General features: G+C 43.9%; 5 protein-coding genes across 9 annotated transcripts in view; 3 read left to right on the forward strand and 2 right to left on the reverse strand.

Moving 5' to 3' along the window:
- The window catches only part of LOC311150850 (serine/threonine-protein kinase NIM1-like), a gene marked incomplete at both ends in the record, with an annotated part of 3,876 nt that extends 1,086 nt beyond the window's left edge, over positions 1-2,790 (reverse strand). Inside the window, 3 exons of the mRNA XM_084188404.1 lie at positions 1-152; positions 1,752-2,078; positions 2,718-2,790. The exon at positions 1-152 is cut by the window's left edge and continues 117 nt beyond it. Of these exons, the coding sequence (XP_084044530.1) occupies positions 1-152; positions 1,752-2,078; positions 2,718-2,790 (552 nt within the window). The remainder of the gene's footprint in view (positions 153-1,751; positions 2,079-2,717) is intronic.
- Positions 2,791-33,085: 30,295 nt separating this feature from the next.
- On the forward strand, positions 33,086-35,998 carry admp (anti-dorsalizing morphogenic protein; the record flags this gene model as incomplete). Its single annotated transcript, XM_084139402.1, has 5 exons — positions 33,086-33,341; positions 33,556-33,692; positions 33,818-33,940; positions 34,045-34,240; positions 35,577-35,998. The coding sequence occupies 5 exons, from the start codon at positions 33,086-33,088 to the stop codon at positions 35,996-35,998; spliced, it is 1,134 nt and encodes a 377-aa protein (XP_083995528.1).
- A 13,103-nt stretch (positions 35,999-49,101) lies between these two features.
- ccl25a (chemokine (C-C motif) ligand 25a) lies at positions 49,102-51,617 on the reverse strand. 2 transcript variants are annotated; one of them, XM_084188305.1, is made up of 5 exons: positions 51,537-51,617; positions 50,835-50,956; positions 50,170-50,287; positions 49,827-49,923; positions 49,102-49,624 (listed from the first exon to the last, which is right to left on the reverse strand). In XM_084188305.1, the coding sequence occupies exons 2-5, from the start codon at positions 50,893-50,895 to the stop codon at positions 49,592-49,594; spliced, it is 309 nt and encodes a 102-aa protein (XP_084044431.1). In that variant the 5' UTR covers positions 50,896-50,956; positions 51,537-51,617; the 3' UTR covers positions 49,102-49,591. The 2 variants fall into 2 exon arrangements, with proteins under 2 accessions (XP_084044431.1, XP_084044432.1); XM_084188306.1 differs by lacking the exon at positions 51,537-51,617 and having other exon boundaries at positions 49,103-49,624; positions 50,835-50,968.
- A 15,877-nt stretch (positions 51,618-67,494) lies between these two features.
- Positions 67,495-94,203, forward strand: LOC311098734 (ran-binding protein 3-like). 4 transcript variants are annotated; one of them, XM_084139279.1, is made up of 16 exons: positions 67,495-67,546; positions 72,504-72,559; positions 72,708-72,744; positions 73,782-73,868; positions 73,972-74,049; positions 74,444-74,509; positions 75,274-75,473; positions 75,774-75,875; positions 78,312-78,403; positions 78,608-78,683; positions 80,187-80,286; positions 80,585-80,709; positions 82,516-82,636; positions 85,077-85,219; positions 89,317-89,497; positions 92,361-94,203. In XM_084139279.1, the coding sequence occupies exons 1-16, from the start codon at positions 67,525-67,527 to the stop codon at positions 92,402-92,404; spliced, it is 1,530 nt and encodes a 509-aa protein (XP_083995405.1). In that variant the 5' UTR covers positions 67,495-67,524; the 3' UTR covers positions 92,405-94,203. The 4 variants fall into 4 exon arrangements, with proteins under 4 accessions (XP_083995405.1, XP_083995402.1, XP_083995403.1 ...); XM_084139276.1 differs by having other exon boundaries at positions 67,514-67,546; positions 73,782-73,871; XM_084139277.1 differs by having other exon boundaries at positions 67,514-67,546; positions 73,782-73,871; positions 75,286-75,473.
- A 3,630-nt stretch (positions 94,204-97,833) lies between these two features.
- Positions 97,834-121,657, forward strand: LOC311099221 (uncharacterized protein). The gene is made up of 12 exons (XM_084139902.1): positions 97,834-98,268; positions 99,199-99,336; positions 99,889-100,026; positions 102,418-102,555; positions 107,749-107,886; positions 108,197-108,277; positions 109,013-109,654; positions 111,892-112,089; positions 113,400-113,442; positions 117,028-117,073; positions 119,014-119,233; positions 119,342-121,657. Exons 1-12 carry the CDS (start codon positions 97,921-97,923, stop codon positions 120,953-120,955), a joined length of 3,744 nt encoding a protein of 1,247 aa, XP_083996028.1. The 5' UTR covers positions 97,834-97,920; the 3' UTR covers positions 120,956-121,657.
- The last annotated feature ends 239 nt before the right edge of the window (positions 121,658-121,896 follow it).

Consider the following 121,896-nt stretch of genomic DNA (forward strand, 5'->3'; position numbering starts at 1 on the left):
CAGGTACAGCCGCTTAAACGTCTCCACCACCTCGTACAGACGCACAATGTTGGGGTGGGACAGCCTCTCCATGCATCCGATCTCTGAGGCAAACAGCACGTGGGACCTCTTGTCCAGTTTGACTTTATCCAGGATCTTAACTGCCACTCTCTCTGGGTGTTGGAATCCAAGATGGAGGAAGAGAGAGAAGGGGGCAGGGAGAGCGTTAGAGACATCACATTTATAATTCACTAAGCTCTCCTCTCTCTTTATCTCTTTTCAGCTCGTCTTGCCATGGCTATGGTCCTCAATACTGTCCTCAATACATAAGCTTGTGACTGAGTCTGAGACATGTGCAAGGGGCTGAAGACAATCGACAGGGATTAATGAAAGTTTAATGAGATTATAGCCATCGGATTTTTCTCACATGTTGGATTAACCTAGTTTGTTCTCCTCCAGACTTATTTAGTGTGGCAACACAGGATTGGCAATACTGGCAAGGCAACACCGGCAAGGCAAGATTGGCAATACTGGCAAGGCAACACTGGCAAGGCAACACTGGCAAGGCAACACTGGCAAGGCAACACTGGCAAGGCAACACTGGCAAGGCAACACTGGCAAGGCAACACTGGCAAGGCAACACCGGCAAGGCAACACCGGCAAGGCAACACTGGCAAGGCAACACCGGCAAGGCAACACTGGCAAGGCAACACCGGCAAGGCAACACCGGCAAGGCAACACTGGCAAGGCAACAATGGCAAGGCAAGGTGGCTGGCAAGCTGTAGGTCTCCCAGCCAGAGAGTCTGGTTGAGTCCACATGAGAAAAGGCTATTGAGGTCTAGACTGTGAAGGCAAAACGTGCTAGTGAAGTAATCAAGCCATGTTAACATGTCTCCGCAGGGAAGTGCATACGCTGGGGATCCATGAATTCAAACCTTATCATAGTCATGTTAATATGAAACATGTCATCACTTGACATTATATAGACGGGTAATTTTTCCAAGGAAACTACAAGAGGAACTTGTGTGCTTTTTTTGTGCCATTTACAATATGTATAATTGTTTTATTTATCCTTTATTTAACCAGAGAAGTCACATTGAGAATTACATATCCTTTACAAGTGAGCCCTGTATAAGTGGCAGTGTTGTAAAGTACTTATGTAAAAATACTTTAAAGTACTACTTAAGTAGGTTTTTAGGGTATATGTACTTTACTTTACTATTTACAACTTTTACTTTTACTTCACTACATTCCAAAATAAAATAATTTACTTTTTACTGCATACATTTTCCCTGACACCCAAAAGTACTCGTTACATTATGAATGCTTAGCAGGAAAATGGTCTAATTCACATACTTATGAAGAGAACATCCCTGGTCATCCCTACTGCCTCTGATCTGGCAGACTCACTACACACACATGCTTCATTTGTAAATTATGCCTGAGTGTTGGAGTGTGCCCCTGGCTATCCGTAAATTTAAAAAACAAGAAAATGATGCCGTCTGGTTTGCTTTATATAAGGAATTAGAAATTATTTATACTTTTACTTCTGATACTTAAGTATATTTTAGCAATTACATTTACTTTTGATACTTAAGTATATTTAAAACCAACTACTTTTAGACTTTTACTCAAGTAGTATTTTACTGGGTGACTTTCACTTTTACTTGAGTCATTTTCTATTAAGGTATGTTTACTTTTACCCAAGTATGACAATTGGGTACTTTTTCCACCACTGATAGGTGGTTCCACGATCCAGGGCTGTGTCTCACCTTTAGTTAGGTCGTGAATGCCCAGTTTCACCTGGGAGAAGTTTCCACAGCCGATCTCCCCTCTCAACTCGTAGAAGGCCACCCTCCGTCCGAACGTCAGGTCGTTCATCACCTTCTCCGTGTGGGCCAGGTCATAGACGGCTTTATCAAACACACTCTGCCTCTTCACCTCTTCAACGTCCTCCACCACATCACCACCAGACATCAGCTGGTTCTCCTTGTTCTCCTTGATGTTCTCCTCCTTCCCTCTCTCCTCCTTTCCTCCCTCCTTCCCTCCCTCTTTCGGGTCTCCACATCGCTGAGCTATCGTCTGCTGAGCTTTGTTCCCTGCAGCAGAGAAACACAGGGAGGAGGCAGGGAACATAAGCTACGTAGACTCAGAAGTTTGACAAAACAACTCTGAAGAAGAACTGAAACACCTCCGAACCTCTGACACCAATGGCTTGCCGCGGTGGTATGAAACTGCTAGAGTTTGTAAAGCCTTCTGATATGGGTTAGCCACTTGGATAGTGATAGTCTATTAGCAAACTGTGATAATCAGAAGAATAAGCATAGAAATATGAGGCAAAATATGACATTACATTACAATACTGACCGGTTGCACCCTCTACAACCACTGTGATTATTATTTGACCCTGCTGGTCATCTATGAACGTTTGAACATCTTGAAGAACAATCTGGCCGTAATCTGGCCATGTACTCTTATAATCTCCACCCGGCACAGCCAGAAGAGGACTGGCCACCCCTCAGAGCCTGTTTCCCCTCTAGGTTTCTTCCTAGGTTCCTGCCTTTCTAGGGAGTTGTTCCTAGCCACCGTGCTTCTACTTCTGCATTGGTTGCTGTTTGGGGTTTTAGGTTGGGTTTCTGTATAGCATTTTGTGACATCTGCTGATGTAAAAAGGGCTTTATAAAATACATTTGATTGATTGCAATAAGAATAAATAAACAAAAGCCTCCTATACTCACAAAGCACCTTCCCTTTAGCGGCTGTCTTGTTGCTCCTCACAGCTTTGACGCTTTTCCTCTGGTTCTGAAACATGGCTGATGGTCTGGGTGGGCTGCCCCGGGTGGGCAGACAGTGTCCTTGGAAAGTTTTCCAAGCGCTCAAAGAATATTGTAATTGTCCTAGTAGTTGTGCTCAGTCAGTGTTGGTGTTGGGGGACTAGAGAAATCCACTTCACGAATAGGTAGAAGGCAACAGGTACACGGATTCATCAAAAACGTCGCTGTTACTTTCATAAACTGTCACAAACTGAAAAAATAGCCTCTCTGCTGTTCCGGATAGATCTACTTTCCCTTGTGGAGTGTTGTGACAAATCACAACCTCTCCTACAGAGCACCTAGTTTCTCACTTTCTCTCTCTGTACCTGTTCCTCTCTCTTTCTCTCTCTCTCCCTCGATCCGTGTGTCTGTCCGCAGACGTCGCCGCTCTGCTATGTCAATACCCATAATCCCCTCTGTGTCTGGCTCCTCCTACACAGACAGAACATTCTACACAGGCTATTTAACCCCTAGACTGGACCCGTCTTCTGACTGTCTGGCTGTCTGACCCAGCCATGACCCAGCCCTGAACCAGCCAAACAGACAGACACGTGACTATGGTCGGGAGAGTTTGGGTTCGGGGAAAATGTCAATCACAAATGATATCACACTCCTGGTAAGGGATATAAACATTAAGGACCAAAAGATGGGGAATGTGTGGTGACAAACTGTTATATGACAAATCACTAATTTACCTAAAAATAATGACCTAACAACAACTCCTTTTTAACCCCAGGTATCAAAGGGGCATACAGGGAATGGACCAAAGGCCGTAGTCTTCCATTCCAACCTCTTATAAGGCTAGGGGTAACTGAGGGAGATGACGTAGATGAATCACGACCCAGATATACAGTACCTTCGGAAAGTATTCAGACCCCTTGACTTTTTCCACATGTTGTTGTCCGTTACAGTCTCATTCTAAAATGGATGAAAGAAAATAAATTCATCAGTAATCTACACAAATACCCCATAATGAGAAAGAAAAAACAGTTTTTTTGACAATTTTGGAAATGTAATTAAAAATAAAAAACAGAAATACCTTATTTACATAAGTATTCAGACCCTTTGCTATGAAACTCGAAATTGAGCTCAGGTACATCCTGTTTCCATTGATCATCCTTGACATGTTTATACAACTTGATTGGAGTCCACCTGTGGTAAATTCAATTGATTGGACATGTCTTGGAAAGGCATATAAGGCATATGTCGATATAAGGTCCCACAGTTGACAGTGCATGTCAGAGCAAAAACCAAGCCATGAGGTCAAAGGAATTGTCCATAGAGCTCCGAGACAGGATTGTGTCGAGGCACAGATCTGAGGAAGGGTACCAAAAAATGTCTGCAGCATTGAAGGTCCCCAAGAACACAGTGGCCTTTATCATTCTTAAATGGAAGAAGTTTGGAACCACCAAGACTCTTCCTTGAGCTGTCCGCCCGGCCAAACTGAGCAATCGGGGGAGAAGGGCCTTGGTCAGGGAGGTGACCAAGAAACTGATGGTCACTCTGACAGAGCTCTAGAGTTCCTCTGTGGAGATGGGAAAACCTTCCAGAAGGACAACCATCTCTGCTGCACCACCAATCAGGCCTTCATGGTACAGTGGCCAGACGGAAGTCACTCCTCAGTAAAAGGCACATGACAGCCCGCTTGGAGTTTACCAAAAGGCACCTAAAGACTCTCAGACCATGAGAAACAAGATCTCTGGTCTGATGAAACCAAGATTGAATTATTTGGCCTGAATGCCAGGCGTCACAGCTGGAGGAAACCCGGCACCTTCCCTACGGTGAAGTATGGTGGTGGCAGCATCATGCTGTGGGGATGTTTTTCAGCAGCAGGGACTGGGAGACTAGTCAGGATCGAGGGAAAGATGAACGGAGCAAAGTACAGAGAGATCCTTGATGAGTGCTCAGGACCTCAGACTGGAGCGAAGGTTCAACCTTCTACACAGCCAAGACAACGCAGGAGTGGCTTTGGGACAAGTCTCTGATTGTCCTTGAGTGGCCCAGCCAGAGCCTTGAACCCAATCGAACATCTCTGAAGAGACCTGAAAATAGCTGTGCAGAGAGGAATGGGAGAAACTCCCCAAATACAGGTGTGCCAAGCTTAAAGCATCATACCCAAGAAGACTCTAGGCTGTAATCGCTGCCAAAGGTGCTTCAACAAAGTACTGAGTAAAAGGTCTGAATACTTATGTAAATGTGATATTTCAGTATTATATTTTTTATTTACATTAACAAAAATTTCTAAAATCCTGTTTCTGCTTTGTCATTATGGGGTATTGTGTGTAGATTGATGAGGGGGGGGGGGGGGGGGGGGAAACAATTTAATCCATTTAGAATAAGGCTGTAACCTAACAAAATGTGGAAAAAGTAAAGGGGTCTGAATACTTTCCGAAGGGACTGACTGAGGCAATGTGACACTGTGACAGGCAGGGCCCAGACCTGTCCAGAGTTGTTAGCCTACTCTCCACTGGTATACATGTGTGACCTCTACTACATCCGCCATACAGGCTATATGAATCAGATATGATCCAGATATGATCCAGATATGATCCAGATATGATCCAGATATGTACAGGCGTAAGATCTTAAATTTGAACCAGTTTGCTACAGTTGGAAAAATAATTCTGATGCAACAGGAAATGTGATTTATTATGTGGATTGTAATGATTTGACACTAATGCCCGATGTATATAGAATCATTGAACGCTGATCACGATATATTGTTTATACACTGTTGTTTACTCACTGTGTATGTATCAACTGTATTCTCCACATAGCTCATCCTAATATACCTACTACTGTAAATACACTTTTATTTTCCAAATGATATACTGTCTATACACACCATACATTTATATTCTCGATTCTCACACTGTTCACTGTAATATATTCTGATTGTTATTTCTTGATTTCTTGTTTTGTTTTCTGTTTTCTTATTTGTGTATTTGTATTGTATTTGCGAGACATTCTACTGCACTGTTGGAGCTAGCAACATGAGCATTTCGCTGCACCTGCTATAACACCTGCAAAATATATGTGTACGTGACCAATAAACGTTGATTTGATTAGTGGACATTTTGTAGGGGTTGATACCTTTTTTCGTACGGGAAAAAAATCAAGTCTGAAATTTCAAAGGGGAAATTACAAACTTCAGAAGCCTTTTAAACCTCAAATACACTACAAGTTTAAAATGTCCTGGGACAGGGTCAGACCTGTCCAGAGGTGTTCTGCTAAATTAGCCACACAGGCTTTGTGAATCATAGACATGAGGTACAGTAACGGTGCGTGGGTAAAATCACTTGGGAAGCCAAGACAGAAATAAAAAGCCATATTACAACCTATGTGTTGTGATAATTGCGTTGTTTGCTCTATAACCTGTTAGTTTATATGCCTTATGACCGTGATATATAGACCTAAAGGCTGAGACAATAAGAAGACACAGTGGCAGAATAAATCCAACCACACCTTTGTTTTATCACAAAACCGGATAGCAACCTCAAAGCATATTGCATGTAACAAACATTTACATGACCCCTCGGAGCTCTCTCCATGATTCACAGCATGGTCAAGCAAGTTAACGTTTCCGACATTTTCGGACCACTAAATAACTATTAATTTAGAACCACGGAGAGTTACCGCAAGTCGCAAAGAAAACTGGAGCTGCCTCCACTATTCCAGCACCATTTCAACTTCAACATCTAATCACCTCTGCTTAGTCTAATACAGTGACAACTAAAAGATACCAAAAACTATTTAGTCCAGTCAACGTAAGCTAAATATGATTTGGCTGTCCATGGTTCTGATTTCTCTCTCTGTGTGTAGGTGTGTGTGTCTGTGTGTGTGTGTGTGTGTGTGCGTGCATGCAAGTAGAAAAAACATGTTGACTCACCCTACTTGTAGAGAAACGCCAATGCCGTCCTCCTCTCTTTCATGTTGACGAAACGGTCTATCACTCTGTCATACAGTACACTTTAGTTTTGTTGTCATAGGCTACCTGGCTAAAATGCTTGCTCGTTAGCCTAACTTCCTTTCATGGGCAACGATGACCCAGATAGTTAACGTTAGCCTACTACATCTAGCTACATATTGAACGTCAATCCTCTCAGTCCAGGGGCACAAAGTATGACTTTATGGATGGATCAGAATCGCTGTTATAATCATTGTCCAGTATGGATAATTAAGTAAAAACCACAAGTCCTAATCCCTATCTCCTTCCATGGTTAATTTAGGAAAGGGATAATTTTAGCTAGCTAAATCAAATCAAATCAAATTTGATTTGTCACATTCACGTGTTTAGCAGATGCTATAGCGGGTGTAGTGAAATGCTTGTGCTTCTAGCTCCGACAGTGCAGTAATATCTAACAAGTAATATCTAACAATTTCACAACATATACCCAATACACACAAAACTAGTAAGGAATGAGATTTAAGAATATATACATATATGGACAAGCAATGACAGAGCGGCATGGACTAAGATACAGTAGAATATTATAGAATAGAATGCAGTATATACATATGAGATGAGTAGTGCAAGATATGTAAACATTATTAAAGTGACTAGTGTTCCATTTCTTGCAGGCGGTGCAGTTGCATACCAGGTGGTGATACCAGGTGGTGATACCAGGTGGTGATACAGCCAGACAGGATGCTCTCAAGCCAGCTAGCCACCGGAGGACAACAACACAAGGAGATGCAACAATTCTAGTGTTTTCTGTCATGTGACATTTTGGTCTCGATGTGATTGGTCTGAAGCCAAATCCAAACTGGCTTCCCTTGACTCTTTCTTTTGGTGCGCCAGGACCATTCACAGCTGAGCTCACTCAGTTTGGCTCAACGCTGATTGGCTATTATTTTATACGTTTTTTTTATCAAGGGAGGCCAAACGCTTGCTTGCTTCCCTTGCATTCAACGCTATGGGCGGCAACAATGTCATACTCTTTTTGACCAGCCAGCATCAGATAAATGGCCTAAACATACAGAGACAGAGGGGCGCTGTTTCACCCGCTCGGGTGCTTTCTCCGGTGAGATACATTCAGCCTCTTGTGAATTGAAGGAAAATTATGAAACACAGAGAGACGAAAGATAAATTATTTAAGTTTTTTTGGGGGGGGAAGCCTGGCTTCCCTTGGCATCCATGAATACACCCCATTGACGTCTGTGTCCAGTGGGAGAACTGTCCAGTGAGGACTGCCCTCGCCAGATATGGGTTGTCCACACTGGGCCAAACTGGGAAAATGCCTTGAGGGCCAATGTGGAGCTGATGAGCAAAAGCGCATTGGCCTAATGTGGACAGCTAATATTTTAGCCCGCATTGGACCCACATAATGCCAATGTGAACATGTTTGCTGGGCTAGCACTACTGACCCAGTCTGGCTAGCAGAGCTCAGTCACAGCACGTTGGTGAGTAACGCTTCTGGACTAGCTCTGTCATGTCACGTGTTAGACCTCAAGTCCAGAGAAGTTACTTACCAGCCTTCAGCTGGCTGCGACTGACCTCTGCTAGGCAGACTGGATCAGTAGTGCTAGGTACTCAGTCTTCTCTCAGTAGTCACTCAGTCTTCACTCAGTAGTCACTTAGTCATCTCTCAGTAGTCACTTAGTCATCACTCAGTAGTCACTTAGTCATCTCTCAGTAGTCACTTAGTCATCACTCAGTAGTCACTCAGTAGTCACTTAGTCATCACTCAGTAGTCGCTCGGTAGTCACTCAGCAGTCACTTAATCATCACTCAGCAGTCACTCAGTAGTCACTCAGTATTCACTCAGTAGTCGCTCAGTAGTCACTTAGTAATCACTTGGTTGTCACTCAGTAGTTATTCAGTCTTCACTCAGTAGTCACTCAATAGTTACTCAGGCTTCACTCAGTAGTCACTCAGTAGTCACTTAGTCAATGCTCAGTAGTAACTCAGTAGTCACCCAGTCTTCACTCGGTTGTCCGGTTGTCACTAAGTAGTCACTCAGTAGTCACGCGGTCTTCACTTATTAGTCACTCAGTTGTCACTCAGTAGTCGCTCAGTAGTCACCCAGTCTTCACTCAGTAGTCACTCTGTAGTCACTCAGTCTTCACGCAGTAGTCACTCTGTAGTCACTCAGTCATCACTCAGTAGTCACTCAGTAGTCACCCAGTAGTCGCATACAGTAGATGAGCTGCATGGATTCATACTGCGCACTGCAGAGGCTCAGTGATAATCCTGAATATCTCAAAAGGGAGTTAATCCCAGGGCCAGTGGTTACTCAGTCATCCAGCACGTGCTGTAGAGTTATACAGGAGCAGGCACGCATTCAGGCCAGGCCAAATTCATCATCAGTGTAATCTCATTCTCGGACACAACACTCACTTGATGAATGACTAAGAGGCTTAATTGAATGGAGTTTAGTTTAACGAGATGAAGAGCATATGTGGGATTATTTTGAGGTAACGAGATCTTAACTTTGAATTTCTACCATAACCCATTTTTTAAAAGTTTTTTACCAATGGAAAATCCTTTCAAATTAGTTTTTTTTAAATAATTGATCAGGCAGGTAAAATGACATTCCTGCTTGTTAGTTCAAGGCATTTAACAGCATCGCAAGTGCAGAACTACTTATTTTCTCTAACACTAATTCATTAAGTAAGTAATTCTACAGAAGTGGTGTAAATTGCTGTCCCCCCCAAAAAAAAAATATATGTTTATGAAAAAAACTGTTGTCTCCAAACTTATGACATTAATTTACATCATGATATGTTCTAATTCATTCCAAGGCAGTAACAAACATATTGTTAAATTAATATAGTACAGTCATTGTTGATACATCTATTTCTATTGAGAGGTGGCTGTCCCAAACCCTGAATCCTAAACGTCATGTTTGAAAATAAAGCAATTAATTATTATTATTTAATTTTTTTTATTATTTAAATAGAACATCTTGAGTTGTTCTATTATTACATTGAAAGCTACTGATCTAATTATTTGTTTTGTTTATTTTTAAACATCCTTCTCTAAAAAATGTTGTCCCACCTTTTGATGTCACTACGGAAACACACATATTAAAAGACTGTAGAATGAATGTACCTTAAGCCACACCCCTACAAATATCACCAGGTGATGTGATTGGACCCCTCTCCATCATGGAAACAAGGTGAGTAGTCTGTCTGCTAACATTGTGGAGATAATGAGTGAGAAAGTTGGTCAATCTTCATGTATTTTTAAGAAGTGTCACTACCGAACATCTAATATATCAAGAAATATATAAAGTACCGTTTTGGGACTAAAATAGATGTTTGCTTGGATGTGCATCTGTCCAAATGAATGATAGACAACAATATGCTAGCAATGGGGATTCTTTAAAGTCCAAAATAAGTCAAAATGGTCCAAACCGTGATGGTCACAACCTAAACAATTGACACCATAGAGATATATAGAGGTCTCATCTTTGTTTCTGTGCCACTATGCCTGCGACAGCACGAGCAGCACCATTGAGGATATTTCCAATTTAAAGTTGCATGTGCCGTGCTCTACCAACTGAGCTACAGAGGACCACCATGTGGGTAGTGGGCAAGTGCAAACTTCAGGAAAAAGTGTAGAGTTTTGAGATGCATAGGCAGCAGGGGGGGATCCAACCCTCCAAGAGCCCAAACATTGACATCTATTTAGACAAAACATAGACCTCTATAATGTGCTCTACTGTGCTGTACCCTACCTTACTGTTCTTTACTGTACTGTACTCTGCCGTAATCTGCTCTTCTGTACTGTACTTTATTCGAGTTTACTCTGCTTGAGTCTCTTACAATTGAAGAATGTAAGATGGACTCTTGATCTAGTGGTCTTGGGACCACTCAAGACCACATACATTCCTTAACTTGTCATGGTCTCAACTCACTGGGTCTGGATCTTGGGACCAATGTCCTGGTGTAAATATTGGTCTTGGCTCCTGGATATTACGTTAGTCTTTGGTTTACAAACCATAGGCAACCCAATTTGAAGAACACAATGCTCTTTGATCATTGGTTAATCACTCCCAGGAATCCCCACCCAGTTTTAAATGGTGGAAGCCCTCAATGGCAATGTGTATACTAAAAGGAGTTATATCCATCTAGAATCCTCTATGTATCTCTGCGATTGACACTTGACACCGACACGCCTATTATTTTGCCAAAATAAAGATAGGTAAAGTGATAATTTAAATATCTAACAACCAAATGAATTAAATGTATAAGTAATTCAATCAATCAACAAGTTTCAGATTCATACAATCAACATTGAACATTTTACAGAGAACAATAGAGATGTTATTTCTCTAAATTCAATTGAAAGGTTTAGAACAAATCAAATCAAATCAAATCAAATTTTATTGGTCACATGCGCCGAATACAACAGGTGCAGACATTACAGTGAAATGCTTACTTACAGCCCTTAACCAACAGTGCATTTATTTTAAACAAAAAAAGTAAGAATAAAACAACAACAAAAAAAGTGTTGAGAAAAAAAGAGCAGAAGTAAAATAAAGTGACAGTAGGGAGGCTATATATACAGGGGGGTACCGTTGCAGAGTCAATGTGCGGGGGCACCGGCTAGTTGAGGTAGTTGAGGTAATATGTACATGTGGGTAGAGTTAAAGTGACTATGCATAAATACTTAACAGAGTAGCAGCAGCGTAAAAAGGATGGGGTGGGGGGGCAGTGCAAATAGTCCGGGTAGCCATGATTAGCTGTTCAGGAGTCTTATGGCTTGGGGGTAGAAGCTGTTGAGAAGTCTTTTGGACCTAGACTTGGCACTCTGGTACCGCTTGCCGTGCGGTAGCAGAGAGAACAGTCTATGACTAGGGTGGCTGGAGTCTTTGACAATTTTGAGGGCCTTCCTCTGACACCGCCTGGTATAGAGGTCCTGGATGGCAGGAAGCTTTGCCCCAGTGATGTACTGGGCCGTACGCACTACCCTCTGTAGTGCCTTGCGGTCGGAGGCCAAGCAGTTGCCATACCAGGCGGTGATGCAACCAGTCAGGATGCTCTCGATGGTGCAGCTGTAGAATTTTTTGAGGATCTGAGGACCCATGCCAAATCTTTTTAGTCTCCTGAGGGGGAATAGGCTTTGTCGTGCCCTCTTCACGACTGTCTTGGTGTGTTTGGACCATGATAGTTTGTTGGTGATGTGGACACCAAGGACCTTGAAGCGCTCAACCTGTTCCACTACAGCCCCGTCGATGAGAATGGGGGCGTGCTCAGTCCTCTTTTTTTTCCTGTAGTCCACAATCATCTCCTTTGTCTTGGTCACGTTGAGGGAGAGGTTGTTGTCCTGGCACCACACGGCCAGATCTCTGACCTCCTCCCTATAGGCTGTCTCATCGTTGTCGGTGATCAGGCCTACCACTGTTGTGTCGTCGGCAAACTTAATGATGGTGTTGGAGTCGTGCCTGGCCATGCAGTCATGGGTGAACAGAGAGTACAGGAGGGGACTGAGCACGCACCCCTGAGGGGCCCCCGTGTTGAGGATCAGTGTGGCAGATGTGTTGTTACCTGCCCTTACCACCTGGGGGCGGCCCGTCAGGAAGTCCAGGATCCAGTTGCAGAGGGAGGTGTTTAGTCCCAGGATCCTTAGCTTAGTGATGAGCTTAGAGGGCACTATGGTGTTGAATGCTGAGCTGTAGTCAATGAATAGCATTCTCACGTAGGTGTTCCTCTTGTCCAGGTGGGAAAGGGCAGTGTGGAGTGCGATAGAGATTGCATCATCTGTGGATCTGTTGGGGCGGTATGCAAATTGGAGTGGGTCTAGGGTTTCTGGGATAATGCTGTTGATGTGAGCCATGACCAGTCTTTCAAAGCACTTCATGGCTACAGACGTCAGTGCTACGGGTCGGTAGTCATTTAGGCAGGTTATCTTAGAGTCCTTGGGCACGGGGACTATGGTGGTCTGCTTGAAACATGTTGGTATTACAGACTCAGTCAGGGACATGTTGAAAATGTCAGTGAAGACACTTGCCAGTTGGTCAGCACATGCTCGGAGTACACGTCCTGGTAATCCGTCTGGCCCTGCGGCCTTGTGAATGTTGACCTGAACATCTGGTTTTCAATTTTTTTTTTGCTATTTTGTTAATTTGATATGCAAATAAAAATTATATGATTAATCTGTAATAGAAGGTTCATCACAATTATCACTACTGTGCATGGTTCTCCATTTATTGCAAATGTTTCACTATGTTTCAGTAGTGACAAATTTAGTAGGGTGGTGAGGAATTCAGGTAAATATTTCAAATATGCAATACAAAGAAAGTGTGTGAGTGGTATATAGTCTACCTGAGTTTGGGAGGAATACGATTGAAATGTGCCTGTTTTTTCAACCCCCAATTCACACCACTTCTATAGAACAACTCATTTATTACTATGATGCTGGACTCTGTAGACCACTAAACATTCTACATCTTCTGGTACACTTCACATTACAGATATCCTACTGTGTTACAATGACATTCGTTATCTACAGACACACATGTTGTGTCCATTGTTTGTTGTTGAGATATACAATGATGTGCTTCATGCATTCAGAGTCCAACCCCTGGGAGGACCCTGCCCATCTGGGGACATGGAGGGCTGGCCTGACCTGGGACAGAGTCCAACCCCTGGGAGGACCCTGCCCATCTGGGGACATGGAGGGCTGGCCTGGGACAGAGTCCAACCCCTGGGAGGATCCTGACCATCGGGGGACATGGAGGGCTGGCCTGGGACAGAGTCCAACCCCTGGGAGGATCCTGCCCATCTGGGGACATGGAGGGCTGGCCTGACCTGGGACAGAGTACAACCCCTGGGAGGATCCTGCCCATCGGGGGACATGGAGGGCTGGCCTGACCTGGGACAGAGTCCAACCCCTGGGAGGATCCTGCCCATCGGGGGACATGGAGGGCTGGCCTGACCTGGGACAGAGTCCAACCCCTGGGAGGATCCTGCCCATCTGGGGACATGGAGGGCTGGCCTGGGACAGAGTCCAACCCCTGGGAGGATCCTGCCCATCTGGGGACATGGAGGGCTGGCCTGACCTGGGACAGAGTCCAACCCCTGGGAGGATCCTGCCCATCTGGGGACATGGAGGGCTGGCCTGGGACAGAGTCCAACCCCTGGGAGGATCCTGCCCATCGGGGGACATGGAGGGCGGGCCTGACCTGGGACAGAGTCCAACCCCTGGGAGGATCCTGCCCATCTGGGGACATGGAGGGCTGGCCTGGGACAGAGTCCAACCCCTGGGAGGATCCTGCCCATCGGGGGACATGGAGGGCTGGCCTGGGACAGAGTCCAACCCCTGGGAGGATCCTGACCATTTGGCTTGATGTTGAATAAACACCAAGGTGTCTCCCTCTTCTAAAAGCTCTGCTCTGCCCCATGCTGATCCTGTTTATGTGCTTTAGCCAGGTTTCTGTTTTAAGTTCAGGTGCTAAACACCTTCCCCCTGAGGTAAAAGATGATTAATGCCTATGAATGAGCAACACTTTCATGGCCCAAAGCTCCTTAATCACTTCATTTAGCTGTGGATGGACACACACACCACTGCATCTTACATAGCTCAAATACAAGCCAGCCAGCAGAGGTGAAAAGAGAACTCCGTACTTTAGAGATCATCTCTTTGAAGTGAATGACGACCCCCCCGCCTTCTAGACCCCGTCCCGTAACACCTTGGGCATTTCAGCATGGAAATTTGTACGCACTCACTAACTGTAAGTCGCTCTGGATAAGAGCTTCTGCTAAAATGACTAAAAAAATGATTAGTTTACCCTTTTTAACGCCACACCACTTTGGAGAGAGGGTCCGACTGGTGGTGACATTTGTCCCTTATAAATATCAGAAGGTGTTGAGACCAACAGGGTCACTCAGTCAGGATCTATCGAGGCAGGAGCCTCAAGGGAGTAACACCGTGGATATACTGCAGCCCTGCCTACTGCTCCTGCTGTGTTCCCTCAGCCTAGCCTGTGAGTACGGCTGTTTGTTGTTGGCTCAACGACATGCAGTGACGATGGCTACTGGCTGATGCACTGATGTGACTTCCATCAACAGCGATACGTCGTAATCCCTTTTGGATCTCAGAAGAACACAGGCACTGGTAGGGAGTGTTAAGCTGAGTACAGCAGTGTGACATGCTGATGGGGATCTGATTCTGATGCTACATAATGACTTACCGTTTTGCATAAAAGCGTCTGCTAAATGGCATATTATTATTATTATTATTATTTTTAGAACCTTGTCTTGACGTGCTAAATTAGAATTTGTGTATATGATGTGGTTTTCAAAGGAATAAGATCAAAAGTGTTTGATTGATTAAGGGGGCTGCTTTTATAGCCGATTAAATCAATTGGTTCGAATATACAAGAAACATACTTACTTTGTGAATACCTGCTATTTTACATTTACATTTTAGTCATTTAGCAGACGCTCTTATCCAGAGCGACTTACAGTTAGTGAATACATATTTTTTTATACTGGCCCCCCGTGGGAATCGAACCCACAACCCTGGCATTGCAAACGCCATGCTCTATCAACTGAGCTACATCCCTGCCGGCCATTCCCTCCCCTACCCTGGACGACGCTGGGCCAATTGTGCGCCGCCCATGAGTCTCCCGGTCGCGGCCGGCTGCGACAGAGCCTGGATTCGAACCAGGATCTCTAGTGGCACAGTCAGCACTGCGATGCAGTGCCTTAGACCACTGCGCCACTCATGGTGCTATGAATGATCATACTGTACATCACTTTATAATTCAGCCATGTCTTGGAACTAGCCAGAACAACTAAGGTCTGAGTCTGCGTGTAGGGGTGCTGATCCAGGATCCGGTCCCTCCTGTTCAATGGTTATAATCTAATAGGCATAACTGATCCTAGATCAGCACTCCTACTCCGAGATGCTTTATGAGCCCTGGTGTTACTTTGCCAAGGACTCAGAGCTCTGGCAGTTTAGGATTGTTGAGGAATGTTGAGGAATGCTGCTGTCAACTTGGACTTCTCTCATTGTATCTAAAAGGTGTTGATGTTTGTGTTTGTGTTTTCCAGCGGCGGCAGCGTTGAACAGCGTCTGTTAAATGATTAAAATGTAAATATGTAAAGCACTATGGTGACAGCAGTAACGGTACAGCACCATGGTGACAGCAGTAACGGTAAAGCACCATGGTGACAGCAGTAACGATTAGTTACCGGAGTGTAACACCAGTTCTATGAGTGGAGCAGAGCCCCATAGGGGAGCTCTGCTCCTAATGGTTTACCCTCTGCCCTAAGGCAGCTGCAGCCTGAGACAAAATTATGCACACACCTACAGCCAATAGGAGTACAGGTGTCCCTATAAGAGGGGATGCCTCCCCTCAATCAGCCTCCCGAGATATTTTTCTTCAGCGAGACTAGAGAGGGTCGGCAGGGCCTTAAGTCCTATGGGGCTCCGCTCCACTCATAGAACTGGAGTTACACTCCGGTAACTAATCGTTCTATATCGTGGAGCTCCGCCCCATAGGGGAGCTCTGCTCCTAATGGTTTAAGGCGGAGCGTAGCGCTCCAAAATATACTCCCTGCCGAGCCTAACACTTCCCATCGAAACGAGAAAGTCAGGCCTAGCAATGGCTGCAACCGAGTCCCGCAGTACTGCAACTAAAAACCCCTACGGGCGTCACAATATACCGCGTCATCGGTTAAAAAAAACCGCCCCACCTAGTCCAATGGCAATGCCAATGACTAGTGGGCAGATCACCAGAATAGAAGCCATACTAATCTGTACTAGCAGATAGATGTGCCTCAATATCCTGTGAAAACACTACCGACCACTAATGGAATGACATCAAGTGTCACTCTACATTATGAACGCGGTAGACCGCCTCACTCACTCAATGGAATCCCAGAGATTAGTGGGCAGGAACAAAAACATGAGTCATACTAACTGAACAAGCAGATAGATGACCTCATATTCTGTTAATCAACGCATGCCTCTACTGTACTGACCCTGTCAGTCAGGATTCATGCCACAAAATATGTTTTCTTATCCAAAGCAGACCTGATGGAAACCCAGTCCATAGTCCTGCTTTTCCCTCTCTTCCTAGCTCCAGATCTCCCTTCAGCTATGCTGAGTACAGACCGAGCCAAAGAGTTAGAAAACACATCTGTCAAAAACACGTCTTCCTAACCAAAGCGGACCTGATGGAAACCTGTGTCCACAGTCCTGCTCCTCCTCTCTTTCTTGCTAAAGATCTCCCTTCAGCCACGCTGAGTACAGATCGAGCCAGAGAATTAGAAGACATATCTAAGAGATAGAAACGGATAAATGGAGACGGCGTCGACCAGGATGCTGCTCTACAGATATCCTCTACTCCTGTTCCTCTGAAAAGGGCAGTAGAAGCCGCTACTCCACGAGTGGAGTGAGCTCTGATACCCTGAGGCAATTGCCGCCCTGCTACCTCATAAGCTGTCTCAATGCCTTCACAAAGCCAGTGAGACAGTCTCTGTTTTGAAAGTGGTCTACCTAGTGCAGCCGCACCGTGACACACAAACAACTGAGGCGATGACCTAATCGCTGCTGTGCGCTCGACGTAACACGCCAAAGCGCGTACCGGGCACAGGCGATGGAGCTTTTCCTCACTCCTCTCTCTATGAGACCTATATGAACTCTTAATAACCTTCGGCACAAATGCCGGGTTAGGACGTAACACTGCTCTGCTCAGGTCACCATTGATGGCCAGGCAGTCAGGTCTCGTCGAAAGAGCACACAAATCACTGACCTGCTTAGCTGTAGTCAAAGCGAGCAACAGTGCTGTCTTGATAGACAGCATCTTGAGGGGTATTTGATTCAATGGCTCGAACGGCGACTTACATAGCGCTTCGAGTACCAAAGCCAAATCCCACTGAGGAAGCGTGACTCTAGGTGTTGGCCTAAGTCGCCGCGTTCCTAATAGGAAGCGTTTCACTAGAGGGTGACTAAAGACATTGTCTCTGCCAAAACCCTCATGACAAGCTGAAATCGCTGCTGCAAACACTCTAATCGTGGCAGGCGATTTTTGCTTATCAAACATGAGCTGCAGAAAAGAGAGAATACTCTCCACCTGACAGCTCATGGGGTCCACACCTTGTGTGACACACCATCGTGAAAACACGTTCCATCTACTGGCATACATCTTAGAAGTGGAACTGGCACGTGAACCCTGTATGGTCCTGATCACTGCATCAGATAACCCACGGCGCTCTAGCCTGTCCCTCTCAGCAGCCAGACCTTCAGTGGTTGGCCGATTATGGGCAATTTCCCTATCGTGCCAGCCGCCTGAGACAACGCGTCCCGTCGATGTGGAATTGGCCAAGGTGGCGCAATCAACATCTGACTCATCTCCGCAAACCACAGAGCCCCCGGGCGATCGGGCGCTATCAGAATCACTGACAGCCCCCCTGACCTCACCCTGGCTAGCAGTGGGAGAATGCAGGACAGCGGAGGGAATGTATACAGGAGAACTCTCGGCCACGGTTGGTGCGCAAAGGCGTCCCTTCCCAGTGGCGGTTCGTCCTGTTCCCTCAGAGAGAACCACAGAGGACATTGCGCGTTCACGCGTGACGCGAATAGGTCCACCTCGGCTCTTCCGAATTGTTCCCAAATCTGGAGAACAATGTCTGGATGCAGACACCACTCGTCGTCTCGCCTCTTGACATTAGGTCTGCTCCTACGTTCAAGTAGCCCGGAATGTGTGCTGCTCTCAATGAGCGAAGGTGCTCGTGAGCCCACAGCCACAATTCCTCTGCCGCCCGATGGAGAGCAGGAGACCTGACTCCACCCTGGCGATTTATGTGGGCTACTGTGGTCCGGTTGTCTGACCAGACCAGCACATCGCGACCCCGAAGGGTAGACGCGAAGTGGGTCAGAACCAGTCGAACCGTTTCCAACTCCAGGAGGTTGATGTGACGACCTGATTGAGGCCACACACCTCCTATCGCTTGTGTCTGACATGTCCCTCCCCATCCCGTCAGGGACGCATCCGTGAATACTGGGATGTGAGAGGACACCTTTCCTATCGGGACTCCGTGCGTGAGAACGCGCGAGTTTCTCCAATAGTTTAGGTCTGCACTGAGCGAGAGGGGAACCACCACCAACCGATGACGTTGACGCAATGGGTCTAGTCTTAGTTGGGTGAACCATCGCTGCGTCCTGCGCATGTGCAGGAGTCCCAGCGGAACCACAGAGTGGGCTGACGACATGAGACCCAAAAGTGACATGATCGACAGCGCCGTCACCGTGTGATTCGGACGACACTTCCTTAGGGCTAGCAACAAGGCTACCCTTCGGGGGTCCGAAATTCGAGCCCTCATCCTCACAGTGTCTAGCTGTATCCCCAGGTAGACAATCTGATGAGTGGGCCAGGGCGCGCTCTTTTTCCAATTCACAGCAAACCCCAGACTTGTGAGATGCATCACTGTCTGTGTTGTGTGAGTGATCGCCAGCTCTGCTGACGGGGCGAGAACCAGTAGGTCGTCCAGGTAGGCTAGTAGCCGTATTCCCTGACGACGCAACGGTTCCAATGCCGCCTCCACACACTTGGAAAATGTGCGAGGTGCCAGGGCGTACCCAAATGGCATCCTCGTGTATTCGTACGCCACCCCTTGAAAGGCGAACCGCAGAAACTTCCTGTGACGCGGCTGAACCGGCACATGAAAGTACGCGTCCTTTAGGTCTATGCTCGTACAAAAGTCCCCTCTCTGGACACATTCCAGCAGACGTTTTGTCGTTAGCATTCGGAAGGGCCGTTTGGTTATGCTCTCGTTGAGAATGCGTAAATCCAAAATCGGCCTCACTCCCCCCGTCTTTTTGGGCACTAGGAAATATAGCCCTTTGTTCCTTTGCTCCCGGGGAACTACTGTCACCGCCTCCTTCGCCAAAAGTTCCGTAATCTCTGTCATCAGAGCGGCCACTTTGTCTGGCGTTTTCATCACCGTCTCCACCACTCCCCTGAACGGGGGTGGGGTCCGGTGGAATTGGAGAGCATAACCCTTCTGCAACGTCTGTTCTAGCCAGCGTGAGAGGGTGCAGCTTCTTCGCCACTGCCAGCAATGCAGAGAAAGTGGCTGGGCGCGAAGCTGTGGTGCATCCAGTAGGAAGGACCTGTATTCCTCTATGGCCCTTACCGCCACTGTTCCCCAACATTGAAGTGGTGGAACAGCCCAAGGTGGGCCTCCCGTGAAAGGGAGAGGAAATGCGTTCTGAGAAAGAAAGAGGAGTAGGGACGTCGGTTAAACCCGTAACCGTCGTATTCCTGCCCTCCTTGAACGCATCGCGGGTCTGAATTGCGCTGACCGAGGCCACAGCCTGCGGCAGGGCACCATCCCCAGCAAGCGATTGCGTCATCTTAGGTGACTGCAATTCGCTATCAGAGCCCTTCACTACAGTACTCCTAGAAGTCTGTAGTATGAGGTCTCTATGAGGTAAAACAAGGCGGCGCCTTGATACCTTCTTAACTTTCACCTTCTGTGTGTGTTCAACTCTGCACCCCTGGTGGGTTGATTCACGCTCAGTGTGGTGAGTACTGGCTCGTTCTGTCAGAGGAGCTGATACTTTGGTTATACCCATAACGCTAGTAATCCTGCCCTCCGTGAACGTAGCATGGGTCTGAATCGCATTAACCGAGACCTTGGTCTGCGATAATGCGCCGTCCCCAGATAGCTGCTGTGTTACAATGCCTGGGGGCGCCGATACTCTGGGCACCTTGGTGACCGCGGTAATCGGGCCCTCCGTGAACGCAGCATGGGTCTGGCTCGTACTAGTGGAGACCTTAGTCTGTACTAGTGCGCCATCCCCAAATAGCGGCTGCGTCCTCATGTCAGAATCTGACCGGGACTGCTGCCTTCTATGTAAAGCACTTCTTATACGTGAAGTGTGATGTGACGACCTGATTGAGGTCTTCTGGATACCTACTCTTAGTGCCTGTTCAGCAACGCACCCTCGGTGGGCTGAACGGCTCTTAGAGTGGTAAGGAAAAGAGGGTGAGATTTGAACGCTCTCGGACGTATTATGGAAAAGAGGCTCTTTTTTGACAAAGTCAGGTGGAGCCAACTCTTTATTAAACACATCAACAAAAGCATTTACATCAGCCCCCGTCCCTTCAACCGAAGGGTGGGGGGGAACAGTGGGCACGTTCGACACCATCGATGCGTCCTCCATCCTCTCCCCCGCGTCCCGTCACGTACGCCTCCTCTTGCCTCCCTTGGAGGGCCAGGTCGGCGTCCTCGTCACCTCCCTCGCCGGCTGTAGTGGGGCTACCGTAGCTGCTGGGAGGGCCGAGCCCGCTCCCTTGCTGCTCGTGGCCGCCGGATTACGCCGATTACGCCGCCTCGTCGTAGACCCCGGTCTACTTAGAGGGGCGGAGGTAGATGGCCTTTGGGGAGGAGGGGGGCCGAGTCGTCCTGCCAACGGCAGGTGCTTGGCCAACTGCTTCTTCTCCTCCTCCAACTTCGAAAAACGCTCCGTCGCCTCTTTGACTGCGACCCCAAAGAGGCCGTCGTCAGAGAGGGGGGCGTTCAAGAGAGACGTCCTGTCTGCCTCTTTCATAGATGTCAATGACAACCAGAGGTGTCGTTCCCCGACCACCGAAGTGGCCATGGATCTCCCCGCGCAGACTGCGGACGCCTGTGTAAGGTGGAGTATGGCGCCAGAAATTCTGGACGCCTCCTCCACCTCCTCCGGTGCCATCTCTGTCTTACCCGTGGTTAAATGGGACAGAGAGGCCGCCAAGAGGGCAATGTTGTTAGCTGCTGCTACAGCTTGGGCTCCCAACCCAAAAGACTTCTCTAACAGCGACGCTGTGAGTCGGTCCTTCTGGGATGGCAACGTGGCCTTCTTGGAAGAGGGCCAAGGGCTCGAACCCGGTACGAGATATGCCGCCATGGCGCTCTCTAACCTGGGGATTCCCTGACCCTGAAGCCTTCCTTCCACTCTCGTGAATGGGAGATACGCTTTTACAGGCGAACGCGCCGCTAAAGTGCCTCCCACGAGCCTCCAACGTACCTAGCCAAAGAAGGCATGGCAGGAGCCACTGGCTCTGCCGCCTTCCTTGGCCTGGAATAAGGACCGCCCTCCATCATATCAACCTCCGGTGCGGAGGGAAGAGGGGGCAGCTTTATTGCCAGCCGTTGAGCAGCTCTCTCAATGAGACCCGGAAAATCCGCTCTCAGAGAGGCTGCAGCGAAAGAGAGAGCTTCTGATCTCTCAGAGCTCGTATCCCCTTCGCTATAGGGACTACAAGCCCTCTCGCTCTCCAAAGGAAAGGGGGGCTTGAAAGTATGAGGGACGGGGTCCGACTGTTCCATTGGAATGCCAGACCCTTCCTCAAAATCCCTATCTTCCCCCGAGTCTGCGCCGTCGGACGACGCCTCTGAAGCAGAGGCTAGTATCGACAACACATCCTCAAGGGGGATGTCCTCCCTGAAAAACGCCCAACGCTGCTTCCTCTCCTTTAAAGAAAGGAGGGCGCAGGAGGCGCAATTCGGGGGACTGCAGACGCCTTCCTTGGCATGCTGGGATCCCAAACACACGAAACATAAGTCGTGGTGGTCACCGGCCGCCATGGAAGTGCATCTGCACTGAGCTCTGAAAATAGCTTTTGGGGGTGGAAAATCTCCCGGTGTGCTCATTTAGACGACGTTGATGACTGGAATATCAACGGCGTTTTCGTCCTGAGTCTTCGTGCTTCGTCTCTTCTTGGCTCTTCAGTCTAGTCATCCAGTCGCTGAAGAAAAAGGGAGGCTGATTGAGGGGAGGCATCCCCTCTTATAGGGACACCTGTACTCCTATTGGCTGTAGGTGTGTGCATAATTTTGTCTCAGGCTGCTGCTGCCTTAGGGCAGAGGGTAAACCATTAGGAGCAGAGCTCCCCTATGGGGCGGAGCTCCACGATATAGAACGGTAAAGCACCATGGTGACAGCAGTAACGGTAAAGCACCATGCGAGGGCAGCAGTGTCCCTTGAATGTCAGTACCCTTGTTTTATCATATCTATTATATTCAATGTTCATTCATATAATTATATTATAACTACATTTGTCAGTAGAATGCTTAATGAAACACTATATAGAATGAAAGACTATATAGAATGAAACACTATATAGAATGAAACACTATATAGAATGAAACGCTATGTAGAATGAAACAATATATAGAATGAAACGCTATATAGAATGAAGCGCTATATAGAATGAAATATTATATCTTTATGTGTATTGGTGCATGATTGATTTTTTGGGGGGAGACATAGTAATGGGGGATAAAATATCATGCATAATGTGTATTATTGTAATGAACTCATTGTTTGCCTTGTGCCTTCAGACATATCTGGTAGCCCTGTGAACGTGGACGTGGCGGGGTGAAGGTCGCGTTGTGTGGGAGCACCCATCAGGACATCACACGAGGCTGGAAGATCACAGCAGGCCAAACACTCCTCCATGCTGGAATACCTCAGGAACAAAAAGGTACGTGAGCAGTTCCTAAAACGACCACAAGGTTGCGGTCCAAATTCAAGAATGTCAGTGAAGAATAAAGGCCTACTAATTTGGGAATTTGATAAATAAATAACAAAAACATATGCTATTCCATTCAGAAACATACATATTCGTTCCATATCTATTTTTCATGTATGTAATCTGAAACCATGGAAGATTAGGCAAAATATAAAACTAGACCCAGAATAAAAAGTATCTTCTATTTGTTCCTTTTTAAAAGGTGAGGGTGGGCGAACCTTCCACTCCAACCAGTGCCGAGACTTCTGGCCAGTTTCCATCCTGCGGGATGAACCATAACTGTGAGCCGACCGGGGTGAGAGTGGACCGGTGCTGCTGTTCGAGGGCCCCCTGGAGGTGGAGGTCATAGAGGAATCCATTGTGAAAACAAACTGACGCAATGTGTCCGGGTTCCCGCGCTCAAGACGTACTTCTTTGAGACGCCATACGAGACTGTCATTGATGTGGGAAGCTGTTCCTGTTGGAAATGTTCTCCAGGTGTGTATCCGTCCCAAAACACTTGGAAAGAGTGTACAAAAACATTCCATTTGTTTAAACATGCACTGATGTCAATGGGAGATTTGCGAAAAAAGGTAAAAAGGTTCAATGCATAAAACATTTGTGCGCACAGACTTCAGGTTAGGAATCGGTTTAGATTAAAAACTAGTAACCCTTTTTTAGTTTATTGAATCTCTCACCACCACTAATAGCCGAATAATACCAATCCTCCCATGACCTAAAAGTGTCACAATTTTCATGGATATACCTGTAGCCTGAAACTGAACGTTTTATCATTTATATTTTATGTGTTATCAATTGGTTATAAATTGTTATTTTATTTATGTCATATAACTTGTTGCAGTCTCAACAATCCTTCATTGAGTTAATGTCAATCAATCATTATTCACATCTCAAAGTAATATGCACACTGATAATTCAATGGTAGCCACAAAAGCAATAGGGCCCAATAGAAAATATTGTCTTGCCACATGAATCTACGTCATTTAGCAGACGCTCTTATCCAGAGCAACTTACAGGTTTTCTGTTTTGTTTTTGTGAGTGCATACATTTTTCATACTGGCCCCCCGTGGGAAACGAACCCACAACCCTGGCGTTGCAAGCGCCATGCTCTACCAATTGAGCTACATGAATGGACGCAAAGGACACGAAATAGGTCAACTGAGTATCATGATACCTTATCATGTTCAGAATGTTACTGGTGACAAGCAAGACATCATAATATAATACTTCATAACATCCTAATTGAATACATCATTCCAGGGACCACCATACGTAAAATGTATGCATGCATGACAGTAAGTCGCTTTGGATAAAAGCGTCTGCCAAATGGCCGATATTATAATGTATATTTCTCAGATGGGTTCACCTGCGTTTGACTCTGCCCTGGTGGAGACCCCTAACAACGTTTACCTGATAAGTAATAATATGCCATTTAGCATACGCTTTTATCCAAAGCGACTTACAGTCATGTGTGCATACATTTTTACATATGGGTGGTCCCGGGGATCGAACCCACTACCCTGGCGTTACAAGCGCCATGCTCTACCAATTGAGCTACAGAGGACCACCTGACCCAGACAGTGGAGACCTGTGAGCTGAAGGAGAGCTGTTACAGAGTTCCCTACATAGAGTACTACTATGAAATAGTATACGATGCCGACGGAGTCAAAGAGGAGAAACTCAAGGTGAGCTCACGTTCAAATCAAATCAAATGTTATTTGTCACATACACATGTTTAGCAGATGTTAGTGGGTGAAATGCTTGTCACGTTGCAGACAGTGTCCTGTGTTTCTACCTTTCTGGATCTTGCATCATTTTAATATTGATCTCCAAAATAGCAAAGAGAAACCCAGTAAAAACCGCCACTATTTTATCTTATCTGTTGCCTCCCTGAGGACCCATTTTGCCACTCTACTTTGTCCTAATTTTAATAATAACCGTTAAAGACCTGGGCTAAAGGACTATAATCAGCTCTAGGGCTGGATTGAATCCGTATAGCGCAGAAGGTCAGCATTATAGCGCCGTTGACGTGTAAAGGCGATGTTTCCACGGTCGCGGTAAACGCTGTCTATGTCAGCTCAATTAGAAATTACCTTTACATTTCAACCGCGCTACAACGCAGATCTTCGGCGCTACGGATTCAAACCAGCCCCTAGCCTGATCAAATTAATTTATCAGCTCAGCAGCTTCACACCAATCATATGCGTGAAAAGAAAGTAGAGGAAGTTAGAGATTCCATCTGGAAGTCGAAGCTTATAGATCCATTTCCGCCTCACATCCAATCCACTCCCCACTGGTTGGCACCACACAGACAGACAGATACAGCAGGTGTGAAAGGCTTTAGGATGTGAAGGTTAGGTGTTGTGTTCTGTTCTCTTTATACACATCAGCCAACACACAGGATGTACTGTATGTTGGAATGGCTTTATCAGACTGTCTATCTTCTTGGCTGGGAGATACTGTATGGATTAGGCATGACTTGAGTGAGTTTGGTTTAAAAGGAAATGATTGTAATTACTGTCTTTATGATGTTCGACTAGAGGGATTTAACAGAGTATGTCTTGGTTTAGGAGAAAATGAAATAAAACATTACTCATGGTTACATGTCAGCAAGATTACACGGGGATGAGAGAGGACAAGGGTGTTCATCTACAACTTGTTGAAGTAAAATGTAATATTCACTTCTATTGTTTTTACACTGTGTTTCATTTTAAATCATGTGAATGTAGAAAGAGAAAAAAGACAGTATTTAACTAATCTATCTCCCTGTCTGTTTGTGTGTTTGAGCCAGACATTATTTAACTAATCTATCTCCCTGTCTGTTTGTGTGTTTGAGCTGTCTGCCACCCCCTCTCACAAAAGGTGTGAGGAGAGCAAACACATATAGTCCCTGCAGGTGTCAAATCAAAGCAGTTAACACGTTTAGTAGATCCCCCTGCTCGTCTAGCCCATGCTAGTGGACTGGCCTGGCCCCCTGCTAGTGGGCTGGCATGGCTGGTGGGCTGGCATGGCTGGTGTTTGCAGCCTGTGGTGAGCTGATTGCTGATGGCCTTTTCTCTGTGTTGCTAATGTCTCAACAGGAAATAGACGTGGGCAGATGTCTGGGAGGCTGCACCACAGGAAAACGCTGTCTTCTCAGGTAAACTAGAACACAGCTGCTGCCTCCCACCCTCCCTCCCTGCAGCACCCCAGCTTTCCTCTCCTCCTCCCTCCCTGCAGCACCCCAGTTCTCATCTCCTCCTCCTCCTCCTCCCCCTGCAGCACCCCAGTTCTCCTCCTCCTCCCTGATGATTGTGGACTACAGGGAAAAAAAGAGGACTGAGCACGCCCCCATTCTCATCGACGTAGTGGAACAGGTAGAAACCTCCTCCCTGCAGCATCCTTGGTGTCCACATCACCAACAAACTATCATGGTCCAAACACACCAAGACAGTTGCGATGAGGGCACGACAAAGCCTATTCCCCCTCAGGAGACTGAAAAGATTTGGCATGGGTCCTCAGATCCTCAAAAAGTTATACAGCTGCACCATCGAGAGCATCCTGACTGGTTGCATCACCGCCTGGTATGGCAACTGCTCGGCCTCCGACCGCAAGGCACTACAGAGGGTAGTGCGTACGGCCCAGTGCATCACTGGGGCCAAGCTTCCTGCCATCCAGGACCTCTATACCAGGCAGTGTCAGAGGAAGGCCCTAAAAATTATCAAAGATTCCAGCCACCCAAGTCATAGACTGTTCTCTCTGCTACCGCACAGCAAGTGGAACCGGAGCTCCAAGTCTAGGTCCAAAAGGCTTCTTAACAGCTTCTACCCCCAAGCCATAAGACTCCTGAACAGCTAATCATGGCTACCCGGACTATTTGTTGTTGTTTTTTTCTTAAAAGCTGCATTGTTGGTTAAGGGCTTGTAAGTAAGCATTTCACTGTAATGTCTACACCTGTTGATTTGATTTGCAGCACCCCAGTTCTCCTCCTCCTCCTCCTCCCTGCAGCACCCCAGTTCTCCTCCTCCTCCCTGCAGCACCACAGTTCTCCTCCTCCTCCCTGCAGCACCCCAGTTCTCCTCCTCCTCCTTCCCTGCAGCACCCCAGTTCTCTTCTCCTCCTCCTCCCTGCAGCACCCCAGTTCTCCTCCTCCTCCCTGCAGCACCCCATCTCTCCTCCTCCTCCCTGCAGCACCCCAGTTCTCCTCCTCCTCCCTGCAGCACCCCAGCTCTCCTCCTCCTCCCTGCAGCACCCCAGTTCTCCTCCTACTCCCTGCAGCACCCCAGTTCTCCTCCTACTCCCTGCAGCACCCCAGTTCTCCTCCTCCTCCCTGCAGCACCCCAGCTCTCCTCTTCCTCCCTGCAGCACCCCAGTTCTCCACCTCCCTGCAGCACCCCAGTTCTCCTCCTCATCCTCCCTGCAGCACCCCAGTTCTCCTCCTCCTCCCTCCCTGCAGCACCCCAGTTCTCCTCCTTCCCTGCAGCACCCCAGTTCTCTCCTCCTCCTCCTCCTCCCTGCAGCACCCCAGTTCTCCTCCTTCCCTGCAGCACCCCAGTTCTCTCCTCCTCCTCCTCCTCCTCCTCCCTGCAGCACCCCAGTTCTCCTCCTCCTCCCTGCAGCACCCCAGTTCTCCTCCTCCTCCCTGCAGCACCCCAGTACTCCTTCTCCTCCCTCCCTGCAGCACCCCAGTTCTCCTCCTCCTCCTTCCCTGCAGCACCCCAGTTCTCTTCTCCTCCTCCTCCTCCTCCTCCATGCAGCACCCCAGTTCTCCTCCTCCCTGCAGCACCCCATCTCTCCTCCTCCTCCTCCCTGCAGCACCCCAGTTCTCCTCCTCCTCCCTGCAGCACCCCAGTTCTCCTCCTCCTCCCTGCAGCACCCCAGTTCTCCTCCTCCCTGCAGCACCCCAGTTCTCCTCCTCCTCCCTGCAGCACCCCAGCTCTCCTCTTCCTCCCTGCAGCACCCCAGTTCTCCTCCTCCCTGCAGCACCCCAGTTCTCCTCCTCATCCTCCCTGCAGCACCCCAGTTCTCCTCTCCTCCTCCTCCTCCTCCTCCTCCTCCTCCTCCCTGCAGCACCCCAGTTCTCCTCCTCCTCCCTGCAGCACCCCAGTTCTCCTCCTCCTCCCTGCAGCACCCCAGTTCTCCTCCTCCCTGCAGCACCCCAGTTCTCCTCCTCATCCTCCCTGCAGCAACCCAGTTCTCCTCTCCTCCTCCTCCTCCCTGCAGCACCCCAGCTCTCCTCCTCCCCCCTGCAGCACCCCAGCTCTCCTCCTCCTCCTCCCTGCAGCACCCCAGTTCTCCTCTCCTCCTCCTCCTCCTCCCTGCAGCACCCCAGCTCTCCTCCTCCTCCCTGCAGCACCCCATCTCTCCTCCTCCTCCCTGCAGCACCCCAGCTCTCCTCATCCTCCCTGCAGCACCCCAGTTCTCCTCCTCCTCCTCCTCCTCCTCCTCCTCCTCCTCCTCCTCCTCCTCCTCCTCCTCCTCCTCCTCCTCCTCCTCCTCCTCCCTGCAGCACCCCAGTTCTCCTCCTCCTCCCTGCAGCACCCCAGTTCTCCTCCTCCTCCCTGCAGCACCCCAGTTCTCCTCCTCCCTGCAGCACCCCAGTTCTCCTCCTCATCCTCCCTGCAGCAACCCAGTTCTCCTCTCCTCCTCCTCCCTGCAGCACCCCAGCTCTCCTCCTCCTCCCTGCAGCACCCCAGCTCTCCTCCTCCTCCTCCCTGCAGCACCCCAGTTCTCCTCTCCTCCTCCTCCTCCTCCCTGCAGCACCCCAGCTCTCCTCCTCCTCCCTGCAGCACCCCATCTCTCCTCCTCCTCCCTGCAGCACCCCAGTTCTCCTCCTCCTCCCTGCAGCACCCCAGTTCTCCTCCTCCTCCCTGCAGCACCCCAGTTCTCCTCCTCCTCCCTGCAGCACTCCAGCTCTCCTCCTCCTCCCTCCATCACCTCTCTCATAACAACTGCCGGCTAGCTGTTAGCTCTAACACTTTGGTACACCCATAAAGTTGAGCTGTTGTTGTTTAAATACGACCTGTTTGGTTTCTTATTCACACTCCCTCCAAGTGTCCTCAATTAGTTTGTGATTGTTGCTTATATTGTAGTGATAGGCTTATATTGCATAAAGGCCTATATTATTTCAAGTTAATAGGTTGGATTTGAAAGTGTGTGTTTGAGAAATGTGTCTACACTCGAAGAAGGTTCAGCACAACACAGTCCTAGATGTCTCTGGGATATATTCGGTTGTGGATTAAACGCATGGTTTTTCACGACATCACTTCACCTTCTTATAAACCTTGTTTCCCTCTGTTTTGCAGGAGCCCCTCTGATTCAGTAGTCTGCCATCTGTGGGCTGAGAGACCCACTAACTCCTGTGTCCCTCAGAGCTACGGCAGCCACATATTCCTCAACCAGTCTTCTCCTTCTTATCCTGTCTCTGCCTGTCCTGAACCAGTCCTCTACTGGAGAACACACACACCACCATCCCCTAAGACTGTCCAGAAACAACCCCCTAGAAATGTATTAATATGGTTGCAGTGCCGCTTTGATAAGCTAAATGGAGTTTTCACATCTTGCTTATACGTACCAGTCCTTTGTGATATAAATGGAGTGTCTTGGGTTTAGGATCTTCGACTTGCTTTAGGGCCTTCAACTCTACCTGGTTCTAGGCTGCAGTCTAGGCCTGTGTTAAGCCAATAGTTCTTACTATAGGACCACACCTTACAGATGTCTCTGAATGCAACGATTTGCTGAAGCTATTCTTGTGTTATATGTAAATACATGTATAAAACAATTTAGTAAATAAAATGTATTCCAAAACTATGAATCAACTGTCTATCAGGCATCAGGTAAATCAATGAAGAATCAATGACACAAACTCCTTATCTCTTAAACAAATGTTTGACTGTACTAACCTGCAATTCATATTGCTCATTATGTACTCCTGAGTGGCACAGTGGTCTAAGGCACTGCATCGCAGTGCGAACTGTGCCACTAGAGATCCTCGAATCCAGGCTCTGTCGCAGCCGGCCGCGACCGGGAGACTCATGGGCGGTGCACAATTGGCCCAGAGTAGGGGAGGGAATGGCCGGCAGGGATGTAGCTCAGTTGATAGAGCATGGCGTTTGCAATGCCAGGGTTGTGTGTTCGATTCCCACAGGGGGCCAGTGTAAAAAAATATGTATTCACTAACTGTAAGTCGCTCTGGATAAGAGCGTCTGCTAAATGACTAAAATGTAAAATTATAATGCTTATGGAAACCATATTGTGCAGCATGCCAAAACGGTAATATAAACAAAAATTATGGATATACAGTTGAAGTCGGAAGTTTACATACACTTAGGTTGGAGTCATTAAAACTCGTTTTTCAACCACTCCACACATTTCTTGTTAAACTATAGGTTTGGCAAGTCGGTTAGGACATCTACTCTGTGCATGACACAAGTAATTTTTCCAACAATTGTTTCACAGACAGATTATTTCACTTATAATTCACTGTATCACAATTCCAGTGGGTCAGAAGTTTACATACACTAAGTTGACTGTGCCTTTAAACAGCTTGGAAAATTCCAGAAAATTATGTCATGGCTTTAGAAGCTTCTGGTAGGCTAATTGACATAATTTGAGTCAATTGGAGGTGTACCTGTGGATGTATTTCAAGGCCTACCTTCAAACTCAGTGCCTCTTTGCTTGACATCATGGGAAAATCAAAAGAAATCAGCCCTCAGAAAAAAATGGTAGACCTCCACAAGTCTGGTTCATCCTTGAAGCAATTTCCAAATGCCTGAAGGTACCACGTTCATCTGTACAAACAATAGTATGCAAGTATAAACACCATGGGACTACGCAGCCGTGGTTGTGGGTTCGATTCCCACGGGGGGCCAGTATAAAAAAAAAAATGTATTCACTAACTGTAAGTCGCTCTGGATAAGAGCGTCTGCTAAATGACTAAAAATAAAAATAAAAATGAAGTAACCAAATAGGGCTATCTTCTGTATAGGCAAAGGGTGGCTATTTGAAGAATCTCAAATATAAAATATATTTTGATTAGTTTAACACTTTTTTTGGTTGCTACATGATTCCACGTGTGTTATTTCATAGTGTTGATGTCTTCACTTTTATTCTACAATGTAGAAAATAGTCCAAAATAAAGAAAAACCCCATGAATGAGTAGGTGTGTCCAAACTTTTGACTGGTACTGTAGATATATTTGTAGGAGAATCCTAGGATAATTTAGAGCTTTTAAATGACAATGATTAGCGCTTTAAAATAATAGAATACAAAATGTAATCGATCCATTTAAAGGTTGATCTGAGGGAAACATTCGACGGACACGATCTGTTTGAAGGGGCACACGTTTGTAAATAGTTGCGTAAAATAACAGTTTTGAGTTTGTAATACTGGCTCTACGTGTGGCCTTTTTTTCCCCTCAAGAAATGTTATGGCTTTAGGGATGACGTGTCATATGTAGTAAAGAAGCGATAGAACATGTTTTTGAAGGACTCCTCTTTAGAGAGTGCATGGTGTGAGTGTCTTGAAAGGTATTTTAGTGTTTGCTACCACCCAAGTGGTTACAAATTCTTCATCTTAAAAGGACTGTGAATTTCTCACAATTTGCTAAAAAAGCTACGCGTAATGATATGAAAGCCACCTAAAAAGGCACAATGTCGTTGGTGCGTAAATATTCACAATGTAGCTTCTTATATCCTAACCCTCATTCGTGATGAATTATAAATATATTATGTAGGTAATACATTGATAATAAGAGATATTAATTGTGTTGTTTGCATGAAGGTGTGTTGCGTATATAGAGGCCATGCATAAAAAGAGAGGGTAGACGGTTTGAAAAGTTGATAACGGCTGAACTTGTGAGACTACATATTGCAACACAATTCATTCGATTGCCACACAAGATTGGCAATCGAAAAAAAGTGGATTCAAGATATTTTACAAGAATGTTCCAGGCCTGATATAAAACGCGTAACTGCATGTTAGAATGTCCACTGTAATTGTCCCTTAAATCCATGAGAGCACACCTAAACCTAATTTTATCCACACTAATGAATGATGAATTTGCATATTTAGAGATGGTTCAATGATTGTAACTGGATTTATAAATGAGTATAGGCACCATGACAGTTGGAGCTGTATTTGACCAGGTGTGATGAAGCCAAGAGATGATTCAAATGGAAACATCCTCAAATAGGAGGACTTCTCTTTCTGTTTATAGAAGTAAGTGTCGTTCCCGTCCGACATTATACCCATTTGTCGAAATTAATGGATCCATTATAAGGCGGTTAACCTCCTACGGTGAGCAAACATCCTTGGCTGTGCTGTCCTCAGAGGGGTTTAACCATATTCTGGATATTTCCTATCCAATTGAGTGCTTTAATTTGTCCCTAAATACCATGAAAGCATGTTATATTGATATTATTTATCTCATATATAAGTCCTGAGTTATTTTTCAAAGGAAAGGTTGTTTATTTACGATTTTCTCGTCAGACGTTGAGAGGACTGTTTGGATGAAATCTACAATCGGGTTCACACCTTGTTAACACCACCATTAGCCTTCCTTTACATTCGCTGATTGTTGATTTACATTTGCGACTAAATAGCGTATTTTATGGCTGTTGTCCGAGGGTTTAGGGACACTGCAACCAATGCTGGAGCATTTGATATAAAACCTGGAGCTTCCAAAGCTCTCCAGTCACTCCAACATCGGACTTCGACTGCATGCTGGAGGACAAGACATAGATGCTCCAAGGACCCACAACAAGAACCATGCACCATTACTTTATCTCTGAGATGTTACCTGTTGCGATGATCACTGCCATTGCCACGTTAGTAAGCATGGCTACTGCAAGACCATCACTAAATTATTTGGAAAACCGCTTTTCCATCGAGAACGAGTCTGAAGAAGTGCGTTCTGCAGCTATCAAGAGGCTGCTGGAGGTGTTCGGGATGGAGGATGCTCCTCTCCTCCGGGGCGACAAGCAGCCGCCTCAGTACATGGTCGACCTGTACAACACCGTCGCAGATGTGGACGGCGTTACCAAGGATCCCTACATTCTGGAGGGGAATACAGTTCGCAGCTTCTTCGACAAACGTAATATTTTGATATTTTAACCTCGACCCTGTCGATAGATCAGTTATATTAGGTTAGGCCTATACCTGTATCTCTATTGCACCTGCCAGTCCTATGATTCACCTTATGCAATATTTACAAATAATTCGTATATTACGCACGTATTAGGCTCACATTATAAGTCTATCATGGCACTTTTGCTTTTTACAATACGTATTATCCTTCCCGCACACAGTGCACAGTGAACAAATTGAGTTCCTGTTCAACTTGTCTATGGTGGCCAGGAGTGAGAAGGTTTTAACCGCGGAGCTTCATCTCTTCAAGCTGCGGCCTCAGGCTTCGGCGACATTCAACAGATATCACTTTTGTCAGGTATAAACTCAATGTGACCCATTTATATATGCATGTAGGCAGACATGCAGAGAGACTCAACTGTCCTTTAACTCCTCAAAAGTAAGCTAAGCAAAGCTAATGGTGAATCCATTCATTCCCCACAGGTCAGTGTCTACCAGATTCTTGATAGCAGGAAAATGAACATTACTCAGGGGAAGAAGCTGCTGTCTTCCAGACTGATCCCTGTCCACTCCACTGGCTGGGAAGTGTTCACCATTACACAAGCTGTAAGTATCTCATTCATCCATCCATCCACCCACCCGTCCACTATCCATCCATCCATCCATCCATCCATCCACCCCTAACCCAACATAACTCTCTCCCTATAAAGGTGCGTTCCTGGATGGCTGTTGAGGGCAGTAACCTGGGTCTGCTGGTGGCAGTGCAGACCCTGGGAGGAAGCCAGATGGATCAGAAGGTGGTGCGTTTTGCTTCAGGCCGTAAACACCATGAGAGCAAGCAGCCCATGCTGGTGCTGTTCACTGACGATGGCCGCCGTGCTGCCGCTCTGGAGAATACAGTCAAAGGTAGCCTACCACACTATCACCTTATTATTAATGTGTTATTACTGTATCACTACCACACTATCACCTTATTATTAATGTGTTATTACTGTATCACTACCACACTATCTCCTTATTATTAATGTGTTATTACTGTATCACTACCACACTATCACCTTATTATTAATGTGTTATTACTGTATCACTACCACACTATCACCTTATTATTAATGTGTTATTACTGTATCACTACCACACTATCACATTAATATTAATGTGTTATTACTGTATCACTACCACACTATCACATTAATATTAATGTGTTATTACTGTATCACTACCACACTATCACCTTATTATTAATGTGTTATTACTGTATCACTACCACACTATCACCTTATTATTAATGTGTTATTACTGTATCACTACCACACTATCACATTATTATTAATGTGTTATTACTGTATCACTACCACACTATCACCTTATTATTAATGTGTTATTACTGTATCACTACCACACTATCACATTAATATTAATGTGTTATTACTGTATCACTACCACACTATCACATTAATATTAATGTGTTATTACTGTATCACTACCACACTATCACCTTATTATTAATGTGTTATTACTGTTTCACTACCACACTATCACATTATTATTAATGTGTTATTACTGTATCACTACCACACTATCACATTAATATTAATGTGTTATTACTGTATCACTACCACACTATCACATTAATATTAATGTGTTATTACTGTATCACTACCACACTATCACCTTATTATTAATGTGTTATTACTGTATCACAACCACACTATCACGTTATTATTCATTTGTTATTACTGTATCACAACCACACTATCACGTTATTATTCATTTGTTATTACTGTATTACAACCACACTATCACGTTATTATTCATTTGTTATTACTGTATTACAACCACACTATCACGTTATTATTCATTTGTTATTACTGTATTACAACCACACTATCACGTTATTATTCATTTGTTATTACTGTATTACAACCACACTATCACCTTATTATTAATGTGTTATTACTGTATTACAACCACACTATCACGTTATTATTCATTTGTTATTACTGTATTACTACCACACTATCACGTTATTATTCATTTGTTATTACTGTATTACTGGTGTATTAATAGAACATGATTATCTCTGTCATAATACTTCATCTTTTATTTGTACGTTTATCAGCAGTACTACTGAATTTTTACTGTTGAACCTAATATCAATAGTAAATCATCTTAATTGAGCGTGTATTCAGTTCAATTAGAACCACATTTCCCTAACCAACTCTACCTTTTCTCTATCCAGATCCCAATGAGACCCCAGCCGCCCCCAGCCTGCCTTCCCTCCCCAACGCTCCAGGCCTCCACCGCAGTGCCCGCTCCCTGGACTACGACGAGGACGGAGAGAAGATGACGTGCCAGCGCCTGCCTCTCTACGTGGACTTTGAGGAGATCGGCTGGTCCGGGTGGATCGTGTCGCCCCGGGGGTACAACGCCTACCACTGTAAGGGCTCCTGTCCCTTCCCCCTGGGCCAGAACATGAGACCCACTAACCACGCCACCGTCCAGTCCATCATCAACGCTCTGAAGCTGACTAAAGGCATTGAGACGCCATGCTGCGTGCCAGACAAGCTCTTCTCCATCAACCTGCTGTATTTTGATGATGATGAGAACGTGGTGCTGAAGCAGTATGATAACATGGTGGCAGGAAGCTGCGGCTGTCACTGAGATAGACAAGGGGGTGACTGTTAAACCAATAGGGCTGACGCGGAGCAGCAGTGGGTCGCATTCCAGAGGGCACAACGTTCCAAACCTCACAGATAGAAATGTCTTGTATAGAGCTTTCCGTATCAGATATTTCTGTAATCTTGCACCCAACTGAATGCAACCCTGCTGTGTGCGGATGGATGACTGCCACAGGGGTTGGACTGCTCAATGCTGACCAAGCTGTCTTGTGTAAAAGCAAAGGAGGACAAACGTTAAAAGCAGATTTCAGTCTAGGTGTTGGTATGAAACTCCCCTTTACACTCAGTGGGGAAGATTAAGCAGTATGCAGGCAGAGTCCTACGTGTAACATATGTACATAGGTATAAATTATAATATATGACTTGATTTCCTGTGACAGATGTAAATGTGTATAGTATATGGTTGCTGATTGTGAACTATTTTAACATTTTAATAAATTGTGAGAAAACATATTTTTGTTTGACAGATTGAGTATACTGAGAAAAACCCACTATAATATACTGTAGGTACATTCCACTAATATCCAGAAGGGCGTCTTCCATACTTAGAAAACCTTCCTAGCTATATCCATGGCTTGGAAAACCTTCCTAGCTATATCCATGGCTTGGAAAACCTTCCTAGCTATATCCATGGCTTGGAAAACCTTCCTAGCTATATCCGTGGCTTGGAAAACCTTCCTAAAAGGCTTGGAAAACCTTCCTAGCTATATCCATGGCTTGGAAAACCTTCCTAGCTATATCCGTGGCTTGGAAAACCTTCCTAGCTATATCCATGGCTTGGAAAACCTTCCTAGCTATATCCGTGGCTTGGAAAACCTTCCTAGCTATATCCATGGCTTGGAAAACCTTCCTAGCTATATCCATGGCTTGGAAAACCTTCCTAGCTATATCCAAGGCTTGGAAAACCTTCCTAGCTATATCCATGGCTTGGAAAACCTTCCTAGCTATATCCATGGCTTGGAAAACCTTCCTAGCTATATCCGTGGCTTGGAAAACCTTCCTAGCTATATCCGTGGCTTGGAAAACCTTCCTAGCTATATCCATGGCTTGGAAAACCTTCCTAGCTATATCCGTGGCTTGGAAAACCTTCCTAGCTATATCCGTGGCTTGGAAAACCTTCCTAGCTATATCCAAGGCTTGGAAAACCTTCCTAGCTATATCCATGGCTTGGAAAACCTTCCTAGCTATATCCGTGGCTTGGAAAACCTTCCTAGCTATATCCGTGGCTTGGAAAACCTTCCTAGCTATATCCGTGGCTTGGAAAACCTTCCTAGCTATATCCGTGGCTTGCCTGATGAAGACAGCGTACGGTTGCTGTCCTATCTATGCTATATGCCGGTGTAGTCGTACAGATGATGGCCTGGCACCTTGCTGGAGAACAGAAAGCAACACACGTCACAGCTGCCTTCATCACAACAGGTTAAACGAAGCCTTGAATGGAGAAAACATTTCTAAAAGGTAAAGTGGAGTCCTTTTCAAATGGCGACCTAAACTGGGCCAGGTCTGCTCTGTTCTGTGTGAATGGGGCATTCCTTTGTACCAAAGTCACTGTCAGACTGATTCAGTAATTAGTAATTAGGGATGCACATCAATATACAGGAATATATAATGCTATAATGCTATAATCTATGATATTATATACACTACATATGCGGACACCCTTTCAAATGAGTGGGTTCGCTATTTCAGCCACACCCGTTGCGGACAGGTGTATAAAATCGAGCACACAGTCATGCAATCTCGATAGACAAACATTGGCAGTAGAATGGCCTTACTGAAGAGCTCAGTGACTTTCAACGTGGCACCGTCATAGGATGCCACCTTTCCAACAAGTCAGTTTGTCAAATTTCTGCCCTGCTAGAACTGCCCCGGTCAACTGTAACTGCTGTTATTGTGAAGTGGAAACGTCTAGAAGCAACAACGGCTGAGCCGCGAAGTGGTAGGCCACACAAGCTCACAGAACGGGACCGCTGAGTGCTGAAGCACGTAAAAATTGTCTGTCCTCGGCTGCAACACTCACTACCGAGTTCCAAACTGCTTCTGGAAGCAAGGTCAGCACAATAACTGTTCGTCGGGAGCTTCATGAAATGGGTTTCCATGGCCGAGCAGCCGCACACAAGCCTAAGATCACCATGCGCAATGCCAAGCATCGGCTAGAGTGGTGTAATGCTCGCCGCCATTGGACTCTGGAACAGTGGAAACGCATACTCTGGAGTGATGAATCACACTTCACCATCTGGCAGTCCGACGGCCGAATCTGGGTTTGGTGAATGCCAGGAGAACGCTACCTGCCCCAATGCATAGTGCCAACTGTAAAGTTTGGTGGAGGAGGAATAATGGTGTCTGTGACTTGAACTCCATGAAGCATTTATTTGGGCTGCAATATCTGAGGCTGGTAACTCTAATGAACGTATCATCTGCAGCAGAGGTAACTCTGGGTCTTCCATTCCTGTGGCGGTCCTCATGAGAGCCAGTTTTATCATAGCGCTTGATGGTTTTTGCGACTGCACTTGAAGAAACTTTCAAAGTGCTTGAAATGTTCTGGATTGACTGACCGTCATGTCTTAAAGTAATGATGGACTATCGTTTCTCTTTGCTTATTTGAGCTGTTCTTGCCATAATATGGACTTGGTCTTTTACCAAATAGGGCCATCTTCTGTATACCACCCCTACCTTATCACAACACAACTGATTGGCTCAAACGCATTAAGAAGGAAATAAATTCCACAAATTAACTTTTAACAAGGCACACCTGTTAATTGAAATGCATACCAGGTGACTACCTCATGAAGCTGGTTGACAGAATGCCAAGAGTGTGCAACGCTGTCATCAAGGCAAAGGGTGGCTACTTTGAAGAATCTCAAATATAAAACATACTTTGATTTGTTTAACACTTTTTTGGTTACTACATGATTTCATATGTGTTATTTCATAGTTTTGATATCTTCACTATTATTCTACAATCTAGAAAATAGTTTAAAAAAATAAAGAAAAACCCTTGAATGAGTAGGTGTGTCCATACTTTTGACTGGTACTGCATATATTATATATATGTTCTAATATAATTATTAGAATTAGCATTATATGCTATAAGTCATCTGCATAGGTGACAGTGTGTACTATAGCGGTGTACACCTACGGCTATGCACAGACACTATCAAATCATTAGTGAGTGCACAGGAAGAATTTGCTCTACTTTTCACAGACTGACTGTCCCGCTTTTCAAACTGTATATAAAACACAATTAAATAGGCAGGTAAAAGACAATTAAATAGGCAGGTGACAACAAAAATACTTTTAAATCTTCACTGTCAAGTCTATCATCATTCCCTGAGGTGGGGTATGAAGATCAGTTGCTTTTGCTCCTCCACAGATCAATATAAAACATTAACCTACAGTAAATTGTGTTTTGTCATTTGGGTGAACCATCCCATTAACCTAAAGTACATTGTGTTTTGTAATTTGGGTGAACCATCCCATTAACCTACAGTACATAATGTTTTGTAATTTGGGTGAACAATCCCATTAACCTACAGTACATTGTGTTTTGTAATTTGGTTGAACCATCCCATTAACCTGCAGTACATTGTGTTTTGTAATTTGGGTGAACCATCCCATTAACCTACAGTACATAATGTTTTGTAATTTGGGTGAACAATCCCATTAACCTACAGTACATTGTGTTTTGTGATTTGGGTGAACCATCCCATTAACCTACAGTACATTGTGTTTTGTAATTTGGTTGAACCATCCCATTAACCTGCAGTACATTGTGTTTTGTAATTTGGGTGAACCTTCCCATTCATTTACATTGTATTGTTGATTGTGTACGATTGTTCCTCTCCATTCACATCATAATGTGATAATGTATGTCAACAATATACATGGATCACTTGGCCTACTTACTTGCCTACTTAATTTAGGAAATTATAATAACCATGTCATAAATGACCATACCATTGTTGTGGAAAGTCTTACACAGGGACACTCAAAGTCAATCTTAAATGAATCATTGTTAATTGTCAGCACGCTGGAGAGGTTCCAACAAACTTAAAATAAAATCAAATGTTATTGGTCACATACACATATTTAGCAGATGTTATTGCGGGTGTAGCGAAATGCTTGTGTTCCTAGCTCCAACAGTGCAGTAGTATCTAACAGTTCACAACAATACACACAAATCTAAAGTAAAATAATGGAATGAGGAAATATATAAATATTAGGACGAGCAATGTCGGTGTGGCAATGTATACAGTATATACGTATGAAATGAGTAAAGCAGTGTGTAAACATTATTCAAGTTAACATTATTAAAGTGACTAGTGTTCCATTATTAAAATGACCAGTGATTCCATGTCTATGTACAGTGGGGGAAAAAAGTATTTAGTCAGCCACCAATTGTGCAAGTTCTCCCACTTAAAAAGATGAGAGAGGCCTGTAATTTTCATCATAGGTACACGTCAACTATGACAGACAAAATGAGGAAAAAAAATCCAGAAAATCACATTGTAGAATTTTTAATGAATTTATTTGCAAATTATGGTGGAAAATAAGTATTTGGTCAATAACAAAAGTTTATCAATACTTTGTTATATACCCTTTGTTGGCAATGACACAGGTCAAACGTTTTCTGTAAGTCTTCACAAGGTTTTCACACACTGTTGCTGGTATTTTGGCCCATTCCTCCATGCAGATCTCCTCTAGAGCAGTGATGTTTTGGGGCTGTCGCTGGGCAACACAGACTTTCAACTCCCTCCAAAGATTTTCTATGGGGTTGAGATCAGGAGACTGGCTAGGCCACTCCAGGACCTTGAAATGCTTCTTACGAAGCCACTCCTTCATTGCCCGGGCGGTGTGTTTGAGATCATTGTCATGCTGAAAGACCCAGCCACGTTTCATCTTCAATGCCCTTGCTGATGGAAGGAGGTTTTCACTCAAAATCTCACGATACATGACCCCATTCATTCGTTCCTTTACACGGATCAGTCGTCCTGGTCCCTTTGCAGAAAAACAGCCCCAAAGCATGATGTTTCCACCCCCATACTTCACAGTAGGTATGGTGTTCTTTGGATGCAACTCAGCATTCTTTGTCCTCCAAACACGACGAGTTGAGTTTTTACCAAAAAGTTCTATTTTGGTTTCATCTGACCATATGACATTCTCCCAATCCTCTTCTGGATCATCCAAATGCACTCTAGCAAACTTCAGACAGGCCTGGACATTTACTGGCTTAAGCAGGCGGACACGTCTTGCACTGCAGGATTTGAGTCCCTGGCGGCGTAGTGTGTTACTGATGGTAGGCTTTGTTACTTTGGTCCCAGCTCTCTGCAGGTCATTCACTAGGTCCCCCAGTGTGGTTCTGGGATTTTTGCTCACCGTTCTTGTGATCATTTTGACCCTACGGGGTGAGATCTTGCATGGAGCCCCAGATCGAGGGAGATTATCAGTGGTCTTGTATGTCTTCCATTTCCTAATAATTGCTCCCACAGTTGATTTCTTCAAACCAAGCTGCTTACCTATTGCAGATTCAGACTTCCCAGCCTGGTGCAGGTCTACAATTTTGTTTCTGGTGTCCTTTGTCAGCTCTTTGGTCTTGGCCATAGTGGAGTTTGGAGTGTGACTGTTTGAGGTTGTGGACAGGTGTCTTTTATACAGATAACAAGTTCAAACAGATGCCATTAATACAGGTAACGAGTGGAGGACAGAGGAGCCTCTTAAAGAAGAAGTTACAGGTCTGTGAGAGCCAGAAATCTTGCTTGTTTGTAGGTGACCAAATACTTATTTTCCATCATAATTTGCAAATAAATTCATAAAAAATCCTACAATGTGATTTTCAGGATTTTTTTTTCTCAATTTGTCTTTCATAGTTGACGTGTACCTATGATGAAAATTACAGGCCTCTCTCATCTTTTTAAGTGGGAGAACTTGCACAAATAGTGGCTGACTAAATACTTTTTTGCCCCACTGTACATGGGGCAGCCGCCTCTAAGGTGCAGGGTTGAGTAACCGTCTGTCAGAAGCTCTAACGGGGCAGTCCCGTTAGTTCTCTTACAGTGGATATAAAAAGTCTACACACCCCTGTTAAAATGCCAGGTTTTTGTGATGTAAAAGAATGAGACAAAGATAAATCATGTCAGAACTTTTTCCACCTTTAATGTGACCCATAACGTGAACAATTCAGTTAATGTTTTTTTTTTTTAATCTTTGAGGGGGAAAAATAAAAAATACAAAACTCACAATAACCTGGTTGCATAAGTGTGCACACCCTTAAACTAATACTTTGTTGAAGCACCTTTTGATTTTATTACAGCACTCAGTCTTTTTGGGTAGGAGTCTATTAGCATGGCACATCTTGACGTGGCAATATTTGCCCACTCCACTTTGCAAAAGCGCTCCAAATCTGTCAGATTGTGAGGACACCTCCTGTGCACAGCCCTCTTCAGATCACCCCAGAGATGTTCAATTGGATTCAGGTCTGGGCTCTGGCTGGGCCATTCCAAAACGTTAATCTTCTTCTGGTGAAGCCATGCTTTTGTGGATTTGGATGTGTGCTTTGGGTCGTTGTCGTGCTGAAAGGTGAACTTCCTCTTCATCTTCAGCTTTCTAACGGACGCCTGAAGGTTTTGTGCCAAAATTGCCTGGTATTTGGAACTGTTCATAATTCCCTCCACCCTGACTAAGGCCCCGGTTCCAGCTGAAGAAAAACAGCCCCAAAGCATGATGCTGCCACCACCATGCTTCACTGTGGGTATGGTGTTCTTTAGGTGATGTGCAGTGTTGTTTTTGCGCCAAACATACCTTTTGGAATTATGGCCAAAAAGTTAAACCTTGTTTTCATCAGACCATATCGCATTTTCCCAAGTGCTTTTGGGGGACTTGATGTTTGTTTTTGCAAACTTCAGCCGGGCTAGGATGTTTTTCTTTGTAAGAAAAGGCTTCCGTCTTGCCACCCTACCCCATAGCCCATTAATATGAAGAATACGGGACATTATTGAAGCACACAGCCAGTACTTGCCAGAATTTCCTGCAGTTCCTTTAATGTTGCTGTAGGCCTATTGGAAGCCTCCCTGACCAGTTTTCTTCTCATCTTTTCATAAATTTTGGAGGGACGTCCAGTTCTTGGTAATGTCTCTGTTGTGCTATATATTTTCTCCACTTGATGATGACTGTCTTCACTGTGTTCCATGGTATATGTAATGCTTTGGAAATTATGTTGTACCCTTCTCCTGACTGATACCGTTCAACAATCAGATCCCTCTGATGCTTTGGAAGCTCTCTGCGGACCATGGCTTTTGCTCGGAGATGCAACTAAGAAAATGTCAGGAAAATCCTACTAGAACAGCTGAACTTTATTTGTGATTAATCAGAGTCACTTTAAATGATGGCAGGTGTGTAATGACTTCTATTTAACATGAGTTTGAATGTGATTGGTTAATTCTGAACACAGCCACATCCCCAGTTATAAGAGGGTGTGCACACTTATGCAACCAGGTTATTGGAAGGTTTTTATTTTTCATTTTTCCCCCCTCGAAGATTTCAGTTAGTTTTTCAATTGAATTGTTCACATTATAGGTCACATTAACAGTGGAAAATTACAAAAGACAGTGTACTGTAGGTTAATGGGATGGTTCACCCAAATGACAAAACACAATTTACTGTAGGTTAATGTCTTATATTGATCTGTGGAGGAGCAAAAGCAACTGATCTTCATTCCCCACCTCGGGGAATGATGATAGACTTGACAGTGAAGATTTAAAAGTATTTTTGTTGTCACCTGCCCAGAATTTATGAAAAGACGAGAAGAAAACTGGTCAGGGAGGCTTCCAAGAGGCCTACAGCAACATTAAAGGAACTGCAGGAATTTCTGGCAAGTACTGGCTGTGTGCTACATGTGACAACAATCTCCCGTATTCTTCATATTAATGGGCTATGGGGTAGGGTGGCAAGACGGAAGCCTTTTCTTACAAAGAAAAACATCCAAGCCCGGCTGAAGTTTGCAAAAACAAACATCAAGTCCCCCAAAAGCACTTGAGAAAATGTGTTATGGTCTGATGAAAACAAGGTTGAACTTTTGGGCCATAATTCCAAAAGGTATGTTTGGCGCAAAAACAACACTGCACATCACCTAAAGAACACCATACCCACAGTGAAGCATGGTGGTGGCAGCATCATGCTTTGGGGCTGTTTTTCTTCAGCTGGAACCGGGGCCTTAGTCAGGGTGGAGGGAATTATGAACAGTTCCAAATACCAGGCAATTTTGGCACAAAACCTTCAGGCGTCCGTTAGAAAGCAGAAGATGAAGAGGAAGTTCACCTTTCAGCACGACAACGACCCAAAGCACACATCCAAATCCACAAAAGCATGGCTTCACCAGAAGAAGATGCACGTTTTGGAATGGCCCAGCCAGAGCCCAGACCTGAATCCAATTGAACATCTCTGGGGTGATCTGAAGAGGGCTGTGCACAGGAGGTGTCCTCACAATCTGACAGATTTGGAGCGCTTTTGCAAAGTGGAGTGGGCAAATATTGCCACGTCAAGATGTGCCATGCTAATAGACTCCTAACCAAAAAGACTGAGTGCTGTTATAAAATCAAAAGGTGCTTCAACAAAGTATTAGTTTAAGGGTGTGCACACTTATGCAACCAGGTTATTGTGAGTTTTGTATTTTGTATTTTTCCCCCTCAAAGATTTTGTAAAACATTTTTTAATTGAATTGTTCCCATTATAGGTCACATTAAAGGTGGAAAAAGTTCTGACATGATTTATCTTTGTCTCATGCTTTTACATCACAAAAACCTGGCATTTTAACAGGGGTGTGGAGACTTTTTATATCCACTGTATATACTGCAGACAAGTCATATTTGCACGATTTATCTTATTCGTAATTAATTAATCGTTAACGTTTGCTTCGTTCATGTGACCAACCAATTCAGGGTCATGCATGTGACAGACCAATACTTCACGAGGCTTCTTCTCTCTAAGCTGAGACCTTGAAACTGAGATACACTACCGGTCAAAAGTTTTAGAACACCCTTTCTCTAAACAAGGTTCTGGGCGTACTGCTAAATTGCAGACACTGATAGTGAGGATTCATTCAATCAGTCACTTGCATGAACACAGAAATTGGTTTATAGAAAAGCACAAACAGAGAACATAGAAATTGGTAAATAGAAAAGCACAAACATAAAAATGTCCATCACACCATAACCATCAATGACATCAACAAGTAGGCCCAACTCATGTGAGAGTAATATTAGCACCCCCCATCTTGGACCAATGCACCATCAGTCCCTGAGTCTAAAATTCATTATTTCTCAACGCAACATTTCAACAGATGCTCTTATCCAGAGCAAATAGGGTTAAGTGCATTGCTCAAGGGCACATTAGCAGATTTTCCACATAGTCGACTGAGGGATTCAAACCAGCGACCTTACGTTTACTGGCCCGATGCTCTTTACCGCCAGGCTACCTGCTGCCCGGTAGTAACGGGTTGAATTCACCTGAAGTTATTTCAGTCTTTGAGGCACCAGTGACTGGAAGCTATCAATCTATGAGTCAGCCAGCCAGGTCCTAAACGATGACATGACTCACAGTTAGATGCTATCAGAAACACACTGATTGTGTCTTTCGGTTACACATCATGGCGGAAGACCAAGAGCCCATGAAGATGGAAAAATAACAATTGCTTCCCAAATGGCACCCTATTCCCTATATAGTGCGCTACTTTTGACCTGGGCCCATATATATAGGGAATAGGGTGCTATTTTGGACACAATACCAGACTTAACACATCACCTCTGGTTACAGAATAAGAGATCACAACACAGGATGGGAATGGACATGCAGCAGAACCGTGAGAAAACAGCCTGGTATCTTTGAGTTAGTGCCACGCGATACAGGGGATAAATCTCACTTGACTCGGTTAACTAGGAAATCAAATCATAAATCACTCTCTCTGGGCTTCAGTTTTCACTGGTATTGCAACACCACAAAGCTAGTCTTTGTATAAATACTTTTGATCAATCAGTCTTGCGATTCTTATTTTATACTGGGAAAAACATTTTGTCGCACTCATGAAAAACACAGAAATGTAGATAGGAATACAGCCTTTATTACTTGGATATTCTGGCTAAAATATCCTATTAGCCATCACCTGGAAGCTTTAACAAAGACTAAATCTGTGGTGACGCTATACTGATGTAATTTCTGTTTCTTTTCATTCAGACAATGATGGCGGCAGGTAGTTTAGTGGTTAAGAGCGTAGTGCCAGTAACCGAAAGGTCGCTGGTTCTAATCCCCGAGCCGACTGGGTGAAAAATCTGTCGCTGTGCCCTTGAGAAAGGCACTAAACCCTAATGTCTCCTGTAAATCGCTCTGGATAAGAGCGTCTGCTAAATGACGTAAATGTATTCGATACCACTAAGTGGGTCTCTGAGTCATGTGATAAACGTAACACCTCAGCCTGTATTACTATTTCAAAGGGTTGGTGAATGAACAAAGTTACTGTATTGTCCTTGAACCCGTTGACAATAAAGATGTCATGGTTACGCAACACAAAGGCTCTTTGTATTTGTACTGACAGTTAAAGTGAAAGTGCAAAGGTCTGTCAGCCCAGAACCATGAAAGAGAAATATGTAACAGCTGTAATAAACACATCTTCATGGGGATATTAGGGAGATTTTGACATTATTGTGTGTTTCAGAAAAGCCACTGCATGCATGTACAGTATATTGTGGTCCTATGTAGCTCAATTGGTAGAGCATGGCGCTTGTAACGCCAGGGTAGTGGGTTCGATCCCCGGGACCACCCATACTTAAAATGTATGCACACATGACTGTAAGTCGCTTTGGATAAAAGCGTCTGCTATATGGCATATTATTATCTTTATATTGGTTGTTTGGAATGCCAATAGATTCTGTTAACCTCTTTCTACCTCTGTCTTTTCATTTACAAAACAAATGTTCTCTTTGTGGTGTCATAACTCATAATCCATTAACATTTATAAAGGATCGGTTCTCTTAGTTGTGTCATAACTCCTAAACCATTAACATTTATAATGGCTCGGTTCTCTTAGTTGTGTCATAACTCCTAAACCATTAACATTTATAAAGGGGGGGTAATCAGGAAACATGTATATACAGTACCAGTCAAAAGTTTGGACACACCTACTCATTCAAGGGTTTTTCTTTATTTTTACTGTTTTCTACATTGTTGAATAATAGTGAAGACATCAAAACTATGAAATAACACATATGGAATCATGTAGTAACCAAAAAAGTGTTAAACTAATCAAAATATATTTTATATTTGAGATTCTTCAAAGTAGCCACCCTTTGCCATGATGACAGCTTTGCACACTCTTGGCATTCTCTCAACCAGCTTCATGAGGTAGTCACCTGGAATGCATTTCAATTAACAGGTGTGCCTTGTTAAAAGTTAATTTGTGGAATTTATTTCCTTCTTAATGCGTTTGAGCCAATCAGTTGTGTTGTGACAAGGTAGGGGTGGTATACAGAAGATAGCCCTATTTGGTAAAAGACCAAGTCCATATTATGGCAAGAATAGCTCAAATAAGCAAAGAGAAATGACAGTCCATCATTACTTTAATACATGAAGGTCAGTCAATCTGGAAAATGTCAAGCTCTTTGAAAGTTCTTCAAGTGCATTCGCAAAAACCATCAAGCGCTGTGATAAATCTGGCTCTCATGAGGACCGCCACAGTAATGGAAGACCCAGAGTTACCTCAGCTGCAGACGATAAGTTAATTAGAGATAACTGCACCTCAGATTGCAGCCCAAATAAATGCTTCACGGAGTTCAAGTAACAGACACATCTCAACATCAACTGTTCATAGGAGACTGCGTGAATCAGGCCTTCATGGTCGAATTGCAGTAAAGAAACCACTACTAAAGGACACCAATAATAAGAAGAGACTTGCTTGGGCCAAGAAACACAAGCAATGGACATTAGACCGGTGGAAATCTGTCATTTGGTCTGATGAGTCCAAATTTGAGATTTTTGGTTCCAACCGCTGTGTCTTTGTGAGACGCAGAGTAGGTGAACGGATGATCTCCACATGTGTGGTTCCCACCGTGAAGCATGGAGGAGGAGTTGTGATGGTGTGGGGGTGCTTTCCTGGTGACACTGTCTGTGATTTATTTAGAATTCAAGGCACACTTAACTAGCATGGCTACCACAGCATTCTGCAGCGATACGCCATCCCATCTGGTTTGCGCTCAGTGGGACTATCATTTGATTTTCAACAGGACAATGACCCAAAACACGCCTCCCGGCTGTGTAAGGGCTATTTGATCAAGGATGGGTGATGGGGTGCTGCATCAGATGACCTGGCCTCCACAATCACCCGACCTCAACCCAATTGAGATGGTTTGGGATGAGTTGAACCGCAGAGTGAAGGAAAAGCAGCCAACAAGTGCTCAGCATATGTGGGAACTCCTTCAAGACTGTTGGAAAAGTATTCCTCATGAAGCTGGTTGAGAGAATGCCAAGAGTGTGCAAAGCTGTCATCAAGGCAAAGGGTAGCTACTTTGAAGAATCTAAAATCTAAAATATATTTTGATTTGTTTAAAACTTTTTTGGTTACTACATGATTCCATATGTGTTATTTCATAGTTTTGATATCTTCACTATTATTCTACAATGTAGAAATTAGTAAAAATAAAGAAAAACCCTTGAATGAATAAGTGTGTCCAAACCTTTGACTGGTACTGTATATATTTTGACATGTATTTAACCCCTTATTTTTTTGTCACTAAACACTCTCCATATATACTACCATTTATTTTTTCAACTGGTACTGGAGACCTTCAGACTAGATTTTCAGGATGTCTCATGGTCTGACAAACACCTCTCTAGCTCTTTCACCCTCCAACCGCAGATGCAGACGTGCGACATCGGCGGATGCGGTGGATTGAGATGAATCCAATATCGTTAGCTTAAACTGACAGATTTTAATGGGGATTTTTAATTATGCTAATTAGACGTTGAGTCTATGGGGGTTAACATTTATAAAGGAACTGTTCTCTTAGTTGTGTCATACCTCATAAACCATAAACATAACAGGGTGAAATGCAGTAAACAACTTTATTAGCCTTTGTTAGTGAAAACAAATATAGTTGACAAAAATCCACAATATGAAAACATACAAAGAACACACAAATACAAAGAGATTTCAATCAGAAATTGTAGGCACTTATACTTTTTTGGTTGGTGTTCAATACAGGTTTTATGCTACACACAAAATTACAACTGTACAAACACACGCTCACACACACACACGCGCGCACACACACACACACACACACAGATTCCAACAGGCTTGCTATACAGTAAAATGCAACCATACAGAATGGCTGGGCTGGCTTCAACAGGTATGGGTCTCTGTTAAAGGAATAGCAGAACTACACTGTAGCATCATTACCAGTCAGATCTCTGCAGATGCCTTCTGCAGTAGGAAAGCAAAAATGTCTCTCAAATGACCAGACATCATAAAAAAATCGTATTGATTTACGACAGGACTCGTCACTGCAGGATGGCAGAGTGAATGGCAGAGCTTCTAGCTTCTCAGCCTCTTTGGCCTCCTCGTGTGCTGGAAAACAAATATATTGGTTTCAGGAAGATGAATCAATCAATTTATCAATGAATCAATTAATGAATAAATTAACAAATTAATGAATCAATAAATCAATAAATTACTTAATTACTCAATCAATCAATCAGTGAATCAATCAATCAATCAATGAATCAATCAATGAATCAATGAATCCAGTTGTAATGGTAGAAATTCTCACCTTTTTACTCTTCTTGGATCGAACCTTCAGCATCAGTCCATTCACCCACTTCTCTCTGGGGTCAGCACAGAACAACCTGCCCCCCTTCATCGTGAACCTGGACGTGGATCGGAAAATAAAAACTTAGAGTGACCTTCAAAACACAAAGCACTGATGAAGTTTACAGCCTACAGTTAGTAGTTCAACCTCGTGAGGTGAGTGAACCTCTGCCATGCATAACAGAGCTGGATGTCTTGTCCATTGAAGGTACATTGTTTTTTACCTTTTTTTACATGTTCTGTATTACTAAAGTCATGTAGAAGCCTTTCCAAGGTTGTGCTTGCTCCCTTATTCACAGACTTACACTATGGCAGGGATGTTGCAACCCCCGTCCGTCTCCTGCCTCCGGAAACTCGTTACCATCCTCTCAACACTCTTCTTCACCCTCCGCACGTACTTCAGACAGCAGTCTTCATAGGAACCTGGGGCCAGGGAGAGGATCACAGCTCAACGTCTGTACTTTATTATGAATAAAAGAAGAGAAGCTCCCCACTCTGCACATAAATGAATCCGTTTATTCCATTTTTTGACATTTGGTTCAAAATGGAATAAACTGATTTTTTTTCTCTCTCAACCTTCATCCTTCTCTTCTTTTTGCCGTTGACTATTTCAGGTTTACGCCTTTGTTAAAAGGTGTCGAGGTTTTTAAGTGCACAGGATCGATTAAGCATCCCATGAAGAACAGCATGTAGGTAAGGCTGACAGTCTTTGCCCCATATGTTAGCATCAGTAAAGCAAAGCTAACATCAACACCACCGACTGAAATGCTATCTGAAAATCGGTGATCAAATAAAAGGGGCCACTTGGCAGTATCCTGTATAACGATGCATAATATGAATGTCAACCCATGATCAACTCATCAATTAATCCAATGTATTGTATAAAGCTCGTTTTACATCAGCACTTGTCACAAAGTGCTTAATTAACAGATACCCAACCCATGTTAAATCATATTTATACTAAACGTACCTTGTGCCAGCGTGAAGTACAGACAGGCTAGGATGAGAAAGAATATCACGCTGAACCGCATGGCTGGATGTGTGGTCGTGGCTCTGTAAAGAGGTCCTGGTGGTGCAGAGCAGAATCAAACCCTGGAGGAACACAGGAATACAGGAATACAGGAATACAGGAATACAGGACTACAGGAATACAGGAATACAGGAATACAGGAATACAGGAACACAGGAATACAGGAACACAGGAACACAGGAATACAGGAATACAGGAATGCAGGAATAGCCATAAACCTTATCAATGACTCTCTGCTTCCAACAACCTTCCACGTCTTACTCCCAAGCTATCCGCTTTCAAGTAGTTTGTAGTTGTACCTAGGCTATATGATAACATTTGTATTCCGTTGCTAATGGACATCAGCAATCACATTAAAATAAAGTAAACTAAATATGCACACTTTTCAGTCCAGATGTATAATTACATAGAAAATAGTAATACGTCCTAAATGTATACAGCCTACATCAAGTCACAATATCCTGTTCAACTTTGTGCAAGCTAAAAAGTGAATAATACATATTTCACCTGATGATAATACACAAATTATATAACATTCAAAACTATAAAAAACCACATGCTTTTCATATGATAGTGGCACAAAAGTAATCCTTACATTTTAGAAGGCTATCATCTACAAAGACAGCTATCAGTGCTACTCACACAATTCTGAAGGAGATAGGATGTCTTTAGTTTGTTGCCTTGGTTCTGCTGAGTGTGCAGGGAACCTGCTCTTATGTAGTTAGCGCCACTCAGACAGAGCTCAGGTTATATACACCTGAATATGTCACACCCCTGCGCACCTGAGGTACTCTGACTTGGTTTTGGTTTTGATTGGGTAAGCAGAAAGTTGATCGACACACGGAGAGTTGTGTTGCAAACTTGGCAAAGTAGTTATGGGCTCTTAATAACTCTGGGCACTCTCCGACAGAATGACGGATATACTTTTGGGTTCACACAGTTTACTTGTCTTTATATAAGGCCATCTCTGAGACGTTGAACTGAAAGGCCCAATCGAATAGTACAGTTAATTCAGTTCAACAATTTCTCATGAATGCTGTGAAATCATTTTAATTTACCAATTAAGTTTGAGACTATAAGGTTCTATATGCATTTTTGTCAAAATTGAATTATTGACATAGGCTTGTTCTGTTCAATGTTATCTACCTCTACAGCACTCTAAATACCCCAATTCATGTTGTTAAGTTCAAAAGCAATCAAGATCAACATTGCCGTCACCATTCAAACCGATGAAGGTTCGGAACTTTAAAGCCAATTATCTCAGAATCATCTTTTTTTTTCAGATAGAACCTTATAGTCCCACGCTCTCGCAATGGCTTTACTGACCAAGCTCACGATGAAAGGGGTCATAATGTGTTCTTCATTCATGCTCAAATGCGGAAGCATTATTTACAAAACGCAAGTCTAAAACTCAAACTATTAAAAGGATGAAATATTAGACTCAAACTTGGCTACTTCTTTTTTTTTTTTTTTTTTTTTTTTTTTTTTTTTTACAGGTCTACAAAATCTACCCAAAAGCCTCTGTTGAAACTTGCCATAAAACGAGTCTGGCCCTTTGCTACGTAAATAGTTTTAGGCAGATTGTCTTAGAAAGATGTGTGAAGCAGCGGATGCAGTAGAAAATGCTTGTAACTCAGGAAGCAGATCAGTCATCATATTGTCTGGTGTAACTGCAGAATGTTTCTGTCAGTAATCCTGAGAGGCTCTTCTTCTACTACTCTCTTCTACTAAATGGTAGCAACAGTGTGGAATGTGTTGGATTTTTTTTTATATTTTTTTTTTAACAGTGTCATTGCTTTTAACTTCTCCTTTCATTGTTTTGCTCTGACTTGGAGCCAAGGCAAGGCCCTGGGTACTTTTCCGCTTGCATTTAAATAACAATGGCTAACTGTGAACTTTAACACCTTCTCACAAAGCAACAGTTTTATGCTCGCCACAAGTCTTTAGTGTCACACTCCTGATGGAAACACAATAAAGATGCACTATGCTGAAATCGCTCCGCCATTTCCTGGTTGCTAAAATTCTAATAGTTTGCCTAATTTCAGTTTATGTGACAAAACAAGCAAGTACATTTACGTAATTTAGCAGACGCTCTTATCCAGAGCGACTTACAGTTAGTGCATACATTATATATATATATATATATTTTTTATATACTGGCCCCCAGTGGGAATCGAACCCACAACCCTGGCGTTGCAAACCTCCTCTACCAACATCCCTGCCAGCCATTCCCTCCCCTACCCTGGACGACGCTGGGCCAATTGTGCGCCGCCCCATGAGTCAAGTATAGTGTAGAAAAACATTCAGAGGAGGCTGGTGTCCCCTCCTGTACTCCCTGTTCACCCACGACTGCGTGGCCAAGCACGACTCCAACACCATCATTAAGTTTGCTGACGACACAACGGTGGTAGGCCTGATCACCGACAACGATGAGACAGCCTATAGGGAGGAGGTCAGAGACAACAACAACCTCTCCCTCAACGTGAGCAAGACAAAGGAGATGATCGTGGACTACAGGAAAAGGAGGGCCAAACACTCCCCCATTCACATCGACGGGGCTGTAGTGGAGCGGGTCGAGAGTTTCAAGTTCCTTGGTGTCCACATTACTAACAAACTATCATGGTCCAAACACACCAAGTAAGTTATGAAGAGCGCACGACAAGATTTGGCATGGGTCCCCAGATCCTCAAAAAGTTCTACAGCTTCACCATCGAGAGCATCCTGACCAGTTGCATCACCGCCTGGTATAAACTCCTGAGTGGCGCAGTGGTCTAAGGCACTGCATCGCAGTGCTAACTGTGCCACTAGAGATCCTGGTTCGTATCCAGGCTCTGTCGCAGCCGGCCGCGACCGGGAGACTCATGGGCGGCGCACAATTGGCCCAGCGTCGTCCAGGGTAGGGGAGGGAATGGCCGGCAGGGATGTAGCTCAGTTGATAGAGCATGGCGTTTGCAACGCCAGGGTTGTGGGTTCGATTCCCACGGGGGGCCAGTAAAAAAAATAAATATATATATGTATTCACTAACTGTAAGTCGCTCTGGATAAGAGCGTCTGCTAAATGACTAAAAAGAAAAAATAACATTTTTTAAAAACAAATAACCACAAATGTTTTATTTTCAGCTGTTTGGACAAAACCGAAAATAAAATACACAAAAACAAAACTTAAGAATGGGAAGCATAGAGATGGCACACACACAGAACAGATCTACCGCTTCTTAGACGTGCTTTCAATAACAATGACAGATCTATAACTCACACTCTTATGGGAATTTGTTCGTATATAAAACGCTGGCGAAACCCTGGTGTGGGGGTAAGTCGAGATGGAAAAGCAGGAATGCACAGATGTGCCAGGATGTAGACGTATCGAATGATAATTTCTCTCTATAAACTCAACCTAATCTAATGTTAGAGTAATATAAGGATTTAGTGACAGGAATTATATATTGTTGTAAAGAGTGTTTTTGTGCTCACAAACCATTTTTCCCTCTGGCCATATCATGTTCTGACAGTCGTGACACTCTCATACATTAAGCAGAGCTATATGTAGCGCACTATATAGCGTTTAGGTTGCAATTTGGGACGCAGGCAATGAGTCTAACTCTGACATTGAAGAGCCTCTGTCAGCATGGCCTTAAATCATGTCTTCTTCAGCGTTTGGCCTCTCATCTCCTCTTTCCATCTGAAAGCTGTTTCTATAAAAACATTTTTTTTTTGTTGAAATTCTAGAATTAGATTATTGAAATATGTAATACCAATCTCCAAACTTAATTTGCTTTATTTTATAGTGCTATATAATGCTCCAGGGCTAATTTCGTTAGCATTTTGGCATGTAAAAAAAAAAACAATCAGCATACTGCATGTTGCAGAACAGTGATTACATATTTGTTAAAGAATATTGACAAAAGAAAATCGATCCGGGCATAGAGCCGACATATTGAAAATATTTAGAAAATTCCAAAAGCGGGCCAGCACCCACTAAACTTTCATTTTTAAGCTAAACTTCTTCCATTTAAGAATGATGGCCACTGTGTTCTTAGGGACCTTCAATGCTGCAGACATTTTTTGGTACCCTTCCCCAGATCTGTGCCTCGACACAATCCTGTCTCGGAGTTCTACGGAGAATTCCTTCGACATCATGGCTTGGTTTTTGCTCTGACATGCACTGTCAACTGTGGGATCTTATTCAAGGGGTTGAATACTTTCTGAAGGCACTATATTGATGGGAAAGTGTCAGCGCTGAGTGGACAGGTCACCTGATAGCGTTGTTCAGTGATGCTCAGTCACTTTCACAACCAAGGCTGTGTCCCAAATGTGGCACCCTTTTCACTATGGGCCCTGGCCAAATGTAGTGCACTACATAGGGAATAGGGTGCCTCAGTCATCCCATAACGGCCCAATGAGGCATGTCAACAGCCTGCCCTTTCTGTTTTGTTTGCCTTCAGACTTATGTTCTTGTCAGTGTTTTTTGGTGTTATGGTCCTGCAAGTGAGGGTACTAATACTACACTGTGGAATCCCTTTGTTGAACAAAACCCTCACACCCTTTCTGTTGCCATCCAGCATGGCAGGAGAGGAGAGAGCTTGAGAGTGAGTATTTCAAATGCCAAGGAGATGTTAAACGTTATTTTCTTGCAAAACAATAGTTCACATAAAATAAGATAATTCTGATTTGATATGATTTAGTCACATGGTTTCGGTCCTTTTCTAAAAGTTTGACACGACCCTCGCTTTATTTTCCTTGGGAAACACAACAGTTCATAATCACCTGCCATAGTTAAAGCAGTTGTCTGGGAACAAATACAAAACGGGACACAAAGTTGGCTTGAGTTGTCCCATTTCCTGGTAATGGTTTCATAGCTACTGATCCTGACATGATTAATGGCACTGAATTCTGAACAATGGCTGATAAATACCTGTCATAAAGTCTTACAAAAGATGACGGCCCACTGCCAAGAGAAGCTGGTTTGCATCCCAAATGGCACCCTATACCCTATAGAGTGCACTACTTTTTGACCAGAGCCTTATGGGGCCCTGGACAAAAGTAGTGCACTATATAGGGTATAGGGTGCCATTTCGGACCTAGCCTCAGGGATTCAGGTTGCATGAAAAAGACTGTATGTTTCTCTCCAACATTCATAGTTTTTGTCGTGTTGCATGCATTTGAGAAAAACAATATCCAAAGCCATTAATCAGAATGAAACCTTTACTTTGGCACAGAGAGAAGCCGCAGTATAGGTTCACATACTGACCCATGTATTACAAAGAAAGAACTGTCAGATACTCTTCATGACATCAGTGAAGCGTCAAGTATGGCCTTGAATTCACAAGCATGTCTTGTTTGACACTCCAAAGACATTGCAAAACAGAGTGAAATATGGACAAGTCACTAACGTGAAGCTATTACTAATTAGAGTTTTAACCATACATTTGTAAATAAGATGTACCGAACATGGGGAAAACAAATATTTTGACTGTTATTGATGTACTATATGGATACTCAAGACAAGCATGTCCGAGAGGAGGAATACTTCCCCATCCCTATAGCATGTTATTTTATATTACAGTCAAGCATCACACAATGTCAACAAACATTGTAAACAGCAAACACAGGAATGTAGAATATTTTCTCTATTTCACTGAAGTCAACGCTGTATATAACAACCACTGTGTTTACTGTGTGAGTAAGATATATGCACATATGAGTTGGGGGGAAAACATGCATATGGCTCTTACAGTGGCTTGCGAAAGTATTCACCCCCCCAGCATTTTTCCTATTTTGTTGCCTTACAACCTGGAATTGAAATTGATTTTTTGGGGGTTTGTATCATTTGATTTACACAACATGCCTACCACTTTGAAGATGCAAAATATTTTTTATTGTGAAACAAACAAGAAATAAGACAAAAAAAACTGAAAACTTGAGTGTGCATAACTATTCACCCACCCAAAGTCAATACTTTGTAGAGCCACCTTTTGCAGCAATTACAGCTGCAAGTTTCTTGGGGTATGTCTCTATAAGCTTGGCACATCTAGCCACTGGGATTTTTGCCCATTCTTCAAGGCAAAACAACTCCAGCCCCTTCAAGTTGGATGGGTTCCGCTGGTGTACAGCAATCTTTCATTCATACCACAGATTCTCAATTGGATTGAGGTCTGGGCTTTGACTAGGCCATTCCAAGACATTTAAATGTTTCCCCTTAAACCACTCAAGTGTTGCTTTAGCAGTATGCTTAGGGTCATTGTCCTGCTGGAAGGTGAACCTCCAGCCCAGTCTCAAATCTCTGGAAGACTGAAACAGGTTTCCCTCAAGAATTTCCCCGTATTTAGCGCCATCCATCATTCCTTCAATTCTGACCAGTTTCCCAGTTCCTGCCGATGAAAAACATCCCCACAGCATGATGCTGCGTGTTCTCTGGGTGATGAGAGGTGTTGGGTTTGCGCCAGACATAGCGTTTTCCTTGATGGCCAAAAAGCTCAATTTTAGTCTCATCTGACCAGAGTACCTTCTTCCATATGTTTGGAGAGTCTCCCACATGCCTTTTGGCGGACACCAAATGTGTTTGCTCATTTTTTCTTTAAGCGATGGCTTTTCTCTGGCCACTCTTCTGTAAAGCCCAGCTCTGTGGAGTGTACGGCTTAAAGTGGTCCTATGGACAGATACTCCAATCTCCGCTGTGGAGCTTTGCAGCTCCTTCAGGGTTATCTTTGGTCTCTTTGTTGCCTCTCTGATTAATGGTCCCCTTGCCTGGTCCATGAGTTTTGGTGGGCGGCCCTCTCTTGGCCGGTTTGTTGTGGTGCCATATTCTTTCATTTTTTTTTATATTGGATTTAATGGTGCTCCGTGGAATGTTCAAAGTTTCTGATATTTTTTTATAACCTAACCCTGATCTGTACTTCTCCACAACTTTGTCCCTAACCTGTTTGGAGAGCTCCTTGGTCTTCATGGTGCCGCTTGCTTGGTGGTGCCCCTTGCTTAGTGGTGTTGCAGACTCTGGGGCCTTTCAGAACAGGTGTATATATACTGAGATCATGTGACAGATCATGTGACACTTAGATTGCACACAGGTGGACTTTATTTAACTAATTATGTGACTTCTTAGGGTAATTGGTTGCACCAGATCTTATTTAGGGGCTTCATAGCAAAGGGGGTGAATACATATGCACACACCACTTTTCCGTTATTTACTTTTTAGAATTTTTTGAAACAAGTTATTTTTTTTATTTCACTTCACCAATTTCGACTATTTTGTGTATGTCCATTACATGAAATACAAATACAAATCCATTTAAATTGCAGGTTGTAATGCAACAAAATAGGAAAAACGCCAAGGGGGATGAATACTTTTGCAATGCGCTGTAGATGTTCGTCTTTTATCAGGTTTAGACTTACCATTGTTCATGGAGCAGCACACTTGAGAAGCTTTCATCTTCCTCTTATTCTTACTTGGTTATCTATAGCCAGACTAGAAATACAAGAGCTCTTATGTGGTTATCTATAGGACTAGAAATACAAGAGCTCTTATGTGGTTATCTATAGGACTAGAAATACAAGAGCTCTTATTGGTTATCTATAGGACTAGAAATACAAGAGCTCGTATGTGGTTATCTATAGCCAAACTAGAATGAGGGATTTTTTTCTAATATATTTTAACATTTGTAATAGCATGTTGAATTCCCTTGTACGCAACCCCATCTAGTGGTGGATCTGCAAGCAAGCGAGTTACAACGCTGATCCCATGTTTCCAAAGAGTTATGGGATATTAGAATCCCCTTGTCTTAACCTTTGTCATCTTCAACCTAGCCTAGAGGTCACCCCCATAGAATTAGGAATTAGAATACTAGAATGGACATGAACCTTCTTATGATGGGATAAAGGTCAGCCATTTTGGTCAGGGAGTTGGTCAACCATGGTTTGCCAGAGCTGTGATAAGACATTTTGTAAAACAAAGAATTTGAAGAATTTATCTGCACTGTATGTTTGTTAGCTAGCTAGCCAGACAGTTTTAGAGGAATGGTTCCATACATTTTTCAAATTAACTGCCAATATGCCAACATTCCATTCAAGCAATACAGTCAATCCAAAGCTGGCTGAAATCAGTAGATGATAGGACTTAGACAAGTTGTAAATGCAACAAGTACTGATATTGTAACATCTAATAACACTCTCAGTTTACCAAATCCCATAGAAACGCATTGAATAACATATTCATAAAGGGCAAAAAGAGACTGTCAAAAAAGAAATAATAAGGAATAAGGTTTTGAAGTGTCTGTCCTATATCTAGGAGATACAAGAAAGCTCAGCCTTATTCTAAAATGGATTAAACAAAACAAAATCATCAGCAATCTACACACAATATCCCATAATGACAAAGTGAAAACAGGGTTTTAGATTTTTTTGCAAATGTATTACAAATAAAAAACAGGAATACCTTATTTACATAAGTATTAAGACCCTCTGCTATGAGACTCGAAATTGAGCTCAGGTGCATCCTGTTTCCATTGATCATCCTTGAGATGTTTCTACAACTTGATTGGAGTCCACCTGTGGTAAATTCAATTGATTGGACATGATTTGGAAAGGCACACACCTGTCTATATAAGGTCCCACAGCTGACAGTGCATGTTAGAGCAAAACCAAGCCATGAGGTCAAAGAAATTGTCTGTAGAGCGCCGAGACAGGATTGTGTCATGGCACAGATCTGGGGAAGGGTACCAAAACATGTCTGCAGCATTGAAGGTCCCCAAGAACACAGTGGCCTCCATCATTCTTAAATGGAAGAAGTTTAGAACCACCAAGACTCTTCCTAGAACTGTCCGCCCAGCCAAACTGAGCAATCGGGGGAGAAGGGCCTTGGTCAGGGAGGTGACCAAGAACCCGATGGTCACTCTGACAGAGCTTTAGAGTTCCTCTGTGGAGATGGGAGAACCTTCCAGAAGGACAACCATCTCTGCAGCACTCCACCAATCAGGCCTTTATGGTAGAGTGGCCAGGCGGAAGCCACTCCTCAGTAAAAGGCACATGACAGCCCTCTTGGAATTTGCCAAACGGCACCTAAAGACTCTCAGACCATGAGAAACAAGATTCTCTGGTCTGATGAAACCAAGATTGAACTCTTTGGCTTGAATGCCAAGCGCCACGTCTGGAGGAAACCTGGCACCATCCCTACGGTGAAGCATGGTGATGGCAGCAACATGCTTTCGGGGATGTTTTTCAGCGGCAGGGACTAGGAGACTAGTCAGGATCGAGGGAAAGATGAACGGAGCAAAGTACAGAGAGATCCTTGATGAAAACATGCTCCAGAGCGCTCAGGACCTCAGACTGGGGCGAAGATTCACCTTCCAAAAGGACAATGACCCTAAGCACACAGCCAAGACAACGCAGGAGTGGCTTCGGGACAAGTCTCTGAATATCCTTGAGTGGCCCAGCCAGAGCTTGAACATCTCTGGAGAGACCTGAAAATAGCTGTGCAGCGACGCTCCCCATCCAACCTGACAGAGCTTGAGAGGATTTGCAGAGAAGAATGGGAGAAATTCCCAAAATACAGGTGTGCCAAGCTTGTAGCGTCATACCCAAGAAGACTCTAGGCTGTAGTCGCTTCCAAAGGTGCTTCAACAAAGTACTGAGTAAAGGGTCTGAATACTTATGTAAATGTGATATTTTGATTTCTTATTTTTAATAAATAAAAAATAAATTCTAAACGTTTTTTTGCTTTGTCGTTATTGTGTGTAGATTGATGAGTGAAAAAAAACTATTTAATCAATTTTTGTATAAGGCTGTAACAAAATGTGGAAAAAGTCAAGGGGTCTGAAAACCTTTCAAGTAGGCCTAATTTATGACTTTCCACTGGATCAGAGCATGACATTTTTCCCTTTCACGCTGAGCGGTTATCTAAAGAGACAAGAGTTGGAAAGATTTTTCAAATACATTGAGGAACTATTGTAATTCTCAATGGATGTAAAAACAGGCTTGGTTTACTTGCTGTTTGAGGTGAAGAAAACATTACTTTGGGAAGCTCCACAGGTCATTAGTGATGGTGCGTTAAGCCAATCAGAAATACCATCACATCCCAAAATGGGCACATTTATATGCCTACATTTGTGCGAAGGCCAGGTAGCCTATAGGCCTAGTTCTATGCGTAATCAGGTGCGCGTCCTTACTCAACATTGACAGGAGCGCTCCAAACAAAAGACAATTAATAAATTGACAAAACTGGTAAATGGAATGAAATAAACCAAAACGAGTTTCTCACAAGTGTAGCATTGGTCTGCAAAGAATGTGTCCACTCCGACAATGAGAACAGGAGGACTGGAATAATATTGAATGGATTAACAGAAATTACCGTAACCAAAGTAATTAAAGGTAAATGTACTACTGGTGATATATGTAATGGGGAATTTATATACACTAACAATCAAATGCAAACAATTCACACCAGGAAGTTATGAAACAATGAATGTGCACAAATTGGCAAACAATTCACACCATGAAGTTATGAAACAATGAATGTGCACAAATTGGCGGGAGAGAGCGCATTCTGGAGAGAGAAGTGCGCTGTGCATCTGGGAGCATGGTCAATCAGAAGTCTGCATTGGCCATCCAGCATTTATGCTGATAGGACCTCAGCATTCAGACTTCTTGCGCTTCGCGGAGCAGTACAGAGCTGTTGTCAAGGAAGTGAGTATGTGTTTTCTACCATCAACCAATCATGTCAATGTGGAGCTATACGGAGCCCTCCGCATTGTTACAACATTTGGGAGGCGCATGACGATGCGGCACGGAGCTCGATTTGGCCTCTGGAGGCTCTGCAATTGCGTCACACCCTCCGTATGGAGCCTCCGACCACATTTTTCGGATCAAGCATAAATTGCCTTTTAGTCTCCGCACTGGTGTAGTTCACAGAGATGGGCGCAAACATATGTATATATACAGGGGCGCAACTTTCACTGGGGATGGGGGGGACATGACCTCCCCACATTCTGAAATTGCATTTTTGTCCCCACCAGTTTTATCATTGTACTGTGATGTAAAATGTGACCATCCATATGCTTCAGAGCAGTCAGGTAGGCTGTTTTTCGGTTTCAGACGATTTAGGACCACACAGACACCACAGAGCTTGCAGACAGGCTGTGTGAAGGCAAAGCTTCTGAAAGGCTGGCGTATAGGACCAGAGATGAACAGAGGCAGCTGCTATCTGTGTGTTGCGCTCTTTCTCCGAGTTGTAAAAGCAAGCAGAGCAGAAACTGACTACTCTTTAAATGACTGATCTAGCTGTAACTGCTGTTTGACAGAAAACAATGTTTTTATTCCCAGTGCTGAGCTAGTTGTGTAACTGACATGTTACGTTAGCTAATGTTTCATCCCCTCTTGACTGAAGTGATTAACTACTAGCAGTAGCTACCACATCCAGTTCAGTTCTAGCTAACCTCTAGCTAGCTATCTTTCAGGTGGCAGTATCTAACAGCTGTTGTGTGTATGGAAATGTTTTGTAGCCTTTCTTTTGTCCCGTTTCAACAGAAGTACATTTGATGATGTACCATTGTACCATTAGCTAGAGCTAGCCAAAAGTTGGCTAACATTAGCTAGCTAGCTAGCTCACTAACTGGCTATTATTTTTTGTCTCAATCACACTAGACCTGGATCAAACGATGAAACCAGTGGCCAAACGATTGAAGACCGATATTTTGACGTTTTTTTTTTTAACAATGTAATATTATTGATCTGTCAGTTTCCCTAGCTAATTCCCTACTTTTCACACTGGCACGGTATGAACAGCTCTTCAGGCTTCACTGTCATGGTGCACAGTCAGTACACAACACTATGCTCATCATGTCTTAGCAGGATCAGATGGTGACTTGTGTTCCTGCAGTGTCAGACAGCCAGGGAAGACCAGTCTACGGAGCTCAGGGGAATTTTTGCAGTGTATTATAACAAACAGTGAATGGATACAAAGTTCCATCTTGAGTTGATGGGTAGGCCACAGTCTGGGATCTGGGAATAATGGTCACTTCAATTATTGATCCATTGATTCTATTCTTGGATAATATAATGTATAAATGTACACCAAGGTAATTCTTTGTCATGTCTCATCTGAGCAGGATCAGATGGTGACAGGGGTCACAGCAGAGTCAGGTAGCCAGGGGGGTCCTCCCGAGTGGCGCAGTGGTCTAAGGCACTGCATCGCAGTGCTAGCTGTGCCACTAGAGACCCTGGTTTCGAATCCAGGCTCTGTCGCAGCCGGCCGCGACCGGGAGACACATGGGGCGGCGCACAATTGGCCCAGCGCCGTCCAGGGTAGGGGAGGGTTTGGCCGGCAGGGATGTCCTTGTCCCGTCGCGCACTAGCGACTCCTGTGGCGGGCTGGGCGCAGCGCACGCTGACTCAGTCACCAGGTGTACGGTGTTTCCTCCTGCACACTGGTGCGGCTGGCTTCCGGGTTGAGTGGGCACTGTGTCAAGAAGCAGTGCGGCTAGGTTGGGTTGTGTTTCGGAGAAGCTTCAAAGATTGAAACTATTTCAACCTCTAAAGTTGATTTCCAAACTGTATCAAGGGTTGAGAGGCTTTTCACAATGACACAAAACTTGTAAAACAAAAATGTGAAGAAGACCTGGGAGACGCTATTGATGATGATGAATGGATACAGATGTTAGAATGCCCAAGCATGTTCATATAATCTCAGACATAAATTACTGCAGTTTAAGACCATCCATAGAACGTACTATAAGCCAGTGAAACTGAATATCATTCACTCAGAAATGTAATTATTCTGCTGGAGGTGTAAAACACAAAAGGGGATATATTTGCTTGTTATGGTCTTGTGAAGGCTGGCTGAATTCTGGCAAAGAGTATGTTCTTTTATCTCAGCATATCTACAGATTCTCCCTTCTCCCTGTTTTTGTTTGTTGGAAATGTTGATACTGGAGACTGTTATCAGAAGAAACTGTGTAACCTAGCATTTATAGTGGCTAAGAAATGCATTGCCATTAACTGGAAGGTTGGTTATCCTCCCACAATGGATGGCAGAAATGTCAAGTTATGTATCACTAGATTTGATTTATTACAAGATTAAGGGTATACTGTGCAACTTTCATCGTTGTTAAGGTCTGGATGCTTTATATGGAATACTGTACGTCAAAAGGAGTCTGTATTGAAAACATGCCCATATCAAAGGAGATACCTATTAAGGCAATCCCTAGCTGCTGGGCTGCTCAGTCCTGGCCCTGGGGGTCTGGTGTACTGTTGGTTGTCTCTCTGGCCTTGGCCTAACACACCTGAAACCAATAATGAATGTTTCACTAAGATCCTAAAGCTGAGTGAGGTGTGTTGGGTTCGGGCGCTGCAGGGCCGTGGACCCCTAGGGGCAGGACTGGGTGACCCAGCTATATTGTGTGCAAGTAAAAAGAGCTCTACAGTACTATTAGGTCTATGATATTAATTATATGGAGGGTGTACTGTTTCTGTGTGTTAATGTGTAGGTGTATGTGTGTTTTCATTAAACTTTTGTTTTCCAAACCTTTCCCCTGAGATATAAAAACAAAATGGGAAGGAAGTTGTTGGGGAGATAGTTGAGTTATTGACTAGACTGGTGGGGGCCGGGGAGATAGTTGAGTTATTGACTAGACTGGTGTGGGCCGGGGAGAGAGTTGAGTTATTGACTAGACTGGTGGGGTTCAGGGAGAGAGTTGAGTTATTGACTAGACTGGTGGGGGTCGGAGAGAGAGTGGAGTTATTGACTAGACTGGTGGGGGCCGGGGAGAGAGTTGAGTTATTGACTAGACTGGTGGGGGTCGGGGAGAGAGTTGAATTATTGACTAGACTGGTGGGGGTCGGAGAGAGAGTGGAGTTATTGACTAGACTGGTGGGGGCCGGGGAGAGAGTTGAGTTATTGACTAGACTGGTGTGGGTCGGGGAGAGAGTTGAGTTATTGACTAGACTGGTGGGGGCCGGGGAGAGAGTTGAGTTATTGACTAGACTGGTGGGGGTCGGGGAGAGAGTTGAGTTATTGACTAGACTGGTGTGGGCCGGGGAGAGAGTTGAGTTATTGACTAGACTGGTGGGGGCCGGGGAGAGAGTTGAGTTATTGACTAGACTGGTGTGGGCCGGGGAGAGAGTTGAGTTATTGACTAGACTGGTGGGGGTCGGGGAGAGAGTTGAGTTATTGACTAGACTGGTGGGGGCCGGGCGTGCAGGTGGCTAGGGCTGGCTGGTTGGTCGGTCTGGCTGAAATTTGATATAGAGGATGTCTTAATAAAGACAATCAAAAGATAAGTCTTTGTACTTTATTTGTAAGAGTTGTTAATTTGTTACGCTATTGGTTAAAAGGTGCAACACAATATTATTTAATTATTATTGATCTAGTTCAGTCGCAGCAATCACTTAAACATATTTAATAATGATCTCTTACCTAGCTTGATGAATGTGGGCATTTTTGCTTACTTTTTGTTGTTCTAAATAGAGACGGCTAGAAGGGCCATGGGTCATAATAGATTGTGCAGAAATGCAGGAAATTAGCTTTAGATGCCCCCAAAAATGGGAGGACCCCAGACCCCCCACCAAGTTATGTCCCCAACACTTCTAAAACCAAAGTTGCGCCCCTGTATAAACACTACCAGTCAAAAGTTTGGACACACCAACTCATTCAATGGTTTTTCTTTATTTTGTAAAAAATGTTACATTGTAGAATAATAGTGAAGGCATCAAAACTATGAAATAACCAAAAAGGTGTTAAACAAATTTAAGTATATTTTATATTGGAGATTCTTCAAATAGCCACCGTTTGCCTTGATGACAGCTTTGCATACTCTTGCCATTCTCTCAACCAGCTTCATGATGTAGTCACCTGGAATGCATTTCAATTAACAGGTGTGCCTTGATAAAAGTTAATTTGTGGAATTTATTTCCTTCTTAATGTGTTTGAGCCAGAAGATAGCCCTATTTGGTAAAAGACCAAGTCCATATTATGGCAACAACAGCTCAAATAAGCAAAGAGAAATGACAGTCCATCGGTACTTTAAGACATGAAGGTCAGTCAATACGGAACATTTCAAGAACTTTGAACGGTTCTTCAAGTGCAGTCGCAAAAACCATCAAGCGCTATGATGAAACTGGCTCTCATGAGGACCGCCACATGAATGGAAGACCCAGAGTTACCTCTGCTGCAGAGGATAAGTTCATTAGCGTTACCAGCCTCAGAAATTGCAGCCCAAATAAATGCTTCACAGAGTTCAAGTAACAGACACATCTCAACATCAACTGTTCAGAGGGGACTGTGTGAATCAGGCCTTCATGGTCGAATTACTGCAAAGAAACCACTTCTAAAGGACACCAATAAGAAGAAGAGACCTGCTTGGGCCAAGAAACACGAGCAATGGACATTAGACCGGTGGAAATTTGTCCTTTGGTCTGGAGTCCAAATTGGAGAGGGCTATTTTACTAAGAAGGAGAGTGATGGAGTGCTGCATCCGATGACCTGGCCTCCACAATCTCCCGACCTCAACCTAATTGAGATGGTTTGGGATGAGTCGGACGGTAGAGTGAAGGAAGTGTAGGTTGTAAGTAAGCAGTTACATTTTACATTTTAGTCTTTTAGCAGATGCTCTTATCCAGAGCGACTTACAGTTAGTGAGTGCATACATTTTCATACTGGCCCCCCGTGGGAAACGAACCCACAACCCTGGCGTTGCAAGCGCCATGCTCTACCAACTGAGCTACACCTGTTGTATTCGGCGCAAGTGCTCAGCATATGTGGGAACTCCTTCAAGACTGTTGGAAAAGCATTCCAGGTTAAGCTGGTTGAGAGAATGCCAAGCGTGTGCAAAGCTGTCATCAAGGCAAAGGGTGGCTTTTTGAAGAATCTCAAATATAAAATATATTTCGATTTGTTTAACACTTTTTTGGTTACTACATGATTCCGTATGTGTTATTTCATAGTTTTGATGTCTTCACTATTATTCTACAATGTAAAAAATAGTACAAATTAAGAAAAACCCTTGAATGAGTAGGTGTGTCCAAACTTTTGACTGGTACTGTATATATATAAAAACATATTTATATATATTTGTTACTGCTCCACTAAAACAATATTGGTCTACCAACAGCCTAACAACCAAACAATCGACCAGTCTACTAATTGGGGTCAGCCCTAGTAGAATAGCAGGACATTTGCTTAAAAACAACAACATTTTCTCTCAGCCTCATTGCAAACTGTGTAGAATTGTAGGACGTTCTCCGTTCCCCCCCCAAAAAAAGGTCCTTTGTCAGACCTTGCGTGGGCTCCGCGAAACTGCGGTACCACACTCACCATGAGATCTCTGAACTGAACCCCAAAGTTTGTTTCACTCTGTTTCCCTCATCGAGTTGATGGCATTAGCCTAGGGGCATATCTCCTATAGCCTAGTCACAAATGGATTAAGCTACTTTGGATGGTGCGCTCTCTGAAAATAACACTTTGAACTGCTGCTAATGAAAGACAAATCATACGTTAATATTGAAGATATTGATTATGTTCTACGTTTCCAGTAGAAGTTCTACTGGTGATTGATATTGAGCGACTGCGTCTGCTTCTGCACGCTTTGTTTCCTTCTGCCTACACTTATTTTGCGCGGTGGATTGTGGGTGTGAGCAAAGAGGGAAAATGGCGGACTTGGCAAATGAAGGTGAGCAGTGGCCGTGTGAGGAATCGAAACCGTTGAATTATCTACATTAAGTTTTAAGTATAGTTCAAGTACCGTGTGCTAAAAGTAGTGCTTCACAGCCTTTCAAGAGAACGGTTGAACGAAAAAACAAAGTCCACTCCGGTTGCATACAAAAGAAAACGTTAGCTTTCAGACACAACGCTAGCGTCTCTATTTAGGCGGGGATGGGACGCTGGCAAACGTTAGTTAGGTTATCAGAAATGTTGGTACTTTTATCTACGTGTTAGCAAGGTATATCTAATCAGTTAGTAATGTACGTTAAAGCATGTTTGCTACCTACCTAGCTATGTGGGTTGCTTATTTGTGACAGTCATATCTAACGTTAGCTAGCTAACAATTTCATCAGCTAGCTAACGTTAGCCGGCGAAATGACTCACTACTCCTTGGCGGGGGCTATGGCTAACTTTAGCAGGAGTGTTATTTGTCAAGGACAGCTAGCTAGCCAATAAAACCCTGAACTCTTGAAAGCCAACTATCTGTCAAAACCCCACTTGCCAGTGAGGTAGTTAGCAAATGTAGTTAGCAATCTTAGCTAATGAATGCTGCACATTTGGAACTGGAGGACTAGCTAGTACAGTAGCTAATTAACAAGTCTGCTGGGTGAGCCTAATCTTACGCGAAATCAAATTCGCTAGCTAGCGTTGTGGTTTGTAAGTTAGTTAGCTAAAACTGACTAGACTGTGACAGTATATTAGTTAGCCAAATTATGTCACTAGTTAACTAAGTTGTTTTGATGTATCTGATTGGAAGCCAGTGGCTATGTCATGGTTGTGGTCCTCTGTAGCTCAGCTGGTAGAGCACGGCGCTTGTAACGCCAAGGTAGTGGGTTTGATCCCCGGGACCACCCATACACAAAAATGTATGCACGCATGACTAAGTCGCTTTGGATAAAAGCGTCTGCTAAATGGCATATTATTATTATTATTATTATTAGAAACGTCAAACGTTCAGGCTGCTGCACAGACGCTATGGAGGACACGCTATAGTTAAAGATGCGCTATGCAGAACTCGCTCCGCCATTTCCCGGTTGCTTAAATTCTAATAGTTCGCCTAATTTCAGTTTGTCACAAAACAAACAAGTATAGAGAATCATTTTACCATCTAAACTGCTCTGAAATATTTTTCCATAACCAAAAATATAGTATTTGAAGCTGGTATACAAAACCGAAAAGTAAAAGACGCAAAAACGAACTTAAGACCTGGAAGCATAGAAATAATGCACAAATAAGCTTTCAATTAGAATGATCCATAGCACGCATTGCTATGTGAATTTGGTCGTCGCCCAAAAAGTTACATATTGCAGCTTTAACTGACGTTGACATAAGTGTTTTGTTCCCTTTAACGTGATGGCAGCCTCCGGAAATCAACATCCGACATTCCAATAAAAAAAAAAAACTAGTTGTCATCTAACCAACTATGTATAAGTTATTCAAAGTGGCCTTTGAATAGTGTTAGTTTAAACCGCTCTACACCCCAAACGTTTCCCCCCTGTTCTATTGATTCAGCGTGATATCGATGGAAGTGATTAACAAAAAAAGTGTTGCGGTACACTTGAAGACGTAGCTAGCTGTCCTCTAACCAGTGATGTAAGCCTACCCATTATTCCCAGATTCCGTGTGGTTTTTGTGCTGTGTTAGTTTTAACAGGACCACCTCATCTCACCCTCTCGCGCAATTGATTTCAACGTGATATCGATATGCGTGATTGACAAAACAGTGTTGCGTTTCTTTCTGTTTTGGTGACCACCATATCAAAATGCAACATTCCAAAATGTAGCTGACTGTTATGCAGGTTGTCCTTTTAACCAGTGATGTAACAAAACATCTCCAGTTTCCATGCGTTTTTTGAGTTGTGGTTGTTTCAGCAGCACATATTTCCCTCTTTATTGATGAGTGATTTATTGCCACTTGTCAAAACAGCAGGGTTTTTGGTGCTTGTGCAGTTTAAGGTGCTCCTTAAAAAAATATAGTATGATTACTATTGTTGCCTTTAAAGTATTCATACCCCTTGACTTATTCCACATTTTGTTGTGACAGCCTGAATTCATCTACACACAATAGCCCATAATGACAAAGTGAAAACATGTTTTTAGAAATGTTTGCAAATGTATTGAAAATGAAATGAGTCAATACTTTATAGAAGCACCTTTGGCGGCAATTACAGCTTTGAGTCTTGGGTATGTCTATCAGCTTTGCACATCTGGATTTGGGGATTTTCCTCCATTCTTCCTTGCAGGATGGTGTTAGATGGGCTGTGCCTGGTTTTCTCCAGACGTAGCGTTCTGCATTCAGGCCAAAGAGTACAATTTGTCTCATGTGACCAAATAATATTTTGCCATATGCTCGTAGTCTTTCATGTGCCTTTTTGCAAACTCCAGGCGTGTTGTCATGTGCCTTTTTCTCAGGAGTGGCTTCCATCGGGCCACTCTCCCATAAAGCCCACATTGAAGTGCTGTAAATACTTTTGTCCTTCTGGCAGGTTCTCCCATCTCAGCCAAAGAACTCTGTAGATCTCAAATCAAATCAAATCAAATCAAATTTTATTGGTCACATGCGCCGAATACAACAGGTGCAGACATTACAGTGAAATGCTTACTTACAGCCCTTAACCAACAGTGCATTTATTTTAAACAAAAAAAGTAAGAATAAAACAACAACAAAAAAGTGTTGAGAAAAAAAGAGCAGAAGTAAAATAAAGTGACAGTAGGGAGGCTATATATACAGTAAAATAAAGTGACAGTAGGGAGGCTATATATACAGGGGGGTACCGTTGCATAGTCAATGTGCGGGGGCACCGGCTAGTTGAGGTAGTTGAGGTAATATGTACATGTGGGTAGAGTTAAAGTGACTATGCATAAATACTTAACAGAGTAGCAGCAGCGTAAAAAGGATGGGGTGGGGGGGCAGTGCAAATATTCCGGGTAGCCATGATTAGATCTGTCAGTGGTTATTAGGTTCTTGGTCACCTCCCTGACCAAGGTCCTTCTTGCCCGGTTGATTAGTTTGGTCGGACGGCCAGCACTAGGCAGAGTCTGGTTAGTTCCATGTTTTTTCAATTTCACCATTAATGGTGACCACTGTGCTCTTGGAACCTTTCAACATTCTAGAAATTGTTTTATACCCTTCCCCAGATATGCCTAATCACAACTCTATCTCTGAGATCTACAGACATTTCCTTGGACTTCATGGTATAGTTTCTGCTCTGACATGCACTGTCAATTGTGGGACCTTGTATAGACGGGTGTGTTTCTTTCTAAATCATGTCCAAACAATTTAATTGGCCACAGGTGGACTCCAATCAAGTTTTAGTGACGTGTCAAGGATGACCAAAGGATATTGGATGCACCCGAGCTCAATTTGGAGTGTCATAGCAAAGGGGTGTGAATACTTAAGTAAATTAGATATTTCAGTATTTTATTTCAAATACATTTGCAAAAATGTCTAAAAACATGTTTTCACTTTGTCATTATGGGGTGTTGTGTGTAGCTGGGTGAGAAATCATTTTAATCAATGTTGAATTCAGGCTGTAACGCAACAAAATGTGGAATAAGTCAAGGGGTATGGATACTTTCTGAAGGCATTGTATGTGTAGATAGTACATTTTTATGTTTGTTTTCAATATCACAAACTGTTTCTGCATATTGGTATTGATATGGACACTTTAAAACTGTGTTTTGACATTGGGCTATTTATCAAAATGTCTTGTCAACAAGAAGCAGCGGCGTTATCATTTAAGGTTTAGGAATATACATCTAGTCAGGTAAAAACTGCTGAACGAGTCCAAAAACGTGATGCTTGATTAATTTTGACGATATACGAGAAAGCACCAAAACTGATTTGCCCTGCCTGGCGTCAGTGTCGTACACCACGACTGTTTGTCACTGTTATGACAACAGTTGTTTCAGTCAAGCTAAAAATATTGTGGGCGTTGAGCTGTATCGTGTGCTTGTGTTTATTTACAATGCAGGACAGTCCTCTCCCTGACCCTGGCCTGTAGAGGAGCCAGCTGTGCTAGTTGTCCTGTCGGCTTCAGTTAGGTCATGTGTTTTGATGGTCCAAATCCAATGCTCTTGTCAATGTAGTGTCCATACATGTAGACTACTTTTCTAGATGCAACACAAGAGCCACTCATAGGATAGATGGACTATAAATAGCTAGCCATAGGATATAAATAGCTTTTGTTTGATGCACCTTTTGTCCTTAAAAAAAAAAAAGAAGCTTAATCTGCTTTAGATACAGGTTTTTAATGAAATATAACGCCCCTTATCTATTCTAGGCTCTGGTTGTTTTTGGTGACTGAACTGATCAGTGTTGTTTACATCAACCCCTCATTAAAATGGAATGAAGGATTGTGTAATGAAAGTTGTTTATTCTCAGACCTTGCATCATGAATGGTTGGCGTCTATTCAGAAGCGTCTGAACTGAGTGGGGAGCATCGCTATGCTGTGTGGTAGAACCAGTGTAGCATTACTTTGGAAGAAGGCGAAAATAAAGTCTTAATCCATGTGTCGGCTTCTTTTTTTTGTTGGCAGAAATGCTCACCATGTTTATGGTTTAGCCTAGGCTTAGCTAAATACAGTATTCCTGAATTTCCATAAGTGTCACTGAGCATCTTTTGTAGAATTAGAAAACACATGCCTGTGTTAAACAGAGAGAATCAAGTGTGCTGGACATCGGTTGCTCAGATCTAGACCTCCTAGCTTTTTGCAAAAACATTACGACAGAGCTTGTCGACTCAAGACTGCTGCAGTGTGTTCGCTCACGACGGTTGGTTTTAACCGTCACTGTGACAAGACAAGTATTGTTGAAACAAACCAATGTGGTGTCTGTTTTATATTAGACCTACACTACACACAAGTCACTTAAGCGTACTCTTCTCCTGTATGGTGAAGCATGCTTTCCCTCTTCTTCTGAAACAGAGAAGCCTGCCATAGTGCCACCGATGTTTGTGTTCCAAAAAGATAAAGCACAGAAGGTAAGTCAGATGGTGTTGTTTCATCACCCACACATTCATTGAAATGAATGGGCCTTCTTCATGGAAATTCACTGTTAAGCTTCATCATTTGACTCGGTTGTTTTTAGACTGAGAAGCCCAGTTGATTTAGTGCTGCTCTCTATTACAGAGGTCAGCTGATGGATCCAGTGCAGAAGATGGAGAAGGTAAGCCTAGATCTGCATATCTGATTTGGCCATTAGACTTTTCCTAATATTTTCCATCCAATCTTAAAATTGATGTCGTTATAAATCTTGTAATTCGTTTACCAGGAGGGGTTTTGTATTTCCTAAGCTGGGGCTTTTTAAACTGGCATGTTGTTTATCAACCCTGAATGCTGATTGGCTGAAAGCTGTGGTATATCAGACCGTATACCACGGGTATGACACAATTATGTTGGTAACCAGTTTAAAATAGCAATAAGGCACCTCAGGGGTTTGTGGTATATGGCCAATAAAATATATACCACGGCTAATGGCTGTATCCAGGCACTCCGTGTTGCGTTGTGCCTAAGAACAGCCCTTAGCCATTGGCCATATACCACACCTTCGGGCCTTATTGCTTAATTAAAGCCCAACTGAATGCAATTAAAAACTTTGCTGATAGAGAAACGTCTATTTGGCATCGATATTAGTCAAACATTTATTCTAATGTCAAAATTTAGTACAAAGTGTAAATAGGAAAATGTTGGTCATAAAGGCAGTCTCGTCCAAAACGTAGTTTTGTAAGTAAGTTCGTCATTACTTACTTGAGGGTTGGGTTTTGATTTCGTCAATGCTCACTTGTCCACTAACTGGGGATACACAGCTGCGGTGATTGCGCTCTATCCAATCCTACCGCAGAACACAGACAGTGAGACAGACTGACCAGCGGATCAGACTTTGTTTACATGAGACGACGTCACACATTTTTTTACTTGAGCAATACTGCACCAAACACCTTAACTAGATTGTGTGACTAAAACCTCCTCTGCAAAAACGTCCAAATGTATCTTAGATTCATTCTGACTATTTTGAGGAGTGATACTGGCTTTGTTCCTATGGCGTCTCATGGGGGACAAACATCAGTAACTGCCACATCAAACCCCACCCAAAAGACTGAAATCTAATTTTTCTTAATGAGCAACAGAGGAACAAATGCGGAATCGGTGCGTTCAGTCGCCCTTTAATCACGTGAACTGGAGGCTAAGTATTTTTGGTTTCAGATTCAGACAAAGATGATGGTGGCTACTGTCCTCCAGTGAAAAGAGAGAGGACTTCATCTTCAACACAGTTCCCGTCTTCACATTCTGGTAGTAGTACACATCAGAGAAGCTGACCGTGTTTCACTTGATTCATGAAGAGTAGTGCTGGAACCTGTCTTGTGTGTGTAACGCTGCCTCTTGCTCTCTGCAGTTGCTAGTAAGAACAATGTCTTCATGCCGTCAAGTTTCTGCCAGTCTCCCACTGGGAATTCCGAGGACTCGGAGCCAGGTGAGGCATAGTGTTTACTTCCTATGGTTCCTCCTCGTCATAAACGCTTCCCTCATTATATCTCCAGTGTGTGACATGGATTGTATGCTTGTAAACTGAAGTCCAGGCTAAAGCACCCTTCATGCACAGTGTACGTTTAATGATGCCAGGGATGTAGCTCAGTTGATAGAGCATGGCGTTTGCAACGGCAGGGTTGTGGGTTCGATTCCCACGGGGGGCCAGTATAAAAAAATATGTATTCACTAACTGTAAGTCGCTCTGGATAAGAGCGTCTGCTAAATGACTAAAATGTAAATGTAATGATCGTATTAATGTACCCTCCCCACACACTGAAAGCTGCCATTTGTTTATGGTATTTTTATTAACAATTGTACCTCTGTTTTTCTCTGGCCAGAAGAGAAGCCGGTAGGGTTTCGTTTAAAACCACCAACTCTTATCCATGGGCAGGCACCTAGTTCAGGTGGGTATTAGTGCCTGGGTATGTGTGTGTGTGTGTGTGTGTGTGTGTGTGTGTGTGTGTGTGTGTTTGTTGATTTACGGCAAGGAGTTTTTTCCTGACCACCTGACGAGAAGTGGTCAGGCTAAGTCCTGGCCCTAATAAATGGTAAAAGTAGATGGTATTACAGCATGTTAATATGAATGGACGTGCATGGTAGTAGTTTTGATGTAGTCCATGGTCGTGCATGGTAGGTGTAATATAGTACATGGTAGGTGTGATATAGTACATGGTAGGTGTGATATAGTACATGGTAGGTGTGATATAGTACATGGTAGGTGTGATATAGTACATGGTAGGTGTAATATAGTACATGGTAGGTGTGATATAGTACATGGTAGGTGTGATATAGTACATGGTAGGTGTGATATAGTACATGGTAGGTGTGATATAGTACATGGTAGGTGTGATATAGTACATGGTAGGTGTGATATAGTGCATGGTAGGTGTGATATAGTGCATGGTAGGTGTGATATAGTACATGGTAGGTGTGATATAGTACATGGTAGGTGTGATATAGTACATGGTAGGTGTGATATAGTACATGGTAGGTGTGATATAGTGCATGGTAGGTGTGATATAGTGCATGGTAGGTGTGATATAGTACATGGTAGGTGTGATATAGTACATGGTAGGTGTGATATAGTACATGGTAGGTGTGACATAGTATAGAACATGGTTGTGAATGGAGTAGTTCTGTAAGGCATTCAGATCCAATCCATTAGCAGATTGTGTTCCAGGCGTCCCCAGTCAGAAACCCAAGGAGCAGCAGCGCAGTGTCCTCAGGCCAGCTTTGCTCCAGGCCCCACCAGCCAAGACCAACTCCGAGTCCACTAACGGGGTGAAGAAGTCGACAGACGGGACGTCCGAAGGGTCAAACGTCTTCCAGAACAACACGGAGCACTCAGACGGCCTCAACAAGTCCCCGGTGAGGACTGGGATCCTGGTCCTTTTTTAACATACAGAGACAGAAGCTTGTGTAATGTGGCAACGGTGCAGCAACCAAATAATTAAGTGGAACGCTAATTTAATGCATCTCTATGGCAGCAACTTATTTTGCCTGTAGTTACATGAAGTTGTGACTGCCGAGACCTTCTTCTTGGATATGATTTAGTCCATATTATTACTGTCAGAATCATTCAGTTGTTTATTTCTGTTTTTTTTTATTTTTTTTATGCCTTTTACAACAACAACAAATGAAAGCTGAATTCCCATCTGTCTCCTCTAGAAACATGACAAAGAGGAGGAAGACAACGCGAGGGGAGAGAAGGACGACTGTCCTGCAGAGTCCTCTTTCGTGTTTGGGCAAAATATCAAAGACCGAGCAAAGGTTTGTCTTATTTGTCATGATCGCTTCATATTTTTGTAGGGTGCTGATACTCTATTTAACCCTTGTGTGGTGTTCATGTGTTTGTTATTCACACAATGTTCGCGGTTCTGATGGACCCACAACATTATTGGGTTTTTAAAACAATACAGCCATAACAATTTACGTAAAAATACTTTTATCAATTACAAGCAGTATAGACAGCATACATGGTTCATATTTGCCATTTACCTCTGCTAGATCACATTTATCAATAAAAGCGCTATTTTTTATTTTTTTATTTTTTTAAACAAACATCAATTATAATCAAGACCTGGGTGGAATAAATCATGTTTATCTTGAACAAATATAAATGAAACAAGGTTTTCATCACTATTGATGTTTATTGCCTTGAACTGAACAAATTGGAAGGACACATTTTACATACAGTATTTTATGGAAATGATAAATGAGCCCCATTGAACACAAATGAAGGCCGGTCTACACACCACATGAGGGACAGAGTTTTACTGTGTGTGTGTTGCAAATGTATTTCTTGCACTTGATGCATCTGTACTGTGACTTCCTGTCCTTCATGGGTCCACACACATCACAGCGCTTCTTCTTGTTGCTACCAGCTGCAATCTAGAATGATGAAAACACTTGGTTCAGGAATTTTACTAACATCTCACTCACATATATAGTTACAGCAGGCCAAGGTAGGAGAGTCAGACACACACACATGCAACAACATCACTCACACTTACCTCCGGTATTAGAGTTGTTGGTTCTGTGGGTCGGGCGGATGGGGCGCCAGCATCCTCCTCCTGAATCCTCCTCACGATGGCTGCAGAAGCTGGAGTCCTTGGGATATGTTGCCTCCTCTGGATTTGAGGTCTTACCAATGCCTTGCCCAGCTCCTCGAGAAAGAGCCGTCTCCTCTGGAGCTTCCCCCTGTTCCAATCTGGGTTCAACGCCATCCAGATGACAAACGCGTTGTACGCCGAGATGTCCAAGATGTTGAAGAATATCACAAGTGGCCAGCGTAGGGTTCTTCTTTTGCAGCTGTAGCCAGTCACCAGCTTGTCTAAATTGTCCACCCCTCCTTTTGTGGCAATGTAATCCTTAATGATTTCTGGTTTTTGATGTTCACGGCCACAGATTCTCCCATCCCTATGCAGCGTACTCATGAGTACCACATTTTTTGCCTTTCTTTGGCACGTATGACACTAGGGACGTGTCGGCCGTGAACACAAACTTAGAGGAATTGATAGGCCGGTTCTGTGTATTCAACGGCTGAGGTGGGAGCTCTGGCTTGTTTTTTCGTACTGTTCCTACCATCGTCAGCTTCCTCTTGAGGAGCTCCTGTCCCTGCTTGTGCGAAGTAAAAAAAAAAAGGTTATAGCATGTGATGTTGTGGCCACGGAGTCCCTGTGCCACGTCCTTTGGTTCTTCTCAGGGGCTCCTCCATCTGGCTTCCCCGTATACACTTGCAAGTTCCCCGCATATGATGAAGCAGCATCACAAGTCGGTATGTACCGCCTGAAGGGGCAGCGGCCCATAAATGGCATAAGCTGCTCATCAACAGTAACGTTGGGTCCAGGGTTGTAAAACAGGGGAAGGTGGTCCAGAGACATGATCCTCATATTCTGAACATTCTTCATCTTTCAAAGTGGAAGACGCTCCTTCCACACTAGCTTCTCTCTCTGCAAAACAATATTCTAAGGCCCTCTGAGCAGAGATTATTTTCTCCATACTGATTCAATGTGGTAAAGAGCCACACATGCAAAGCTATTTATTTGTCGTGTCCCTCCCCCAATTTGCACCTGGCTGGGGTAGAGTGTGGGAAAATAGTGTTTTTTGTTTTTTTTACAATGTATCGAAACAATGTATTGAAATAATGTATTGTAGTAACATTGTGCAGGTTCCCGCAAGACATTGTGAGGTTCCACACACTACAAAGGGTAAAGAGTGTGAGAAAAGCGGGAGACAGGCAGGTTCTTGGTGCTATGTTGAAACAGCAGGCCCTATGAAGGAGGAGGAAGACAGAGTGAAGGCACACAGAAAACCTTTTTTGTTTCATTTTTACTTGTTTTCACCTACACACACACTTTTATTACCCTCAGGTCCAGTGGACCCGAACACCACATATGTAATAAAAATGTGTAGGGGGGTGCACAGTGTGCACTCAATGAAAAATGTGTTATTTTACATGAGCCACGGCCAATGAGTCTCAGGTTGAAAAAATAATTCATTTGACTTTTAGGAAACATTGAAAATGGGTCTCACAGACCCGAACACCACACAAGGGTTAATTCATAATGTAACTAGACAGGCTGTTTTCAATAGTTTTATTAATTTTTGTACATTTTCTCATATCCTAAAGCGAATTATGATCTCAGTTTTATTTGGGAACGTCGCTCTCTCTCTCCACCGCTCTCTCTCTCTCTGTCTCTCTAGTTGGAAGAGAACACTAAAGACGGCAAGTCGTTGCCCCTGGCCTCTCAGAAGGAGGGAACTAACTATTTCTTAGAGTACATTTCCACCGCCAGGTAATGTAGTGTCTTCAGAGTAGAAATACTTATATCACTGGATTTTCAGACCACTTTACTCTGACAGAGTTGCACGTCTTTTCACTATTTGGAAGGTTATACTTATAATGATCGTAATATGATTGTTTTAGCTACCTTAGTTTAAAGCATTCATTGTAAGACTAATATACTAATAACCTAATGTTCTTATTTTCACCCTTCCAGTTCAAAGAACGCCACAAACAATACGGACAAGGGGGCCAAATTTGTCTTTGGACAGAACATGTCAGAGAGGGTCCTGGTGAGTAGAGACTGTTTGTTTGGCAGTGGTGTTGTTCTTCAGGCCATGACAGACAGTAGAGACTGTTTGGTTAGTGGTGGTGTTGTCCTTCAGGCCATGACAGACAGTAGAGACTGGTTGGTTAGTGGTGATGTTGTCCTTCAGGCCATGACAGACAGTAGACTGGTTGGTTAGTGGTGGTGTTGTCCTTCAGGCCATGACAGACAGTAGAGACTGTTTGGTTAGTGGTGATGTTGTCCTTCAGGCCATGACAGACAGTAGAGACTGGTTGGTTAGTGGTGATGTTGTCCTTCAGGCCATGACAGACAGTAGACTGGTTGGTTAGTGGTGATGTTGTCCTTCAGGCCATGACAGACAGTAGAGACTGGTTGGTTAGTGGTCCTTCAGGCCATGACAGACAGTAGAGACTGGTTGGTTAGTGGTGATGTTGTCCTTCAGGCCATGACAGACAGTAGACTGTTTGGTTAGTGGTGATGTTGTCCTTCAGGCCATGACAGACAGTAGAGACTGGTTGGTTAGTGGTGGTGTTGTCCTTCAGGCCATGACGGACAGTAGAGACTGTTTGGTTAGTGGTGATGTTGTCCTTCAGGCCATGACAGACAATAGACTGGTTGGTTAGTGGTGGTGTTGTCCTTCAGGCCATGACAGACAATAGAGACTGGTTGGTTAGTGGTGGTGTTGTCCTTCAGGCCATGACAGACAGTAGAGACTGTTTGGTTAGTGGTGGTGTTGTCCTTCAGGCCATGACAGACAGTAGACTGGTTGGTTAGTGGTGATGTTGTCCTTCAGGCCATGACAGACAGTAGAGACTGTTTGGTTAGTGGTGATGTTGTCCTTCAGGCCATGACAGACAGTAGAGACTGGTTGGTTAGTGGTGATGTTGTCCTTCAGGCCATGACAGACAGTAGACTGGTTGGTTAGTGGTGGTGTTGTCCTTCAGGCCATGACAGACAGTAGAGACTGTTTGGTTAGTGGTGATGTTGTCCTTCAGGCCATGACAGACAGTAGAGACTGGTTGGTTAGTGGTGATGTTGTTCTTCAGGCCATGACAGACAGTAGAGACTGGTTGGTTAGTGGTGATGTTGTCCTTCAGGCCATGACAGACAGTAGAGACTGGTTGGTTAGTGGTGATGTTGTCCTTCAGGCCATGACAGACAGTAGAGACTGGTTGGTTAGTGGTGATGTTGTCCTTCAGGCCATGACAGACAGTAGAGCTGGTGGTAGATCGAACCCAGTTGAACCCAAATCGATACGGCTCCTGAGAAATGGATCAGCCTGCGACTGCTATGGTAGCTTGCAGTAAATCCAATCATGCAGGACAATGTTATCAGGACAACGCAAAGAGAATATGGTTGAATTGGGACTAGAAAACCGCACACATAATGAGTGCCCTTATCAGGAGTGTATTGTAGGAGTGGACTTTATTATTGAACTTTCGAGACAATGCGCGGTTGACTGGCGGCGTACTGCGCGGTTGACTGACGGCGTACTGTGTTTTTTCAGAGTCCTCTTAGAGGAGGTGAAGCATCAGAGGAGGACTGTAAAGACTTACCGGCTCCCCCTGTGTCTGAACCCTCCTCAAAGGAAAACACACCAGAGAAGGGTAAGACACATACACACTGATGTCTCGCAGGATAATAATATAATAATAATAATATGCCATTTAGCAGACGCTTTTATCCAAAGCGACTTACAGTCATGTGTGCATACATTTTTACGTATGGGTGGTCCCGGGGATCGAACCCACTACCCTGGCGTTACAAGCGCCATGCTCTACCAATTGAGCTATAACTCTTGAGAGACTGGCTTCTCAATCTTCACTACAATCTAGTGCTGGCCCCAGTGTGTTAATTAGTTAGATGTGCGTCCTTATCTGGTTTTGTGTGCGCGTGTGATCGCAGGTAACAACGTGACAGAGTCACTGGAGGAGTCTGCAGCAGCGTACACCAAAGCCACAGCCAAGAAATGCATCTTAGAGAAAGTAGACGTCAGAACTGGAGAGGAATCAGAAAGTAACGTTTTACAGGTCGGTGGCCAGTCTCTGTTGCTGACTATGTAGGAATACATCAGGGTGCATAGTCACAAAACAACCCAGAGTAGGATTGCTGATCTAGGATCAGTTTTGCCTTTTAGATCATAATGTACAGTCGTGGTCAAAAGTTTTGAGAATGACACAAATACTAATTTTCACAAAGTCTGCTGCCTCAGTTTTGATGATGGCAGTTTGCATATACTCCAGAATGTCATGAAGAGTAATCAGATGAATTGCAATTAATTGCAAAGTCCCTCTTTGCCACGAAAATGAACTTAATCTCCCCCCCCAAAAAAACATTTCCACTGCATTTCAGCCCTGCCACAAAAGGACCAGCTGCCATCATGTCAGTGATTCTCTCGTTAACACAGGTGAGAGTGTTGACGAGGACAAGGCTGGAGATCACTCTGTCATGCTGATTGAGTTAGAATAACAGACTGGAAGCTTTAAAAGGAGGGTGGTGCTTGAAATCATTGTTCTTCCTCTGTTAACCATGGTTACCTGCAAGGAAACACGTGCCGTCATCATTGCTTTGCACAAAAAGGGCTTCACAGGCAAGGATATTGCTGCTAGTAAGATTGCACCTAAATCAACCATTTATCGGATCATCAAGAACTTCAAGGAGAGAGGTTAAATTGTTGTGAAGAAGGTGTCAGGGCACCCAAGAAAGTCCAGCAAGCGCCAGGACCGTCTCCTAAAGTTGATTCAGCTGCGGGATCGGGGCACCACCAGTGCAGAGCTTGCTCAGGAATGGCAGCAGGCAGGTGCGAGTGCATCTGCACACACAGTGAGGCGAAGACTTTTGGAGGATGGCTTGGTGTCAAGAAGGGCAGCGAGGAAGCCATTTCTCTCCAGGGAAAACATCAGGGACAGACTGATATTCTGCAAAACGTACAGGGATTGGACTGCAGAGGACTGGGGTAAAGTCATTTTCTCTGATGAATCCCCTTTCCGATTGTTTGGGGCATCTGGAAAACACCTTGTCCGGAGAAGACAAGGTGAGCGCTACCATCAGTCTTGTGTCATGCCAACAGTAAAGCATCCTGAGACCATTCATGTGTGGGGTTGCTTCTCAGCCAAGGGAGTGGGCTCACTCACAATTTTGCCTAAGAACACAGCCATGAATAAAGAATGGTACCAACACATCCTCCGAGAGCAACTTCTCCCAACCATCCAAGAACAGTTTGGTGACGAACAATGCCTTTTACAGCATGATGGAGCACCTTGCCATAAGGCAGAAGTGATAACTAAGTGGCTCGGGGAACAAAACATCGACATTTTGGGTCCATGGCCAGGAAACTCCCCAGACCTTAATCCTATTGAGAACTTGTGGTCCATCCTCAAGAGGCGGGTGGACAAACAAAAACGCACAAATTCTGACAAACTCCAAGCATTGATTATGCAAGAATGGGCTGCCATCAGTCAGGATGTGGCCCAGAAGTTAATTGACAGCATGCCAGGGCGGATTGCAGAGGTCTTGAAAAAGAAGGGTCAACACTGCAAATATTGACTCCTTTTCATAAACTTAATGTAATTGTCAATAAAAGCCTTTGACACTAATGGAATGGTTGTAATTATACTTCAGTATACCATAGTAACATCTGACAAAAATATCTAAAAACACTGAAGCAGCGAACTTTGTGAAGACCAATACTTGTGTCATTCTCAAAACTTTTGACCACGACTGTATTAGATTACAAGGAGGACCTGATCCTAGATCAGTACACCTAGACGCTTGATACATAAACCCAGTCCCCCTCCCCCAAGCAAGTGTTTTAATGTTGCTTTTCCCTCCCTCAGGTCCAGTGCAAGTTGTTTGTGTTTGACATGACGGCCCAGTCGTGGATAGAGCGAGGTCGAGGACTGCTCAGGCTCAATGACATGGCATCCACAGATGACGGATCATTACAGTCACGTCTAGGTAAGTACACAGACACACACGCACACCTCGTGAAGGGTTGTTTGTCTCAGTAACTTACAGGATATAACTCACAAGCCCTTCCTAAGAACCGACCACAGTCATCATGGTTATTGGGATTGAACGGTCCCAAAATGGATTGAAGGAGGATAATGTCTTCCGAAAGTATTCATACCCATTGACTTATTCCACATTTTGTTGTGACAGCCTGAATTCAAAATGGATTAAATGTATATTTTTTCTCACCCATCTACACACAGTACCTCATAATGACAGTGAAAACAGGTTTTTAGAAAATGTTGGCAGTGATTGCAGCTGAGAGTCTTTCTGGGCAATACTCTAAGACCTTTGCACACCTGGATTGTGCAATATTTGCCCAAATGAGATGGTTTGGGATGAGTCGGACCGCAGAGTGAAGGAAAAGCAGCCAACAAGTGCTCAGCATATGTGGGAACTCCTTCAAGACTGTTGGAAAAGCATTCCAGGTGAAGCTGGTTGAGAGAATGCCAAGAGTGTGCAAAGCTGTCATCAAGGCAAAGGGTGGCTATTTGAAGAATCTCAAATATAAAATATATTTGGATTTGTTTAACACTTTTTTTTTTTGCTTACTACATGATTCCATATGTGTTATTTCATAGTTTTGATGTCTTCACTATTATTCTACAATGTAAAACTAAAGAAAGACCCTTGAATGAGTAGGTGTGTCCAAACTTTTGACTGGTAGTGTATATATCGGTGTTCTCCAGTGATCTGTCTATAATTACCCTGTATACAGTGCATTTGGAAAGTATTCAGACCCCACATTTTGTTACGTTACAGCCTTATTCTAAAATTGATTAAATAAAAAAATTATAAAATTCCTCAATCTACACACAATACCCCATAATGACAAAGCGAAAACAGGTTTTAAATTTTTTTAGCAAATGTATTAAAAATAAAAACATACCTTATTTACATAAGTGTTCAAACCCTTTGCCATGAAACTCAAAATTCAGCTCAGGTGCATCCTGTTTCAATTGATCGTCCTTGAGATGTTTCTACAACTTGATTGGAGTCCACCTGTGGTAAATTCAATTGATTGGACATGTTCAATTTGTATAAGATAATGGATAAGAGCGTCTGCTAAATGATGTAAATGTAAATTTGGTAAGGCACACGCCTGTCTGTATAAGGTCCCACAGTTGACAGAGCATGTCAGAGCAAAAATCAAGCCAAGAGGTTGATGGCATTGTCCGTAGCGCTCCGAGGATTGTGTCGAGGGACAGATCTGGGGAAGGGTACCAAAACATTTCTGCAGCATTGAAGGTCCCCAAGAACAAGTGGCCACCATCATTCTTAAAATGGAAGAAGTTTGGAAGCACCAAGACTCTTCCTAGAGCTGGCCGCCTGGCTAAACTGAGCAATCGGGGGAGAAGGCCCTTGGTCAGGGAGGTGACCAAGAACCTGATGGTCACTGACAGAGCTCCAGAGTTCCTCTGTGAAGATGAGAGAACCTTCCAGAAGGACAACCATCTCTGCAGCGCAGCACTCCACCAATCAGGCCTTTTATGGTAGAGTGGCCAGGCGGAAGCCACTCCTCAGAAAAAGGCACTTGACAGCCTGCTTGGAGTTTGCCAAAAGACACCTAAAGGACTCTCAGACCATGAGAAACAAGATTCTCTGGTCTGATGAAACCAAGATTGAACTCTTTGGCCTGAATGCCAAGCGTCACATCTGGAGGAAACCTGGCACCATCCCTACGGTGGAGCATGGTGTTGGCAGCATCATGCTGTGGGGATGTTTTTCAGCAGCAGGGACTGGGAGACTAGTCAGGATCAACGGAAAGATGAACGGAGCAAAGTACAGCGAGATCCTTGATGAAAACCTGCTCCCGAGTACTCAGGACCTCAGACTGGGGCAAAGGTTCACCTTCCAACAGGACAACAATCCTAAGCACACAGCCAAGACAACGCATGAATGTCCTTGACTGGCCCAGCCAGAGCCCGGACTTGAACATCTCTGGAGAGACCTGAAAATAGCTGTGTAGCGACGCTCCCCATCCAACCTGACAGAGCTTGAGAGGATCTGCAGAGAAGAATGGGAGAAACTCCCCAAATACAGGTGTGCCAAGCTTGTAGCGTCATACCCAAGAATGCTCGAGGCTGTAATCGCTGCCTAAGGCGCTTCAACAAAGTACTGAGTAAAGGGTCTGAATTCTTATGGAAATGTGATATTTAATGTTATTTTTATTTCATACATTTGCAGAATTTCTTAACCTGTTTTTGCTTTGTCATTATGTGTGTAGATTGATGAGGGGAGAAAAAAAAACAATTTAATCAATTTTAGAATAAGGCTGTAACGTAACAAAGTGGAAAAAGTCAAGGGGTCTGAGTACTTTCCGAATGCACTGTATATGTGTTCCCCAGTGATCTGTCTAACTACCCTGTAAATATCTGTTCCCCAGTGATGCGGACCCAGGGCAGCTTAAGGTTGATCCTGAACACCAAGCTGTGGCCCCAGATGCAGGTGGACAAGGCCAGCGAGAAGAGCGTCCGCATCACCGCCATGGACACAGAGGACCAGGGGGTCAAAGTGTTCCTAATATCGGTACGACACCATCCCCTTGTCTGCATCAAACATACAGCACCATCCCCTAACCTGCGTCATGTTATGGTCATCACACATACAGCACCATCCCCTAACCTGCGTCATGTTATGGACATCACCTATACAGCACCATCCCCTAACCTGCGTCATGTTATGGTCATCACCTATACAGCACCATCCCCTAACCTGCGTCATGTTATGGTCATCACCTATACAGCACCATCCCCTAACCTGCGTCATGTTATGGTCATCACACATACAGCACCATCCCCTAACCTGCGTCATGTTATGGACATCACCTATACAGCACCATCCCCTAACCTGCGTCATGTTATGGACATCACCTATACAGCACCATCCCCTAACCTGCGTCATGTTATGGACATCACCTATACAGCACCATCCCCTAACCTGCGTCATGTTATGGACATCACCTATACAGCACCATCCCCTAACCTGCGTCATGTTATGGTCATCACACATACAGCACCATCTCCTAACCTGCGTCATGTTATGGACATCACACATACAGCACCATCCCCTAACCTGCGTCATGTTATGGTCATCACACATACAGCACCATCCCCTAACCTGCGTCATGTTATGGTCATCACACATACAGCACCATCCCCTAACCTGCGTCATGTTATGGTCATCACCTATACAGCACCATCCCCTAACCTGCGTCATGTTATGGTCATCACCTATACAGCACCATCCCCTAACCTGCGTCATGTTATGGTCATCACACATACAGCACCATCCCCTAACCTGCGTCATGTTATGGACATCACCTATACAGCACCATCTCCTAACCTGCATCATATTATGGTCATCACACATACAGCACCATCCCCTAACCTGCGTCATGTTATGGTCATCACACATACAGCACCATCCCCTAACCTGCGTCATGTTATGGTCATCACATATACAGCACCATCCCCTAACCTGCGTCATGTTATGGTCATCACCTATACAGCACCATCTCCTAACCTGCATCATATTATGGTCATCACACATACAGCACCATCCCCTAACCTGCGTCATGTTATGGTCATCACACATACAGCACCATCCCCTAACCTGCGTCATGTTATGGTCATCACACATACAGCACCATCCCCTAACCTGCGTCATGTTATGGTCATCACACATACAGCACCATCCCCTAACCTGCGTCATGTTATGGTCATCACCTATACAGCACCATCCCCTAACCTGCGTCATGTTATGGTCATCACCTATACAGCACCATCCCCTAACCTGCGTCATGTTATGGTCATCACACATACAGCACCATCCCCTAACCTGCGTCATGTTATGGACATCACCTATACAGCACCATCTCCTAACCTGCATCATATTATGGTCATCACACATACAGCACCATCCCCTAACCTGCGTCATGTTATGGTCATCACACATACAGCACCATCCCCTAACCTGCGTCATGTTATGGTCATCACATATACAGCACCATCCCCTAACCTGCGTCATGTTATGGTCATCACCTATACAGCACCATCTCCTAACCTGCATCATATTATGGTCATCACACATACAGCACCATCCCCTAACCTGCGTCATGTTATGGTCATCACACATACAGCACCATCCCCTAACCTGCGTCATGTTATGGTCATCACACATACAGCACCATCCCCTAACCTGCGTCATGTTATGGTCATCACACATACAGCACCATCCCCTAACCTGCGTCATGTTATGGTCATCACCTATACAGCACCATCCCCTAACCTGCGTCATGTTATGGTCATCACACATACAGCACCATCCCCTAACCTGCGTCATGTTATGGTCATCACACATACAGCACCATCCCCTAACCTGCGTCATGTTATGGTCATCCCCTAACCTGCGTCATGTTATGGTCATCACCTATACAGCACCATCCCCTAACCTGCGTCATGTTATGGTCATCACACATACAGCACCATCCCCTAACCTGCGTCATGTTATGGTCATCACCTATACTTCACCATCCCCTAACCTGCGTCATGTTATGGTCATCACACATACAGCACCATCCCCTAACCTGCGTCATGTTATGGTCATCACACATACAGCACCATCCCCTAACCTGCGTCATGTAATGGTCATCACACATACAGCACCATCCCCTAACCTGCGTCATGTTATGGTCATCACACATACAGCACCATCCCCTAACCTGCGTCATGTAATGGTCATCACACATACAGCACCATCCCCTAACCTGCGTCATGTTATGGTCATCACACATACAGCACCATCCCCTAACCTGCGTCATGTTATGGTCATCACCTATACAGCACCATCCCCTAACCTGCATCATGTTATGGTCATCACACATACAGCACCATCCCCTAACCTGCGTCATGTTATGGTCATCACACATACAGCACCATCCCCTAACCTGCGTCATGTTATGGTCATCACACATACAGCACCATCCCCTAACCTGCGTCATGTAATGGTCATCACACATACAGCACCATCCCCTAACCTGCGTCATGTTATGGTCATCACACATACAGCACCATCCCCTAACCTGCGTCATGTTATGGTCATCACCTATACAGCACCATCCCCTAACCTGCATCATGTTATGGTCATCACACATACAGCACCATCCCCTAACCTGCATCATGTTATGGTCATCACACATACAGCACCATCCCCTAACCTGCGTCATGTTATGGTCATCACACATACAGCACCATCCCCTAACCTGCGTCATGTTATGGTCATCACCTATACAGCACCATCCCCTAACCTGCTTCATGTTATGGTCATCACACATACAGCACCATCCCCTAACCTGCGTCATGTTATGGTCATCACCTATACAGCACCATCCCCTAACCTGCATCATGTTATGGTCATCACCTATACAGCACCATCCCCTAACCTGCGTCATGTTATGGACATCACCTATACAGCACCATCCCCTAACCTGCGTCATGTTATGGTCATCACCTATACAGCACCATCCCCTAACCTGCGTCATGTTATGGTCATCACACATACAGCACCGTCCCCTGTAGTGGGCGTGGCCAATGGAGCGGTTTTAGAGGCCCTCTTGGCCACAGAGATAAAATGTTGCTGTTTTTAAAGCAGATTTCCTGCAATTCTACACATTTTCCATGGCTTATGCTGTGTTCTTATGCTGCAGTGTCTGAGTGATTCAAACATAACAAAATCAATGGGAGCCCCCCCCCCCCCCCCATGCCATGACATTTTCCCTGACGATCTAGTTTTTATTTCAGGTGATTGTTTGTTCTCAAAGATGATCTTATTGAACAACAACAAAAAATTGCTCCCATTATCTTTTCTACATACTTTATATCTGGTTTTAGTCGTTAAAGTTTACACTGAAAACTTTTTACAGTCCGGAAAATTATTAAAACAATTTAAAAAGAATAAAAAACTATGCCACTGCTAAATGTATATAGGGGAAACAATGTTGTCTGTCAGATGTTGTTTATCTCTTGTCTTTGTGGTCCCTTATGGATCTGGCCGTAATGGCCACAGGTACTCTTAAATCTCCACCCGGCACAGCCAGAAGAGGACTGACCACCCCTCGGAGCCTGGTTCCTCTCTAGGTTTCTTCCTACGTTCCTGCCTTCTAGGAAGTTCCTAGCCGCTGTTCTTTTGCATTGCTTACTCTTTGGGGTTTTGGGCTAGGTATCTGTAAAGCACTTTGTGACGACTGCTAATGTAAAAAAAAAGGGCTCTATAAAATAAATGTGATTTTTAGTCTCCTGAGTGGCACAGTGGTCTAAGGCACTGCATCGCAGTGCTAACTGTGCCTCTAGAGATCCTGGTTCGAATCCAGGCTCTGTCGCAGCCGGCCGCGACCGGGAGACTCATGGGCGGCGCACAATTGGCCCAGCGTCGTCCAGGGTAAGGGAGGGAATGGCCGGCAGGGATGTAGCTCAGTTGATAGAGCATGGTGTTTGCAACGCCAGGGTTGTGGGTTCGATTCCCACGGGGGGCCAGTATATTCACTAACTGTAAGTCGCTCTGGATAAGAGCGTCTGCTAAATGACTAAAATGTAAATGTAAAATTTTTTATTTATTTGGTTTAACAGGCCAGTTCTAAGGACACAGGTCAGCTGGCTGCAGCCCTGCACCATCGTATCCTGGCCCTGAAGAGCCGCGCGGACCAGGAGCCCCATGAGACCCCGGCTGCAGACTACGTCCCCGAGGCTGACCTGCCCCACTCTGATGGGGACAGCGATGAGGAAGACCAGGTCAACAACGCAGCAGCAGGTCTGTACCTAACGACCTCTAGTTGGGTGGGTGTGTCATTCAACCCCCAGTTTGTGAGACTTCAAGGTTCGTCAACTGCCTTTGTGGTACTTGTTTGTGTACTTTTAGTCAGTGTGTCTACCCATATCTCTCCAGTCACTATTACTAGTGTGTCCAGTCATCAGACCTGCCAACCCACACGCATTTTGCGTACCATGCACGCAATTTGATATCAAAGCACGCTGGTACGAAAAACTACCATGAAATACGCAAAAGTAGGCTTCTAGTTGGCACATTGTGGTGTTTGACTCAACCGTCTGAAGTTGGAGCTGAGCCAATCAGAGGACTTGGGCGAGGAGAAAAAATCTCTAGCTCTCCGGCCCGCCCCACATAGTCGTAGTACTGTTTTCCTCCCTCGAGCTGGATGGCAGCTCTCCACTTTGTCCGTTGACACCAATGGTTTGTGAGGAAAAAGGGTAGGAAAAATGGCGAACAAACTGTTTGCCAAATACATTTTCCAAAATGGTATCTTAGTCAAGCACATAACCACTTATTTCGTAATTGGCTCCTTAGCTAAGGCGTCATTACGACGAAGGTAGTTAGCTACAGCGTTTAGTCAGCTAAAATAACATTCTTGCCCGCACATGCTTTGATCTCCGCAACTGTAGTAGGCGGGAGCGCGTTGACGAGCAAGGAAACACGTGCTGAGGTAGTTCAGTGCGCGTCGCTGCTGGAAACGGACATGGCAGAGAGAGCTTTTCCTCTAATACCGTCGTTAACATAAAGCTATGTTGGATTGTTAACGATTAGTAGGCCTATGTTAATTAAACAGTTATTGATCTGTCCTCTTGACATTGCTGCATGTCAACAGTAGGCTGCTAAGTAATGATAAGTCAGTTCATCAATGACGACAAGGCATGTTGAATACTAGGTAGCCTAGTAGTCAGACCTAATATGATGGATTAGGTCAGGGATGGAGATCTGATACAAGCTCATATAGTTCAGTTGTTTCATATTCCAAAAAGCCTACAGTAAACTAAACTACTACATTGCATCCAGTAATTGAATTATTCTGAATTTTCTCCCCAAACAAAATTTTAGAAGCCAGTTTACATTTTCAGTAGACTGTCCACATAGACACCTATTAATTTGATAAATCATTACTCCTAAATTTAACCCCCAAAGAATTTATTTAGGATAAAACACAATACTTCTGTGTTAGCTACATTGTTTGATATAATTTCAGGCTTTAGGTTTCAGGAAATGGCATTTACTGGTTAAATGTGCCACTAGAGATCCTGGTTCGAATCCAGGCTCTGTCGTAGCCGGCCGCGACGGGGAGACCCATGAGGCGGCGCACAATTGGCCCAGCGTCGTCCAGAGTAGGGGAGGGAATGGCCGGCAGGGTTGTAGCTCAGTTGGTAGAGCATGGCGTTTGCAACGCCAGGGTTGTGGGTTCGATTCCCACGGGGGGCCAGTATGAAAAAATAAATAATGTATGCACTCACTAACTGTAAGTCGCTCTGGATAAGAGTGTCTGCTAAATGACAAAAATGTAAAAAAAAGAAACTAAATGCTCCAACTTCTTGAGGGGGAAGTTAACTGACCCCCTCCAGACCTACCCAACCTTAGGCCTATATCAGCACCACCTTGACAGAGAATACTAGGGAGAGGCCTGGGGTGTATTCAATCGACGATCTGTTGCAAAAAAAATTCTTAAACGGTAGCAAACGGAACGAGACTGGAAGGGACCTACCTGAATTTGTCCAATAGATCCCCCGTTCTTCATTTCACGTCACATCATTTTTCATTATGAAGTTTACCGGTAGTCCTTGGGTCACGTGATGTTTGTTTACAAGCACATGGCGACGAGATACTAGAGCCTTGAGTCACTGTGTTGTGCAGCACAGGTGATCTAGTTACAATATGGAATTCACAACTAAATGTTTGCCAGCTAGATATCTTATACCTATTAAGTTAACTGTCTAAAATGTGCTAAATGCTCTGCAGTTGGTTTGCTAATTTAGTAGCTAGTTAGCTAAGTGGTTAGCTACTTTCAAAATCAAGATTCGCTTGGTAACAGCAGAGAATCCCCTCCTGGATCAAGAGCCTTGCTGTCTAATATTTGTTTTGTGCGTGCAGCAAATTGTGAGTAGCATTTTTGAGTTACTTGTATAACATTATTATCTGGGATGTCTGTTCTGCAAATACTTTAGGTCAGAGAATGTATAAAATGTTCGCAATGAGCTCGTTAGCATTTATTTAGCATTCCCTATGGGATTTTACATGTACTTGTTAGCATTGCTAACCTTCGGATTACAGAGGTTCAGTGGGGTTTGAAAATAGCACCCCTCGTGTTCAGTGCTGGTATTACCGAATATCCCGGTAAGGCACAAGGTCATGACAATCTGGATACTGCCCAAAGCCTACTATTCTAGTGTGTCCAGTCACTGTTCGGCTGCTCTGCGGCCAAAGGGACGGTTTTAGAGGACCTCCTCTTTGCCGCAGAGACAATTTTGCTGTTTTAAAGCTATTTCCTGCAATTCTACACATTTTGCCATGGCTTATGCCTTGTTCTTATGCTATCTAAATGACTCAAACATAAGAAAATCAATGGGGACCCCATGCCATGACATTTTTGGAATTTCAGATTCTCCCTGACTGTCTAGTTTTTATTTAGGTGATTGTTAGTTCTCAAATATGATCTTATTAGTTTTTTTATATTGCTCCATTATCTTTTCTACATTCTTAATATCTGATTTAGTCCTTTTTAAGTTTACACTAAAAACAATTTACCATCCAGAAAATGATTCCTGTGTGCCACTGCTAAATGCATATTGGGAAAACACTGATTGTATTATTTTAACAGTGTTCTGTCCTGCAGGTAACTCCGAGGGAGGGGAGACCCAGGCTGCTGGGAGCACATAGCGTTAGCCTGTCAGGATACTGCTGCTGTTTAAGGGGCCTTTTACTGCAGGCATCCCCACGGACACCCCACCCTAACCAACATGGGTCCTTCAGACCAGTACTTTTGGATATTTAGAATTCTAGCTCCAGGAATTAAAAAAAAATTACCTGTGCCGAAGTGTCTCACCCCAACTCGTGCAGTTCATTTTTTCCTTTTCATTCAACCAACGTAAACATCTGGAGTTGTATTTTTTTATTTTTTATTTTTTTTTAGCGTCTGCAATAAGAGACCACAGCTTTTTGGGGGAGGTTTGTGACTTGGCTGCTCATCATATTGATGAGTACGAGGGTGTTTTCCTCTCTGACATTTTAAGGTATGACACATGTTTAAGAATGCAGTTTCTACTATGGGACCTTTCTACTCACCAGACCACCGCACCTCTTGGACCCACCCAAACCACCCCCGGCTCCAGAGGAACTCATGGCTGTCACCGTGTACTGATCTGTCTTATGGTCAGTCATTTGACTGGTCTTACATTCGGTTCACCATCCCCATCCATCCAGCTCTCACATGTTGAATAGTTTCCGGATATGTAATTTATTTTGGGTCATCAATTTCACGAGTTATCTAACAACATGTAATATGCACTGTCTGTTTCTAATGTCTAGGGCTAGTCCGCATCACTCAGTCTTCAAATTATAGCAGATTCTTAGATTTCCTAATAAAGGACTAAAACAAATACACAACTCTTGTGGATTAATGCTCCAAGGATAACCAACAGAGCAGGCAACGAGGGGCATGTCCCAATAATATCTCCTTTATCCTGAAGTGTGCACTCATTCAGTCAGAGCAGGTCCCCCCGGAGCCCAATGAGACACGGGTGCCGCCCCGAGTAGATGGAAATAGAAAAGTCTGAGCCGTTTGGGTAAAACACTGGTAAATCCAGTGGAAATGTGCCCGCACATCTAAAAAAAAAAAATTGGATTGGTGGAGTCATCGGTTTTAACCACATTTGTTACACCCGTCATTTCCATTCAAATCTGTGAAGGGAAGTGAACAAGTGCACACTTTGGGAGGAAAGAGTTGGGGCAAAGCCAAGGATTCACCTGGAAAATGTCTCTAAAATTGATATGACTTTGTGTCATCTATTCATTGACCATGTTTTATGTTTCTCAAGAAAGTAACTCAACAAAATCAATCTACATTCTGTGTGATGGTTTTCATTTCTGACATCTTGAGGGTTTATATTGTGTTTACTGTATTATTTGTTGTTGATAATATTATATAAACGTTTTATCCATTTTCATTTCATTTGGAGAGAGAAAAAAAATCAGCTGGAATGAAGATTTATTTTGTGTGTGAAAAAATGGAGTTCATTCAAACAACCGTACTACCCTTGAATGTCATGGACATTCGTGGCTGCGGATCCGACTTTTCCGAGTTCGTCTGACTAAAGATCCCGAAGCTTATGTGCGTGTGCGGATGACGTTCTGTTATGTAGAATAATATCATTAAATGATCTTGCCGACATTGATTCAGATTTTATCCAACTTTATTAAACGAGCACCATTCGTCTGAGTAGCCTGTTCTCTACGACTAGAGCAGAGAATATACACGTGTACAGAACGTAATCCGCACATGCACAGAAGCAGATCCCGAGAAAGCCGGATCCGCAGCCACGCCGATGAATATATTAATTATCCTTTAGTAATGGTAAGGGTTAGCGATCCCGCAGCTACTCCGTTGAATATATTATTCTTTAGTAAATGTTCTCAACTCCTCCTCCTCCCTCTTTACAAAATAAAACATTTTGGACTGACTTGTGTATTTTTCATTATGAAACCTTCATCAAACCCTTTTTAATAAATTATCCCATATCTGAAAGAGCTGAAATAGGGACTGCAGATTAATGTACCTACACAAGCAATGCCACTCATTCATTCACAATGGGCAGTGGGAAGGAAGCTTGAGAAGTTTCCATACATTTGACAGAAGTTTCTGTTAAATGTTTAGTTCAAACTGAAACATCCCTTTTAGTGACATACAGTGAGCTCCATAATTCATTGGACAGTGACCATTGTTTTGTTATTTTGGTTCTGTACTCTAGCACTTTGAGTTTGAAAGGATACAATGACAATGAGTGTGAAGTGCAGACTGTCAGCTTTAATTTGAGGGTATTTTCATACATATCGGATGAACCGTTTAGAAATGACAGCACCTTTTGTACATGGTCCCCCCATTTTAAGGTACTACAAGTATTTGTTAAATTGGCTTCACAGATGTGTGTCGTTAGGCAGGTGTATTCATTTGTGTCGTTAGTGAATGCAGGAGAGCTGTTGATGAATAGTAATGATTCTAGACGTTGCTATTGCCTTTGGAGGTTGTTATTGGGGTGTGACAACATTAGGAAGACAGCAGTGTCGATGCAAATGAAGTTGGCCGTCATAAGGCTCAGAAATGAAAATCAATCATTCAGGAACATTGCAAAAACCCTGGCCATGCCCAAGTCAACAGTTTTGTTCATCATTAACAAGAAATAAACAACCGGTGAACTCAATTATGTCAAAAGACCCGGTAGACAGAGGAAGACCACTGTAGTGGATGACCGGAGAATACTCTCTATGGTGAAGAAAAAACCCCTGATAACAGCCCAACAGATCAAAAACACTCTCCTGGATGCAGGTGTAGATGTGTCAAAGTCTACCATACGCAGAAGACTACACCAGCAGGACTACAGAGGGTACACTACAAGATGCAAACCACTGATAAGCCTGAAGAACAGAAAGGCAAGATTAGTTTGCTAAAAAGCACCTAAAAGAACCCCAAGAGTTCTGGAAAAAAATATTGTGGACAGATGAGACAAAGATTAACATGTACTAGAGTGATGGAAAGACAAAAGTGTGGAGAAAAAAAAAGAAATGCCCATGATCCAAAGCATACCACCTCATCCATGAAACATGGTGGAGGGGGTGTTATGGCTTGGGCCTGTATGGCTGCCAGTGGAACAGGCTCACTTGTCTTCATCGATGATGTGACTGTAGACAGAAGTAGAACAATGAATTCTGAAGTCTACAGAAATATTTTATCTGCTCAGATAAAACCAAATGCCTCCAAACTCATTGGACGGCACTTAATCACGCAACAAGACAATGACCCTAAACATACTGCTAGAGCAACAAAGGGGTTTTTGATGGCCAAAAAGTGGAAAAACCTTGACTGGCCGAGTCAATCACCAGATCTGAATCCAATTGAACATGCATTTTACATGCTGAAGAGGAGACTTAAGGCAATAAGTCCCCGAAACAAGCAGGAACTGAAGATGGCTGCAGTACAGGCCTGGCAGAGCATCACCAGGGAAGATACCCAGCGTCTGGTGATGGCGATGCATCGCAGACTTCAAGCAGTCATTGCATGCAAAGGATATGCGACCAAATATTAACAATGATTACTTAATTCTACATTATGTTAAACTGTCCAATGATTTTTGATGCCCGAAAATGGGGGGGACCATGTACAAAAGCTTCTATAATTCGTAAACGGTTCATCCGATATGTATGAAAATACCCTCAAATTAAAGCTGACAGTCTGCACTTCACCCTCATTGTCATTGTATCCTTTCAAACTCAAAGTGCTAGAGTACAGAACCAAAATAACAAAAGAATGGTCACTGTCCAGTGAATTATGGAGCTCACTGTATAATGGGTTCACAGTATGTTATGTGATAGGACTACTACTACACACACACATTGGCCGTGTTCGAGAGCTTCAAAACCGTGCTGTATCGAGTAAATTTGTGACCGACTGACTGATTTACAAACAATAGAGAGTAGTTATTTATGATGCAAGGTGATTTGTAGATTAGTCAGTCTCGCCTTTAATGTCGGCTGCAATGTCGAACGCGACCATTGTGTCCGGTGGGGATGTTTACACGTGGGGTGTATTCATCACGTCTTACGACGGAAATGAACGAAACGGGGCGGGACCTACCTGAGTTTGTCCAATAGAAACTCTTGTTTTTGTTGCAAAACGTTTTCCGTTTGGAGTAAACGTTCTTGTTACAGAATCAGCGTAGTGAATACACCTCAGGGCCACGTTCAGTTGCCAAAAGTTGCAGATACAAATGCCATTAATTATTTTTTTTACATGTCGGAGAGGCATGTTTATTCTACATACCATATTAAAAATATATCTGAACGTTCCAAAACGTTGTGTCCTGCTGAACGCAGTACTAGATGGTATACAGCTATGAACAGATGTGAGATTTCGTAACAGGTTATGAGAATTTATGCAACAGGTTAGGATAATTAACGCAGCAGGTTAGGATAATTAACTTAGCAGGTTATGAGGATTAGGTTAAGGTTAGGACAATGGTTAGGGTTAGTTAAAATGCTAAAAATCAAAGACCGTAGAGTATGGTTTAGAAAATGTGCTAAAATTCTCCCGGAAATGAAGATTTATGCATAATTTAAAGTTACATTTTAGTCATTTAGCAGATGCTCTTATCCAGAGCGATTTACAGTTAGTGAGTGAATACATTTTCATACTGGCCCCCCGTGGGAAACGAACCCACAACCCTGGCGTTGCAAGCGCCATGCTCTACCAACTGAGCATTTACATTTACATTTTAGTCATTTAGCAGACGCTCTTATCCAGAGCGACTTACAGTTAGTGAATACATATATATATATATATATATATATATATATATATATATATATATATATATATTTTTATACTGGCCCCCCGTGGGAAACGAACCCACAACCCTGGCGTTGCAAACGCCATGCTCTATCAACTGAGCTACATCCCTGCTGGCCATTCCCTCCCCTACCCTGGACGACGCTGGGCCAATTGTGCGCCGCCCCATGGGTCTCCCGGTCGCAGCCGGCTGCGACAGAGCATCACTTCTGTCCGGCATGTAACACGGTCAGTGCTATCTGGGATCCTTGGGAAGTCCATACCCTAAACCCTAACCTTAACCAAACTTCACCTTAAATTAAGACCAAAAATCTATTTATGTTTTTCATGCATTTTTTCGATATAGCCCATTTTGAATTTGTGGCTGTGGTAACTAGTGGAAACCAGCAAGGGGGAGCCATCCTTGAATGCCCTACTCCTTGAAGTTTGCAATTGTGTAAAAAATATATGTATATATTTAGCTCAAAATATTTTTTTTTACCCTTTAGTGTGTGTGTGCCTTACTGTATTTATAATGGGATTCTCTTTTCAACAGCACAAGTTTTAAAATCGCTGGAGGACGTCTTTAACCTTTTTAAACGTCAACAATCGGGTGTTGTAGTAACACAGCCGGATATCCTGCGCGCCCAGTTCCGTCTCTGAATATACCAAACGGATGTTTGCATCCAGATATTTATATCCCTTATAATATATTTTTGTTGTATCTGTGCAGACCTATGCTGGAACATTGTTAATGTGGGAGGCCACCCGTCTGCAGAGGGAGACTACCAAAGGTCGGCTCTTTAACGTTAGTGTACCAAAGAGAGACGATTGAAACTGACTTGATAGCACAGTGATAATGGTGGGTTGGTGTGCTGTACCGGGTTGTAACACACAGGAAGATGAAGATATTCTTTATCATTGCTTGCCGGCGAATGATATGCAAAGATGCAGACGATGGTTAGCAGCTATACAAAAGGATGTCAATTTACCAGTGGAAAGGCATAAACATTTCTTAGTGTGCGAACACCACTTCAGACCAGAGGAATATGAAAGGGATTTGATGGCAGAGACGATGGGTGCCAAACATAAGAAAAAGCTCAAATCCACCGCGATTCCCTCCATATTTCCATGGACTGATGACATTTTGAAGAGAATTCAGCCACACCGAAAAAATGTGAATGCGGCCGGAAGTGGTATGTTGCTGGTAGGTTTGCGAATTTCCCTGAGAAACACTGCCACCAAAACTGAACGTTAGCGCCCCCATTATGCAAAATTCGGCTAGCTAAACAGCTAGTTTGTTTGTTTTTTTCCAAAGCCTCAATTTCCCAATATTGGGGACCAATGAAAATGTATAATATCTGTGTCATAGTTTCATAATCAAATATCACATGCCAGGGCAGTTTATCAACTACAATGCTTGCAATGTAGTACTTGTAACCATACTAGTGCAGTGTTGTGATGCAGGTCTGATACATATAGGTAAACATGTAGCGTCATAGAATTAGGAATTAGAATAATAGAATGGACAAACTACACTACATACAAAAGTATGTGGACATCTGCTCGTCGAACATCTCATTCCAAAATCATGGGCATTTATAATATAATAATAATAATAATAATAATAATAATAATATGCCACTTAGCAGACACTTTTATCCAAAGTGACTTACAGTCATGCGTGCATACATTTTTTGTGTATGAGTGGGCCCGGGGATCGAACCCACTACCCTGGCGTTACAAGCGCCGTGCTCTACCAGCTGAGCTACAGAGGACCTCCATTTAATATGGAGTTGGTCCCCCTTTTGCTGCTACAACAGCCTCCACTCTTCTGGGAAGGCTTTCTACTAGATTTTGGAACATTGCTGCGGGGACTTGCTTCCATTCAGCCACAAGAGCATTAGTGAGGTCGGGCACTGATGTTGGGCGATTAGGCCTGGCTCGCAGTCGGCGTTCCAATTCATCCCAAAGGTGTTCAATAGGGTTGAGGTCAGGGCTCTGTGCAGGCCAGTCAAGTTCTTCCACACCTTGAGGGTTTATGACACAGCCCCTCTAGTAATTTAAGACGATCTCTATGGAGAATGACCTCTGTGTTATGACACCTCTCTGTCCTTTTCTCTTGTCTCCATTGTAGAGTGCAGTTGGCAGAATCGGTGCCAAACCAAAAGGTGAGCCTGCCACAACAACAACAGGAGCAGCATCCCGGATGTCAACATCAGTGGTCCAACAACCTGCTGTAGTTCCTGTTGCTTTTTCACCGCAGACTGTGAAGGTCAGACTGCAGCCTCTTGTGGTATCCAGGGGGAAGTTTCCCCTAGGTACAGATCTAGGATCAGCTTCCCCTCCCCCAATCCTAACCATAACCATAATTGGGGAAAATGCAGAACTTACACAAGCTCATCGTCCAGCGGCAACTTCAACCCTATGTAACCGGTATGAAATGGCTAGCTAGTTAGCGGTGCGCGCTAGTAGCATTTCAATCGGGTGACGTCACTCGCTCTGAGACCTTGAAGTAGTTGTTTCCCTTGCTCTGCAAGGGCCGCGGCTTTTGTGGAGTGACGGGTAACGGTACTTCGAGGGTGACTGTTGTCGATGTGTGCAGAGGGTCCCTGGTTCAAGCCCAGGTAGGGGCGAAGAGAGGGACGGAAGCAACACTGTTACACCTACACCCTCTTGCTCATATGCATTTACCATCACTCCTCTAAAAATATGCTTAGAATGCCCAGTGTTGCAGATGTGATCTGTGTAAAATATGGTAGCACGCATGGAGAATGACCGCTGTGTTATGACACCTCTCTGTCCTTTTCTCTTGTCTCCATTGTAGAGTGCAGTTGGCAGACTCGGTGCCAAACCAAAAGGGGAGCCTGCCAGAACAACAACAGGAGCAGCATCCCGGATGTCAACATCAGTGGTCCAACAACCTGCTGTAGTTCCTGTTGCTTTTTCACCGCAGACTGTGAAGGTCAGACTGCAGCCTCTTGCTCACATGCATTTGCAATAAGTCCCCCCAAAATATGCTTAGAATGCACAGTGAAAAACTCAAATAATGGCAATGGAAAACATAAAATTAATAACTACAGCAATCCTTTAAATTGACCACAAAAAAATATTAAATACTTAAGATGCTTAATAAGTGACAACAAATATAAAGATAATTTTATTCCATTACTCAACTCTATGAAAGTAGATCTAATTAAATTGAATAATCTTCCAATAAATCTTCCAGGTAAATTAAACCTCTTTTAGAATGGTTGTTGTATTTATTTTAGATAATCCCAACTACCCCACCAAAGACATTCTTTAAAATGTATACTCGGTCATAAGACTTTATATGGGCAAATACAATTCATAGAATAAAAAGGAAAGTTTGACATCTAAGTCTGAGGGTGGTTTTAACCTTCCAGACTTGGAATTGCATCAACTCGCTACCCAGGGCTTTTACTAGCGACATATAAATGCATTAAAGAGGAACAATGGGAACATATTGAAGATGCGCATTCTCATCCCCAGAATCGTTTTAAGTGTACATTTTTCAAAGGATGAAGCTAAAAACATTAACAACTTCATAGTTAAGGACACTGTAACAAAATGGAAGAAAATGAAACGTATTCTACAAACAAATATCACTTCCGGAAAACACAACCTTATGGAACCATCCTTGGATAGCATTTCAGATTTCACAGATAAATTGGTCCACATAGAAAACTAAAGGCATAGAAAACCGTAAATAACTTGGTAACAGCAAATACATGTATTTATTTCCATGACAGAATTAAAAAGTAATTTTGGCCTGACTAATGTAGATAGTTTAAATACATGCAACTTAAAAGTTGAATCTGCAATAGGTAAGCAGCTTGGTTTTAAGAAATCAACTGTGGGAGCAATTATTAGGAAATGGAAGACATACAAGACCACTGATAATCTCCCTCGATCTGGGGCTCCACGCAAGATCTCACTCCGTGGGGTCAAAATGATCACAAGAACGGTGAGCAAATATCCCAGAACCACACGGGGGGACCTAGTGAATGACCTACAGAGAGCTGGGACCAAAGTAACAAAGCCTACCATCATTAACACACTACGCCGCCAGGGACTCAAATCCTGCAGTGCAAGACGTGTCCCCCTGCTTAAGCCAGTACATGTCCAGGCCCGTCTGAAGTTTGCTAGAGTGCATTTGGATGATCCAGAAGAGGATTGGGAGAATGTCATATCAGATGAAACCAAAATAGAACTTTTTGGTAAAAACTCAACTCGTCGTGTTTGGAGGACAAAGAATGCTGAGTTGCATCCAAAGAACACCATACCTACTGTGAAGCATGGGGGTGGAAACATCATGCTTTGGGGCTGTTTTTCTGCAAAGGGACCAGGACGACTGATCCGTGTAAAGGAAAGAATGAATGGGGCCATGTATCGTGAGATTTTGAGTGAAAACCTCCTTCCATCCGCAAGGGCATTGAAGATGAAACGTGGCTGGGTCTTTCAGCATGACAATGATCCCAAACACACCGCCCGGGCAACGAAGGAGTGGCTTCGTAAGAAGCATTTCAAGGTCCTGGAGTGGCCTAGCCAGTCTCCAGATCTCAACCCCATAGAAAATCTTTGGAGGGAGTTGAAAGTCTGTGTTGCCCAGCGACAGCCCCAAAACATCACTGCTCTAGAGGAGATAGGAATGGGCCAAAATACCAGCAACAGTGTGTGAAAACCTTGAAGACTTACAGAAAACGTTTGACCTGTGTCATTGCCAACAAAGGGTATATAACAAAGTATTGAGAAACTTTTGTTATTGACCAAATACTTATTTTCCACCATAATTTGCAAATAAATTCATTAAAAATCCTACAATGTGATTTTCTGGATTTTTTTTTCTCATTTTGTCTGTCATAGTTGACGTGTACCTATGATGAAAATTACAGGCCTCTCTCATCTTTTTAAGTGGGAGAACTTGCACAATTGGTGGCTGACTAAATACTTTTTTCCCCACTGTAAATGTACTTTTAATCTGTCTGTCTGCATATTTCAAGACATGTCATATGAGGATGTAGTGAGATACCCGGTGGGTTGGACGATTCTCTTTTCATCACTCACCTTAAAAAAACGTATACTAAAAACTTGGAAATCAATCAATCCTCCATCGTTAACACAATGGAAAAATCGAATGATAATTGAAATATTGAAAGTGCGTGGGCTAGGGAGAGAAACAAAATGGTGCAGTTTCAGGCCATGTGGCAAACAATAATGCAGGGTCTGGGCATGCGGGTCTGGGCATGGGGGTCTGGGCATGGGGGTCTGGGCATGCGGGAATGACCGCTGTGTTATGACACCTCTCTGTCCTTTTCTCTTGTCTCCATTGTAGAGTGCAGTTGGCAGACTCGGTGCCAAACCAAAAGGTGAGCCTGCCACAACAACAACAGGAGCAGCATCCCGGATGTCAACATCAGTGGTCCAACAACCTGCTGTAGTTCCTGTTGCTTTTTCACCGCAGACTGTGAAGGTCAGACTGCAGCCTCTTGTGGTATTCAGGGGGAAGTTTCCCCTAGGTACAGATCTAGGATCAGCTTTAAGCTTGGGCGGTGGCTTGCGAAAGTATTCACTCCCCTTGGCATTTTTCCTATTTTGTTGCCTTACAACCTGGAATTAAAATGGATTTTTGGGGGGTTTGTATCATTTGATTTATACAACATGCCTACCACTTTGAAGATGTAAAATTGTTTTGTGTGTGAAACAAACAAGAAATAAGACAACAAAACAGAACTTGAGCGTGCTTAACTATTCACCCCCCCAAATCAATACTTTGTAGAGCCACCTTTTGCAGCAATTACAGCTGCAAGTCTCTTGGGGTATGTCTCTATAAGCTTGGCACATCTAGCCACTAGGATCTTTGCCCATTCTTCAAGGCAAAACTGCTCCAGCTCCTTCAAGTTGGATGGGTTCCGCTGGTATCCAGCAATCTTTCATTCATACCACAGATTCTCAATTGGATTGAGGTCAGGGCTTTGACTAGGCCATTCCAAGACATTTAAATGTTTCCCCTTTAAACCACTCGAGTGTTGCTTTAGCAGTATGCTTAGGGTCATTGTCCTGCTGGAAGGTGAACCTCCGTCTCAGTCTCAAATCTCTGGAAGACTGAAAGAGGTTTCCCTCAAGAATTTCCCTGTATTTAGCACCATCCATCATTCCTTAAATTCTGACCAGTTTCCCAGTCCCTGCCGATGGAAAAACATTCTCACAGCATGATGCTGCCACCACCATGCTTCACTGTGGGGATGGTGTTCTCGGGGTCATGAGAGGTGTTGGGTTTGCACCAGACATAGCGTTTTTCCTTGATGGCCAAAAAGCTCAATTTTAGTCTCATCTGACCAGAGTACCTTCTTCCATATGTTTGGGGAGTCTCCCACATGCCTTTTGCCGAACACCAAACCTGTTTGCTTATTTTTTTCTTTAAGCAATGGCTTTTTTCTGGCCACTCTTCCGAAAAGCCCAGCTCTGTGGGGTGTACGGCTTAAAGTGGTCCTATGGACAGATACTCCAATCTCCGCTGTGGAGCTTTGCAGCTCCTTCAGGGTTATCTTTGGTCTCTTTGTTGCCTCTCTGATTAATGCCCTCCTTGCCTGATCCGTGAGTTTTGGTGGGCAGCCCTCTCTTGGCAGGTTTGTTGTGGTGCCATATTCTTTCCATTTTTTAATAATGGATTTAATGGTGGGATGTTCAAAGTTTCTGATATTTTTTTATAACCCAACCCTGATCTGTACTTTTAATATAATAATAATTTGTCCCTGACCTGTTTGGAGATGTCCTTGGTCTTCATGGTGCCGCTTGCTTGGTGGTGCCTCTTGCTTAGTGGTGTTGCAGACTCTGGGGCCTTTCAGAACAGGTGTATGTGTGTGTGTGTATATATATATATATATATATATATATATACACTGAGATCATGTGACACTTAAATAAAGTCCACCTGTGTGCAATCTAACTAATTATGTGACTTCTGAAGGTAATTGGTTGCACCAGATCTTATTTAGGGACTTCATAGCAAAGGGGGTGAATACATATGCACGCACCACTTTTCCGTTATTAATGTTTTTGAATTGTTTGAAACAAGTTATTTTTTCACTTCACCAATTTGGACTTTTTTGTGTATGTCCATTACATGAAATACAAATACAAATCCATTTAAATTACAGGTTTTAATGCAACAAAATAGGAAAAATGCCAAGGGGGATGAATACTTTTGCAAGGCACTGTACCATATAAACCGTATACCGGGTATATGGAAATAGCCACAGGATGTTTTTTCAATACTGTATTAACATGTTTTTTCAATACATTTTTATATTTGTAGCTACTTATTAAGTAAATACCTGCAGTCAACTTGTGCAATACGTTAGGAGATTAATCAGATCGCATTCTTTATTTCACCTGTTACATTATTTTACATTATGAAGTTTACCGTAGTTCCCCAGAACAGTTGAGCCAGTCACATGTGTTTGTAAATATCACAACGGGAGAAAGCAGGATCAGGTGAGTCCAGCTGTGTATTGACAGGGGTCGCGTTTTGTATTGAAAGTCAGTGTTTTTTTGCTTCAATAGAGTGATAAGGGACGTGCAACGATAGTTTTCCTTCACTGAAAATACATTAGTGCAACACATTCGGCAGAGAATAGCTTCATTTTCATCAGATGACAACAGAAGTGCAACGCTATTTAGCTGGCAGCCACACAAGTAAATGAGCTTACAATGAAAAAGCAAGGTATTTTTTGCAAAAACGATGCATGGGCATCATATTTCCCAATGTTTTGCTTAAAGTTAATCTGGTATTTTACCTGAGAAAAGAACAGGGAAAAAGGAGGAGCTACACATCAGTCAGTTGTTTTGCTGATAGAATGAAAACCCGTTTGTGAATTCCCATCCTAGTGGAGAAGTGCTTCTGAAGCACAAAATGTGTCTGAGCAGAAATTACACTGACCAAAAAATATAAAACGCAACATGTAAAATGTTGGTCCCATGTTTCATGAGCTGAAATAAAATATCCTACTATTTTCCATATGCACAAAAAGCTTATTTCGCTCAGATTTTGTGCACGAATTTGTTTACATCCCTGTTGGTGAGCAATTCTCCTTTGCCAAGATAATCCATCCACCTGACAGGTGTGGCATATCAAGAAGCTGATTAAACCGCATGATCATTACACAGGTGCACCTTGTGCTGGGGACAATAAAGGCCACTCTAAAATGTGCAATTTTGTCACACAACACAATGTCACAGATATTTCAAGTTTTGAGGGGGCGTGCAATTGGCATGCTGACTGCAGGAATGTCCACCAGAGCTGTTGCCAGAAAATGTAATGTTAATTTCTCTACCATAAACCACCTTCAACGTTGTATTAGAGAATTTGCCAGTACGCCTAACCGGCCTCACAACCGCAGACCACGTGTAACCACGCCAGCCCAGGGCCTCCACATCCGGCTTCTAACCTGCGGGATCATCTGAGACCGGACAGCTGATCAAACTGTGGGTTTGCACAACTGAATAATTTCTGCACAAACTGTTAGAAACCGTCTCAGGGAAGCTCATCTGCATGCTCGTCGTCCTCACCCTCACCATGGTCTTGACAAATGCTCACCTTCGACGATGGCCACTGGCATGCTGGAGAAGTGTGCTCTTCACAGATGAATCCCGGTTCAACTGTACCGGGCAGATGGCAGACAGTGTGTATGGTGTTGTGTGGGCGAGCGTTGTGAACAGAGTTCCCCATGGTGGCGGTGGGGTTATGGCATGGGCCAGCATAAGCTATGGACAACGAACACAATTGCATTTTATCTATGGCAATTTTAATGCACAGAGATAGCGTGACGAGATCCTGAGGTCCATTGTCGTGCCATTCAACTGCCGCCATCACCTCATGTTTCAGCATAATAATGCACGACCCCATGTCGCAAGAATCTGTACACAATTCCTGGAAGCTGAAAATGTCCCAGTTCTTCCATGGCCTGCATACTCACCAGACATGTCACCCATTGAGCATGTAGGAGAGCGTGTTCCAGTTCCCGCCAATATCCAGCAACTTCGCACTGCCATTGAAGAGGAGTGGGACAACATTCCACATGCCACAATCAACAGCCTGATCAACTCTATGCGAAGGTGATGTGTCACGCTGCATGAGGCAAATGGTGGTCACACCAGATACTGACTGGTTTTCTGATCCACGTCGTCCCTACTTAATTTTTTTTTTTATATCTGTGACCAACGGATGCATATCTGTAGTCACAGTCATCTGAAATCCATAGATTAGGACATCCATTAGTTTATTTCAATTGACTGATTTCCTTATATGAACTGTAACTCAGTCAAATCTTTGAAATTGTTACATTTTGCGTTTTATATTTTTGTTCAATGTACAATAAGAAGCATTTTAGATCTTCGTTTACAAAACGCAGAAAGTTATTTCTTATGGGTTTTCTTATTTTTTTCCTGTGTGAAAAACGCGACACCTACGTTTAACTTGCTAGTTATCTATACTGAACAAAAATAAACACAACGTGCGACAATTTGAACAATTTTACTGAGTTAGTCCCCAGCACCTGTGTATTGATCATGCTGTTTAATCAGCTTTTTGATATGCCACACCTGTCAGATGGATGGATTATCTTGGCAAAGGAGAAATGCTCACTGGCAGGGATATAAACAAAATTGTGCACAGAATTTGAAAGAAATAAGCTTTGTGCGTACGGAAAATTTCTGGGGTCTTTTATTTCAGGTCTTGAAACATGGGACCAACACTTTACATGTTGCGTTTCTATTTTTGTTCAGTGTAAGTAAGTGGCTGAATTAATAAAGGTGACGTGGCACCATATTGTGTTAGCTTTCTGCCGTAATTTAGAAGTCAAAGCCCTTTGGATGAGATACCTGTACAGCTGCCACTGCTATCTTTTCATTTTGTAGTGTTTTTTTTCTCAGCCTGTCTGCACCCCCCCCCCTCCCCCCTCTCTGAGCAGAGCAGGCAGGCCCGTTGCCCTAGCGACTCCAGACTCCACACAGACACACCGTGTACACATGCTGCTCCAGAGCCAGCACTGTTCTTCCATCAGACAAGCATGGGTCAAAACTTTGTTCATTTGCACAATGTCTCTCGTTCACATTCGCTTGCAAATGTCCAAACTCACCAAAAATTACATTCGGTAGCGCCTACCTATATATGTATAACTTTATGAGCTGGATTGCCTGTCTTTGCAATTTTTTGTTTATTTTTATTTGTGCTCATCATATTTAGCTAGCAGCCTCCATGGAAGTTACTTGTGCTAATTTTGTTAGCATTCTGGTAATAGACTCCCAATGGACTTTTTAGCGTTTCTTGGCGCCCCCTTGTGTACTAAACCGGTAATACCGTAAATCCCGGGATGTGTGAAGTACAGTATGATGATATGAAAATCTGGATAACACCCAATCAGCTTCTCCAATCCTAACCTTAACTAGAATAGTGGAAAATGCAGAACTTACAACATATCAGCTCCCAGGGGCAACTTCAACCCTACACCCTCTTGCTCATATGCATTTACCATCATTCCTCTAAAAATATGCTTTAAAGTGCATATTGTTGCAGGTGTGATCTGTGTAAAATATGGTAGCACGCATGGAGAATGACCGCTGTGTTATGACACCTCTCTGTCCTTTTCTCTTGTCTCCATTGTAGAGTGCAGTTGGCAGACTCGGTGCCAAACCAAAAGGTGAGCCTGCCACAACAACAACAGGAGCAGCATCCCGGATGTCAACATCAGTGGTCCAACAACCTGCTGTAGTTCCTGTTGCTTTTTCACCGCAGACTGTGAAGGTCAGACTGCATGCTCGTGTATATGCATTTGCAATGAGTCCCCCAAAAATATGCTTAGAATTATGGTAGAAAATTCCCAGGTTTTCCAGAAATCCCAGTATGAGGTTTCCAGGATTTCCTGCTTATTCCCTCTCGATTCTGTGAATCTTCCACCTAGGATTTCTGGAAAAACCCCGGAAATATTGGGAAAGTTAATGGAATTTTTTCTTAGAATATATAGTGTTGTGTTGCAGATCTGATATTCTTGAAGCATGGTAGCATGCATGGAAAATGTGACAACTCTCCCCCTTTGCTCCACTCCACATTGTAGAGTGCAGTTGACAGACTTGCTAGTGGGCAGATGACAGCAAGAGCAGCATCCTGGAGATATCAAACTTATAAAGATGCAAAAGTGAGTATGGTACTGTTAAGATAATTTATTAACTAACTATTTCAGTGTCTCTGTGCGTCTCCCAAAAGATTGTAAGGCTTTTGGATCAAGAAACGGACAGAGCCTTAGTGCAATAGCCAGGTCTTTATTCAGAGAATTCTGTTATCACAATTTCAGGGTCCATCTTTTATACACACACGTCATACAAAAATCCCACACCTCTTTAGGCGGGCTGTAGTTTTCCACTTGAAAACTGCTCTCCTGACCATCAGGTCACACACACACACACATACATACACACGTTCTTATCATAGTCTCGCTCCTCCCTAAATTGGGAGGCCTCTTTATCTTGGTTTCTCAGTTGTCTGAAGACAGTTCTCCTTGTCCTTTGTTGTCTGGTCTAACTCCTACTCACATTGCTAAATAGTAACACAATGTCATAATCTTTACTGGTCCTACACTCACACATTACCAGGTAGTAGATTCTAACACATCTCACACAGTTTCGGAGTGTAATAATTAGTCACTACTAAGAAAGTACTAATCATACTTAAAAACAAGAACATTTCACAACTATATTTAAGGGTGGAACATTTAGTCATTACTTTTAACCTGTATATATTTGAATTTCTATATCAGGTACAAAAATCTACAAAATGACAAATTCCATCCACAATCCTGTTCACCTTTCTTCTGATCTGTGTGGACGGAAAATGTGCAACTACATCTTTCTTATGGCCCTTTATTTTAATGTAGGTCAGTTTTCGAGTTGGCTCATCACTACGAACCAGAGTACTTACGGGACCGTGGGAGGCAGTTGCAGATAATTTAGTGCGGGGTCGTTTCAAAGCTATCCCCAGAAACCTAATGGCAATCCCTGGCCTTGGCCATGCGATGTTGGAGGAAGTGCTGAAGTTGGTAACTAAAGAATGCGTCACCTTAGTTTCTATGCGCTTCAACTCTGTCCTACGCCAGACTAGTCCCCTTTCACTTAAAACCTTCAACTGGACCACTGTGACTGACGAGTGGAAGACCTCGGCGCCGACCTTCCTCAGTTTTCTGTCCGCTAGCTCAGCTACAGCGTCCTTGAATCCAAATACAACCAAATCAGCTAAAAGTTCCATGGTGGCCATGGCTGGCGCCTTACTACTTAGGGCTCGCTCAAAGAATATGTGTGCACCCATGTACAGGACCTCAATGTTGCTACGGCAAGGACGAACCAGGACCAGATGCCAAAACAAGCTTGCAAAAATGGGAGTTTGTGTTTCAAGTCACAGTAGCTTAACAAAGAGGAGAGAAATTACACTTTCCTATGATAAAGACTTTGCTGCCTGCCATACCCGGACCGCTATTGAAGACCAACCAATAAGCCCACCGACCAGCCCACCTCATCCAGTGGTGAGTGGAGATGAACATCCGGTATGTTTTCCTACATACAGCGCCTTCAGAAAATATTCACACCACTTGACTTTTTCCACATTTTGTTGTGTTACAGCCTGAATTTTAAATTGATTAAATTGAGATTTTGTGTCACTGGCCTACACACAATACCTCATAACGTCAAAGTGGAATAATGTTTTTGATTTTTTACAAATTAATTAAAAATGAAAAGCTGAAATGTCTTGAGTCAATAAGTATTCAACCCCTTTGTTATAGCAAGCCTAAATAATTTCAGGGGTAACTATTTGCTTCACAAGTCACATAATATGTTGCATGGACTCACTCTGTGTGCAATAATAGCGTTTTTTATGACTACCTCATCTCTGTACCCCACACATTGAATTATCTGTAAGGTCCCTCAGTCGAACAGTGAATTTCAAACACAGATTCAACCATAGACCAGGGAGGTTTTCCAGTGCCTCGCAAAGAAGGGCACCTATTGGTAGATGGGTAAAAATACAAATAAATTGACATTTAATATCCCTTTGAGTATGGTGAAGTTATTAATTACACTTTGGACGGTGGGATTTCACCATGAGGTCAATGGTGACTTGAAAACAGTTCGAGTTGAATGGCTGTGATAGGAGAAAACTGAGGATGGATCAACATTGTAGTTACTCCACAATACTAACCTAATTGACAGAGTGAGAAGAAGGAAGCATGTACAGAATAAAAATATTCCAAAACATGCATCCTGTTTGCAACAAGGCACTAAAGTAATACTGCAAAAAATGTGGCAAAGCAATTCACTTTTTGTCCTAAATACAAAGTGTTATGTTTGGGGCAAATCCAATCCAATACAACACATCACTGAGTACCACTCTTCATATTTTCAACCATAGTGGTGTCTGCATCATGTTATGGGGGTATGCTTGTCATCGGCAAGGACTAGGGAGTTTTTTTAGGATAAAAGGAAACGGAATAGAGCTAAGCACAGGCATAATCCTAGAGGAAAACCTGGTTATCTCCTTTCCAACAGACACTGGTAGACAAATTCAACTTTCAGCAGGACAACAACTTAAAACACAAGGCCAAATCTACACTGGAGTTGCTTACCAAGAAGACATTGAATGTTCCTGTGTGGCCTAGTTACAGTTTTGACTTAAATCGTCTTGAAAATCTATGGCAAGACTTGAAAATGGCTGTCTAGCAATTATCAACAACTAACTTGACAGAGCTGGAAGAATCTTCAAAATAATAATTTGCAAATATTGTACAATCCTTGTGTTCAAAGCTCTCAGAGCACGTGTCAAACTCATTCCACGGAGGGTCGAGTGTCTGCGGGTTTTCACTCCTCCCTTGTACTTAATTGATTAATTAAGGTCACTGATTAGTTAGGAACTCCCCTCACCTGGTTGTATAGGTCTTAATTGGACACATTAAAAGGAGAAACCAAAAACCAGCAGACACTCGGCCCTCCATAGAATGAGTTTGACACCCCTGTCTTAGAGAGTTACCCAGAAAGACTCACAGCTGTAATCGCTGCCAAAGGTGATTCTAACATGTATTGACTCAGGGGTGTGAATACTTATGTAAATGAGATGTCTGTGTTTCATTTTCACTAAATTTGCAAACATTTCTAAAAACATGTTTTCACTTTGTCGTTATGGGGGATTGTGTGTAGATGGGTGAGCTATATATAAATAAATAAAATTGAATCCATTTTGAAATCAGGCTGTAACACAACAAAATGTGGAATAAGTCAACGGGTATGAATACTTTCTGAAGGCACTGTAGATAGTTGTAGCATTATTCCATAGTGTCAGTCAAGACTTAACTTATGCAGGACCCTTCCATCATGACTGTACTTTCTTATGTCAGGATGACTTGGTGGAAGATCCTGTGTTCCTGTGTGGCTTAACCCGCCAACTAAAATGGCGTTTTTAGAGTTGTGGCGATATTGCGATACTCAATGTTTTTCAAAAGAAAACACGAAGCATGCCAAACTCTTTGGTCCTTTTAAACCTGCTTTATGTCAAAGTGTGCGCTTCATCTTTTGTTTCCTTGCCACGATACTTCTGAGTATCGCGATACTAATATCGTCACAACCCTAGTAGTTTTGCTTACACCTGTGACAGTGACTGAGGAGTGCTTGATTTTAGTTGGGAGTTCAGTTTTCACTTTTGGGACTATTCCATTGGTTCCTTCCGTTGCACTGGTTAATAACTGCACATTATGTTCAAAAATTTATACAGATGACACCTTTGTCACCAGAGGACGGAGATCCCGGTTGCTCTGGAGAGAATGTAGCGGAGACTACTGTTGTGTTGCCAGGCAGTGACGATGACGATGCCGCTGCGCTGACGGATGAGGAGTTCTGGCAGTTCTCCAGGGAGCAGGAGGAAGATGAGGATGATGAAAAGGCGTACACGAACTCAGTCCAGAGGAAACGGGTGAGATTTGATGGAATTAATATCTGGAATGCAACCAAATGGGTAGCCTGTTGTAACTGGTCATTACTATACGAGAGGGAGGGTATATCATGGAGGGAGGGAGGGAGGGTATATCATGGAGGGAGGGAGGGAGGGAGGGTATATCATGGAGGGAGGGAGGGAGGGAGGGTATATCATGGAGGGAGGGAGGGAGGGTATATCATGGAGGGAGGGAGGGAGGGTATATCATGGAGGGAGGGAGGGTATATCATGGAGGGAGGGAGGGAGGGAGGGTATATCATGGAGGGAGGGAGGGAGGGTATATCATGGAGGGAGGGAGGGAGGGTATATCATGGAGGGAGGGTATATCATGGAGGGAGGGAGGGTATATCATGGAGGGAGGGAGGGTATATCATGGAGGGAGGGAGGGAGGGTATATCATGGAGGGAGGGTATATCATGGAGGGAGGGAGGGAGGGAGTGTATATCATGGAGGGAGGGAGTGTATATCATGGAGGGAGGGAGGGAGGGTATATCATGGAGGGAGGGTATATCATGGAGGGAGGGTATATCATGGAGGGAGGGAGGGAGGGAGGGTATATCATATGTACAGCACTTCGAGATATTAGCTGATGTAAGAAGGGCTATATAAAATAAAATTGATTGATTGATTGATCATGGAGGGAGGGAGGGAGGGTATATCATGGAGGGAGGGAGGGTATATCATGGAGGGAGGGAGGGAGGGTATATCATGGAGGGAGGGTATATCATGGAGGGAGGGAGGGAGGGAGTGTATATCATGGAGGGAGGGAGTGTATATCATGGAGGGAGGGAGGGAGGGTATATCAGGGAGGGAGGGAGGGAGGGTATATCATGGAGGGAGGGTATATCATGGAGGGAGGGAGGGAGGGTATATCATGGAGGGAGGGAGGGAGGGTATATCATGGAGGGAGGGAGGGAGGGTATATCATGGAGGGAGGGAGGGAGGGAGGGAGGGTATATCATGGAGGGAGGGAGGGAGGGAGGGTATATCATGGAGGGAGGGAGGGAGGGAGGGTATATCATGGAGGGAGGGAGGGAGGGTATATCATGGAGGGAGGGAGGGAGGGAGGGAGGGAGGGAGGGAGGGAGGGAGGGTATATCATGGAGGGAGGGAGGGAGGGTATATCATGGAGGGAGGGAGGGTATATCATGGAGGGAGGGAGGGAGGGTATATCATGGAGGGAGGGAGGGTATATCATGGAGGGAGGGAATATCATGGGTGTTTGGTTGAGGATGAACTATTTTATGATGTTTAGAATGATTGAATTGACTCCAGATCTGTCCACACAGTTCTCTGCGAAGAAGTTCTTCAAAGTGCAAAGGAAAAATAAAGGTGTGTAAAACAACGAGGATATTCATTAGTAGTGTTGTCACGATACCAACATTTTACTAATGATACGATACCAGGCCGTGTATCACAGGGGAAATATTCAGTGGCCTAGACTCCTGTTCGCCCCGTCCCTCGGACGCTTGTTCCCGTTCTCTAAACGTTATGCGCACATGTAACACAAAAGACCTGCCACTGATAGTCACACTTCTACTCAATGCAACACATTTTGAATTTAACTTCACACTGTATAACAGAATACTGCATACAATGGCTAATTTGTTCATATTTGCAAAGGCCTACCTGTGATTTGGCTGGAGGAATGGGAGGAAGGAATATACATGCATCATGATCTGCATGTCATTGTGTCAGTCAGGGGAAACCACTGCATAATGATCTGCATGTCATTGTGTCAGTCAGGGGAAACCACTGCATCATGATCTGCATGTCATTGTGTCAGTCAGGGGAAAACACTGCATAATGATCTGCATGTCATTGTGTCAGTCAGGGGAAACCACTGCATAATGATCTGCATGTCATTGTGTCAGTCAGGGGAAACCACTGCATCATGATCTGCATGTCATTGTGTCAGTCAGGGGAAACCACTGCATCATGATCTGCATGTCATTGTGTCAGTCAGGGGAAACCACTGCATCATGATCTGCATGTCATTGTGTCAGTCAGGGAAAACACTGGATAATGATCTGCATGTCATTGTGTCAGTCAGGGGAAACCACTGGATAATGATCTGCATGTCATTGTGTCAGTCAGGGGAAAACACTGCATAATGATCTGCATGTCATTGTGTCAGTCAGGGGAAAACACTGCATAATGATCTGCATGTCATTGTGTCAGTCAGGGGAAACCACTGCATCATGATCTGCATGTCATTGTGTCAGTCAGGGGAAACCACTGCATCATGATCTGCATGTCATTGTGTCAGTCAGGGGAAAACACTGGATAATGATCTGCATGTCATTGTGTCAGTCAGGGGAAACCACTGGATAATGATATGCATGTCATTGTGTCAGTCAGGGGAAAACACTGGATAATGATCTGCATGTCATTGTGTCAGTCAGGGGAAACCACTGGATAATGATCTGCATGTCATTGTGTCAGTCAGGGGAAACCACTGGATAATGATCTGCATGTCATTGTGTCAGTCAGGGAAACCACTGGATAATGATCTGCATGTCATTGTGTCAGTCAGGGAAACCACTGCATGAAACCTACTTTCCTCCTCAGTTAACACAGACACCCCCCTTCCTCACACACTCTCTCTGTCTCCCTCACTTTCATAAACACACACACACCACTCTCTCTGTCTCCTTCACTCTCTCTCTCCTTCACTCTCTCTGTCTCCTTCACTCTCTCTCTGTCTCATTCACTCTCTCTCTCTCTGTCTCCTTCACTCTCTCTCTCCTTCACTCTCTCTCTGTCTCCTTCACTCTCTCTCTGTCTCCTTCACTCTCTCTCTCTCTGTCTCCTTCACTCTCTCTCTCTGTCTCCCTCACTCTCTCTCTCTGTCTCCCTCACTCTCTCTCTCTGTCTCCCTCACTCTCTCTCTCTCCCTCACTCTGTCTCCCTCACTCTCTCTCTCTGTCTCACTCTCTCTCTCTCTCTCTCACTCACTCTCTCTCTCTGTCTCCCTCACTCTCTCTCCGTCTCCCTCACTCTCTCTGTCTCCCTCACTTTCATAAACACACACACACACACACACACACACACACACCACTCTCTCTCCTCTCCCACAAACATACACACACTGCTCCCAACTTTAAAAACGTTACGCACCAAACAATGTAAGGAGCACCAGAAAGAGAGATTTTTGATATAGTTAACCCTATATGAATATACACTGCTCAAAAAAATAAAAGGGAACACTTAAACAACACAATGTAACTCCAAGTCAATCACACTTCTGTGAAATCAAACTGTCCACTTAGGAAGCAACACTGATTGACAATACATTTCACATGCTGTTGTGCAAATGGAATAGACAACAGGTGGAAATTATAGGCATTTAGCAAGACACCCCCAATAAAGGACTGGTTTTGCAGGTGGTGACCACAGACCACTTCTCAGTTCCTATGCTTCCTGGCTGATGTTTTGGTCACTTTTGAATGCTGGCGGTGCTTTCACTCTAGTGGTAGCATGAGACGGAGTCTACAACCCACACAAGTGGCTCAGGTAGTGCAGCTCATCCAGGATGGCACATCAATGCGAGCTGTGGCAAGAAGGTTTGCTGTGTCTGTCAGCGTAGTGTCCAGAGCATGGAGGCGCTACCAGGAGACAGGCCAGTACATCAGGAGACGTGGAGGAGGCCGTAGGAGGGCAACAACCCAGCAGCAGGACTGCTACCTCCGCCTTTGTGCAAGGAGGAGCAGGAAGAGCACTGCCAGAGCCCTGCAAAATGACCTCCAGCAGGCCACAAATGTGCATGTGTCTGCTCAAACGGTCAGAAACAGCCTCCATGAGGGTGGTATGAGGGCCCGACGTCCACAGGTGGAGGTTGTGCTTACAGCCCAACACCGTGCAGGACGTTTGGCATTTGCCAGAGAACACCAAGATTGGCAAATTCGCCGCTGGCGCCCTGTGCTCTTCACAGATGAAAGCAGGTTCACACTGAGCACGTGACAGACGTGACAGAGTCTGGAGACGCCGTGGAGAACGTTCTGCTGCCTGCAACATCCTCCAGCATGACCGGTTTGGCGGTGGGTCAGTCATGGTGTGGGGTGGCATTTCTTTGGGGGGGCCGCACAGCCCTCCATGTGCTCGCCAGAGGTAGCCTGACTGCCATTAGGTACCGAGATGAGATCCTCAGACCCCTTGTGAGACCATATGCTGGTGCGGTTGGCCCTGGGTTCCTCCTAATGCAAGACAATGCTAGACCTCATGTGGCTGGAGTGTGTCAGCAGTTCCTGCAAGAGGAAGGCATTGATGCTATGTACTGGCCCGCCCATTCCCCAGACCTGAATCCAATTGAGCACATCTGGGACATCATGTCTCGCTCCAGCCACCAACGCCACGTTGCACCACAGACTGTCCAGGAGTTGGCGGATGCTTTAGTCCAGGTCTGGGAGGAGATCCCTCAGGAGACCATCCGCCACCTCATCAGGAGCATGCCCAGGCGTTGTAGGGAGGTCATACAGGCACGTGGAGGCCACACACACTACTGAGCCTCATTTTGACTTGTTTTAAGGACATTACATCAAAGTTGGATCAGCCTGTAGTGTGGTTTTCCACTTTAATTTTGAGGGTGACTCCAAATCCAGACCTCCATGGGTTGATCAATTTGATTTCCATTGATAATTTTTGTGTGATTTTTTTTGTCAGCACATTCAACTATGTAAAGAAAAAAGTATTTAATAAGATTATTTCATTCATTCAGATCTAGGATGTGTTATTTTTTTGAGCAGTGTAGTTAGCCCTTTATGAATCCTACCTTTTGAAGTTACCGGTATATCATGCAACACTCACGTCTTTACAATACTTTACACATTTTGAAAAATATTAGTTATTAATGTGTTCAGTGAACCCTGGGCAAAATATCAGCGTGACATATGAAACAATGCATCTCATTTTCCACAGCTGTGCAAACACGTCCTCATGGAACCAGCGTCGATGTCACTCCTGAGTAAGTCCACATTCACTTCCCTGATGATTCCACAAACAGGATGTCAAAATGTCAACATGTCTAAAGGGGATCTTAACATAACCGGGAACTAACTACCTTTTGAGACATCCATCTTTTCTTAAAACTATACTGAACAAAAATATAAACGCAACATGTAAAGTGTTGGTCCCATGTTTCATGAGCTGAAATAAAAAGATCCCAAACATACAAAAAGCTTATTTCTCTCAAATGTTGTACACACATTTGTTTACATCCCTGTTAGTGAGCATTTCTCCTTTGCCAAGATAATCCATCCACCTGACAGGTGTGGCATATCAAGAAGCTGATTAAACAGCATGATCATTACACAGGTGCACCTTGTGCTGGTAACAAAAGGCCACTCTAAAATGTGCCGTTTTGTCACACAACCCAATGCCACAGATATCCCAAGTTGAGGGAGCGTGCAATTAGCATGCTGACTGCAGGAATGTCCACCTCAGTGGTTGCCAGAATTTAATGTTAATTTCTCTACCATAAGCCGCCACCGTCGTTTTAGAGAATTTGGCAGTACATCCAACCGGCCTCACAACAGTACACCACGTGTAACCAACGCAGCCCACATCCAGCTTCTTCACGTCTAAGAACCACCACCCGGACAGCTGATGAAACTGTGGGTTTGCACAACCAAATAATTTCTGCACAAACAGTGACAAACCGTCTCAGGGAAGCTCATCGTATTCACCAGGGTCTTGACCTGACTGCAGTTCGGCATCGTAACCAACTTCAGTGGGCAAATGCTCACCTTCGATGGCCACTGGCACGCTGGAGAAGTGTGCTCTTCGCAGATAAATCCCGGTTTCAACTGTGAACCGAGCTGGCAGTGGGGTTAGGGTATGGGCAGGCATAAGCTATGGACAATGAACACAACTGCATTTTATCGATGGCAATTTGAATGCACAGAGATACCGTGACAAGATCCTGAGGCCCATTGTCGTGCCATTCATCCGCCGCCATCACCTCATGTTACAGCATGATAATGCACAGCCCCATGTCGCAAGGATCTGTACACAATTCCTGGAAGCTGAAAATATCCCAGTTCTTCCATGGCCTGCATACTCACCAATGATAAGAGGCCGTCTGCGCTCTTTTAAAGGTCCTTACTACTGAATAGTGTCTGTTCCAGGTGCGTAGGAGTCAAATAAGAATACTGGAAAAGATGGAGACCAGCATAATGTCAAAAAATGAATAAATCCAAAACTGAGGCTTGAATGCAAAATAAAGATGTTTATTAAAACACCATGGTGCCCAAAAAATCATAGTGCATAAATGAAAGGTGAAAACAAAACAGATGTTTCGGCCTAAGGCCATCCTCAGTGTAAATTGTTGGCACACACACCTGGCTTTTACTTCAAGTATAATTGCATATGTCACATCTTTATTTTGCATTCAAGCATCAGTTTTGGATTTATTCCTATTTTTCGACTGTGCCTCCATCTCTTCCTGCATACTCACCAGACATGTCCTCCATTGAGCACGTTTGGGATGCTCTGGATCGACGTGTACGACGGCGTGTTCCAGTTCCCGCCAATATCCAGCAAGATTGCACAGCCATTGAAGAGGAGTGGGACAACATTCCACAATCAACAGCCTGATCACCCCTATGCGAAGGAGATGTGTCGCGCTGCATGAGGCAAATGGTGGTCACACCAGATACTGACTGGTTTTCTGATCAACACCCATACTTTATCTCTATGCCCAGTCATGTGAAATCCATAGATTAGGGCCTAATTTATTTATTTAAATTGACTGATTTCCTTATATGAACTGTAACTCAGTCAAATCTTTTAAATTGTTGCATGTTACGTTTGTTTTTGTTCAATGTAGTCTTAAGTGGCTTTTACATTAACAGCACTTTGTGATGAGCACAATTTAGTTAATTGTCACTTCACCTCCATCCACAGGAATGGTGACTTGTGTGTGAACAGAGACTGTCTCCTGCAGCTCTTCCGGTTGTGCAGGAAGTGTGGATTTGAGTGCGAGGTCAGCTTGCAGGGCCAACAGAGGAGCTTCTCTGTCATTCAGACGTGCCCAGTATGCAGTCACACCAGGAAGTGGATGAGCCAGCCTTCTGTTGCCGAGGAAACCTCTAGAGAAAGAGAGAAGGAGCTACTGAATGGAGAGGTGGGTATTTAGCTATTTACCCAAAACACACCATCACAGAACATTTATAGAATGATGTAGACATGCTAATAGCTGATAGTGAAATGTGTGTTTGTTTCTTTTCGTGAGGAACCATGTAAGGACGGAGACCAGGATGACAGTTGTTCGTTGACGATGGAAATCACTGAGGAGATCTGTGACTATGATGAGGAAAGCGGTCAGTCCTCAGAGAGGGAGAACAAGAGGAAAAGGGGGAAGGAGAGATCAGATGAGACTGAGTGGGAGCCGTCTGATGAGGAAGACATTGTAATGGACTCTGATTCTTCTGAGGATTTGGAAACGGCAGGTTCCTCTGGTCTAACAGAAGAGGCCAACATTGATAATTGTCAGACCGGAATAGAGAAAGAAGAGAGACTTGTGGAGTGGTGCACTGACTGTGGAGCCGAGCCTGTACTCGCCTGCACCACACAGCGCCATAAGATGCTGTACGCCTGTGGTGTGTGTGTGAGTGAGGTCCAACAAGCTGTTGGATTTGACCAATTCTACATGCGCTTCGAGGACCCGGCCAGCTTCAAGGAACATGTACGACGTGAACACAACACAAAACCTCATTGGTTGCTCTGTACAGACTGCGGCAAGCGTCACTTCAAGAAGGATCATTTGTGCGAGCACAAGATCAAGAGGCTCCGCTGTCGAGACTGTGGTAAACGCTGTCTGAGTGAGCAGGGTCTGTGGAGTCACAGACGTCTCCATCAGAAAGGCCGTGTTTACCCATGTAAGTTCTGCCTCAAGCCATTCAGGACCAAACAGGACAAGCTTACCCACGAAGAGAACCATCGGCATCCTTATCAGTGCTCAGAATGCTCAGAAATATTCAAGAACATTAGACTACGGAACAGACACCTTCAGAGCCACAGAGGTCCAAAGACAGCCGTCCACAGTGGCCAAAAGCCCCACACGTGCCAGGTCTGCCAACGCTCCTATGCCCAGCTGAGCCACCTCAAGTCCCACATGCGCATCCACACAGCGGAGCGGCCCTTCAAGTGCCAGCAGTGTGAGAAGTTCTTCAATCACAACGTCAGTCTGAAGAACCACTTCCAACGCCATCATGGCCCCGGCTCGAGGGAGAGTCGGGAGCAGGAGAGAGAGGAGGAGGAGAGAGAGCGCAAGCGTCACTTCAAGAAGGATAATTTGTGTGAGCACAAGCTCAAGAAGCTCTGCTGTCTAGACTGTGGTAAACGCTGTCTGAGTGAACAGGGTCTGAAGTGTCACAGACGTCTCCATCAGAAAGGCCGTGTTTACCCATGTAAGTTCTGCCTCAAGCCATTCAGGACCAAACAGGACAAGCTTACCCACGAGGAGAACCATCGGCATCCTTATCAGTGCTCAGAATGCTCAGAAAGATTCAAGAACATTAGACTACGGGACAGACACCTTCAGAGCCACAGAGGTCCAAAGAGATACATTTGTGACATCTGCGACAAACGTTTCTTCCAGCTTAAACACCTCCAGAAACATACAGCCGTTCACAGTAGGCAGAGACCCCACATGTGCCAGCTGTGCCAACGCTCGTTCACCGAAAAGAGACACCTCAGGGCCCACATGCGCTCCAAGTGCCAGCAGTGTGACCAGTGTTTCAATCGCATAGTCCATCTGAAGATCCACATCCAACGGCATCATGGCCCCGGCTCTCAGAAGCAGGGAGAGAGAGAAGGAGGGGGAGAGTCAGGAACCAAACTGTAGTACTGAGCAGGAGAGAGAGGGGGAGAGTCGGAGCACCATTGAATTGGGTGGCTTTCCTGACTGACTACATTGCAGACTCCTTCCAGATCTCACAACGCCTGGGTAGGTGTGTAAAATATCAGCTGACCACACATGATAAAGTAAACTGATGCCCGACTGAGCACCTGATGATGTGGCACTGAACCATTGGTTGAGGCAATGCAACGTCTGAACTGTATTCAGGCAGGAACACCCACTGTATTAGAGGCAACTTCTAGAGAATAAACAGTAAAGTGGCAAATAGCTGTATAGTGCTGTAATGAAGAATCTGTTTTGGCAACAGTTGACAGCAGGTTTTCCTCCAAAAACGTATAGAATTACCCAAATCTTCATGGTATGACACCAGATCCTATTAGCAGTGTCTGAGCATTCCAAAGTGACCCTTTTTATTGGAGACAACTTCTAGAGAATAAACAGTACAGTGGCAAATAGCTGTATAGTGCTGTAAAAGAGGTCTGTGTTGAAAATGCCGATTTTCAATAGCGGTGGCCGTAGCTTTCTGCTGAAAAAATACCCTAATGACGCAAATCTGAATAGATGACCACAGATAGAACAATGTGCCAGATATTTCACCGGATGTACACTGAACGAAAATATAAACGCAACATGTAAAGTGCTGGTCCCATGTTTCATAAGCTGAAATAAAAGATCCCAGAAATGTTCCATACGCACAAAAAGCTTTTCTCTCACATTTGGTGCACAAATGTGTTTACATCCCTGTTAGTGAGCATTTTATCCTTTGTCAAGATAATCCATCCACCTGACAGGTGTGGCATATCAAGAAGCTGATTAAGTATTTGTCTAATAAAAACTATTCTGTGGGGAAAAGCTCATTCTGATTGGCTGGTTCTGGCTCCCCAGTGGGTGGGCCTGGCTCCCAAGTGGGTGGGCCTATGCCCAGT

The sequence above is a fragment of the Coregonus lavaretus genome (assembly GCF_964263955.1).
Source record: "Coregonus lavaretus genome assembly, chromosome: 23".
NCBI classification, from domain to species: domain Eukaryota; kingdom Metazoa; phylum Chordata; class Actinopteri; order Salmoniformes; family Salmonidae; genus Coregonus; species Coregonus lavaretus.

Coding starts and splice junctions, on each gene's coding strand:
- ccl25a (XM_084188305.1), bottom strand. CDS start 50,895: ATGCGGTTCAGCGTGATATTCTTTCTCATCCTAGCCTGTCTGTACTTC. Junction 49,924..50,169: donor TGCAACATCCCTGCCATAGT/GTAAGTCTGTGA, acceptor ATCCACGTCCAG/GTTCACGATGAAGGGGGGCA. Junction 49,625..49,826: donor GATCCAAGAAGAGTAAAAAG/GTGAGAATTTCT, acceptor TTTGTTTTCCAG/CACACGAGGAGGCCAAAGAG.
- LOC311098734 (XM_084139276.1), top strand. CDS start 67,525: ATGGCGGACTTGGCAAATGAAG. Junction 72,560..72,707: donor AAAAAGATAAAGCACAGAAG/GTAAGTCAGATG, acceptor TCTCTATTACAG/AGGTCAGCTGATGGATCCAG. Junction 85,220..89,316: donor TCAAAGTGTTCCTAATATCG/GTACGACACCAT, acceptor TTGGTTTAACAG/GCCAGTTCTAAGGACACAGG.
- LOC311099221 (XM_084139902.1), top strand. CDS start 97,921: ATGGTGGGTTGGTGTGCTGTACCGGGTTGTAACACACAGGAAGATGAA. Junction 99,337..99,888: donor TTTCACCGCAGACTGTGAAG/GTCAGACTGCAG, acceptor TCTCCATTGTAG/AGTGCAGTTGGCAGACTCGG. Junction 107,887..108,196: donor TTTCACCGCAGACTGTGAAG/GTCAGACTGCAT, acceptor TCCACATTGTAG/AGTGCAGTTGACAGACTTGC.